Here is a 144,179-nt window from a genome sequence, read left to right on the forward strand (position 1 = left end):
TTTATTTGCTCATCAGTATCACTGTTCAAAACCACTAGCCGTGGTCATTTTGGTGCTGAACTCTAGGTTGGTGATTCTGGATCGTGTCCTTTAGGTTGGTGATTTAAGGAGGGCTATTGAGGTTGAGGCTTGGGCCGTTTGGCATCGTGTCGCTTTGTCGATGGCATTGTAGGAACTTTTTCCCATCTTATTGGACTATCTTCACCCTAGCATTGCACACATGAATCAAGTCCCAGTTTGACAGTGCCAATATAGTGCCATGTGCTAAGAGTGCATGTTTATTTTGTGAGTGGCTAATGCATTTTACTCTTTTTGTGATGAGGGTGCTGTGTGTGGGATCAAAACAAGTATCTCTTGGGGCTTTTATTTGTGCAATTTATTTGTGGTGCTCGAAACGTGTGGGTGCACTATGCATGACTAGTGAGGTGGGCATTCCTCCCATATGCTTAATTTGCTAAGGGAATCATACGATAGCTAGGACTCAGTCATCACCTTTGAGCCCTAGATTGAAATCAATTGAAACTACCTATATGTGCGAAGGTGTACATATGCTAATGAGTGCTCATGATACAATCTAGTCCTAACTATGGAAGACTTGGGGCCCTCAAATCTTCATTATTGTTGGGGATGACTTGCATGTTGATGTAGTAGCACTTTAGTCGGCTCTCATTTATTGTTGTTGTGAACTAGACTCCATCCAATGTTTCTAGCAGCACAGCTCTGATGCGATTCATTTTTTTGACTCTATAAGGTCCTTAACAAGAAATTTTATCTTGCCCTTATGGACTTTGGTATTGTACAATAAAACCAGGTCACCTTCCTTGATGTCTTTGTCTTTGAGGTTTCTATCAAACCATGCCTTCCTTGTTCATTTTTCTATTGTCATGGCATGGTAGGCAATTAATCTAGTCTCTGTATGCTTCTCTAATTGGTAGAGTCTTTCTTTCAGCGATGCATGATCTCCCATATGTTCTTGTACTGCTATGTGTAGACTAAGTATCACAAATTCCAGTGGGACCACAGCTTCAAGGACGTACACCAATTGAAAAGGTGTATTTCATGTACTGACCTTGAGTGTGATTCGGTATGCCCATAAGGTTGCATTTAGTTTCTTTGCCCAATCAAAACGCTTTGGTTCTACTACCTTGATGAGGACAATGCATAATATGTTGTTGGTGGATTCGGCTTGTCCATTCCCTTGGGGGTAGTAAGGTGTGCTCTTTCTATGGATCACCACATAAAGCCAGACAAGAGTTCTTGGATGACCTCATTGACAAAATGTGTGCCTCTCTCTGACACGATTTCAATGGGACATCCAAATCTAGTGATCACATTCTCGTACAAGAATCTTGTTGTGCTTCTAACATCTACCTTTCTGATTGCTTTAGCTTCAGCCCATTTGGTAAAGTAATCAGTGGCCACAATGATGTAGCATGCCTGTGTTCTCTTTGTTGCTGATGGATGGATGGGACCCACAAAATCAATCCCCCATTTTTCAAAGGGTTTTTGTGCAACGACTATTGTTAGGGGATTAAAGTCTTTGTGTTGTGGTTTAGTAGTTCGTTGGGCATACATAATAGCTTTTGACATATTCATAGGCATCTGACCAAAGTGTTGGCCACCAGTATCCTACGTTAAGGACTTTTCTTACTGTTGCTTCCCCTTGGAAATGTCCACTTGCAATGCCTTCATGTGCTTCACTGAGGATTGGCATGATCTCATGTGGCATCACACATCTCCTTAAAACCTGGTCCTTGCCCATCTTGTATAGTTGTCCTACAATGAGTTGATAGGGTGCAGCTTTCAGAATTAGTTTCCTAGCATCCATTGCTTTCATTTCAGGAGGTGGTCTTCTTGCCATTAAGTACCCAATGACGTCTACACACCAATCATGCATAGCGTCTATTTGAAATAATGTAGCATCTGGTAGGTCATCTTCTATTTCTTCTGGCTCTTCTCCTGTCCTCAATTGTGACATGTGATCGGCAATGAAATGTTGAGCTCCTTTTCTCACCATGATTTTGAAATTGAATTCTTGTAGCAGTAGAAGCCATCGACTGATCTGGCCTATGGTACATGGCTGATTCACAAGATATAATAAGGCTTGATTATCTATGTAGAAGATAAAGTCAGTAGCCAATAGATAGTGCCGCGATTTCTTTATGTTGTAGATCATTGCCAAGGCTTCTATTTTTGTTGTGGTGTAATTCACCTCCGCATCATTTAGCTGTCTGCTTGCAAAGTATACTGGGTAGTCTTTGTTGTGTTTGCCAGGCTGACATAACACACTCCCCATTGCATAATTAGAACCGTCAGTATGTACATAAAATTATATGTCCCAATTTGGTGCCATTAGAATAGGGGCTATGATCAATCTCCACTTGAGGGTTTCAAATGTTTGTTCGCATTTGTTTATCTAGATGAAGTTGACTAGGATCTTATATAGGGGCCTTGCAATCATGGCATACCTTAGTATTAATCTTCTATAGTATCCGGCATGTCCCACGAAGACTTGGACTCCCTTGGCATTTAGTTGGGGGGGAAGTTCCATGATTATCTTTATTTTGTCCATGTCAGTTGCAATCCCATGTCGAGAGACTATGTGCCCTAAGACTACTCCATGTGTGACCAGGAATTGGCATTTTAGAGGATTCAAAGAGATTCCATACTCCCTGCATTTTTTAAGGACTTCTTCAAGGCATTTCAAGTGATCCTTTTCTCTTGAGTGTACGCACAAGTTGTCGAGGAAGATTTGTAGGAACTTGTTGAGAAATTCCTTGAAGGCAGTGTACATTACCCTTTGAAAAGTAGATGGGGCATTGCATAAGCCAAATGGCATGACTCTATATGCCAAAATGCCCCATTCTATGACAAACATTGTCTTTGCCTGATCTTGAGGTGCAATTTGTACTTGGTTGTAGCCGCCACTGAACCCATTCAAGAAGCTATACACTTTAGATCCCGCTACCCTTTCTAAAACTTTTTTAGTCAATGGTAGGGGATAATGATCTTTGATTGTTGCTGCATTGACATTCTTGAGATTCAGACATATGCTAAGCTTCTTGTTTTTCTTAGGAACAATCACAATTAGTGGCACCCAATCAGTATGCTCGATCTCATAAATGAAACCAGCATCCATTAATTTTTCTAGTTCTTCATAGACTTGGGTGCCATACTTGGGATTTGTCCTATAAAGTCTGCGTACCTTTGGTTTGTATCCTGGGGATGGTTACATTTTTAAAGTCATCCCTAACACCAAATTTTACTAAAATTACATTTTCCTCTTCTTCAGGTGGGGGGGAGTATTGGGAAGATTCGATCCATCCCTTGAAACTCTTCCATAGTGTAGGGCAATTTCTTAGTAAGGTCCCAATTGGCATCATGATGGGGCAGCTTATCAAGCTTGCTAGTGCGGTGCCATCCAATTGGGTATGTTTTGTATGTTGCTCTATTACCCATTGGAAGTTGTTGGGATCAATCACTGTGTTAATGTTGGGTGTTGATCATGCTCTAACCTCTGCTGCTGCTACCATCCTGTCTGTCTCAAATTTTTCTTGCTCCTATTGTACCCATTGCTTCAAGGCTTGGTTATTTCAGCATTGGGGTATGCTTCCTTGGCTTCTTAGGTGGCACTTTTCATAGATGTGCTAGTGGGAAGTCCATGCAAGCATGCCCAATTCCGCATTTCTTGCACACAAGTTGGAATGTAACACGGTTACACTTGTGTGGGCATTCTGCTATGCAACAGTTTTCTCCACAACCAAAACACTTGATGGGTGTCTGATATGTGGTGGGCTTTACTTGATTAGCATACACCGGGATGAGTCCTTCCGGCGCCATCCATGTAGTACATAGGGTATTCTGTTTCATACTCATAGTGAGGTTCCAGCTCTTTAGGTTGGAGTTGTTGCACCAAAACTATTGGAGCAAGATTGGGGGCCCATGGATATTGCGAAGTATTGGGATTCCTCATTAGTTGAGGCACTTGTGTTCTCAGTGGGAGTGGGTTGAGACGTGGCACTTGTGCATTAGGTGCCAATGCCAGTTGTCTGTACACTGGGATTGGTGGCTGTTGGTATTTTTGGGGCCGAGGTTGTGCTACCCTCATATTGTAGAAACAAGTATTTACATCATGCATTGTAACATTGCAAATGGGACACCATAACTGTGGGGGCTGAGCCACTTCTGTTGGGTTTAGTCTGTTCCTCAAGATTGGGCATTCATTGGCTATATGGTTAGCCATACAGTATGGGCAAACATTTTTTGTTTGTGGGTACTGTGGTGGCTAAGAGAAACGCAGCTTTTGTTCGATGGCTTGCATCATTTCATCTTTTACTCTTAGGGCCATGGCTTCCACTATGTCCTTGGTGGTGTGATGTTTGTTGGAAGTGCTTCCCTTCTTCAAGGATTTCTTATCGCGATGACTTGATTTATAGCCATCACTGGCGCTGTTAGAATCGGTCATGCCATCCTCAATGTCAATTGCAGCTTCATGAGCGTCGCTAAAATGTGCATAGCTACAGACTTTTTTCATGTCCTTATGAATGGATTTTTTCAAGCCAAAGATGAACCAAGCTATCAGGTACTTGTCATCCGGACAAGGATCACACTTTGCTATTAAACTTTTCATTCTTCCTAAGTGTGTTCTGACCTTTTCTTTCTTGCACATATCTATATTGCCTAGTTGTAATGTGGGGTCATCTTGCAGTCTTTCTGTTTGGAATCTTCTTTTGAACTGCTCAGATAGCAGTGCCCATGTGGCTCTTTCCTCTACGAGAAGTTCAAGGCACCATTCCAAAGCCTCATTGGGAACCAGGCGGCTTTGGTTTCATTTGACTAATCGCCTCCAGCACAACATGCTGCATCAAACAGTTGAAGGAACATGGCGAGATCTCCTTGTCCATTATACTTTGGCATTTCCAATTTACCAAACTATTGTCTTCCATTGTTGTTGTGGTTGCGGTTGCGTTGTTCTCCAAGGTGATTTGCAGGATGCATATCATCGTTACCTATTTCTTCTTCAATTGTTAGGTCCTCCATGCTACTTGTTGATGGTGAGAGGTTGAATTCTTGAAGAGCGTCGCGGGCCGAAGAAAGCTCGCAAAAGTATGTAGGTGCTAGTCTTCATCTAGATCTCAGGTGCATACACAATTCTTAAGTGTATCCTTTAAGTGAGTGCATTTGAGTTTAAATTCGCAATTGATTTCTACCTTTGTAGTTTGAAAATGGCAAAAAATATGCAATCAACGAGTCAAAATCAGTGCCTATGTAATGGCGACTACCAAGACTATAAATGGTGGTAAAAAGTCTTGAAAATTATCGTTTGAGATAGGACGTTGTGTGAGTGAACCTTGTCGTCAGACTGGGTGCGATTTGGTCTTCAAACGGCCAAGATATAGGCTCCCAAAGAAGAAGTAAAAATGTTAAGGGGGTTAGAGTTGTGTTAGTGTAGTGGGGACCGTCGTGTTAAAAATGTGTGTAGGATTGTCCCATGTGAGTAGGAAAATGTGCCGGTGCAGACGGATTGTCAATCGAAAGTCACAGTGGAATCATATGAGCGAAATAGTGCAAAAAAGGGGCCCACATGGGGGTGCAAATTGATGACTTTTATGATGCCTAAATGGTGTGGGATTGGCTGGAAAAAGTTCCCAAAGCTTGGTGGTTCTGTGTGTGAATCCGTGGTTCAATTCGGGTCCAATTTGGGTCCCAAATAAGGAAGTTATGGACCTTGAAAGTTAGGGGAATTTAGGGGCCCTTTGGTCTTTAGGTCCAAGACCTTAGGCCTAACTATGGTTGTGAGCTAACTGCTAGTTATTTGAGACACAATTACTTTAACTAGTCTTTAGCCTAACCTAGTTAATCTAACTATGCAATAAGTGTCATTGTAGTTAGTCCAACTTACTATAGTTAGTTGCTGATCTAGAGGTAACTTGATTCTAACCTCAAGCTAACCTCGCCCATGGTCATCTAACCTAACCTAAGTTCTACTAACCTAACTAAGGTTAATTTTCTAGGGTTAGTTAGCCTCTCTTTTTTTCTTTTTCTTTTTTCTTTTTTTGAAGAAGAAGGAGGGGGTGGCAGCGGGCAGGCGGTGACGTCTAAGGTGGGGGGGGGTCGCGAAAGGAGGGGGGAGGTATAGGAGAGGCCCTTAAAAGTCCTGTGGGATGAGGGTAGGCGCGAGCGTCGGGTTGGCGGGCACAGCCTAGCTGGCTGTCACCGCGTGTCGCGTGGGCTCTACCCCACTGGGCGAGCAATGCCACCCGTGGGCAGCCAAAGCCCCAAGGCCTTTTAGTTATAGCGAGAGAGAGAGAGAGAGAGAGAGAGAGAGAGAGAGAGAGAGAGAGAGAGAGAGAGAGGGGGGGGGGGTGAGGGGGGTGGAGGAGAGGGGGGGGGGGAGGGGAATGGAGGTGTGGGGGGAGGGGTGGGGAGGGCGTTGGGGGGGAGGAGAGTGGGGTGGAGGTGGAGGGCGGGGGGGTGGGGGTGGAGGTGGAGAATTTCATGAGTAGATTGCCTTCTTGTTTTAGAGTTCTTGGATTTTGTGGTTTATGTGAGGTTGATGTGTGCATATGCTCAATATGAAACGTCGCATATCTTTGATGCTATAAAGGCAGTTCCTTGTTGCTCTACTTGTCTTATCATCATCAAGAGAATCCTATAGTCTATGGCGTCATGAAGCTACCATCGACAACCTAAGAGCATTTGCTAGGCACTAGGTGGCTATCGGTAGCGGGCTAGAGAGTCTCAAAACAATTGGTTCCTCCATGTGCTCTCAATGGGAGAATCTCTTCTCATTTGGTGAACCTTAGGCTTTATTGTTCTTTTCTGCTTTCCATTCACAACATCATTCTACGGATTTATTGTTTCCAGATTTCTTGTAACAGTTTGTTCTTTTTACTATTAAAGAGCTTAGGAGCAAAAAAATATCAGAAGACAACTCACAAGTAGTTGGAGAAAATTTAAACCTGTGTGGCATCCATCTGATACTTCATCCTTTACATCCCCTTGCTCTATACCAACATAAGCATGGCGTTCATAACCTCTCTATAAACAAAAAGAAGAAAAGACTTATATTTTGAAAAAATAAATAGAAGTACACAAAATTTCAAAAATATTTACGTATCAAGCAATGGAGGACGCATAAAGAAGTTACTAAGTTAAAAGGTATTGTAAAGATAAGAAATGCCTTCATTGGGTATGATCAAAAGTGTGATATTTAAGATATTGTTTCATAGGTCACCCAGCTTGAGTCTTATATTCAAGTGTAGAGAAAGCTAGAACATGATCACCTACTAGCTATATCACTTGATCGATGAAATCTTCAAGTAGGGTTGTTGATGGTGGTGGAGGAGGAGATGTAGGTAGAGGAGGAGGAGGAGGACGAGGAAGAGGACACAAATATGTATAAGCTACAGCATGGCACATTATGTCAACAAATGTAGTGGGAAGACTAGTGGAAATGATAAATTGCCTTACGAGAGATTGCTGATCTCTTAGTGCTATTGCCTTTCCATGATCATCACTCATGGGCATGCATGCAATGTTATGACTTGTATGCACAATGTTTTTCTTGTGCAATGTGCCATTTTAGCCTAGGATGAGGCATCATGTTTATTATGCTCTTGGACATGGACCAATGCCTATGGTGGCATTCTAGTCATGCTTTGACCATTTAGCTCTATGCATAATAGTGTAGCTAGCTACTTGGGTACCAACTCCTCTTTGTAATGCATACAATGTGTGAAGCCAAGGATGCTAGCTACAATCAGAATAGTTTGATAACTTTGAGAGCTATAGTTTCTTGTAGTCTTAGATGTGTACCAATGCTTATGGTGGCATTCTAGTCATGTCATGACTAGTTAGCCAAATGCATTATAGCACAGTTATATAATTGTCTGGGTACCAACTCCCCTTTGAAATGCATAGAATGTGGATGCTAGCTATGATCTAAGAGTTTGATAGCTTTGAGAGCAATAGTGGTAGAATTGGTTACTTTGGAGACAAACGAATGGTGGTACACATTGAAAAACTCATCAATGCCGATTTCTATAGTTAAGTTCTTGATGCTAAGTGCATAGATAGCTACTATTGAAACCATGGCAATTTCGATCCTCCATGGGATGTGTGTGAGGAAGAGGAGGACTTTTTTACTTCATGATCCAAGACTTGACCATTTTGAAGTGTAGCCCAAGCTAGTCTGTATATTTTTATGATAAAGGGATCTACTTCTAGTGAAAATAAAAGTGTAAAAACCATGTTTCCTAATGAAATACTTTTTTTTTAAATCTCTTGAAAAACGCGCTCGGATAAACTTGCTCATAGGTTTTTGCTCATAAAATTGACGCATCCGAGGGTGGCATACACGTTGAGCAAAGTAGAACTTTATATAGAGGGGGAGGAGAGTTTTTACTTCTTGGTCCAAGCCCTAACACCTTTTCAAGATGTAGCCAAAGGGGAGCGAACCCATGCACACACATAGTGAACCAGAGCCCTTGTAAATCAATAAAGTTGCCCTCAAGGGCATCATAAATGTCAGGTGAGATAGGAGGGGATTTTCACATTGTGGTCCAAGACCTCTAAGCGCTGCATTGAACTCTATTGTGTCACACGAGAGAAGCCCCCCCGCCTGCCTAGCGGATCGAAGTTATCTTCCCTCTAGTCGATCTTCAAGATGTAGTTGAAAGGGATTGAATCCACACACAAACACAATATAAGAGTCCACGAGTGTGTGTAGGGATTGCCTCCTAGTATAGCACACCCTTTTGGATGCAAAGGAGAAAGCAAACAATCTTTTAGGAAGTTGGGCTATTAAAATGTATTTTTAGTCAGGAGGTTAAAGCTTTGTCGGATGATCTCAAGTTTGAAATGTCCAGTTCAATTAACCTTTTCCAAATAATTACACATTGAAATTCACAAAGGAGACTCCAATCCTCCACTTTGCTTCTTAAGGGGGTTTCATAACCATCCTATATACCAAATTGTTTGTGATAAAAAGATGTACCATCCTATGTTGGCTTTCACAAGGGCCAGACAGTTGCAAGCCTTCCACCGATTAGGCATCTCATTATTAAACGACATTGCCAGAACCCAGTGTAGGGGGCTCGGGTTCTAATCCACTGGTGATTGGTTGGATTTTGCGGGACACTCTCTTGGGTGGGATTGTAAGGCTTCCCGACTTACGGGCATGATGCACCCACCGCGAGATCGTTTCCTTGTGCACGGGGGGTAAATGGTTGTGAAACCCCACGGATTCTCTGCAGCGAGGAGCTCGTCCGCGGAACCGAGGTGGCAAATGGGGGTGAAATTTTCCTCCTAGCAAAACACTTGAGAAAACACGCCGAGTAAATAGATTCCCGAGTGTGTGCAGGAATCCAACGAATAGGAGATTCGGTGTACGGATAATTAGGAGTGAGATTAGCGATAATGAAATCTAATGAGTAGCAAGTAAACAAGGAGACTAGTTTGGATCTGTCCTATGGTTGAGGCTTTCATGGCTATGGCGACGGGGAGCATGAGAGCCTTAGTCTGCCGAAGTCTTGGCGACCCAACTCTTCCCTTCTCTGATCAGTCTCCGCTCTTCATCGACCTCAACCATCCTCGTCCTCCCCTCCCCAATAGCCACCATGTTCGTATCCGTGTCGAAGCTGTTAGTGTCAATTTTGCTACCCTCCTTTCCGTCATGGGTCAGTACCAAGAACGCCCCCCCCTCCCTTTCGTCCCTGGCAGTGACTTCTCCGGCATCGTACTTGAGGTGGGCGACGATGTCACCTGTTGTAGAATCGGTGATGCGGTCTGCGGTGTCGGTGATGTGGGCACCTTCGCCGAAGAGCATGTGATCGAAGAGAATAGAACGTAAGCATGGACGACCTCTCTCCCTGTGTGTGTGTGTGTGTGTGTGTGTGTGTGTTTGTAGTTGCAATGCGAATTTCCTCTAACTCATCGGTTTAATGGAAGCTGTATAAGCCATATATTGTAAGAATTTCTTGGACGAATGGCCCCTTAAAAGATGGTTTTCGTAAGTGGTGCAGCTTTCTGGTTCCCGATGGTTGTGACTTGGTAGGAGCAGCAGGTCTTCCTGTTGCCTTTGGCACATCTCATTTAGCACTGGTTGAACGTGCACGCCTTCGTCCCCGCCAGGTGATTCGCTCTTTTTATCATTTTCTTTTTTTCGAAGTGATTACGTCCCTAAGTCAGTATCAATGTGGTTCGTATTCTTTCAAATGGACCGGCATATGAGCGCAGGAAATTTAAATAATTGATTGTCATCTCGAAGGTCTGCATGGTACAAGTTCCGTTTTATTGCAGGTTTGGAGTGCAGAATTATATTTAGACTTTTCAGTCCTAACCGTGTTCACATCTCGGGATTTCACTTTGAGGGAAGGATGCCTCTCCTCTTTGCAACCTTAGGCAGTTCAACCTTCGGAACAGCAAGCCTGGTCGGTTCCATAGTCCCGAAAAAGCTCTTACCCAGATGGTGTACTGGGAATGTGTTATCATATGCCTTTCTGAAAAGCAATCTTGTATTTACTTCAGGAGCTCTAATTTTCCAGATGTTGAAATATGTATTCGTCGGTTGATTTTATGGAGCCAAGATAGAGAATGATCAACCTCTTGGTATTTTTATTGTTAATCAACTCATGCTTGTAGAAAGTTAGGAGCTGATTTTTAAGCCTGAATTTCTTTGAAGCATTTTCATTTGATGTCTGTATTACAATTGTTATCCAATGGCAAACATGCCAGTGCAAGAATAGGGATTTCTTATCACGTTGAAACAAAATGGGAGATAGTATTTCGGAGCATTATTTTCTGATGCAGCAGATGCTGTCAGATGCAACAAAATGCTGCAGGATTTCAAGCACGTCAATTGCATGAGCAAGGCTGCCAATATCCTGGATAGAAGTGGAATTCCAATTATCCTGAGAGAAATGGCACAGATTGGCGTGTTAGGAAAAAGGAGGAGGTGAAGGACTGTAAAGCTGAAGATGCAGTAGACTAGTACTTGATCCCCAATGAGGCCTCACTGTAGCAGCATCATTTTTGCCCCCCTCACATGTTTCATGGCCGAAAATTGGCAAGAGAGGTTCCTTAGTCCTTATTTTCTTTGCTCAATCAGTTCTGGACAATCAGAAGTGCATCTGACTTCTACACACATGAAAGGAGAAGCCCTTGTGTGGGTCGAATCTGCCTGCATCCATTATGTGGTCGCACAAGGTGCAGTCTACCACACCAACCAATTGTCTAATGAACCCAATTTTGATTGGGACACATCCGATAAAGACAATCCATCTAAGCTAGACCACCTTAGTGTGACTAGATTGAAATACTAGCTCTCCAAAATGGTGTGGGTCAAAAACATCAATCGAATGTTTTATGAGTCCAATTTCAATTGGGACGCCTTTTGTAGAGAGAGTCGACCTAAATCTTTGCCACCTTCGGATGTTCCCAGCTTGAAAGATCAGTTCTCTGACATGGCACTAGGTACCAAATGGTCAATCACTATAGCAATTGGTTCACATAAGTGTGGTTTAAATTGCAGATAAATTATTCATACAAGCTTTTGTTTCTACATGGGTTATGGCTCGACATCCAATAATACTAGTGGAGATATTACCATACACAGTGTTAAAGCTAGCCTAGAATCTCAAGCTTGTAGAAAAGGGGCTAGGGACAGAATTAGGGAAAGAGATACAACTAGTGGCAGGAGAGAGGAAGGGGGAAGGAGATGGAAGATGAAGGAATGGGGTAGGAGAGAAAGAAACCCAGTATAGCTACTTATGCTTGGGCACTGATGATGACATAAGGGTTGCTTTGCTTGCTAAGTATGTCTCCCTTTTGTTTTTCAAAAAAGTTTTTTTTCTTCTCTTTTATTTTCTGTGTAGATTTTTGGACTTTAGAACAACAAAAAATCTAAATTTGTATGATTGGATGTATCCTAGTCTTACAAAGGTATATATAGGAGACAAAGAAGAACGGTTGTGGGAGAGAGAGGAATCCACGATGCTTAGACACCTGATCAATGAACTGCCAAGCAACTTGTGATGCTGAATATCAGGTCTTGGTGGGTATGAACTGTGCTTGTTTTGTCAGCTTATCCACCACTAGAAAGATGCTGTCCCATCCTCTATCTGTAGAAGGCAATCCTGTTATGAAATCCTTTGCTATATGTGTCCATTTGCCCTCTGGAATGGGTAATGGCTGCAACAAACCAGGTGGTAGTTTGCTGTCCACTTTATTTTTCTGGCATGGCAAACATTCAGCAACATATTTGGTGACATCTCTCCACAGACATTCCAAGAAGAAACTCTCCTTATCCTCTCGTATGTCTTTGTGACACCGGTATGTCCTACCATAGGGGAAGAATGCATTCCCTCAACACTAGTATGTATTTGTGACACCGGTATGTCCTACCATAGGGGAGGAATTCATTTCCCTCAACACCAGGTGCCTATACTGTGATTCAGGAACCAAGTAAAATTTGTTCTAGGACCGCAACAACCCATTATGCAATTTAAAGTCAGGATGATCCTGACATGAGGGCTCCTGCAATTCTGAAAAGATGGCTGCTGTCTTTGAATTCTGCACGTACTCTTCTTTGAATGCCATATATCCAATCTCGGTAAATTGTAGAAGCTTCAGATACTGTGCAAGCCCGCATCCTAGACAAGGCATTTGCAACCACATTTTCTTTTCCCTTTTTGTACATCATAGGACTTTGCCCTTCACCTCCGGAGTGCCCACGGAAACTCAGTACGAAGACTTTGTATAAATGGATGCTCAAGTATGTGTGGGTGTGTGGATCTGTATGTGTGAGAGTATGTGTTCATACTATGGTCTACACCCACTGTTGGGCGCAGATGACGTCAGTGGGGCTATCATAGTAGCTAGTTCCTGCTATGTGTGATGGAGTTTATGGTTTTCAACCTTATAAGTGACTATCATGAGATTGAAACTGCACTATGTTGTGTTTTTAGATGATGAGTTTGGGTATGTTCCTGGATTTATGTAGACATATATCATGGGACTGCACTGAAGCCAACCATTGGGCTGCGTAAGAAAAATCTGAGTGTTCGATGATCACTTTTGACTTTGATATGGCCCAAGTAGTGATGCCACTTTTTTCGAAGGCATGTAGGATGTGTAACATTTCCTGATCATAAGCATGGTAGGTGAGCTCTTTGGCATCAAATGTTTTTCTTTCAAAAGCTATTACACCATGTTCCTGCTCCAAGCCTTTGCCACTAGCATCTGCCTCCACAATGAATGGCCGTGAGAAATCAGGGCTTACCAACATAGGGGCACGAGTCATTGCAAATTTCAGGTCTTCAAAGCTGAGTTGTGCTTCTTTTGACCACAAAAAGGCATCCTTCTTCGAGAGGTGTGTAAGAGGAGCTGCCTCTCAGCTTAAGGGATTTAGTGGCTGTGGCTATTCCCTCACGCATTCACCTTTGCAGGATCCTCCGAATCCCATCTCTGCTCAATGCCCCAAGTACTGAACCTTTTCTGTCATAAAAGTACATTTGTTGGCTTTTGCATAGAGTTGATGCAACCTCGAAATTTCTAGCACTTGTATGACATGCTGCTCTTTGCTTTTGCTATAAATGAGTATGTCATTTAAAAAACCCAGCACATATTAACCATCTCTACTTGGGGTTCCATTCGGGATCCAAGGCTTCGTGACCTGCGAACATCTCTACTTGGAGGTAATGGGCAGGTCATATCAGCTGGGGAATGCTTCCCGTTTGAATCACTGACACATTCAATGCATAAATGGCACTTTCTTTCTTGAGCTCTCGGGCCAAGTGCCTTGCTGAAATAATCTGCATTTTTGGGACTGTCAAACCTTGCAAGACCACTGTTTTGCCTTGATGTGCAAAGCGGAGAGTCATGGCATTCAAGTCATAGTATATTCCCAAGGGATTTCATCCAATTATATCATAAGACAATGTCAATCTAATGCAAAGTGATCTCCTGCAAAGTCATAATCATGACAGAGTCAAATCCTTGCATCCTGGCAACAAGCATGCTAATCATATGCTGTGCATTAGCAACCTCAACTCTCAGCACATGGTCTATCTCTATGGCATAAAGCCCCACCTTATGCAAGGTGCTGGCATTGATGAAATTGTGTGCGCTCCCGTTGCTCGCAAGCATATGAACAGTCTTGCTATTAATGTCACCTTTCAATCCGTGTGTCTTGGCACTCCTGACACCATCAATGTATCAAAAATTGAGTAGATTACTGGCTGAGCATCCCAGCTCGAATGCCTCTGCGAGCTTGGCATCGCGCTTAATGTTTGGGGCTCATAAGCCATCACATTGTAGGCCTGGGAGGATGTGAGCCCTGAATAGAGCACAACAACTTTCCCCTCTTAGATATGTCTTTGTACATACAAAGAGGGAAAGCCTCCAAAAAACGCTGCAAAATCTCCTGAATCGAACTAGTCTATGATAATGCATAAATATTTGCTAAGTACTGCTCCATTACCAGTGGGGATACGAAGGTGGTGACCATCAGCCCGTTAAAATGTGCCCACCTGGTTGGTATTTGTGAAGAATCCCTCATGAGCTACCACCATGTGCATTCCTGCAAATATGATGTGCTCCTCATCCTATTTGGGGTAGAGCGGAGTAATCTTTCAGTTTTTTGAGCCATTCCTTCATCTCATTAGGTGGGTGTGCGTCACCTTTAAACTAATGTGCTGTGACCTTGTCCTTGACATCTTTTGGAGCAGAATTTCTATTTGGCCATCCCTGAATGTACAGACAGCATCACGCTTAAGGGTCATGATATCGTGTCATGGATGGTAAAGCACTGTGTGAGGGCAAAGCCTTGGACATTATATCATCAATAGTGGGCTGTTATCCATAACCAACATCTTGCTGAAATGTGGAGCCTCTTGTTTGATACATTGGTTATGTATGGTTATATGTGCTTACCGTTGGCAAAATAGGAGCATGAACCCTTGGCTGTACAGTCTTGCCAAATGCATCTCGAAGTCGAGGTTGCATCCTCAAAGACGACTGAGAGGAAGATTGACCTCTCTCCGACTGCTATGTGAACCCGAAACAACTCTACGCATACTGGCTGGTGTGGTAAAAGAGCCAACAGTGTTCATGGAACCCATCAGGTGTACACCCATGGGTCAGCCGAGAATAGATGGCTCCATTTGCAAGAGTGCAGAGAGCTATAAACTAGATGCTCGGAGGTGTAGAGAATGCATCCTCGGGGCCAAGGTGATCCCCATACTGGGGAAACGACTGATCAAACTGAAAGGATCTTGGCTGTCTGAATGATCCTCATACTGGGGTACAGTCTGCTTGCCTTGTCCAACAATGCATGTGCAGCAACTTGTTTAATTGCTAGTCAATCTGATGACTAGGTTGTTGCCCCAATTGTAGAAACGTACCCTGAAGCATAGAGGATAATGCCTCAAGAAGTCATACCTGCATTCCAGAGATGTAAGAGATATGGGCTGAGTAGGAACATTTGTGCCACTCGTGTGTACACCCAGTATGGAAGGCTGAGCAACCCCAAACGATGGATCACTGCCAAGTAATGGTTCCTTAAAATGAGGAACACGGTGAATTATCAAGTTAAAATAGAAGACCAAATGTGGCGAGCCCCCTGCAAAACGATTCAATCTGACTGTCATGTGGCCAGCCACATGTAGCAAGGAGCAGCCATATGGAATGCATTAGAAGCCACGAGGGGAAGAAGAGAATGCACAAGCTGCAGCCATAGATCTGGCCTTGGAAGAGGCTAGCCTTCGGGGATGGCAGGGCCTAGCACAAGGGGCTAATGGTTTGTCTTTGGGCATATTTGTAGCCCCAACTTGGTTGACATTGGACCCAACCAATAGGTCAAGCAGGTCGTTGATAGGATGGGTAGAGCAACAAGGAAGCTGCCTTTGTAGCTGCATATGCATGTCACGTTTCATATATTTCTTGGGTATAGAGCACAAAACGTCGTTTCACACACCACCCCATGAAAAATCAGAGCAAGAAGACAACTTGCTAAGAAAATCACACGCATTGCGTGGTATTTTGGAAAAAAATACACAACATGTAAAGAGAACTCCGACAGGATCAATAGGGAACACCATTCGAAAGAAGTCTCGACTCTTCTATTACTGACTCTAAGTACACATTCATGTTTTTTGATTCACATAGATGTAATCTCATATAAAAGTGCATAAAAATGTTCATACTAGGAATCAATAAGGTTAGTAGCAAATGCTCTTTTTCAATGGCCATAAATGGTGGAATATTATAATTAACAAATACAACTGGCCACATAGACCACTTTGTTGAGCGTGCTCCAAAAGGGTTAACTCCATCAAGAACAAGTCCAAGCTTTACATTACGAGGCTCATTTTTGAATATTGGCCATGTTCTTTCAATATGTTGAAATGCCTCACAATCAGCGGGAATACGTCACATGCCATCCGTACTCCAATTCTTTGCATGTCATCCCATGTATTGTCCCAACGTTCAACATCAAAATATGTATCGTAATAATCATGGTATGATTGGAAAGTGCCTCAAGACCTTTCTTGGCATGTTGGCAGAGAGTGAGAGAGAGGGAAGGACCGAGGGAGGGAGGAAGGCGAGAGAGAGAGAGAGAGAGAGAGAGAGAGAGAGAGAGAGCTCTGCCAATCAATCTGCACAATTGGCGCCCATAGAGCCTCGAAAGATGTCCTCGGTACTCTTGTCAATCCTGCAAACAATTCACCACCTCTTCTCCACAATCTGCTTCCACAAATCTATGCAATCTTCACAAACCCTTGCTTCTGAACACATGAAATATTTGGCATGAACCGGCAACAATGGTAAGCCAACAGTCTGGAGAAAACAATAGAAAGCTCTTGGCAGCACCAAGATGCTCCTGACTATAACCACCTAAAACCTGACCTTGCTACATAATCTGAACAACATATGCCAGTCCTTGCAGAAGCGATAACTTTTGATACAGAAGTCAGATTGACTAAAATTGTAGCCCTTGAGGCAAGTCGAACTGCAGTGTGTAACTCTAGATATGGTCTCTTGTGCAACCTAGCTCTCAAAAGCAGCCCCCTTTGAACCTCCCAATCAGTCACCTCTTGCAAAAGACAAACTCCCTCAGCTTTCTATTGCCAGACTCCTTCAAAAGCGGCCTCTACATGCAAAAAACGACCTACACCTCTATTTTTAGCTGAAAAGCACCCATGCAGACTCTAGACCTCCGGTTTTGCAAAAGATTATCCTCATCTCTCCACAACATGCACTCTGCTGCCAGTTTCCCAAGATCCACCATCAGAAGTTTGGATGCCACTTCTCGAGAGTGGTCATGAGCTTTTTTATCATCACTTCCTGTAATCAGGGTCTCCCTACAAGATCATATTAGAAAGTCATGATTATTTACAAAAGCAGAACCAAAAACTCTTATAGGTTATATTGCTACAAAAGCAAGATCTCCCATGCCAAGAGCTAATTTACACTAGCTTGGACTTGTGCTTAGTAGTGCTAATCCACTCACCTATTGGTGCTCCTACGTGTGATATATGCATCAAATATTATATATACAATGATTTCCTGAGATCCAAAAATGGGCCCATCATATTTTTCCCTTCCTCCAACTGCCTACCATGCACATGCTCAGTAGCACACGTCCTTGTCTTCTTGTTGTGCTCCAGGTTCAAAAGGGAAAATTATGGCTTGAGCTTGAAAGAGAAAATGGGCCCTCTAGGATCCAAGAACTGCTTGCATTCCTTAACGTACCTTTGCTCTCTAGCTCTTGCCTTCATAAAATAGCCATATCTTGTCATGCGTTACTCCCTTCGCAAAAGAGTACCACAAATGAGCCCTCTCTGCCTTGGGTATGAAGAGGGCTGCACCTACATAAATACTTTCAAAAGTAGCATTCTGTGGTGTATAAATGGGCAAGGCATTCCAGTAGTAGAAGGATTAGAGTCCTCCTTTTGCCACAAAGTATTCTCTTGTTCTATGGCTAGATTGAAATGAAAAGAGTCATACTCATCATTACTGGAGGGACATTTTACCCTCCTCTTCCTTAAATCCGGTAACATCAAGGTCCTCCTCTTCATTAGCTACATTTACTTCCTTCTTTTCAATGCCATCCTTTTGACGACTATTGTGCTCTTGACACCTTGCATATGCTCTACCTCAACTTCTACCAGCTGTATGAAGTCAAACCATGATTCGTCTTCTAGTAACCCTTTTATAGGGGACATTTCCCCCTCTTCATCAATATGCTCGAAAAAATCTTCTTGAGTGGTCTTGTTAGCCAAGGATTCCTCCACTTCAAGATCAAAACCCTTCTCTTCACACACAAAGACATCCATATCACATGTATAGGCATCATCGTCTGTCTTAGCATCACCGTCATTGGAACTCCCATAGTTGGAATCAGATATACAAAGCTTGTCTCCATTTGGCTCCGTAAAAGTGTCCATTTCCTTCACGCTTCTCTTCTCTTCGGCCTCCAATTTACCCACATAACTCTCTTCTTCCTCCAATTTCCCCACATTACTCTCTTCGTCCTTCACCTTCTCTAATACGAGCATTCCCACTTCATGCCCACTCGAATTAGGCTTATCTCTGACCTCTATCCCAAACTCATTGGCCCAATCGGTGAGATTGTTTGGCAATGGGAACATATCCCCACCTCTTTGAAATGGCTTGTCACAATTGGGATGAGTATGACCCTAGTCTCTGTAATTGCCACATTGATATGGCTTATCTCACCTTGGATAAGCTCCTTTCCTTGGACCTGTACTTGCACCTCAACCAAAAGCTGGCTCTTCACTTGTTCTCTCTACAGTGTACTCCTAGCCTTGACACAGAGGCCTAAAGCCTCTGCCCTGACCTCTTCTTGTTTCACCCAAAAGATTGAGGCTAAAGTTCTTGAACATATCCACTACTTCATGCATCTTCTTGCAAATACTATCATCCTCGTTCACAAACACATGCAGGGCTAAAGAGTTGATAGTAGGATGCTCCTTCTCATTAGGTGCCTATTGCATCCCCAATGGTGTAGAAAGGCAGCGCTAGCCTGCTCGAAAGTCACCTATTGAATTGGATCATTGGCTTGTTGAGAAATCTTCAAAAGCACGAAGCCACTTCCTAGCTTCATCCTGCAAATAAGTGAAGATATGGAACATGAATGCGGGATCTGTTAGAATTATTATTATAATTCAGTAATGACCAATGTAATGTAATAAGTAGGTTAGGGGCACTTTTCCCTCATTTAGAGGTTTTTCCCCTAACCACAGATAGTTCACTAACTACGGTTAGTGAAGGATAAGGTTTTGTCACTTAGACAAAACCCATCCCACTTCTTGTATTAGTCACTTCTTCTATTGCAAGCACTACGTTCAGCTCTCTTGCTTCCTGCTCTTTCACTCTCTCTTTTTGTAACATTTGGTATCAGAGCATCTGCTTCTCTCCTCGGACTTCAGCCATTGTCCGTGTGTGAGAGTGCTCTTAGATCCTGAGCTCCTGCTTTCTGGACTAGCTCCCACAACTTCTACTCCAGCTCCCAAGCTCACGTAACTCAACCTGCCTCTAGGTGTCGTACACTCTGTCGTACAACCTGCGCTCCTGGACCGTACAGCCTTCCGCTACATCGTCCGTACAATCCGCATCAGCTCGTCGTCCATACGTTGCTCCTGTGCTATTGTTCGTACAAGTCGCATGGACTGTTCCATACAGCCGTACCTTCGTCGTGCAGTCCGTACCTTCTGCTTATAGTTCGTCCGTACAAGTGCCCGTCTGTACACTGCTCCCGTGAGCAGTCCGTACATTGTCGTACAAGCACTGTACGTTGATTGTTTTCTGAGCAGCGCTGTTTGATACAGGTACTTGCGATGTACCTTTGTTGTACGACTGTCGTACCGTACTATTGACTGTACACCTGCATTAGTCCGTACACCTGCTTTCTTGTGCTGTTCGTCTGCTCGTGACAGTTCTTCCATACGTACCTGCAAAAGCTTCTCCATCAACATGTATTAGGCTGTACAACAGTACGGTCATCCGTACTGTTTTGATCAACTGTACCTACGTTGGGCCATACAGCTCTCGTTAGCTATCAGTACAGTCGTACAGTCCGTACTGTACGGGCTGTTTTAGTCTTTCTGCAAAAGGGTGCCTTGGTCATTGGGAGAGTTTTCATTGGAGGTGAATCTTGCTGGTGTTTTTATCTTTGTCAGGCATTTGTGCAGTGAGCCATTGTTTGACTGTGGATTCAAGCAGGTGCATTTTGGGATTGAGGGTGTGCTCATTTGTGCACATAGGTAGTAGAATTTGGTTCTTTTTGCAGATAAATTGCAAATTGGGGCTTTCAGTCAATTTGCCCCTTTTTGAGTTGCAATTTCTTGCAAAAATTTGGGGCTTTTTGCTTTACACAGCAATTTCTTGCATTTTGGGGCTTTCAGGCAATTTGCCCTCTTTTGGATGCAATTTCCTTGAAGAAATTGGGGCTTTTAGCATTCTGATGCAATTTGGTAGTGTACAAGCATTTTGGGACTGTTGCAGGCAATTTTGGACTCATTTTGAGTGACATTGCAGACATTGGCAAATTTTGCAGTGTTTTTTGGAAGTTTTTGAGAGCATTTGCAGGGCAAATTGAAGTGCATTTTGAGCCTTTGACAGGCTGTGATAGTATTTGTCACTGTGGGCATATTTTCCTTTGCAGATTTTACTTGTGCATCTTACATCCCAAGAAGGGATTTTACTTGTTCAGTTTGCTGTATTTCTGAGTTTATGTGGCAAAAATGGCACAGAACAACTCAAATGAGGTGTTCGGGGTTCTCACACAGGAAGATAAGTTGGATGGCACCAACTACTCCTTGTGGAGTTTCATGGTTCGCAATATCTTAGTTGGCAGAAATCTTTGGGATTATATCAATGGAGATGAAGAAAGACCAGATACAACGCCTATACGTGTCACTCCTACTGTTGGAGGCAGGGGTAGAGGTACAAATACAGCACAGGTGATTGGAGCAGCTGCTCCAGGAGCTCCCACATCAGAGCAGAAAAGATGGGACTCTAGAGATGCACAAGCTCTTTCAGTAATTTCTCTTTTTGTCAAGAGGTTCATTATACCTCATATTCGGTCATGCAAGACATCTATGGCAGCTTGGGTAATACTTGAGAGTATGTTTGCAGCAAGGAACGATGCCAGGGTTTCCTTTTTGAAGCGAGAACTTTCCCATACACATATGGAGGAGGGAGATTCCATGAATTCTCACCTCACAAAGCTTCAGGATCTCAGGAAACAATTGCTGAACATTGATGAAGTCATTCCGGATTCAGAGATGATCTCCACCACTCTGAACTCTCTTCTTGAGTCCTATCTCGGTTTCCACACCTCGCTGAATTTGTCATTCAGGGGGGGTAGCAATCCTCTCTCCTTTCACGAGTTGGTAGGACTTCTGTTGCAGGAGGAACAAACATGCAAAAATATGGCAACCCGGGTTGGCGAGCATGCTATGCTCTCTAAGTTCAAGCCCAAGAGTAAAGGGCAGCATAAGCCACATGCCCATCAGCCCACACATCAGCATAAAGCTGATTCTGGACAGCCTTCTTATAAGGCACAGGGTGATGCAAGCAAGTAGAAAAAGAAGGGCATCTGTCATTATTGCAAGAAGCCAGGTCATTATATTGGAGAGTGCAAGAAGCGCATAGCCAAAGAAAAGAAAAGGGATTCCGGTATGGCTGTATCAGATGCATCAGGTCCACATTGCCATGATGGAGGAGATGTTGCAGCCAACTTGGTTGAAGAACACTATGCCTTTTTGACTTGCACTTCAGATTTTTTAGTGGGTAGTTCAGATACTACAGCCACTAATGATGATGACCCATATGCTTTTTTGACTTGTAGTTACGATCCTTCAAAGGATGAATGCTCTTTTAGTGTTGATGAGACACTACATACTTGGTATTTTGATAGAGGTGCTTCAAAGCACATCACTTCCAAGAAAAATCTGTTTGTAACTCTGCATTCTTCACCCACCAAGAAGAAGGTCACTTGTGCAAATAATTCTTCTCATTCAGTATGTGGAGTGGGAGATATTATTCTCACATCCACTGATGGCACAGATTTCAGAATTTCAAATGTAATACGCTTTTAGGTGTGTTATCCGACCAAGTGCTTATTGGATGGGTGTACTACTTTGCATGCAACTCAATACCACTAGTTTTGAGGTGCATACAAAGGATTGTGCCCATCAGATAGAGGGAGCCAAAAAAGAAAGGAGGTTTCGGGGAAAACAGAGGACCTCAGGAGATAGAGGACCCAGCCACGGATTCTCTCTGGAGCCCTGGACTAGCAGAGAAGAGGCCCTCGAGGTTTGGGGACCCGTATCATTGGTATCAGAGCGAAGGGGACGAGAGTTCTGGGAAAGTGAAAGCGAAGGGGATGAACACATATCATATATGGAATCTCAGCGGCCCGTTTTCAAAATCTGTATGGCACTGAGTAAGAAGAATTTGTTTTCAGTGTCCTCACTCAATAGAGGAGGATTTCAAGTTGTTTTTGATGATGACAAGTGTGCAGTCAGAGACAAAGAAAATGAATATGCTTTGAGGTTGTCTGGCACTTTGTATCGGGGTCTTTGCCAGCTTGATTTATATGAAAAAAGATCCCATCTTGCATTATCAGTTAGCACTCCCACTGTTGCGATGCACAATGTGGAGTTATGGCATGCCAGGTATGGGCACATGAGCTATGGTAGCTTAATGACACTTCAGAGGCATGATATGGTTGATGCATTACCTCCTTTGGAGTCGCCTCCTTCTCATGCATGTGAAGGTTGCGTTCTTGGCAAAATGCATAGGCTTCCCTTCAAGAAGGATGGTGCAGTGAAACCTACAAGAAAATTGCAGCTTATTCACAGTGATGTCTGCGGTCCCATGAGGACGCCTGCTTTTGGGGGTTATCTCTATTTTGTTACATTCATAGATGACTTTACCAATTACACTTGGGTCTATGGTCTCAAGGCAAAATCAGAAGTGTTTATGCATTTCAAACACTTTGTGGCTATGGTTGAAAATGAGACAAGACTCAAGGTACAGACACTTCGCACAGATCGAGGGGGGGAGTACATGTCTCATGAATTTGAGACATTTCTGAAAGAAAAAGGCATTATGCATCAGCTTACAGTGAGGCTTACACCTCAATAGAATGGCAAAGCTGAGCGGAAGAATCGCACCACCATGGAAATGGATAGATGCATGCTCACAAGTAAGAAGTTGCCTCATAGGTTATGGCTGGAAGGCCTCATGTGTGCCAACTATATTTTAAATCGGGCTCCTACAAAGGCTTTGAAGACAATCACTCCCTATGAGGCATGGCATGGGAGAAAGCCTTCAGTGGACCACTTCAGAGTTTTTGGTTGTGTTGCATATGCCCACGTGCCTGTGGAGTTCAGATACAAGTTGTCAGATAAGGCACTTAAATGCATTTTTGTGGGATATAGTTCACAAAGCAAAGGCTATCGTCTCTACAATCCTGCTACACGCAAGATTTTTGTTAGTAGAGATGTCATATTCTTTGAAAATTCTGCACATACAAATGCTGAATTTCAGATTCCGGCCTCTTCAGATGATGTGTTTGAGGGGATGCTTTCTATAGCATTTGGTTCCCTCGCTGAAAACCAGAATTTACAGCAACCTCCGCCAGCTTCACAAGTACAGATTCAGCCCCCAGCTGAATTGGTACAACCTTAGGGTGTGGATGAAGTTGTCAGGCAAGAAATTCAAGAGATACACGCAGCCAAAACAGTCCCGCATTGGCTGCTTCAGACTCTCAGGGAGAGTAGGCTTGAAGCTCCATTGCCTGGCAGAACTCGTAGTACAGTAAGGCACATGGAGGGAGCTCATTCAGTTGAATCAGCTTATGCAGGTACTCTTCTTGATGAGGAGGAGCGTGAGACATTTGAAGAAGCAAAAGATAATGTGTATTGGATGAATGCCATGCATGATGAGTTGCAGTCCATTCATAAAAATCAGACTTGGGATGTTGTGGTTTTGCCTCGGGTAAGAATTTTTTTTTTTTTTGCCGAAAAAACAGTGCTAATTATATTACTTCGAGAACAAGATACAAGAGGTCAGCTTATAGCTGACGGGCTGCGTTCACAAACCGGACGCAGCCCAAAAGGTAGCATAATAGATCATACTCTCACGGAGGGATATGCTGAGTGTGAATGAACAGCCATCGGGGTGGTGAGTAGTGCCACCGAAGGCCCTGCGTAGTCTGCTCGAAGAAGAGGCTCTGTGTGGCCCAAGCCTGGAGGAAGCGTCTCCGCTTCTCCTGACCGGCCCGGGAGTCTCCCTGAATCTGGTCCCACTGGCCTCTGAGGGTATGAATAATCTCACTCCAAATCTCCGCCATGATCTGGGCAGTCGATAAGGAGGTGCCACCGAGGATCTGCGCGCAGCGCGAGGTCCAGATGTGCCATCCTGTAATGCTGCTGATAATCTCCCAGACTGGCTGCCTCTCCCGAACACCTGTATCAGCCTCTGCTAGGTGCTGTGGGATACCCTCGAGCGGCCCCCACGTCCCCTGTGTGATAAGGAAAGTGGGGTCCTGCTGGCATGCCTCGAACAAGTGATGAAGACCAGGTGCGGTGCTGCACCAACAGAACGCGCCCCAAGTGATCACTCCTAGCTCTGGTGCTGCACGAGCAAGAAGCCCGAAAGTCCACCTCCACACTTCCTGGGCGCGCGTGCAGCTCCACAGGCAGTGTTTTGGTGACTCCTCATCCGCATGGCAAATCTGACAGCAACCGTCCTGGCCTATCTGCCTCAACCAGCTCCCCACTGGAAGACCTTTGTGGGTAAGAAGCCACAGGAAGTATGAGATCTTCCGCGGCCGCCAGCTCTCCCACAAGGCCTTCCAGAATGCCTGCAAAAAGAACCTGGAAATACCCTGTGCGTACCAGCTAGGACGCTGGGTGGGGGGGCGGCTCTGCATCCTCCCGAGAACTCGCCTGCCCAGAGTCGTGCTGTAAGCGAAGAAGGAAGTCGGCCCCTGTCCTGTCACAATCTCTGGCCACCACCACTCTCCTGGGTCCCACTCAAGTTCTGACAAGGCCCGCCCCTCCCAGAGCCAAAGACGCCAAAGCTGCAACTGGTCCTGCTCGATACTAGGGTCGGTATGCCAGACCTTCCCCAGAAGGCCTACGACCCTAACCCTCTGCCACGGGAGTAGGGGGTCGATGAGCGCATCCTCTCTCCTGAGTCGTCCATCCCCTGAAACCGCGAAGAAGGCGATAGAGGAGTCATCCAAACGTCCTGCGACCACCAGTGGGATGCCACGGGGGGTGAACTGTCCCAGCCAGTGGGTGTCTCCAGGCATGAGGACCTGAGGCTCAGGTGGAGCCAACCAAGCGGCTGGGATCGCACCGTCGATCTCCGTGCGTCTCGCCTGGACTCCGCGTGCACCTCCAGCTGCGTCTGCAAGATCGGCCATCTCCAGATGTCTGTACGTATCCCTCCAAACTCGAAGGGACCGGGCTGGCCCCCTCATCCAGCCGTCCCACCTGATATGTGATCTCTCCCCCAACTGAAGGCCCTCGGCGTCTCTGACCTGCCCATTCCAGACGAGCGGCTGGCGATCGATCTCCTCCTGACAACTGGGCTGGGACTGAATGAGACTGAGGCGGAGCCGCCTCCAAACCATGAGGAGGCTACGAACGAGTGGGGAGCGGGGCTGAGTGAGCGGGGCGGAAGTGAAGATCCACCTGAAGGACGGTAGCCACTCTCCACCTCGGCGCGGGACACAAGAGCCGACTCCCTGCTGAAGTAACATCTTCCACGTCTGCCCCCCTGGGGTCAAACCGCGGATGATAAGCTTGCCTAACAAGGCCTGACTCTGAAGCTCTGGATCAATGACCCCCAGACCACCCTCAGCCTGCGGAAGAATGACTGTCTGCCAAGCAACCCTGGCTCTGGTATCTCTATGCCCATCCTCCCCAGACCAAAGAAAGTTCCGAACCAACCTCCTGAGCTGTGCCACGCTGGATCTCGAGAAGCACCAACAGGAAGCCACATACCAAGCCGTGGCTAGAAGGACCTGGTTAACTACCAAAGCACGACCTGCAAGGGAAAGCTTAGCAGTGCTCCAGAAAGCCAGCTTCCGTCGGATGGAATCTAGCACCGGGAGAAACTGCTGAGCTGGCGTAATGTCTAGGCCAACCTGGAAGCCAAGGTATCTAGCTGTCTGTCCACGTGGAATCCATCTGAAGCCCAGAAATCGCCCCCACTGAGAACACGCCCCCGGGTCTGTGAGAAAACCAATTGATTTGTTCCAGTTGATTTTCGCACCAGCGGCCGAGCAGAAAACCTCCAAGGCCATCCGCACCCTCTCTAGCATCCTCTCATCGTCCTGGACATAAAGGGCTGTATCATCTGCGTACTCTGAGTCCAGAAGCTCCGTGTCTTCCCGGAGTGGAAGGCGAACACCCCTGAGCCCTGTGGACCTCGCCCGAAGGTAGTAAGTCATGGCCTCGGCGAAGAAGAGAAACAGATAAGGAGCCAGGGGACAGCCCTGACGTACTGATCTCTCCAAGCTGAATCGCTCACCCATCCTGCCTCCAATGATGACTCTGCTGGACGCTGTCCTGTACAAAGCTGAGATACCCTGAATCCAGCCTGCCGGGAAACCTAGCCGCTCCAGAGTCCCCTCCAAAAAGGACCAATCCACGCGATCGTAGGCCTTCTCGAAGTCGAGAAGTAAAATGGTAAGGTGTGATCCGCTGTACTGAGCCCACTCCGCCGCCTCTGAAAAGGTGAAGACATTATCCAGGATACTGCGATCCTGGACAAAGCCTGTCTGAGTGTCATGGACGAGGTCTGGAAGTAGAGGTCGAACTCTGGCACTGATCATCTTGGCGAGGATTTTGTAGGCAGTGGTAAGGAGAGTGATCGGACGCCACTGGCGGATCTCCTGTCTATCTCCTCCCTTCGGGATGAGGCAAATCAGTCCCGAGGAAAGGCTCTCTGGCATCTGACCGCTGCTGAAAATCCCCTGCAGAGCTGCAAGGAGGGGCTGATGGATCTGGTCCCAGAAGGAGGTGAAGAAAGCTCGGGATAGCCCATCCTCACCTGGGCATTTCTGCCCATCAATGGCCATCAAGGCCTCCAACATCTCGTCCGAGGTGAACGGCGCCAACAACGTCGCCTGCATGCTAGGCTGGACAAGGGATGGAATGTGCCTCCACACCTCCTCACGGTCACGACTAGCACGAGGGGCAAGTGGCTCCTGCTGGAAGAGGGTCCTGTAGAAGTCAGTGGCCAACCCCAGGACCTCCCCCGGGTCCGTAACAATGTGACCATCCGCTGTCCTGAGACTCCGTAGCTGATCCCCTGCAGCTCTCTGGCCGTGTGTCCTGAAGAACTCCCTGCACATCCGGTCACCCTTCCGGGCCCAGAAGGAGAGAGAGGCGTGATAGGAGAACTCGGAGCGACGCTGGAGGGTCTCCTCCAAGAGGGCTCTGGCTCGAAGGGCCTGGATCCGAAGCTCCTCCGAGCCCGGGGAAGACTGCTGAAGTCGCTGAATGGAGGCGAGGTCCCTCCGAAGAGCTCTCTCTTTGCCCCACCAATCCTGTCGAACCTGTAGGGCTGCGAGCTGGCAGATCTGGCTGGACTCCTGCAGAGCCTGCGCGACCGAGTCTACCAGATCCACGCCCTCCCCCCAGTCTCTGTCCCAAAGATTGCAAATGCTGCTACGGACGTCCACCCTCGAGAAGATGGAATCGGGAATCCTGCATGATCGGGGGGGGAGAGTCTGGGCTGCCGAATCTAATGAAAGGAGCACAGGCGCATGGTCGGAGAGTGTCGTCCCTGGAACAATGCCCGCCTGGCCACCTCTGCTGATGGCCCAATCACTGACATAAAACCTATCAAGCCGCTCCAGGAGTCTGCCTCCTTCCCTGCGGAAGCCCCAAGAGAAGTCCAGGCTCCCGTGCCAACGCCGGAAGGACGGGTCTCTCCAACTGTCCCTCCCTCCTGTCGCGAAGATGAAAGAGTCCCAAGCTGACTGCTCTGCCTGAGCCATACCTGTGAACTCCGGATCTCTACCCTGCTGGTCCTCCAAGGTCTCCAGGTTGTTGAAGTCTCCTCCAACAATCCAGGAATCCATGTCTGGAAGAATCCCTGTAAGTGTCCTCCAGAAGGTGGCTCTGCAACGGAGGTCTGTGGGAGCATAAATGTTGAGGATTCCTATCGTGGATCCCTCCAAATTCAGGCCTACCCAAAGGGCTCGGCCTGGGATCAACGTGCCGTGACCGAAAACTATCTGAGCTAACTGCTCGCACACGGAGGTACAGACCCCCCCGCTCCTCCCCTGTGCGCCGATCGAAGGCTCCCAATAAGTGTAGGAGCGTCCAGGGAGAACCTTCCCGCAGCTGCGGGCATGAGCCGCAGAAAGCTTGTGCTCCTGGAGCAGCAGTACATCCAATCGACCAATCACTGCAGGCTGAAGTTCTTGACGCAAAATGAGCTTCCTGGGACCACGGGTGCTCGAAGAGTGAAACCCGTTCACATTCCAGGATACGAGGTGTAGGCTCATGGAGAGGGATGGGGGGCTGCGAACAGCTGTCTGCTCGCAGTCGAAGTCGAAGAAGAATCAGACATATCGGAGTGGAGGCGCTGCCGCTTGTGAGAAGGTTTGGAGGGGGAGACGGGGTCGTCTTGCCCGTTCTTCAACACCTTCAGCAATGGCGAGAGGCCTCTAGTGCCATGAGCAAATGCTTTCTCGAGCCAGCTCGAGATCTCTGAAGTGGTCATCCCGTAGAAGGTTCGGAGTTTCTGTTGGGACCAAGCTCTGACATCCTGGGGAAGAGGCCATGCCAGGGGGGGTTTGAGGATCACGATCAATCGGAAACGTTTGGCAGCGCAACGCCACCGCAAGCGCACATCGCCCTCGGACCACTGAGTCTCGAGGAGCTGCCCACCGGACGGGCCTATCCAGGAGCAAATCTGGGCGTGTGTCTGCTCTCTGAGAGCCTCCCACACCGAGTCGTCTGTCCAGGTCTCGGTGCCATCGCTGAGGAACGTGAAGGTGAAGCTAGGGCCATCCCTGGGAGCCAAGGCAGCAATCTTCCCATCCGCCCCTTTGCGGAGCATGAAGATACTAATGTCGAGACAAGCCGGGAAGGTCCCAAGGTCGGCCACATCCAGATAGTCCCAGGGGCCAGATCTGTAAAAGTCTCGAGGGAGCTCTCTCTCCTGGAGCTGAGACCCAGCTGAGTCTGCCACTGAGGGGCTAGCGGGAAGGGAAACCTGCTCCACTGGTGGTACAGACTCCGGGTGTCCTACAAGCGGGGGGGCCCACTACCTCTGGCCCAGGCTCCGACTGCCTCGGCTCCTCCTGACGTGGCTGTTCGGGGGGGGGAGGTGGGGGCGGAGGGGGCGAGGGCGGGGAGGGTCGAGACGAGCTGGCAAAGCGTGGACAAGCAGCCGCCAAGTGCCCAAAGCCATGGCACCGCAGGCACTGACCTGGCTGTCCGGTGACTATCATGCTCTGGGTGATACTGCCGGCACCTGTCACGATCTCGATCACTGCAGGGAGAGTCGCAGGGTCCGCCACAGCCACCCGGACTCGGGGAGCTCCTGCCGTGGTCACCGCGTCGGCAAAGGTGTCGTGCATAACCCAGCCAAAATGGGAGCCCAAGTCCCTGACAATCGGCCGCAGCTCAGTAGCAAGCCCTGGAAAAACTAGTGTCACTGGGTGGCGAGGTATACGGAACCGAGTATCGAAATCCGCTGCGCTGAAACCACGGTACCACGGGACTATCATGATGATCTTCCCATCCACCGATGTGGGGGAACCGGCAATCAGATTGCTCGCAGCTTTCTCACTGGAGAGTTTGAGCCAGAAGATGCCCCTTCCCATAAGGGCCACCTCCTCAATGTGGCCATCCTCTAGCAAGAGAGTGGACTGGAGCCAGTCCCTGATGGTAGACCTGGAGGGGGAGTGTCCAATGACTCTACCGTAAACAGAGGTACGAGCAAAGTCACTGGCTACCGCCTGAACACGGGATGATTGTTGCTCTGTCAGGATAACGCGGTAGGCATCTGGAGAGGGAGGGTCCGACTGGGCCTCCGGATCCGGGCTGGGGGCCGCCATACCGCCAAGACTAACTGCAAGCTTCCGATGAAGAAAAACAGGCTGCCACCCAAGAAGGGGATGAAGCGGCGGTGGAGCCTGGGGGTGAGGCGGGCGAGGCGAAATGAAGGGTCGGAGGGGTCGAAGCTGAGGGCGGGGCGAAGGCTGCGGGGTGCGGGGAGTACGGAAGGGGGCGAGAGGGCGGGGGGGGGGTGAAGTTGGAATGGCGGGGTGGAGGGGTGAAGCGGGGGGGCGAGGGGAGCGGAATGAGGCGGAGGCGGGTGAAGCGAGGGGGTGAAGGAGCAGCGAGGGGGCGGGTTGGAGCGGGGTGGATGGCGAGGGAGCAGCGAGGGGCGGAATGGCGGAGGCGGGGCGAGGGCGAGGCGGGCTGGAGAGAGAGAGAGAGAGAGAGAGAGAGAGAGAGAGAGAGAGAGAGAGAGAAAAAAAGCGACGCGGGATGGAGCGGAGGGGGCGGTTAGAGCGGCGGCGAGGGGGGGGTTAGAGCGGGGGCGAGGGGCGGGTTGGAGCGAGGGGGCGGGATGGAGCGGAGGTAAGGGGGCGGGATGGAGCGAGGGGGCGGATTGGAGCGAGGGGGCGAGGGACGAGGGGCGGGTTGGAGCGAGGGGGCGAGGGGCGGGTTGGAGCGAGGGGGCGGGATGGAGCGGAGGCAAGGGGGCGGGATGGAGCGAGGGGCGGGATGGAGCGAGGGGCGGCTGGAGCGGAGGTGAGGCGAGGGGTAGCGGGAGGGGTGGAGGTGGTCGCGGCGAGGGGGGGGGGGGGAGCGAGGAGGGAGGTAGGGGCTAACGGCGAGGGGGGGAGGGGAAGCTCGCAGGAGCGCTACCTGCAGCAAATTTTTCTGGAGTCTGCTGTTGTGCCTCGGGTAAGAATGCCATAGGTACACGGTGGGTTTTCAAAGTCAAAAGAAAACCAGATGGGTCCATTGATCGGTACAAGGCAAGGCTGGTTGCAAAAGGATATGCTCAGAAAAAGGGCATAGATTATGAGGAGACTTTTGCTCCTACATCCCGGATGACAACCATCAGGTTTGTTATAGCCATGGCTGCAAATTTTGAATGGAATGTTCATCAGTTGGACATTAAAACAGCTTTCCTTAATGGAGACTTGTTGGAAGAGGTTTATGTGAAACAACCTCCGGGCTTTGAAATTTCAGGAAATGCACTTCAGGTATGCAAGCTGAATAAAGCCTTGTATGGGCTGAAACAAGCCCCACGTGCATGGTATGCCAAAATTGATGCCTTTCTGACCAGCAAGGGGCTGCACAATAGTCCAACTGAGAGCACCCTCTACATCAAGAAGGATGGGGGGGATATTCTGGTCATCATTCTTTATGTAGATGACATGCTGCTCACTGGATCAAATGAGGAAGTAATTGCAGATTTCAAGGCCCAATTGAAAGCTACATTTGATATGTCAGACTTGGGCTTGTTACAGTTTATTCGAGAGAAACTTGGCATTGTTATGTCTCAGTCCAAGTATGTTCAAAAGCTCTTGGACAGATTCAACATGCATGATTGCAAGCCTATGGACTCCCATGGAGCCGGGGCTGAAGCTTACAATGCATGATGTGGGTGAATCAATTGATGTCACACTCTATAGTTAGGCTGTTGGATGCCTCATTTATCTCTACAATACACGACCTGATATTCAGTTTTCAGTTTCTCAGGTGAGCAGGTATATGCATAGCCCAAAGATTATGCATTGGCAGGCTGTAAAACGCATCTTCCGTTACTTGCAAGGTACAAAGTCTTTTTGGCTTGATGTTTCCCAAGGGGGGTGACTTGCAGATGCATGCTTACAGTGACTCAGATTGGGCTGGAGACTATGATACTGGGCAGTCCACCAGTGGGAATTGTTTCTTTCTAGGACATGCTTGCATTTCTTGGTTGAGCAAGAAACAGTCTACAATGGCTACCTCCTCATGCGAAGTTGAGTACAGGGCAGCTTTCACAGTGACAGTTGAATGTGTTTGGCTGCGTCGTTTATTTTCTGATCTTCATCTTTCATTGGAGGGTCCTTCTCCGATTCTCACTGATAGTCAGAGTGCTATAGCAGTGGCAAAGAATCCTGTATTTCATGCTCGCACGAAGCACATTGAGGTTCACTATCACTATGTCAGAGAGAAGTTGCATGCAGGAGAGATCAGTATGATCTATGTGTCAATGCATGACAATGTTGTAGACATCTTCACCAAAGCACTTCCACGTGAAAAGTTTGAGGCATTTCGTAGTGCCCTGAACGTATCTCCTTTTGGGGATTGATCATTTCCTTGTACATGACATTGGCACTGCAGGGGGGTGTTAGAATTATTATTATAATTCAGCAATGACCAATGTAATGTAATAAGTAGGTTAGGGGTACTTTTTCCTCATTTAGAGGTTTTTCCCCCTAACCACAGTTAGTTCATTAACTACGGTTAGTGAAGGATAAGGTTTTGTCACTTAGACAAAACCCATCCCACTTCTTGTATTAGTCACTTCTTCTATTGCAAGCACTACGTTCAGCTCTCTTGCTTCCTGCTCTCTCACTCTCTCTTTTGTAACAGGATCCTGCCTATTCTAAATTAAGCATGTAATTTCCAACTGTTCTAGGGTATATGCTTCTGCCGTGTTAGCGGACATGCAAATTTCTGTGAAGTTTTCGTCCATGTTGCGGCCTGCTGGTATTGAGTTAATTCTTTCTATCTTAAATGGTGCGTTGCCCTATCAGCTAGTTTTAAATGCTCGTTTGGGATGTAGGATCGTTAGATGAAAGAGTAAGTGCAAGGTGCAAAGAGTCGATAGATTCAGCCGTCACATCAACTAGAGTGTCAAAGAAAAAGAGTACATGGTACTTGTAGCTAGACCTAGACCCTAGGACTAAGTGTCCTAGGTGTCACATAGGACTAAGTGTTCTATGTGGCCTAAAAGGCACTAAAACTATAAGTGCCTATATCTATGCCTACAAGGCACATACCATGGCCTATAGGGCATCACTAGAACCACGAGAAGATGGCCTACAAACCTCCCTCCATGGGATGGGCTGAAGTATAGAAATGTCTCAGAATGCATGGTATTTTTCTGGTCATGGTGGCACATGTTCATCCAAAAGGATATAGCCACCTATGAGTGTACAAGGTATGCCAGATCATGTAACAAAGGGAACCAAGTGTAAAGCCTGGTGAAAGACTTCGAACTTGGGACGAGGAAGTGCCTTTGTAAACAGATCTGCTATGTTGTCCTCTGTGGGAAGATAGGACAACTCTATGTCTCCTGCTGACAACCGCTCTCGAACATAATGATAGTGAACTTCAATATGCTTGGTACGCGCATGAAACACTGGGTTACATGCAATGGCCAAAGCACTCTGGCTATCAGTGTAGACCATAGTGGAGGATGTCTGGCGAATACCGAGATCTGTAAGTAATTGTTGAAGCTAGACACACTCTACTGTAGCGGTGAAAGCTGCCCTGTACTCAGCCTCACAGCTAGATGTGGCAACTGTTGGTTGCTTCTTGCTAAGCCAAGAGATACATGAATTGCCAAGCAAAAAACAATTGCCGGTATGTGAAACTCTGGTGTCGAAACAACCTGCCCAGTCACTATCCATGTAAGCATGCATGGTAAGTGAGCCCTGATCACCATAGAAGAGGGCTAAATTCTGAGTGCCTTTGAGATATCTGAAAACTCTCTTCACTGCCTGCCAATGCTGTGAGCTGGGCATGTGCATGAATCTGCTGAGCTGAGATACTGTTTACTATAAGTCAGGTTTGGTGTGACATAAATAAATAAGGCATCCAACAGCCTGCTAATAAAGAGTGATATCACATGGTGGGCTCCCAGCATGAGCTGAGAATTTGAAGCCAGGGTCCACTGGAGTAGAGATTGGCTTGCAATCCTCGAACTGAAAACGATCAAGGAGCTGTCCAATATACTTGGACTGAGACATCATGATACCCCCCTCAACATGAGCAAACTGAATGCCCAAATAATAGTGGAGCTGTCCCATGTCTGACATTTCAAATGCTGCAAATCAGTCTTGAAAGCTGCAATATGCTGAGTATCTGGGCCCGTGATGAGCATATCATCCACATATAAAATCAGCACTAAAAAATCAGATCCACTCATACGGACATAAAGAGTGGGTTCTGTGGGGCTATTCAAAAAACCAAGAGATAGTAAGTGTGCATGAATTTTGGCATACCATGCCCTGGGTGCCTGCTTCAAACCATAAAGGGCTTTTCGAAGCTAGCATACCTTGTTTTCAGAATTAACAACCTCAAAGCCAGGAGGTTGTGTGACGTAGACTTCTTCCTGCAGATCCCCATGAAGAAAAGCAATCTTGATGTCAAGTTGGTGCACTTGCCAATGATGATGGGCTGCAATGGCAATGACACATCTAATGGTAGTAATCTTGGATGTGGGAGCAAATGTCTCCTCAAAGTCAATGCCTTGTTGTTGGGCATACCCTTTTGCAACAAGACGGGCTTTGTGTCGATCTATACTGCCATCAGATTTCCTTTTTAATTTGTAGACCCACCGGGTACCAATGGCATGCTTGCCGGGAGGAAGATCTACTAATTCCTATGTGTCATTTTTGGCAATGGATTGTAACTCAGCTCTCATTGCATCCATCCACTCTTTGCTGTCAAAAGCATCTTTATGGCACAGAGGCTCTTCATTGCAAGCTGTAGCAAGGAGTGCAAACTCAAGAAAGTGACCATGCATCTGTCTATTCCCTGACCTTGTCCGGGCAGCAAAAGGCTGATCTTGTTTGCTGTCCCTCAATGTATCAAGAAGCCATCGGGGAACTTGCCTTTGCTGTCTATTGACAGCTCTTTCTTCAATCACTGCATTATGAATAGTGGGATCATTTTGTGCTGGAAGAGAAATCTGCAAATCAGCATGGGGTACTGGCTGATCATTGCTTGTTGAAGGGCCTGCAGGAGGCTCATGTTGCTGGTCAAAGTTCTCTTCTGAGGATGGCAGAGGTAACCAAGATTCAAAGGAATCAAACATGTCAACTTCTGGCTTAGCTTTGCAGTCCATAAGAGGAGAAGCCGAATGTTCATCAAAGATGACATCTCTACTGACAATAATCTTCCCAATATTTGGTTGGTATAACTGATACCCTCTGCTTTCCTGACTGTAACAAATAAATATGCATTTGATTGCCTTATCATCAAGATTATGTCTCAGCTAAGATGGTATGTGAACATATGCAAGAGACCCAAAAACTCTCATGTGTGAAAGTGAAGGCTTCCTGCCTTTCCATGCTTCATAAGGTGTAATAGTCTTCAATGCCCTTGTAGGTGATCTATTCAGCACATAGTTGGCACACATCACTGCATCAAGCCAAAATTTATTGGGCAAAGACTTGGCCTTAAGCATGCATCTGGCCATCTGCATAGTAGACCCGATTTTCCTTTCAGGAACATGATTATGCTGAGGAGTGTAAGGAGTAGTGCATGAGTGAACAATGCCCCATGAAGACAAAAATGCATCAAACTCCTTTGACATATACTCTCCCCCCCTATCTGTGTTGAGGGTGACAAGCTTGCATCCTGATTCATTCTCAACCATATTCAGCCACCTCTGAAAGCATGAGAACACTTCAGATTTGGCTTTAAAGGATATACCCAGCAATATCTTGTGAAATCATCAATGAGAGTCATGAAATATTTGTACCCCCCAATGGCATTTGTCCTCATTGGGCCACAGACATCACTGTGCACTAGCTGCAATTTCCTTTGTGAGAGTTTTGGACAATTCTTTTGAAAAGGAAACTGTCACGAACTGTGACGTATTCCTTTCTCTATTTCTAGACTTATGGATGGTCTGATGAATGGACACTTGTGGAAGGGTATGCCCTTTCGACGGGAAACTTCCTATGAGGCACAACCCTTGCCCTTTCGACGGGACACTTCCTATGAGGCACAACCCTTCACAAGAGACATCCTATTGAAGAGACATTTCTATTGTAATGTACCCTCTCATCAAGGGTCACACCCTTCACAAGGGGTACACACCTCTTCATGCATATACCCTTTGGAGTACACACCTTTTCATGTGTGACTCTTCACTCTCTATATAAGAGAGGCCCAATTGTATGGATGACACACTACATCTACCCTACAGACATTCAAGCAATACAATTATTCCTTGTTCTCTGCTATCTCAGTCTCCTTTCTGTTCCTTAGCACATTTCTAAATATAGTAAATCTAGGATTTCTTACAGTGGTATTAGAGCAAAATTCGCTCCTGCCTGTAGGAAATGCTTCTAGCGCCGATCTGATACATCTTTTCCGCTAGAAGGATATCCGTGCACATTGTGCATGGAAGAGATGGAGAGGATGAGCGTAAAAATTTTTAGCGCCAACCCTGCCTAAAGTCATCTATGGCCTCTCCATCTCCCACACATCACGAGTTGATGTGAATGGACACGACAAAAACCATGTCTTTTCGGTGCTTGGGCTGTCCCAAAACCAAGGGACGCACCTTTTCCACCATTGGACACACCTTTTGATGAAGAGTCTCGACTCCTCACCCAAGGGACACACCCCATCGTGGACAAAAGGACACACCTATTCATGTAGGGACACCCCTTTTAAAAACAGGAACACACCCCTTCATGAAAAGGTGCACCTATTCCAAGGGTCACACCCCTTTGAATAGGCACACCTTTTAGGCACCAAGCACCTATAAAAGGGTACCTGGAGGGGTTAAAATGGAAAAAAAAAAACCCAGCCCCTAACCTTAGGTTTTCCGTAGCTACCCTAGGGTTAATTAAACCCCCCAATTAATTTTGGGGCACCTACCCAACCTTAGGCAGCCCCCAACGACAAAGAGGCGCACCTCTTTGACGTTCCGTACGGATCTGCACCGTACGGATCTCCACACAGCAGCAGCCCGCCTCAGCCCTCGCCATATCGCAGCCTACCTGCGCAGCCCCTAGCCTCACCATTTCGCTCAGCCTACCTGTGCAGCCCCTAGCTATTTGGCTGCCCTGCCTGGTCTCGCCATTGCGCTGTCAGCCCACGCAGGGTCTGCCCGCCTTCAGCCCTCGCCACCTCGCTGCCAGCCCGCGTAGATTTGCTGCACGCCTTGGCCTCGCCATCTCGCTGCCAGCCCACGCATCCTGCTGCAGCCTTCACGTGCCATCACGCTGCCAGCCCTTTGCCTTTTTCGCTGCCAGGTTCCTTTGCCTTTGCAGCCCCGCTGGTTTTGCAGCCCTGCTCCTTTCCAGCCTGCAACGTGAGCACAGCATCAGGCAGCCCTTCGGTCGCAAAACAGCCTGCAAACAGATTTTCGCCATGACAGCAGCAGCCTGGTGCGCCAGCCCCTATTGCGATCCAGAATCAGGTACCTGCAGCCTGTTGCGCCATTGATAGCCTGCTCTCCTTGCCAGGTGGAGTCTTTCCATTTAGTAGCTCCTAGCTTTATTGTCTCTGCGCCACCCCCCCCTCCCGTAGCCTCTGCCCCACCCCCTCCTCCCGTAGCCTCTGCGCCACCCCCCCCTCCCGTAGCCTCTGCCCCACCCCCCCTCCCGTAGCCTCTGCACCAGCCCCCCCTCCCGTAGCCTCTGCCCCACCCCCCCTCCCGTAGCCTCTGCGCCACCCCCCCTCCCGTAGCCTCTGCCCCAACCCCTCCCGTAGCCTCTGCGCCACCCCCTCCCGTAGCCTCTGCCCCACCCCCCCTCCCGTAGCCTGTGCGCCACCCCCCCTCCCGTAGCCTCTCCCCTATCCCCTCCCGTAGCCTCTGCGCCACCCCCTCCCGTAGCCTCTGCGCCACCCCCCCCGCTCTCCCTCCCCCTCTCGCAGCCTCTCCCCGCTTCCCCGCTCTCCGTTGTGCCCCCCCCTACTGTAGCCTCTCCGCTCTGCCCCCCCCCCCCTCCCGTAGCCTCTGCGCCACCCCCCCTCTCATAGCCTCTCTGCCCCGCTCCCCCTCTCGCAGCCTCGGTAGGGAGCTCCCGCACTTGGCCTGCTGCCCCGTGGTCTGAGGGCCCTTGTCTGCTGCAAGCCTTGGCTTGCAACATGCCCTGCGCACCCCTACAGCAATGCTGAACAAGATCTGCCTCTGCAAGAAATCGTGCACCTGAACAAGTCCTACAATGGCCCACAAACCCAAACAGTCTCCGAAGCCAATTGTGGGAGAGATCACAAAGCGCATCTCCAGGAGTGGATTAGCAATTGACAGCCAACCAGTCCTGAAAACATCGGGTGCAATGGGCACCAATGCAGTTCTTTCTCCCGCAGCCATCATCTCTACTTCGACCACTGCCTCCCCCACCAGTGTACCACTCAGCCTGCGCCCCACAGGAGAGGGTCACAGTTCCTCACCCCCCACATAGCTCCCTTCTGTCGAGCAGGAACAGAGGGCCAGTAAGGCTCTCAACATCCGAGTACGAGGTATCCCCCGCGCAGATTCACTCACCCCCTTAGCGGACGCGACTGCTTTCGTGACCTCTACCCTCGGCCTCGTCGAGCATGGGATCGAGCATGCATGGCGCACAGGACGGGACCCCACGCGCCCACAGCCACTCATCATCATACTCAGGCTCGACTTGCAGCACTCAGGCAGCGTGCTACACTACGGGACCACCCTACTATCTTCATGGATGAGGATCTCACACCTATGCAGGTGGAAGAGCGGCGCACCCTGCTTCAGCAGCGAGATGTAGCCCGTCAGGAGGGGAAGTGGGTTGTCGTCCGAGATGGCCGCCTATTAGTTGGCCCCCGCCGCCGAGCCCCACCAGGTACTCCAGACACGGTAGCAGACTCCCCCCCCAAATAGGGAGACATGGTCTATGAGATTCAGACTCAGCACACAGTACCCTTGGCATGCACCATATGGAACTGTAATGGTACCCTATGGTCTTGACCCTGGGAACTTCTCAGAGTCATACATTGGATGCGACATCGTTTTCTATACAGAGACACATAAGAGCCCCGAGTGCCCTCTCCCCTCGGTCAGTGGCTATACCTGGGAGTCAGTATTTCGTGAGGAGACCAGATATACTGGGGGGGTCCGAGGGTCAGGCAGAGTTGCAGTACTCCTTCGTTCAACGCTCACGAGCTTGATATCCGTGGTTAGACGGGATGTCCATGCCCGTTACCTATGGCTCCGATTTCGACGCCCCTCCACACGCGACCTCTTTATTGCAGTTTGCTACTTTCCTCCTGAGACGTCACATTTCGCACGGATGCTTCGTGAGGATACGGGGGTATCCCTCTTTCTAGATCTCTACTCAGACATTGTGGAGTTCTCCAGACGCGGAGAGGTCCTCCTAGTTGGGGATTTCAACGCAAGGACAAGTACACATCAGACATCACTCCTGGACTTCCACTCAGATCCGGTCCTATTACCTGAGATGGACACAGAGGACTCGGGCTTCCCTCGCTCTTGGTTGACAGTCGCGCTCCCGTTACTGCGTACGGGCAGGCTCTTTTGGACCTTGGACATATACATGATCTGGTCATCTACAATGGACTAGACCGGTGGCCTGCCTCCTCTGGTTTCACATGTTTCCCACATGGCGGAGGAGCCAGTGTCGTCGACTACATTCTGGGATCTCTTGCTTTAGCCCCACAGATCACTGACTTCCGCACTGCACCCTTACCCCCAGGAGCCGATCACACTTACCTGTTCTTTCATATGCTTGCGCCCCGAGCCCCTCCCAGCCACACCCCGCACTACACTACCTATCATGATATACACTTTGATCATAGCCTCTCACCTGATTACTCAGCCCACCTGGCCTCCCTCCTCAGACACATAGACACCATACCCTCTCTAGATCACCGAGCCACCCTTATCACCCACTCCCTTCACAATGCAGCCCGCCACATTTTTCCTTCCACTACTCGGTCCACCCGCCCTCCACTCGCTGTCTCCACCCCTTGCAATAGCTGGTATGATGATGAGTGTAAAGCATTACGCCACACACTCCGACTCATGACCCAGCGAAACGCTAGGGCCAACCCACGTCTCACCAGGAATTATGTCGACTAGTCCGTCGCAAGAAGCTAGCCTTTTTGCGAGAGAATGAGGATACGCTACTGAACATTATGTTTAGTAGCAACTCCAAGGATTTCTGGAGGAAATTCCTAGAACGCCGATCCCCCTCCCTCCTCACAGACACTTCCCTCTGGCACTCCTACGCACGTACACTCTATGATATCCCTGATCAGCCTCCTCCCAACCTCTCAGCCACCCCCCACCCCACTTCTTGTATCCTCTTCACAACCTAGGGAGTCACCCACGCAGCGCATAAGCTTCACAATGGCCGAGCTAAGGATCATGAGGGCCTATGCACAGAGTTTGTTGCTTATGGCATCAAAACTCTAGCTCCCATCCTGGCAACGCTGTTCAATGAAGTTGTCTGCCACGGGTTCCCTAGAGCCTGGACCTTGAACACTATCACACCCATCCACAAAGCATGAGATCCCATGGATCCAGGGAATTACAGGACCATCATGATTGGACATGTTATGTCCAAGATCTATGCATCAGTGTTAGATGGCGAGGTCAGTGCTCGCGCAGAGGTACAGGGGCTCAGGGCATCTGGACAGGCCGGCTTCACGGCGGATCACTCGACTTATGATCACATTTTTACATTTAGAGGGATCATTGAGGAGGCGAGACACAGGAGACAGAGAGTATATTGTTGCTTTGTGGATTTCCGCAAGGCATTCGACACCGTTCCCCGCGCCCGACTCGTCAGATGCCTGCAGGAGTTAGGCTACGACTCGGTGATTATCTGGGCAGTAGTAGCTCTCTATGAGCGAGTGACGGGGCAGGTCAGGATTGGCACCAGCTGGACCCCAGAGATCACGAGCACTATCGGAGTCAAACAAGGATGTCCCTTGTCACCGACTCTATTTGGCCTCTACATCGACGAGCTCGAGACCACCATCAGGACACTTGGAGGTGCAGGCTGCTCTCTTGCGGAGGCTGTCATCCAGATTCTTCTATACGCAGACGATGTAGTACTACTATCCTCTTCTGCTACTGGTCTTCAGCGACACCTGGATGGACTTCAGGTCTTTTGTGATACACATGACTTGAAGGTCAACCTTGGGAAAACCAAGGTGATGATCTTCAACACTTCCAGACCCGCTATGCACCAAGAGCAGTTCCTCTTCGCCGGTGACCCTGTTGAGATAGTTGACTCTTACACATACTTGGGCGTTGTCTTCTCAGGCCCGATCTTCACGATGCGCCCGGCCATGCAGGCCAGGATCAGCCGGAGATACGCCGCTCTTGCCAGGCTGGAGCGACAGTGCTACCACTCTCACTTCTAGGACCCGCGGACCAAGTCTCTCCTTTTTGATTCTTTGGTCCGCCCAACAGGCATGTACGGTAGCCCGTGGTGGGGAGTCGACCTTTCAGACACAGAGTGGGCTCGAGTCGAGCGCCTACAGATATTGATGTTTGCTCGGATGATCCGCAGCAAACCATGGGTACCACACCAGATCATTCTAGCAGAGTTCGGAGCCTCACCCCTATAGCTTGATGCGGCTTTTCAGGCTATCACCTATCTCCACAGAGTCAGGGATTTCAACTCCTCTGCCGACGGTCGCCTCTGCCTACCTTGGCTAGCCCTATCCTCCTCTATGGCCTTATCCGTTGATGGGGACCAGCGATGCTGGTATAGTCGTCTTTCTAGTTGGTTCACCCGACTGGGCCTCGACTTAGACCGGTTGCCTCCTTTTCAGTATAGCCTCGATGCTCCACCATCTCCCCTCTCCCCCACTGACCAGGAGGTCAACCGGCTCATTCGAGCGGATCTGCTCCAACTCCACACCTGGCGGACATGGTTTCTTCACTCCGAGCTTCCTGTGAAGCTCGAATTCTACTGCTGACACTGCCTCCAAATCTCACAGGAGGGCTTCATCACACCTCCGGGTTACACACAGCTTCATCTACCACATGCGCTCCGGATCTCCCTCGGTCAGTTTAGGGTCTCGTCACACCGATTACGGATCGAGAGCGGACGCGCAGAGGGTATCCCACGAGAGGGCCGCCTTTGCCCACTTTGCGACTTGCAGGAGATTGAGTCGAAGGAGCACTTTGCTTTTAGATGTCCTATCTATTATGCCATTCGAGGCCAGTACCACTGCCTCTTCCGCGACGGATTCGGCCCCCTCCCACACATATTGCAGTTCCCGGATCAGCGATGCCTAGCCGCTTTCTTACATGAGATGACTCGCCACCGAGATACCTCTCTCCGAGCACGACGACACGAGCAGCACACAGCATGAGGACACCCAGTGGCCTATCACTGATTTCTTCCAGTCACAGGATACCTCTCCTCAGTCTAGTCGACGACGCGGACGTGAGCGAGAGCCAGAGCCACGACAGCTGCGCCAGCGGACAGACTCACATCCGGGTCCATGACATCTCATCTCTACTCTCTGCCCGCCCCACTGGGGTTACCGTTGCCCTCATCCACAGGGCCACCCGCCGCTCCCGACGACCGAGCTCGACTAGGCCGTGTGACGTCAGAGGCCAATCATCTATCGCAGGGTTTTTTCCGGCCTCCCATTTGACGGCCCCTCTATGATTGGTCTCTGACGATCACCACCTGCACATATATAATGTATCTCCCCCCTCTGCCCCATTTTTGGTGCCCCCCCCTTCTTTTTTGTATCATCTGGAGGTAGACACATATTTTTTGTATCAGGACTAGACACACCGTCCTTCATAACCTCTTTTTTGTAGAAACGGTTGGCTGGCCCGTTTTGAGACTGCCACCGTTATGCTCATTGTATCAGTTATCTTTAGTCTCATAGACCTTCACGGTCTCCCGAAGACTTTAATAAACTTTCTTTCTTTCTTTCTTTCTTGTCATTCTCAAATTACAGCAAATGAAAGAATCCCCCTTAAAGCATGGAAACCCCTGGTAATTCACCCGGCATTTCAAGGACACCCCAGGCATCATCTACCACACAATATCGTGTTCAGATTGCACAACCAGCCCATTTCGGAGCTTTTGCATCTTGGGTCTTCTGTGTCACGTGCCCTCCTAATGATTTGGACCACATTCTATATCTTCTGCGTGAGGCACCTCAGTTACATTACTTCCTCAGCACAGTACAGGTTGTGTTCCACGAGACACGAAGATATCCAAAACCCGATATTCCTCAAGAGTTTGTTGTCCATCTTTGGAGAGAATATTACCCCTCACCTTCGGCGTCTCCAGGGTACTCTCCACCTCCTTCAGCTCCCAGATATCCTCCTCTACAGGTTGTACCTTCCCCAAGACAGTATTTACACTCCGAAGGCACTCCTTCTGGATATCCTCCACTTTCGACATCAGCTCCTTATCCCTTCTCAGATCCGTGGACTCTGCAACCTACTCCTGTCCTCTCACGAGCAGTAACACCACTTTCGGCATCACCAGTGTTACCTCAGACAGGAACTCCTTTACCAGACTTCCACGGGTGGTTCCATCCTGCCTCGCCTAAGCCTCTCCAGAGATTAAAGACTCAAGTCCAAAAAAGACCCCTGAAGTCAACGTACAAGGCGAATCACTATTGCACCTTCAAATTTCCCAGCTTCAGGACAGCATCTCCGACTTGGTCCAGAAAGTTCAACAACTTCAAGATTCTCGCAGTTCCATACATACAGAGGATGATGTGACGCAACCAGACGACTATGCGGATTTATTCCCACCAGAGGTAGAAAACACTGAACTACGTGCCCTCTACCGTTTACTTCAAGCTTCCAAAACTAAAAGACTTGACATCAAACTTCCGGAAGCCTACACTGGTCAACGCAATCGCCGAAGAGTTGACCAATGGCTCGCAAAAATGCACATGTATTTTGATACTGTTGACCTCACTGAAGGCAAAAAGATCGCTTTGGCAGCCTCCCTCCTCAAGGATACAGCTTTTCTATGGTGGCAAAGACGCTTACAGGATGGCAAAAGTGTGTTAACATGGGAACGTTTTGAACACGTGCTCCGTAAGCAGTTCATACCTGCCAATGCAGACGTCCAAGCACGTTGAAAACTCCGACAGTTGGAGCAAACAGGCTCCCTGTCTTGCTACATCTCTCAGTTCACCACATTGGTTCTGGAGATTGATGGTTTAACTGAGGATGATTGCCTTCATGCTTTCATCTCAGGCCTAAATCCCTCGTTACGCATTGATGTCCTTACAGCAAACATCACCACCATAGCTGGCGCTATTGCTTACGCAGAGCGCATTACAGATTTCCAAAACATAGGGAAGCAGAGTGTTAATCGCACACAGAACTCTACTATGGCCAAAGGTGTTCGCCCTCAAGATAACACCAGGTTTCGCAAAAACTCCGGTAATCAAGGTCAGCGACAGTCTCAAGATCCTCAGAAGACTCAGAAATCATATGCTAGATTCCAACAGAAGCACTCCTCCAAGGATCGCGCCTCTTCTTCTTCACAAAGTCATTACCGACATCCCCAACATAAAGGTGCGGCCACTGACAAGAAGAACAACTCCAGCACAAAAGGACTTTGTACCATCTGTACAGGCGACCATAGATGGTTCGATTGTCCCAAGCTTCGATTGTCCCAAGCGACCAAAGCAAAATTACAATATGGAACCTAGCACTTTCCAGACAGAAGATGCTACCCAGCACAAGACAAGAAAGGCAAAGCTGTTCGAATGGCAAATACCATCCACCTGAGCCTTGCCAGCAACCCCGAACCTTCCCTGGCCACTCAAGTACTTTGTGTTCAAGGATCGATTCGTGGAACAACGGTCACTATCCTCATCGACAGCGGCTGTTCTCATAACTTCCTAGCTAGTTCTATGGTCGACAAACTTCGGTTGACCACCAGTCCTAGTCTCATGGACTATCAGATTGAACTCGCAAATGGAACTACTTTCTTGTGCAACACCAGGATAAAAAACTTGTCTTTTCGCATCCAACATTATACGGACAAGTTGAACTTCGACATCATGCCTCTTTCTCGGTACGATGTCATACTTGGACAACAGTGGCTCTACGACTATGATCCATCAATCAGTTTTCGCAGCCATACTATCCAGTTTGTCCACCAGGATAACTTATTGAGCTAACTGGTTCTAGGGACTCTCCTTCAACCCCAGTTGCCTCTGCCCTACAAGTAAAGAAGTGGGTTCGTAAATGTCAAGTAAAGACTTCACTTCTGTTGGTTACGGTAGTAGAGGAAACACCAACAAAGGATCCTCTTGAATACCTCAACCAACCTTTTTTCCAGCCGTACCTGGATATTTTTCCACAGGAATTGCCAAAGCAGTTACCACCTCGACGACTAGTGGATCACACGATCGAACTTATTCCCGGCAGTAATCCACCGTCGAAACCTCCTTATCGGGTTTCTTACACTCAAAATGAAGAAATCCAAAGACAGGTCACCGAACTACTCGACAAAGGTCACATTCGGCCCAGTCGCAGCCCTTTCGGATTTCCTGTACTACTTGTGGAAAAAAAGAATAAGTCAATGCGCCTCTGCATCGACTACCGAGCCCTCAACAAGCTCACTATGAAAAACAAGTATCATTGCCTCGCATCGATGACGTCTTTGATCAACTTCTACACGCAACACAATTCTCAAAGATTGATCTTCGTTCAGGTTATCATCAAATACGCATACAAGAAGGCGATGAGTACAAGACAGCTTTTCGAACAAAGTATGGACACTATGAATGTTTGGTCATGCCCTTTGGGTTAAACAATGCCCCGGCCACATTCATGACACTCATGAACGACATCTTCAGGCCTTTCCTCGATAAGTTTGTCATCGTTTACCTCGATGACATCCTCGTTTTCAGCAGATCCCTACATGAGCACAAACAACATCTTCACCAAGTTTTTGAAGTTCTCCGTGCAAATTCTCTCTACATCAACATTGAGAAGAGTGAGTTCTTCAAGACCCAACTCGAATATTTGGGACATGTTATTTCCGCTCAAGGCATCTCTGTGGATTTCAAGAAGGTCGAGGTAATCCGAAACTGGCCTACTCCTAAGAATGTTCATTGATGTCCGCTCTTTTCTCGGATTGGCAAACTTCTACCATACAAAGGTCTATCAGTTTTCCGAAATCGCAGCTCCTATGTCCGAATTATTGAAAAGCACAATAGTTTTTCAGTGGCTTCCCGAAACAGAGTATAGTTTCCAACAACTCAAGCAAGCACTCACTACCACACCAATTATGGCTATTGCTGACCCAAACCTTCCATTTGAGGTCATGACCGACGCTTCCAACATCGCTACAGGAGAAGTCTTGATCCAAGAAGGTAGAGTTATTGCTTTTGACAGCCATAAACATTCTGATATCCAAACCCGATACCCGGTTTATGATAAGGAGTTTCTTGCTGTTGTACATGCTTATCACTCTTGGAAACATTATCTCATGGGAGCCGACTCTGTGGTCAAGACAGACCATCACTCTCTAAAGTATATCTTTACTCAGCCAGTCATGAACGCTCGACAAGCACGCTGGGTTGAGTTTCTGGCCAACTTTCACATGACCATTGAGTACATTCCAGGACTACGCAATGTAGTTGCAGATGCTCTCAGCAGGTTATCTCTAGCATCAGCTATGGTAATCTCTACATTATCTGTGGATGTTCCGAATTCATTCAAAGGAAAGTATTTCAATGATAAAGACTTCGGCACAGCAGTACAGGTTCTTTCAAAAGATCAACCTTCGACTTCCGAACAGAAGATTTTCTCATCCTATTATTATACGGACGACCTTCTGTACTATCAAGATCACGTCTGTGTACCACATGACAAGGATATTCGACGTCTTTTGTTAAAAGAGCATCATGTAGTTCCTTATGCTGCCCATCCAGGCATCAACAAGACTTATCGGTTACTCAGTGCCACATACTACTGGCCTCAGATGAAAAGCGACGTCATCAAAATGGTTACATCTTGCTTATCTTGTCAACAAATGAAAGCAAGCCGACGACTTCCAACAGGACTTCTTCAGCCTCTTCCAGTTCCAACTGGAAGGTGGGAAAGTATTTCCATGGATTTCATCACAACACTACCACGATCCTCCAGAGGTAACACTCAGATTATGGTAATTGTTGATCGATTGTCCAAAATGGCACACTTTGTTGCTTGCAAAAGCAGTGCATAGGCTCCGGACATAAGCCAAACTCTTCATACAACACATCTTCCGACACCATGGATTGCCCAAGAATATCATATCCGACAGAGATCCTAAGTTTACCAGTCACTTTTGGATTTCACTGTTCGAATCTTTGGGTACAACTCTACTGTTCAGTTCATCCTACCACCCAGAATCAGATGGCCAGACTGAAAGAGTCAACCAAGTTCTGCAAGAAATGCTTCGACATTATATTCAGTCACGCCTAGCAGCTTGGGAAGAGTATCTACCACTCCTTGAGTTTGCTTATAATAACTCTTTCCATAGTGCCATCAGCATGACTCCATTCCAAGCAGCTTATGGACACACTTCGATTGTACCAATGGATTTTGTACTTCAACATCGAGTGGCCCTAGCTGATCAACAAGTTCAAGAAATGCAAGACATTCTACTCCAAGTTAGGGATCATATGCGAAAAGCGCAAGAGCGGTATCAACAGTCTGCCAACAAACATAGACGTCACCTAGAATTTAACACTGGTGACATGGTGCTATTATTTGTAGCCCCACATCGCTATAAGACGGTTAAGTCTGTGTTTCCTAAGTTGCGACCAAGATACCATAAACCTTTCCGGATCGTCAAGAAAAATTCACCTTTAAGTTACAAATTGGAATTACCACCATCATGGGGTAAAATCCATCCAACATTTCATGTTTCTTGGCTAAAGACGTACATTCCAGGTGATGAAGCAGTTCCTCCTGCAGGTGATTATGTCCCAGAAATCGAAGACGATTATGTTCTCCTTATTTCTGAGCGTATTCTGGACCATCGACAGCGAGAGACTCGAAATCGACTTATCACGGAATTCCTTGTTCTTTGGCGAGATCTGGACGACTCCGACGCTACTTGGCAATCTGATGAAGACTTACAGCAGTACCCTGACATTTTACAGCAGTATTTTCAGAATTTACAGTGATATTTTCTACATCAGTTCATTATCTCCACCAGGGTCTTATTTTGAGTGGGAGGGGATGTCACGATCTGTGACGTATTCCTTTCTCTATCTCTAGACTTATGGATGGTTTGATGAATGGACACTTGTGGAAGGGTATGCCCTTTCGACGGGACACTTCCTATGAGGCACAACCCTTCACAAGAGACATCCTATTGAAGAGACATTCCTATTGTAATGTATCCTCTCATCAAGAGTCACACCCTTCACAAGGGGTAAACACCTCTTCATGCACATACCCTTTGGAGTACACACCTTTTCATGTGTGACTCTTCACTCTCTATATAAGAGAGGCCCAATTGTATGGATGACACACTACATCTATGACACGTCCCAGCACTCTTGAAACCCCTGATCTGCAAAATAACCACACACAACATCAGAACTGAGCAGGCTGCTCACCACCCAACCGTGACATCTACGGGATGTGATCCCGAATCAGAAGATGTCCCCTCCGAGCCACGAGCTGAGCTACTGGCACGAACTCCCAATCAGATCCAAACCAGCCTGGTGTCCCATACCACCAGGTGGCGCTGTGAAGCCCTGGATCTGTCACTGGGCCTTGGGCTACGCTAAGATGCAGGCGCGCGTCCGCGACACAATCCAGGATCAGACCTAGCACCTGGGAACGAGTCTTGCTCCCAACTGCACACTGAGAACTGAACCCCCTGGGCCTCTTTTATAGACTCGGGCCCCGGCGCCAAAAATAGCGAAGACCTATAAATAGTTCGTACCCTTGCCACTCAACCCGAGAATCAAGCCTGCCTAGCTCTAAGCCTCCCCAGGCTAACCTGAGCTAGTTCTGTGTACCTAGTACACGTCAGATACCAATCCGTGCACATGACATACTCCCCCTCCTCTAAGAACTCACTCCTGAGTTCGTTAAGAAATCCGGAAATGTTCTTTGGAGGTTTTGTAATGTCTCCCATGTTGCATCCTCCTCAACACGATCCTTCCACTTAATCTTGTATTCCGTGATAGTACGATTTCGAATCTGTCTTTCACGAAATTCAAGAATAGATTCAGGTTCGTGAGGAATAAAAGTCAAATCTATAACTTCTATAATCTCATGAGGAGAAACAAGTTGATCATCTGCACCCAAGACTTCTTTCAGTCTACTGACATGAAAGACTGGATGTACTTTAACATCAGGAGGCAATTCTAGTCGATATGCAACTGGTCCAATTCTTTTAATGACCTTGAATGGGCCACAGTATCTGGAGGATAATTTCGGAACCAAACCAGTACTTAGGCTCTTGGATTCCTTAGGAATTCTCAAATATACCATCGTTCCTTCAGAGAACTCTCTGGGTGAACGATGTCTATTAGCATAAAATCTGTCCCGATCTTGGGCACTTCTAATAGACTCCTTGGCAAACTGCAACATCTCCTGCATGTCTTGCAAGAAGTTCTTAGCAGCATCATTTTGAACCCCTTTTAATCCTACCGTAACTGGTGACTTAGGTTGAAAGCCGTACATAAGCATAAAAGGACTATAACCTGTACTAGAATGCTTTGCACTGTTGTAAGCAAATTCAATCATGGGTAGATAATCTTCCCATGAAGACTGTCTTTTAGATACATATGCCCGAAGCATGTCTTCAACCAACTGGTTGACCTTTTCTGTACTGCCATCAGATTGTGCATGATCCGAGGAACTCATACTTAGAGTAGTTTCTAACTTCTCAAATACAAGTGTCCAAAAGTTACTTGTAAACTTTGAGTCCCTGTCACTGACTATGTCAGATGGCAAACCATACAGCTTGAACAAGTGGTCCACAAACTCGTGAGCCAACTGAACAGCGGAAATAGTTGTTCTTGTAGGTAAGAATCTAGCCATTTTTGTCAAACGGTCGACTATGACCCAAATAGAGTCATGACCCTTGCGCGTTCGAGGCAAACCAGTAATAAAATCCATGGAAATACTTTCCCATTTATTACCCGGAATCTGTAATGGCTGTAATAAGCCCGCGCTTCTAAGGCGTTCAGCCTTGGTAACCTGACAAACCCGGCAACCTACTACATAGTTCTCTATAAATGCACGCATCTTAGGCCAATAAAAGGTATGCTTCACAAGAGACAGAGTCCTATGTATACCTGGATGTCCCGCACTAGGAGCATCATGACACTCCCAGAGAATCTTGGATTTAAGGTCCAGAACATCAGGCACACAAATCTTTTCATTTCGGAACAGCAAGCCGTTCCTAATCATCCACTGACCTCCTGCCGCCTGTATCCTAGGTGGCACAATCCCTGAGTCCTGGTCAACCATGGAGCTCCCATCCTGGACTCTCTGCCAATAAGAACTGAAATGACTATCAGTTGCGTATAGCCCTCTCAAGGATTGAAATAGGTCTGAGGATATTTCCGTAAATGACAAAGCATTTACAAACTTAACTCGACTTAAGGCATCCGCCACACTATTCAACGAACCCTTACGATAACGTATTTCGAAATCAAAATCCTGCATTAGCTCTGCCCATCTAGCTTTCCTTCCTCTCAATTCTGATCCATCACACACATACTTAATTGACTGGTGATCAGTCAATACAAGGAACTTTGAACCATACAAGTAGTGTCTCCAAACCTTGAGAGCATACACTACAGCATAAAGTTCCTTCTCGAGTGTGGGCCAACGATACTGGGTGTCGTCTAGCTTCTTACTCTCAAAAGCTACAGGTCTGCCTTCTTGGAATAGAGCTGCCCCAATCGCATAAACACTCGCATCGGCCTCTAAAACATAAGGCCGGGTAGGATCGGGTAATGCAAGAACGGGTGCTTCCTTGATAGAAAACTTCAAGGTTTCAAAAGCCTTGTTCATTGCATCATTCCAAGAGATCAGTTGGGTAGACCTGCGTCCACGACCTTTCAATATGTTGGTCAAGGGTGCCGTGATATGTGAATAATCACGCACTGACTTCCGAAGAAATACCGTAAATCCTAGGAAAGAACGAAGTTGTTTCACAGTCTGAGGAATAGGCCATTCTAAAACCTTCTGGATACGATCCAGATCAATGCTAATACCTTCAGAAGAAATCTTGTGTCCTAAGTAAATGATCTCCTTCATAAAGAAGTCACATTTACTCATCTTGGCATAAAGCTTATGCTGTCTTAGAACAAGTAAGACAACCCGGAGGTGTCCTATATGATCCTCAAGCGTTTTACTATATACCAAGATATCATCTAAGAACACGACAACAAATTTGCCCAGATAATCTCTGAACAAATCGTTCATCATCTGCTGAAAAGTAGCAGGAGCATTGGTCAAACCAAAAGGTAATACGAGGAACTCGTAATGACCATACCTAGTCCGGAATGCGGTCCTATCTATGTGTTTAGCATAGATACGGATTTGGTGATAACCCGTACGCAAATCAATCTTAGTGAAATACTTCGCTCCGGCCAAACGGTCTATCAAATCATCAGAACGAGGTAAAGGATAGCGGTTCTTAATCGTAACTTTATTTAATCGTTTATAATCTATACACATTCTCCAGGAAGAATCTTTCTTCTTTCTTAAGAGGACAGGTGCACCCCAAGGTGATTTACTTGGGCGGATATAGCCCATATTCAGGTAATCCTGAAGTTGGATAGCTAACTCATCCTCCTCTACCTGGCTCATCCTATAAGGTGGTACACTGATAGGTTGAGCCCCTGGGACGAAGTCTATGCGATGATCTACTGCCCGTTCTGGAGGTAAACCTTCCGGCAGTTGAGCTGGGAATACGTCTTTAAAATTATCTAACAACATTCTCAATTCTCGGTGTTCAAACACACTTAATTCATTTTTGTTAATGACCGAAACAACAAATGAAGAAAGTGGAATCAAAACACACTGATAGACATCATAATGAGAATTGTTTAATATATTCCGAAGCTGCATCGTAGATACAATAGGTCCCTGAGAAGGGGGAATCTTATCACACTGAATACAAAATTGGGTGTCCTTGTCTACAAAAGAAAGTGTATGCTCCGTCCATCCGATCTGGATATTGTGGGTTTTAAACCACTCTATCCCGATCAGCAACAAGTCTACATGCTCTAGATGCATAACATAACATGTGAGAGCTCCTGTGTAGGCTTGAATCCGGATGGGAAGCGCTTCAACCTTGCGATCCCAAAACTGCTTCCCAGCTGGAAGCTGCACCTCGTAGGTGTGGTCGCTAGGTACTGTGGACAGCCCCATCTTCTGCACAAATTTGTAATTAACAAAATTGTGAGAGCTGCCCGGATCAAAGAGAATGTGAACTTGTTGGTCCCTAACTTCTCCATAAACTCGGAAAAGATCATGGGAACCAAACAACGAAGTATCAAAGGTACAATTACAAGAAAGGGGGCAGGTAATGACATTTACTGAAATACCTGTCATCGTGACTTGGTTGGCTCCCTTGGCTGCGGTACGTGGACCCGCCTGGAGCTTCGGTTCTAGCACCAACTTTTGGTTCTTCCGCTTAGGACACTCATTCTTTGTGTGGCCCCGCTCCTCGCAATAGAAACATCGGCCTTCTTTCTTGAGCCTGAGAGTGCGAAGGAAACGGGCCTTACCATTCTTTGCTGGAGTTAAGCTTTTCCTGGAGGCGTTGTCCGTAGACTTCGTCTCCCCAATACCAGTTGCATGCTGAAAGAACTTGCGTTTGTTCTTTCCGCTCGTCTCGGTAACTGTGGTTGCCTTGGTACCGGCCATGGTATCATCATATATGCGCGCATATGTCATGGCCTCCTGCAATGTTGTGCACTTGTTATTCTTAATCTGTAACTTATAGGAGTCTGGCAAACCATCCACGAAAAAACCTAACAAGGTTACAGGATCCATTTTAGTGGCCCTGGTTTGCAGATCCCTAAATCTTTGAAGATAAACTTCAAAGGTCAAATTCAATTTTGACATATCGAGGGCCTTGAGCTTGCCGACGATATCGTAGTCATCTTCCTTCTTCAGGAACTCCTTCCTGAAGATGCCCTCAAAATCTGTCCAAGTATCAGGCTTAGGTTGGAGCTCTTTCCACCAAAGCAAGGCTTTTCCTGACATAAACCCTGCTGCAAGCTGAATCTTTTTCTCATCTGGATAGGGGTGAAATTGGAAGTGTACTTGCCACTTGTGCAACCAAGTGTCAACTACCTCCTTTGTTCTTGATTTTTGGTCACCTGGAAAAGGATCCGGAGTGATATTTGGGCCTAGCACGGAAGCCATGGCATCCACATGCGTGAGTGTCTGAACCGTACTAGCCAGAAGAGTCAAAGTTGCTTGTATCCCTTGGAGTTGCTGTGTCAACCTTGATTGATTAGCATTGACCTGCTCAAATTTACCATCAAGAGCAGTCGTAAACTCACTGAAGGCTTTCTTAGTTATCAGGTCGTCATAGAGACCCTGATCATCCTCTCCCACTGGAGTGTAATCTAAGTCCTGCTCTCCCATGGTGAACTCGGGATTTTGAGCATCAGACATGGCTGAAATCTGTTTTGATTACAAACGGAGAGAAATAACTGACTAAAACGAAGCACAGAGAAGGATGGAGCAGAAGAAAACCGTCCCGAATGAAGCTGACGGAAGGAGATGCTGAAATCTGGCGAATCGGAAGACCACGAGTCCTGGAGCCTCCCCGAACCCGCAAACTGGATGCGCAGGCTGCAGTAGAAGCTGTACGGTCTGCTGACGCAGGCCGTACTGTTGCGGGCGTGGCTGGTACGGCTGCTGACGTGGCCTGTACGGCTGCTGACGCAGGCCGTACTGTGGCTGCAAGTACAGTCGCAGTCGCTGTTCGATGCAGCAGCAGGCGGAACAGTCCGTACAGGCTGTACGGCTGTCGCTGAAGCTGTACGGACTGTTACAGAAGCTTCGGGAGCTGTGCAGGGCTGACGCAGGCAAGGGCAGATGCAGGGGAGCTGATCGAAACAGGGCGCAGGCTGTACGGACGAGGCTGGCTGGGCACGAAACTCGAGGTGAGGTCTCGATACTCGAGGCTGCTTGTGGGTAGCCTAGCACCCAACCCCCACCTATATAGTGTGCAGGGCTGCCTTATTTGGAAGCTAGGCTTCCAAAAAAGGCTGAGCCCCTCCAGCTTTGGAGGGGTGCTTTTTCGAAAAAAGCACCCTCCAGCTTTGGAGGGGTGCTTTTTCGAAAAAAGCACCCTCCTCCTGCGCAGGCTGCATGCAGCCCTAGGCGCAGGCTGTTCGCAGCCTGTTGCGCAGGCTGTGGACAGCCTATTGCGCTGGCTGTGGACAGCCTATTACACAGGCTGTCCAGCCTCTACTGCCTCGTCTACACACCCCCTTCCTAGGCTCTGCATCTCTTCCTCCCTTGCTGTCTATTTCCTGCACATCTCTACTACTTTTCTGCTCTCTTTCTCCTCCCTCTAAACTTCTCTCCGTAGCCTTCAGAGATTTCAATTCTATCTCACTCCTCTTCTTCTTTCTTTTGCAGATCTTTCTCCACCCCTTCTACCCTAGGTAGTCAGCAAAAACGCAGCAGGAAATTTCGAATTTTAGGGCATACTTGGAAGAGAAATCCGTCAAAATTCTCGCATTAGAAGTTCCTACCTCAGGAGTTGGCTCTGATACCAACTGACACGTCCCAGCACTCCTGAAACCCTTGATCTGCAAAATAACCACACACAACATCAGAACTGAGCAGGCTGCTCACCACCCAACCGTGACATCTACGGGATGTGATCCCGAATCAGAAGATGTCCCCTCCGAGCCACGAGCTGAGCTACTGGCACGAACTCCCAATCAGATCCAAACCAGCCTGGTGTCCCATACCACCAGGTGGCGCTGTGAAGCCCTGGATCTGTCACTGGGCCTTGGGCTACGCTAAGATGCAGGCGCGCGTCCGCGACACAATCCAGGATCAGACCTAGCACCTGGGAACGAGTCTTGCTCCCAACTGCACACTGAGAACTGAACCCCCTGGGCCTCTTTTATAGACTCGGGCCCCGGCGCCAAAAATAGCGAAGACCTATAAATAGTTCGTACCCTTGCCACTCAACCCGAGAATCAAGCCTGCCTAGCTCTAAGCCTCCCCAGGCTAACCTGAGCTAGTTCTGTGTACCTAGTACACGTCAGATACCAATCCGTGCACATGACAATCTACCCTACAGACATTCAAGCAATACAATTATTCCTTGTTCTCTGCTATCTCAGTCTCCTTTCTGTTCCTTAGCACATTTCTAAATATAGTAAATCTAGGATTTCTTACAGAAACCGATGCATCTTACCCAAAAGACAACCCTCACACACATGTTTGGAAACTGTGTGAGTTTGAGGTACATCATTAGCCATCTGCTGTGAATGTAGCTTTGCAGGAGCTCTATAATTGAGATGACCCATTCTCTCATGCCAAAGATGAGTTTCAGCAAGCTGTGAATCTGAAATAGCAAATGCTTCAATAGAAAGCGCAGCTGAGTGATGATCAAGGTGATAAAGCCCCTTTTGCAAAGTGCTAGTGAGAACTATGGCATTGTCATCACGAAGATCATAAACTAGGCATCTGTAGCCATCAAAAATTACTCTGAAACCTGAAGTGGCAATTGCTGAAATTGAAATTAAGTTGACTTCAATTCCAGGCACCAAAAGAACATTTGTCAAAGTGACAGGATGGCTTGAAATGGATGTGAGCTGCACATCTCCAATTCCTTTTACAGCATATGAAGCATTGTTAGCACATGTGACAGTCCCCCCTCGAGGTGCATCAGCTAAAGAAGGAAACAACTGTCTGCAAGATGTGATGTGCTTGGAAGCACCACTATCAAAATACCAAGACTGAGCATCATTAGGAGTAAAGAGTGCATCAGCTTTGGAGGGATCAAATGAGCAATGGACAGCCCATGCCCAATCATCCTCGAGAGCATGTGCATGTGAAGCATCTGCTGGCTCATGGGATTCAATAGCATGTGAGGTATTAACTGTCAATCCTGCTTTCTTTTTCTCCGAAGCAATGTGCTTCCTGCATTCTGAAATGTCATGTCCAGGTTTGCGACAGTAGTTGCATCTTTTCTTGTTTGACTTATCTGCTGTATTTTTAGATGCATGGGAGGAATTGCAGCTGCTATGCGCAGATTTAGGCTTGCCCATAGGCTTGGAAGCCTTGCCTCTTCCTGTCTGCTGTGAAGCAAATGCATGATTAGGAATAATGGCTTGTCTATTAGCACGACTTTGCTCTTCCTGCAAAAGCAAAGTGACAAGTTGATCAAAAGAGTAGTGGTATGGATTACCCATGGCCACTAACCGAAGGGTTGTAGCAAACCCTTGATATGTATCTGGCAATCCATTCAATGTGGTACTGACAAGCTGAGAATTTGGCACCACCTCATCAATATTGGCAAGTTGTTCCATGAGATCCTTTACCTTTGTCAGATATGCATCCATAGAATCACCTTCATTCATATTGACTTCCTGCAACTGTCTTCTTAAAAATGCAACACGTGCCTCATTGCGAATTTGATAAAGAGAAGCCAATTTGTCCCAAGCATCCTTTGCTGTCCTGCAAGACCGGATGTGTGGAATAATGATTCTCTTGCATGATAAAGCAATACAGGAATGTGCATTCGCATCTCTTGCATCCCATCTTGATTGTTTCTAAGTTGGGGAAGTAGTAGCAGGAGTGCTAGAAGATAAGGCATCAGGAGGAGTACCCCCTGCAGAGGGACCAGTAGTAGAGGCAACCACTGTAGCATTGGCTGGCTTCAGATCAACCCCAGAAACAATATTCCACAAATGCTTTGCAACAAGAATATGTTTCATGAGATAAGACCACATCGGATAGTTGGTGCCATCCAACTTATCATCTTCACGAAGAATGCCAAATAGATCTTGATTGTTGCCAGCCATTGCAAATGGGATACCCTGAAAAAGACCTGAAAACCCAAAAGCCTCAAGGCTATCACTGCAAAGAGCTGGAAAACCCAAAAGCCTCAAGGCTATCACAGAGCTGGCTGTCCAAAAATGACAACAAATATTTGCAAATAAATATTCTGCAAATTTTCAACCCAAATCAAAGGGCAAATGCAGATGTGACCCAAATGTGATTGTGTCAGGCAATGTTCACTGCAAAAACAGCAAATCTGGTAAAGGCCCCAATTTAACGAGGGCAAATAGGCCAAAAAGAGGGCAAATGTAGAAAAGCCCCAAATTTTGCTGAGAATTTTGCAAATGTGACTCAATGTATGAGAATTTGACTCAATGTCCTGTAGAAAAGACTCAATGTCTGAAAATCTAACTCAATGTCCTGCAAATGTGACTCAGTCTTCTCCAATCTAACCCAATGTATTGCAATCAAATAAGAAATTGCAGATCAAATCCCAAAAAAATAGCCTCAAGGCTTGCAACTGCAAAATTAGGACTTGTTGTCCACAAATTGACTGAAAAAGTGCACCTGTCCCAAAATATAGACCTCAAGATGTCGGCTTTCCAAACTGTTGAAATGGCTTGAGAAGATTTCAAACACTAGAAGGAAGATAAGGATAGCAAAAGTCCTCAAAAGCCCCAAATTTTGAGATTGTTCTGAATATCACTTCGCACGTGCAAAACCTGTACGGAGATCTCGAAACAAGTACAACTGTACAGATGCATGTACTAAGCTGTACGGTGTACGGAACACAGGTACTAAGCTGTACGGTGTACGGTTGTACGGAAGCACAGTACGGAACAAGTACGATGATTGTACGGAGTGCATGTACGGAGCCTTCTGTACTGCTGTACGGAAGGTGTATGACGAGGTACAGTGTACGGGACACAATGTATGGAGCAGATACTTTGCAGATACTTTTACGGAATAGGTACAGTGTATGGTGCAAGTATAGCACAGGTACGGAGAGTAGTACGGAACAGGTATGGCGCTTGTTGTACGGCTGTATGGCAATGCAGATACGGATCTATACGATCGTCCGTATAGTCGTACGGACTGTATGGATGGAGGAGCACTGGTACAAATCGGAGGGGCAGGAGACAAGTCAACTGTAGCTCTGATACCACTGTAGGATCGTTAGATGAAAGAGCAAGTGCAAGGTGCAAAGAGTCGATAGATTCAGCCGTCACGTCAACTAGAGTGTCAAAGAAAAAGAGTACATGATACTTGTAGCTAGACCTAGACCCTAGGACTAAGTGTCCTAGGTGTCACATAGGACTAAGTGTCCTATGTGGCCTAAAAGGCACTAAAACTATAAGTGCCTATATCTATGCCTACAAGGCACATACCATGGCATATAGGGCATCACTAGAACCACCAGAAGATGGCCTACATGGGAGAGACTAAAATGAAATCGTCTAGACTTCACAAGCAATTGTAGCTTGAATGAAGAGATTTTGGACTAGTTTTTGATTAGCCTTCTCCTTTAGCCTTTGTCATTACCGAGTCTGCCCTTCACCTCCGGAGTGCCAATAGAAACTCAGTATGAAGACTTTGTATAAATGGATGCTCAAGTATGTGTGGGTGTGTGGATTTGTATGTGTGAGAGCATATCTTTATACTATGGTCTACACCCACTGTTGGGTGCTAATGACATCAGTGGGGATGTCATAGTAGCTAGTCCCTGCTATGGGTGATGGAGTTTATTTTTTTAACCTTATGAGTGACTATCATGAGATTGAAACTGCACCATGTTGTGTTTTTAGAGGATGAGTTTGGGAATGTTCCTGGATTCATCTAGGTATATGTTCCATGAACTTTGTAGCATCCTTGTTCGGTGTCCCATGAAATAAGGGAAAATCCTACACCATGACACCTGGTTCTTTGTGTATTTTTGCAAGCAGCAGTCACACAAATTGTAATTGAAGGTTCGGCTAGAGACCAATTTTCATGGAGGCACCAAAAACGTGATAGGATGGGTAGAGCAACAAGGAAACTGCCTTTATAACTGCATATACATGCCACGTTTCATACATTTCCTAGGTTAGAGCACACAATGCCCATGAACATCGAAGCAAGAAGACAACCTGCTAAGCAACTCACACGAACTGCATGGTATTCTGAGTCCCTGGCACTCCTATCAATTCTGCAAACGATTCACCATCTCTTCTCCACATCTTGTTTTCACAAATCTGCACAATCTTCACAAACATCTGCTCCTCAACACGTGAAACCTTTGGCATAAACCTGCAACAATCTGTAAGCCAGCAGCCTGTAGAAAACCATAGAAGGCTCTTGGCAGCACCAAGACGCTCCTCACCACAACAACCAAAAACTTGCACCAACCTTGGCACAAAATCTCAACAACACCTGCCAGTCCTTGCAGAAGCGATAGCTTTTTATACAGAAGTCGGATTGATAAACTATAGAAACCAAAATTGTAGCCCTTGAGCTGTTGTACAACTTTCTGTCAGATAGTAGGTCGACATTCGGTGCGTAACTCCAGATAGTTTCGTTGCGCCCCTCATCAGCTTTGAAAACTGCATGTATAAGCTGCCTTGGCTCTCATGGCTCTCTGTGCAACCTAGCTCTCAAAAACAGCCCCCCTAGAACCTCACAATCAGTCATCTCTTGCAAATAACAAACTCCCTCAGCTTTCTGGTGCCAGAGTCCTCCAAAAGCTGCCTCTACATGCAAAAAACGACCTACACCTCTATTTTTTGCTAGAAAGCACCCATATAGACTCAAGACCTCCGGCTAGATCTTCCTCATCTCTTCACAACATGCACTCTGCTGCCACTTTTCCAAGATCCACCATGAGAAGGCTGTGGGGATGGTTGGCTGGCCGGATCTGAAAGGGGGTGGGGGCAGAAGCCCTTACCTATAAAAGGAGGGGGCTCTTGTGCCTTAAGTAGTGGGGCCTCTCCATCAGCCACTTAAATTTTGTTTATGACACACTCTATAGAGAGAAACCACAGGAGGAGTTGGAGCAGACATTCACCCATCTAGGGTACACATGTGGCAGTACACCTAGCTGCAGATGTGAGGTACACATTTGAGGGGTATTTTGTGACAGTTTATACTTGCTGTTGTCCTCGTTAGTGGAGCTTTATATATCTGTGAGTGTTCATGGTTAAATTTTCTCTTACACATCTTCTATTGCTATAGTGGATGCGTCAATTTTACGAGCAAAAACCTATGAGCAGGTTTATCCGAGCGTGTTTTTCAAGAGATTTTTAAAAATGTTTTTCTTTAGGAAACATGGTTTTTACACTTTTATTTTCACTAGAACTAGATCCCTTTATCATAAAAATATACAGACTAGTCACTCATTTTTACACAACATAATTTTCTTATTTAGAGACATCCCTTTGTACCCCTGTTATTACCTTAAAAAAGTGTTGATTCCTTTAAGAAACATTCCTCATAATCACTCTCAATGTAATAATACTATGCATATATAATTACTTATTAACACATTTATATCATATGGCAATATCTTTTTAGTGTTTTTATAGCATATTTATGGACATGTTTCTAAAGAAGTTTAAATTACTATAAATAAGTATTAACTTGGGCTTATATATCACTCTCATAAAATACATGTAATATTTAATACTATATATGAAAGATTTTCCAAAATATAACTCCATAGATGTGCTCAAATGGGGTGTTCCGATCAATTTGAGTGGTTGAATGACTATATTTGGACATTGGATATGAAAGTTATGTCACTTTTAAAAGTGCTGTCCAAGGTAGTTTTGCCAGCGAAATTACCTTGGGAGACTTGCTTCAAAGGGTTTCGCTGGCGAAACTACCTGGATGGCTTGCTTTAATGAGTTTTCTTTGAAGAAACTCTTTCATGAAGATAGGTTGAGAGAGGGTTTTCAATGTCACCCCCTGTTAAGTAAAAGTTGTAAGAAGGATCATAAGGGAATTTTCATAGAGAAGTCTACTCTACATGTGGGTTTCTTCAAAAGCCATCCCATTATGCTCTCACCATTCCTACAGATTCACCTAAAGATTTTTGTATAAAATAGGCATTGCTATAATACTTTGCATATTTCTAAGTGAAACTATGTTTTCTTCTGATCGATTTTTGCCATATTTATGCATAGTTGGAAGCTTTTTTTTTCCTTCGCTCGGACGCTCGGAAGATTTCGCTCAGAAAATGCTCGTCCCCTGCTATAGTCTGGAGTGATAGTGATTTTGGTTTTGTTTTCTGCTGCATGGTAAGCATTTTAGGAGTCTACCACATTTTTGAGGTTATTCTAACATGTATTGGAGCCACAAGTCCTACTTAATTGATTGAACTTGACATTTGAATGATGAGACCTTTGCTAGAAGGAACCACAAGGTGTCTTGTGCCTCTAAACAAGGTCTTCAGTGGCTTAAGGAAGGGCCCCAAAAACTGTTTTCTCAGCTACCTTTCCACTGTAGGTGTTATGAGCTCTACACCAAAGGATAGGGTGTACTGGAGTATTAGCTGCTGGTGCCTGCTGCACCCTGCTGTTCTTTGCTAGTGTGTGGCAACACCGGCTAGAATAATATGCTTTTTAAGTGTTGCACTTCTGCCCATTGTTTTGTGCCTGGATTGCACCCTGCACTGGCTCCCGACTGATATGCTTATTTGTGTCATTTGCTGAGGGCTATACGTAGGGCTGAATGTCACTCAGATCTGGCTGACTGGCCTGAAAGACTACTGATCCAGTCTGTGGACTCTAGATCTAGGGCCGACTCCAGATCTAGGGGTCTTGCCCATTTACAGGACTGACTGCAGCTCCATCTGCCCCTTATCCAGGGCCATAAGCTTCCTACAGCCCACCTCATCATAGGGCCCCATATGTGGCTCAATGGATGTTTTTTCACTGATTGGATTAGCCTCAATATAAGCTTTGATTAGTCTTTTTTTAATTGCTTATGCTTGGTTTTGAGCAGCCTTGCCATCCTTTTGACTGCCTATATTCACCTTCAAGCAGCCCCATTTTCATTGCACAATTACAGGGCCTGTTCCGCAGCCAATTCAGGACTATTTAAAGCTTTGCTACTACCCATAGAGCACAGATTGAATATGCAGCCTTCTCAACAAAGGAATCAGGCTTGTTTTCCTGTTCACAGTTCGCTCAGTTGATACAAGCAAAAATCGTATGGAAGTGATCCATATTTGCAGGCATCTTCTGAGGACACGAGAGCCCTTGGAGAGCAAGAACACTCTTTTGAGATCTTTGTAAAGAAAAGCATCTGCTGTTGCCTAAACCAAGTTTTTATTTGACTTATACATAGTCCTTTGCTCAAGCGAAGTAATGGATTCCATGATGTTTGGTCTCAAGAGTTTGTAGGGCATTGGGAAATCCACACCCCAATTCTGGAGGGGGGAACAATAATCGATTTATATTTAATGAACAATATTATTCTAAGAGTTTTTATCTGTTCTCAGCAAAGCAACTTCCAAAACCTGCTGATGGCAGCATCTGTGCTTTTAAGCACATATTCGAAGTCATTTTAAAGGATTGAAATGAGTTTCTTCCCATATGCTGAGGTTGAGTTCCTAGTCCTGTAGCTCAATGGGGTATTCTAGGAAGTCTAAGAGGAGCGATCCCAATCTTGTTGCTTCAAGCATCAGCTCCTGTATTCGATCATGGGCAGCCTGAATTTATTTTCCTATCCGTCTCTCCTCCCTAGCCCCTTCTTCCTCTACCTCCCGCTCCTCCGCTCCGCTCCGCTCAGCCTCCCTTCACTCAGCCTACCTACCCACCCTGCTCTGCCCCTCCATTGGCGCTGCTCCTCCCGCTCCAGCTCCTCCCTACGCGCTGCTGCAGCTACCCACACCCCCCTTCTTGCTCCTCGCTCCCGCTCCCACTCAGCCCCCCGCTCCCCTCAGCCCTGCTCAGCCCCCCTGCCCCTGGCTCCCGCTCAGCCCCCCCCCTTCTCGCTATCCGCACCCCCCCTTCTCGCTCCTCGCTCCCGCTTTGCCCCTCGCTCCTCGCTCCTGCTCAGCCCCCCTTCTCGCTACCCGCACCCCCCCTTCTCGCTCCTCGCTCCCGCTCAGCCCCTCGCTCCTCGCTCCTGGCTCCCCTCAACCACCCCTCGCTCCCCGCTACCCCCCGCTCAGCCCCTCGCTCCCCTCAGCCACCCCTCGCTCCCCGCTACCCCCTCACTCAGCCACCTCCCTCCCTCCTTTTCCGCTTACCCACCGCCCCCCTGTAACGGGTGGCCCGTTGACAAGGGACTGAACCTCAGTCCACCCCTCTTTTATCCATATCCTTTGGACTCGACATCCTTACCTCTTTTGGGTCAAGGGGATGATAACCCTTGACATCCTTGGACCTAACCTAGGGGAGCAGCCCATGGTAAGGTGAACTCCCAACCTTAGCCTTGAGGGGGCTCAATTCAAACGGGAGGATTTTGAATTGATTGGCCCCCAAAGTTACTGTTGGAGAGAAGGTACCAAGGAGGAAATGAAGCCTTGAAGAAGGCGGTTGGACGTTGGGGCAAAGGAGGAAAACTCCCTCCAAAATACAAATATTCTCACACACAGGAGGCAGCTCAGAACAGAAGGTTCAGACCAGAGAATGGGAAGACCAGAATTGAAGAGCATGTAGAGCTGAGAGCTCCTTGTAATCCTGAGAGAGAGTGTGAGAGCTTCTTCATCTTTTGTCAATGTAATCTGCCCTGTGGCGTTTTGACCACAGGGCCTCCTTCCTTTTGAATGCCAAGAATCCTTTCTCCGTGGGCGTCTTTTTGGTGTTCTTGAAATGAAGGTTGTTGAAGTGTTTAGCTCGTTTTCCCTCCCCTTCGTCGAGTTTGTCATCTGCAGGTGAAGACAGGAGCTGTCCCTCGAACCAGGGCTTCCCCTTGGTTTGGGGAAGAAGCCCACAAAAGGGCGTGGTGAATGAAGAGCTGTGGAGGGCGTCGTGAGTGTCGCCAGCCTCGCTCAGGCAGTTCCGTCAGTGATACAGAGAGCGGTGCGGATCAGGCGCTGGACCATTTGCCTCCAGTTTTGGTGAGGGTCGAGACACCCACCTGATTATCTCCCTGGCAAAAGGGCGGGACGCGTGAGGCTCAGACCACCGAGAACCGGCCGTCTGAGTCCTCGCTCTCCACCGATGGAAGCGGACGGAACTGCAGTTCCGTCTCGCTTCGGGCGGTAAGGCCTAGCATAGGAGCTTAAGGGCTCCATTCCTGGAGCCCTTTGGTATAACAAGGCGCCCCCTCGACGGGATCACAGAGCCGGCGCGGCGATCATAGCGGAGCCCCCGATCGTGCGCGCGAGCCGGACGGAGTTTTGGCGCTTCGACGGAAACCCGTCGACGGACCTTGACGGGGAGCGACGGAACAGCCGAGAAGACATCCCACGCTTGACTGCAAGCCTCATTGCCAACCACCCCGCGTCTGTGGAAGCTTCAGAGCCTAGAGAAGAAGGGCGATGCGTTCAATCGCCTGATCGACGTGTGCATGGCGCCGGTCAGCTCGCCATAGCTCAGAAGCCCAAAAGCTTCTATATAACTATAGCATGGAATACTATAGTCAAGCAAGGCCACGGCCCCGGTGGCTAGCCGGGCCGTGATGTATTCCGTGCACTAGCCTACAGGTCACAGGTTCGATCACCGGCAGGGGAAGACAGGTCGCGAGCCGACGAGGGGGCCGACCCCCTTTTGCTATTCAACCAGGTACAAGATATATACCATGGGACCTAGTTGGTTACACCAATCGTGACTAGGTCCCCGTGGTTAGCTCGACGATAAGTACCTCGTCCGTTATCTCTGAGGTCCCGAGTTCGAATCTCTGCGCGGGTGGGTGCGCGATCCTTTTGGGCGTGCCTGCGCGCAGGAGAACAGAATATAAGAACTAAGGTGCGCTTGGTTACACCAACGAAGTGGTTGGCTCTGTGGTTAGCGCAGAGGTTCCTCAAGCAGTTGGTCGTGGGTTCGAATCCGCTTGTCGACTGCGGAGAGGAAATCTTTGGGCGCGTGGAGAAGCAGGGACACGTTATAAGTTAGTGGGGGTCTTTAGTAACCAATAGCAACGACCCGCCCTCTTGGTTAGCCCAACGTAAAGCTCTTCGCATAGTTACCTCCAAGTCCTGCGTTCGAATCCCGGTGGCTGGCCTCCCTTTTTGGCAGTTTGGCTAACTTTGGCGGCGTAGCTAAATCCTTTTGGCGGTTCTGCTAACTTAGCCCCAGCTAAGTTTAGCTAGTCATAACTAGCCAGTAAAGGAGTATTGGGGAGTTGACTTCACAGGTGTCTTCCCGCACTCGAACCGAGTTTCCGGAGCAAGCCCCAGGTGTTACTTTTGCTCTACGGCGGTTTAGCAAGGGTTTTGGGAAGGAAAGGCTCTTCCGGAGTGTAGCTCCCGGGAAGAGATATATGCTCTTCTTTTGAGCATCTGTAGGAGCCAGGCAGGTTTGTGAAGGTGAAGGACACTCAGTCCGGCAGAGGTTCCAGATAGCAAGTCAGTGGCAACTCCGAGAGATCAAGCGGATACTTTGGTGATCCCGGTAGGGGACCAAACCGGGGAGCAAAGGAAAAGAGAAAAAGTGAAAAAGTTTAAAGGGAAGCTTTGCCCTCGTGACAGTGGTATCAGAGCTGAAGGACTGAGCAGAGTCAGTCCCACCCAAAGGTATCAGCTTGATAGGAGTTGACAGTTTTCTTCCGCAGACAGTTCAGCTCGTTTGAAGGTCACATTTCATGGATGATTCAAATGAAATAGTGGGTGCTGAGCCAAGCAATACTAGGAGCAGAACTAAACTCAAATTCCGTGAACACGAAGCGAGGCTTGAGGCCATAGAGCATGCTCTAACAGAGCTGCAGACCAGCTAGGGGCTGCTACAGCAGCAACTCTCAGAAGCTAAGATAGAGCTTGCCCATGTGATGAGCAAGCTGATCAAGGATGATGAAGTTGGACCACTTGGGAAGCATCGGATCAAACTCAAGGAGCCCGAACCATACACGGGCGCACGGGAAGTCAAGGTATTGGAGAATTTTATATATGATATGCAGCAATACCTTTCCCTTGCCAAGATCACCGAGCCCCAAGAGCAAGTGCTCCATGCCTCAACCTATTTGGTGGATGATGCCAAGCTTTGGTGGAGGAATTACAAAGAAGATGAGAGAACCCACCGCAACACCTACACGATTTCCACGTGGGATGAGCTCTCACAAAGGCTGAGATTACAGTTTCTACCCTCCGACATCGAATGGAAGGCTCGGGATGCCTTGAACAGTCTCAAACACACGGGAACCCTGAGGGACTTCATCAAAGCTCACTCCTCTCTCATGCTACAAATCAAGGAGATGAGTGAGGCTGATCGGCTTTACTATTTCATCAAAAGGCTGAGGCCTTGGGCGCATGATGAGCTCATGAGGGAGCATGTAAAGACCGTGGCGGAAGCATACGAGGTAGCGGACCGCCTCACCGATTGGCAAGAGAAGCATCACGGTGGTGAGAGACAAGGCCAAGCCAAGTCCAAGCCAAGTGGACAAGGGATTCCCCCATTGAAAAAGAAGAAGTTCAAGCGGTTTGGCTCTAAAAAGAAGTACCGACCCATGGGAGATGTTCCAGCTGAGCAGGCCAAACCTAAAGCTACTGCAGCCCAAAAAGGTAAAGGTAAAATAGGTACTGTTCAGCCCAAAAGCAGTGTGGGATCAGCCAAAGCTTCATCAAGCCTTTCAGCCCCGAAAGGGAGTGGCTGTTATATCTGTACTGGAGCCCATTTTGCCAGGGACTGCCCTATGAGACAGTCACTTCAGACTATCCAGGAAACTGAGAATGGGCAGCCCACACAAACCATGACCCCTCTTCAGCTTCTAGGAGCTATGAGTGAAGATCAGGTAGCTTCAGATTTGCTGTTCATTACTGCTACAGTAAATGGACGCCTAGTGAGGGCTATGGTGGACAGCGGAGCTAGCCATAATTTCATCACCCCCAAGAAGGCTAAAGAGATAGGACTGAAGGCTGAGACCAGCAAAGGGAAGGTCATGAAGATGGTAAACACCCCGGGACAGGCAGCTGTCAAGGTGGCAAAAGGGGTGAGCATCCAAGTAGGAGGTTGTTCTCACAAAGCAGAATTTTCCATAGTAGAGATGGATGACTTTGACATGGTATTCGGGCAAACATGGTTGAGGGCCAATAGAGTCCTGATCAACAGCCATGATGAACAGTTAGTTTTCTGCAAGGAAGGAGGATGGGAAGTGGTCAAAGCTTCAAGGCAAAAGGGAGGGCCTTTGCCTCAAGTCCTCTCAGCTATGCAGTTGAAAAAGGCAGTAAGAAAAGGACAGCAAGCTTACCTTGTGGTGATCAAAGAGCATGAGGAGAGTTCAGCCCCATCTAAAGGACACATACCAAAGGAGGTGCAGGGTTTACTGGCGGAGTACGCGGACATCCTACGTGAGAAGCTCCCAAAGGAGCTTCCTCCTAAAAGGGAGATTGACCATAGGATAGAGATATATCCAGGATCAGACCCTCCAGCCAAGGCACCTTACAGGTTGTCCCAGGAAGAGAACAAGGAGCTGAAGGTGCAGTTGCAGGAATTGCTAGAGGCTGGATTCATCCAGCCCTCCAAATCTCCATACGGAGCACCCGTGCTCTTTGTGAAGAAGAAGGAAGGTGATCTACGTCTATGTGTAGACTACCGGGCTCTTAACAAAGTCACCATCAAGAACCGGTACCCCCTTCCCAACATGCGGGAGTTGTTCGACTCTCTAGTACATGCAATGTACTTTTCAAAGATAGATCTCAGATCAGGGTACCATCAGATCAGAATTGCAGAAGCTGATGTGGAGAAGACCACCATGAGAACCAAGTATGGGTCGTTTGATTGGAAGGTTCTGACCTTCGGGTTAACCAATGCCCCGGCAACCTTCACGACACTCATGAATGGTATTTTCAGGGATCTTCTAGATGAATGCATTGTCGTCTATTTGGATGATATTCTTATCTACTCCAAGACTCTCAAAGAGCATGTAAGGCATTTAAGAGAGGTGTTTAACAGGCTGTTTCTGAAAGAGAGCAAGTGTGACTTTGCCAAGGAGACCATCCACTTTCTGGGTTTCAAGGTGACCCAAGGTAAACTCATGATGGATGAGAGTAAAGTGAAGGCAATAGTAGATTGGCCTACTCCGAAGGGTGTACATGATGTGCGGGCCTTCAATGGGTTGGCCTCATTTCTACCGGTCTTTCATTGACATGTACAGTGAGATTACAGCCCCTCTCACTAATCTCACCCGTAAGGATACACCGTGGAAGTGGGGTCCCAAGCATGAAGGTGCTTTTCAGAAACTGAAGGAAGCCATGAGCAGCCAGCCCGTCCTAGCTCTTCCAAACTTTGAGAGGCCCTTTGAGGTACAGACAGATGCTTCTGATTTTGCTATAGGAGGAGTACTCCTTCAAGATAGGCACCCCATAGCTTTCAAGAGTCGGAAGCTGATTGATAGAGAAACTCGTTACCCCACTCATGATAAGGAGATGACAGCAGTAATCCATTGTTTGAGAGCTTGGAAGCACTATCTACTGGGCAGTAAGTTTACTGTGTTCACAGATAATGTCACAACATCCTACTTTGTGACTCAGCCCAAGCTATCCCCCAAACAAGCTAGGTGGCAGGATTTTCTGGTGAATTTCGACTTTGACATCAAGTGTAAGCCCGGTAAGGAGAATGTAGTAGCGGATGCCCTCTCCCGAGTTCCCTATCTAGCTGCAGTTCAGATTCTGCAGGGATCTACAGTTTTGGAGGAGATCAAAGCAGGGTATGGAGAGGATGAGTTTGCCAAAAAGCTACTCGGGACTGATGCAAAGAGGCCACACATAGAGGTACGTGATGGGATCATTTATTTCAAGCAGTGGAGAGTGTATATTCCATGCATAGGAGGCTTGAGAAAGAGGATGATCCAGGAGCATCATGAGCCACAGTGGGCAGGCCATCCGGGACAGCAAAAGACTCTTGAGTTACTCTCAAGAAATTTCTGGTGGCCACTGATGGAAAGAGATACGGATGCCTATGTAAGGACATGCCACATTTGTGGGCAAGACAAAGCTGAAAGGATGAAGCCAGCAGGGCTTCTTCAACCCCTCGACATCCCAACAAAGCCATGGGAGAGTGCCTCCATGGACTTCATCACATGTCTACAGAACAGCGGAGGACATACGGGCATCTTTGTGGTGGTGTGTAGACTCACTAAGCTGGCCCATTTCATTCCATACATGGGTACACTGGATGCCCCAGCAGCAGCAAAGCTCTTCTTCAAGTTCGTGGTGAAACACCATGGTCTACCAAGGGAAATAGTGTCTGACAGAGACGGACGGTTTACTGGCAGTTTCTGGAGTACACTGTTTGCCATGTGCGGAACAAAGCTTGCATTTAGCAGCTCGTACCATCCTCAGTCCGACGGACAAACTGAGAGGACCAACCAATTTGTGGAGGACTTTCTCAGACACTATGTTCAGGGAGACCAGACTGATTGGTACATGCATCTGGATGCAGCAGAATTCTGCTACAACAGCTGGCAGCATTCCTCTACGGGATTTTCCCCCTTCGAGTTAGCTTATGGGTATCAGCCATTAGCTCCGGGGGAAGCAGCTGTACTATCTACTGCAGGAGGAGTAGCTCCAGTAGGAGGAGCCTTCCACAAGGAGTGGATAACCAGGCTTAAAACTGCCCGGGAGCAGCTGGGTAAAGCTCAAGACAGGATGAAAAAGTTTGCAGACCGGAAGAGGAGGCATGTAGAGTACAAGGTTGGCGAGAAGGTCTACCTCAAACTGAACTCGGAGCAGTTCAGCATGCCAAAGGAGCTCACGGATCGTCTTGCGCGCATGTACGACGGGCCATACGAGATCCTGGAGAGGGTAGGCAAGTTGGCTTACCGTCTACGACTTCCTCCCCATCTACATATTCGTCCCACCTTTCACGTCTCTATGTTGAAGGGTGCTCAAGAAGATGATGATCCAGACCGTGAGCAGAGGAATAGAGGTCCGGCTCTAGTGATGGATCGAGGAGAGGGTGAAGACCTTGAGAGCATCATGGCACACCGTGATAGACCGAATCAGTTCGGGCCTAACAGGTTGTACCATTGTCACTGGAAGGGGCAGCCTTCAAGTGAAGACTCGTGGAGGACGGAACCTTCCCTATGGCGGTTCGTGGACATCGTGCGCGGCTACAATGAATCACACCCCTTTCCAAAGAAGCGAGAGAGCAAGAGAAAGAGGGGGGGAATGTAACGGGTGGCCCGTTGACAAGGGACTGAACCTCAGTCCCCGCCCCTCTTTTTTCCATATCCTTTGGACTCGACATCCTTACCTCTTTTGGGTCAAGGGGATGATAACCCTTGACATCCTTGGACCTAACCTAGGGGAGCAGCCCATGGTAAGGTGAACTCCCAACCTTAGCCTTGAGGGGGCTCAATTCAAACGGGAGGATTTTGAATTGATTGGCCCCCAAAGTAACTGTTGGAGAGAAGGTACCAAGGAGGAAATGAAGCCTTGAAGAAGGCGGCTGGACGCTGGGGCAAAGGAGGAAAACTCCCTCCAAAATACAAATATTCTCACACGCAAGAGGCAGCTCAGAACAGAAGGTTCAGACCAGAGAATGGGAAGACCAGAACTGAAGAGCATGCAGAGCTGAGAGCTCCTTGTAATCCTGAGAGAGAGTGTGAGAGCTTCTTCATCTTTTGTCAATGTAATCTGCCCTGTGGCGTTTTGACCACAGGGCCTCCTTCCTTTTGAATGCCAAGAATCCTTTCTCCGTGGGCGTCTTTTTGGTGTTCTTGAAATGAAGGTTGTTGAAGTGTTTAGCTCGTTTTCCCTCCCCTTCGTCGAGTTTGTCATCTGCAGGTGAAGACAGGAGCTGTCCCTCGAACCAGGGCTTCCCCTTGGTTTGGGGAAGAAGCCCACGAAAGGGCGTGGTGAATGAAGAGCTGTGGAGGGCATTGTGAGTGTCGCCAGCCTCGCTCAAGCAGTTCCGTCAGTGATACAGAGAGCGGTGCGGATCAGGCGCTGGACCATTTGCCTCCAGTTTTGGTGAGGGTCGAGACACCCACCTGATTATCTCCCTGGCAAAAGGGCGGGACACGTGAGGCTCAGACCACCGAGAACCGGCCGTCTGAGTCCTCGCTCTCCACCGACGGAAGCGGACGGAACTGCAGTTCCGTCTCGCTTCGGGCGGTAAGGTCTAGCCTGATCGACGTGTGCAACCGCCTGATCGACGTGTGCATGGCGTTCAACCGCGTGATCGACGTGTGCATGGCGACGCGTTCAACCGCCTGATCGACGTGTGCATGGCGCCGGTCAGCTCGCTATAGCTCAGAAGCCCAAAAGCTTCTATATAACTATAGCATGGAATACTATAGTCAAGCAAGGCCACGGCCCCGGTGGCTAGTCGGGCCGTGATGTATTCCGTGCACTAGCCTACAGGTCACAGGTTCGATCACTGGCAGGGGAAGACAGGTCGCGAGCCGACGAGGGGGCCGACCCCCTTTTGCTATTCAACCAGGTACAGGATATATACCACGGGACCTAGTTGGTTACACCAATCGTGACTAGGTCCCCGTGGTTAGCTCGACGATAAGTACCTCGTCCGTTATCTCTGAGGTCCCGAGTTCGAATCTTTGCGCGGGTGGGTGCGCGATCCTTTTGGGCGTGCCTGCGCGCAGGAGAACAGAATATAAGAAACAAGTGCGCTTGGTTACACCAACCAAGTGGTTGGCTCCGTGGTTAGCGCGGAGGTTCCTCAAGCAGTTGGTCGCGGGTTCAAATCCGCTTGTCGACTGCGGAGAGGAAATCTTTGGGCGCGTGGAGAAGCAGGGACACGTTATAAGTTAGTGGGGGTCTTTAGTAACCAATAGCAACGACCCACCCTCTTGGTTAGCCCAACGTAAAGCTCTTCGCATAGTTACCTCCAAGTCCTGCGTTCGAATCCCGGCGGCTGGCCTCCCTTTTTGGCAGTTCGGCTAACTTTGGCGGCGCAGCCAAATCCTTTTGGCGGTTCTGCTTACTTAGCCCCAGCTAAGTTTAGCTAGTCATAACTAGCCAGTAAAGGAGTTTTGGGAAGTTGACTTCACAGGTGTCTTCCCGCACTCGAACCGAGTTTCTGGAGCAAGCCCCAGGTGTTACTTTTGCTCTACGGCGGTTTAGCAAGGGTTTTGGGAAGGAAAGGCTCTTCCGGACTGTAGCTCCTGGGAAGAGATCTATGCTCTTCTTTTGAGCATCTGTAGGAGCCAGGCAGGTTTGTGAAGGTGAAGGACACTCAGTCCGGCAGAGGTTCCAGACAGCAAGTCAGTGGCAACTCCGAGAGATCAAGCGGATACTTTGGTGATCGCCGTAGGGGACCAAACCGGGGAGCAAAGGAAAAGAGAAAAAGTGAAAAAGTTTAAAGGGAAACTTTGCCCTCATGACCCCCCCCCCCCCCTTCTCTGCTCCCCTCGCCACCCTTTTTTTTTTTGCGGGTGTGGGAAAAAAAAAAAAAGGAAACCACAACCACCTTATTAAAAAAAAAAACCTCGCCATCTTAGCCTCTCCTCCTTCTCCACCTCTTGGATGCCTCTCCACTTCAGGCTTCCGCACTACCTCTCCACCACCTCGCACTGGACGTGCCTCCCATTATGGGGGGGGACCGCTCCCGGCTGAACATTAACACTAAGATCTGCACCTGCACCCCAAGAGAATGGGGGACAAAGCCAAGAAAGACGAAAATAACAACAACAAAAAAAAGCAAACGACACAACTGAATTTGGAGGATGTGAACACACGTTACAACCGAAGTGGACTCGGGGTAAACAGCAAGGCAAAGGTAGGACCTGCCTCAGCTTCTTGAGTCTCTATCTGTACCTCAACCTCAACCTCAACAGTGTCAGTTTCGTTTTCAACTCCAACCTCAGCTCCCTCTATCTCTATCTCTACTTCGACTTCAGTCCCCGCTTCAGGCCCAGCTCTAGTTCCAGTCTCAGCTCTATCTACATCTACGATCAGTGACATACTCATGCCCATGGCGCCGGTTGTTGTTCCCTTTCCCTCTTCTCCTGTTACAGCTCTCGCACAGCTTATGACCCCTACTTCGGAGGTGTCATACATTGTGCCGCATTACGCTTCACTTTCCCCTCTCCCTCTCAGTCAGCCCACCCTCCCACACCCCGTTGGGACTGCCTCATCTATTCCACTGTCATCTCCGTTCCTCACTCAGCCACCGTCCAGTTTTCGGACTCAGTCCCACTCTTTCATGCCACAATCACCACAGTTTCAGCATGGACATGGGTGGACTGACACACCAGAGGCCCGTGAGACCCTACTCATGGAGATACATAGTTTTCGTGAGATGGAGCTGGCTCGCTTCGCACGGGAGCAGGTCCGCTTCAACCAGGAGCAGAGCCGCATCATACAAGAGCAGGCTAGGGCCATTCGGGAGCAGGCCGGTCTTATTCAGGGACTCAGACAGGATATCATGCAGCTCCGACAGGAGGTCACAGCCATACACACTGCCCTAGGGAGTACCCCGGTGGTTTAGGCACAGATTGCGAGCATGCAATCTGCTATTGAGGAGACTTCCAGATGGGTTGACATGGCCAAACGGGTCATCGTTTCGGCTACCCTCATGGAGCAGCAGTAGAGAGCCAGTAAGGCTCTCAACATCAGAGTACGCGGGATCCCACACACTGAGGCTACACTGATGGTAGATGCGATTGTGTTCGTGACCGCTACCCTGGGTGTGGCTGAGCACAGGATAGAGAGGGCATGGCGGGTGGGGAGAGATCCCAACTGAGAGCAACCCCTGATCATTTGATTTCATGACACTCAGGCACGACTTTCAGCTCTACGACGCAGGTCAGTCCTTCGAGATCAGCCAGCGATCTCTATGGATGAGGACCTCACACCTCTACAGGTTGAGGAGAGGCGCTCTTTGCTGCAGCAGCGGGATCAGCCCCGAAAGGAGGGGAAGTGGGCAGTGGTACGAGAGGGACGACTTCTTACAGGCCCCCGTAGGACACCTGTCCCCTTCCCTACATAGGGAAGCGGGGCCTATGAGACTTAGATATCCGAGACCCTGTCCTGCACCATTTGGAACTGTAATGGTACCTTATGGCCAGAACGAGGGAACTTCTCGGAATCCTATACAGGATACGACATAGTCTTCTATACAGAGACACATCAGAGTCCAGAGCGCCCTCTCCCAATAGTCAACGGATATACATGGGAGTCTGCCTACAGAGATGAGACGAGGGGTACAGGAGGAGTTCGAGGTTTAGGTGGAGTTGCAGTCCTTTTCAGATCCACACTTCGGGGGGTCATTTCAGTAGAGCAGAGAGATACACATTCCAGATTTCTTTGGATCCGGATACGACACATGGATAGCCAGGATCTGTTTGTCGCAGTTTGCTACTTCCCCCTGGAGACCTCCCACTTTGCTAGAGATATTCAAGGTGATGATGAGACATCCCCATTTGTTGCCCTTTATCAGTCCATCGTTGACTTTTCTAGCCGCAGAGAAGTCCTTCTAGTGGGGGACTTCAATGCGAGGACAAGGGCCCGTCAGGTACCACTTCTTGATTTCAGAGATGATTCCACTCTACTGGCAGATGTTGACCTTGAGGAGGCAGGTATGCTACGGGTTTCGGCTGACAGGCGAGGTCCACTCTCATCCTATGGGCAGGCCCTATTAGACCTAGGCAGAGTACATGATCTCATTATCTATAATGGTCTTGACAGATTGCCCGCTTCAGGTGGTTTCACATGCTTTTCACATGGGGGGGACTCCAGTGTTGTTGATTACATCATGGGATCCCCTGTCTTCGCATCTCGCATTACTGACTTCACTGTAGCACCTCTCCCCCCAGGGGTTGATCATACATATCTTTTCTTTCGCATCTTCACCTCCCTTCGCACAGCACCTTCCACCCCACTTAGTGCTTACTCCACCTACCACGATATATGCTTTGATGGGGATCACTCACCTTCTTACACTGGCCGTTTGTACATACTTCTCGCTTATATTGACTTCATACCCCTTTTAGAGGATCGTGCTGCCCTTGTCACCTGCACAATACACGAGACTGCCATTCACGCTTTTCCCTACACCACGCGCTCCACCTGCCCACCACCCCCTGGAACCGTACCCTATAATAGTTGGTACGATGATGAGTGTAAGGCATGATGAGTGTAAGGCCTTACACCGTCAACTCAGATTCGAAACAAAAAACAGTCTTTCGAGCGCACCAGATACGCTACATGAATACCGTAGACTGGTACGGAGGAAGAAACTAGACTTCGTTCGTCGAAACGAGGAGCTACTGAACATTTTGTTTAGTAACAACTGTAAGGACTTCTGGCGGAGATTTGTAGAAGGACGGTTCCCTCGGCCACTCACTGACACCCAGATCTGGTTTGATTATGCACGCACACTTTATGACATCCCAAATCAGCTAGTCCCTAGCCTCTCACACATGCCTCGTCCCACATCCTGCACCCTCTTCACTAGAGGAGGGGTAAAGGATGCTGTAATGAAACTTCATAATGGCCGAGCGAAGGATCATGAGGGACTATGCACTGAGTTCATTGCATATGGGAATAACCTCTTAGCCCCGATCTTAGTAAAGATTTTTAATAAAGCGGTTTGTTTGGGATTTCCACACACTTGGACCATTAACACTATCTCACCCATCCACAAGGCAGGGGATCCCATGAGCCCGGAGAACTACAGGACCATTATGATTGGACATGTCGTGTCCAAGATTTATGCATCAGTACTTGACTCGGAGGTTAGCAGACTTGTAGAGTCTCGAGGACTCAGAGCAGCAGGACAGGCCGGATTCCGACGTGATCATGGAACCATGGACCACATTCTGACGCTCAGATGTATCATCGAGGAGGCGAGGTCACGGAAGCAGAGGGTTTATTGTTGCTTTGTGGATTTTCGCAAGGCATTTGACACGGTTCCGAGAGCTTGCCTCATACGGCACCTACAGGACTTGGGTTATGACCAGGAGATCATTTGGGCTGTCATGGCACTTTACGAGATAGTTTCTGGCAGAGTTCGGGTAGGATCTGGGTGGACAAACGAGATCATGAGTACCATCGGGGTCAAACAAGGGTGTCCTTTGTCGCCTACCTTGTTTGGCCTCTACATTGGCGAGCTTGAGACAGTGATGCAGACACAGGGGGGTGTAGGTTGCTCTCTTGCGGACACGCTGATCCAGATTTTGCTCTATGCAGATGACGTGGCTCTCTTGTCTTCCTCAGCAGAGGGGCTTCAGAGACACCTAGATGCACTACAGTCCTTTTATGAGTCTCATGATTTGAAGGTCAACCTGGGTAAAACCAAGGTCATGATCTTCAATACATCTCGAGCCATCATGCGTCTGGAGTAGTTCACATTTGCGGGGTCATCTGTTGAGATAGTTTCATCATACACTTATCTTGGGGTTATCTAAAACCAAACCAAAGATCCGCTCCTGCGAGCTCCCTCCCTCCCTGTCGTGCCCCGTCTACCCCCCCCTCGCTTTCTGCGCGGCCCCTCCCTCTCCCTCCGCTAGCAAGCCGCGCAGCCAGCCGCCCCCTCTCCGCCTTGCTTCTCCTCCTCTCCGCCACGCTCCCCCTCCCCCTCGCCTCATCGCTTCTCCATGCTCCCCCTCTCTCCTCGCCACGCTCCTTCACCCCGCCCCATCTCACTCCTCGCCACTCCGCTCCATTCACCCACCCCACCCCGCCTTTCCCGCCCACTCCTCGTGCCTCGCCACCTGCCCGCTCGCTTACCTCACCACCGCTCCGCTCACCTAACCCACCCGCCTCACCCGCTCCGCTCCACGCCCCCACCCCCTTTCCACTCATCTCACCTATTTCCACTCCACTCACCTCACCCCACCCTCGCCTCACCTCACCTTCACCTCACCTTACCTCACCTCACCTTTTTTTTTTTTTTTCTCCCACTCACCTCACCCCACCCTCGCCTCACCTCGCCTCACCTCACCTCACCTCCCCCGCTTCGCTTGCCATTCCTCCCCCCTTCCTTTCCTTTTCCTTCCCCACCTTGGGAGTTCGCAGTTAGTTAAGCGATATGGCGGCTACGTGCCCGGAACCGGTGGACAGAGGGACCCCTCCCCTCCATCAGCCTATCGCATCACATTGACAGAGCACCAGGTCTCCTTGGTGAAGCAGGCCACCACGGACTTCTCCCAGACATCAGTTTATGGGAGGGTCATTGGCTACTTCCCTTCACGAGCAGACATCAGGGACTGGTTGCAGTCCACCCTCTACCTCGAGGACAGTCACATTGAGGAGGTTGCACTCATGGGACGTGGCATTTTCTGGCTTAAGCTCTCCTCAGCACAGGCTGCGAGCGACATGGTCCGACGATCCCCTACTTCTGTGGGTGGGAAGATCATTCTCATGGTCCCTTGGTACAGGGGCTTCAGTGTAGCGGACTTCGACGCCCGCTTTCGTATTCCTCGACACCCAGTTACCCTTATCTTCCCAGGTCTCGCAACCGAGCTTCACCCGATCATCAAGCACCTGGGGCCGCACTTTGGTTGGCCTATGTAGGACACCTACATTGATGCGGCGGCAGCCCAAGGGGTGCCACGTGTCAAAGTGGCAGTCCTTGATCCACAGAGCATCCCCTCGGAGTTCGAGATAGAGACAGACACAGGTGTGGTAACGCAGCGCATTCTGGTCACTGGTCGCCCAAACTAGTGTCTGAGATGCCACGACTTCGGGCACCAGGCTCGCTCATGTCCTCGCTTCACGGGTACGGAACCTCAGAAGACCCCCAGTGAGGCAGCTCAGGATACTCCGCTCCAGTCAGCGACATCCCCTCCCGAAGGGGAAGGCTGGACAGAAGTCAAACGAAAACGGAAGGGCAACAAAGCAGGCCCCAAAAAACCTTCCCAGCCACAGTAAGAGCCCCCTCAGATGATTCCTACTCATCAGCAGCTCGGTAAGGGGAAGGAGAAGGGAAAGGAGAAGGTCAGCCAGCCTCCCCCTCAGCCCTCATCCCGCCCTCCCCCCCCTCCTCCCTCCTCGATTCTCCGACCCCCACCCCCTCCAGGTTCCCCCCCCGCACCAGTGGTTTCCGCGCCACTCTCTTCCTCGAGCATGATACAGAAGGAATCCCCCCCTCCTCCACCTGCACCACCTGCAGCCCCGAAGCCAGCACAGACCTCACCCTCATCCATCCCTCTGGGCCCGACGGCGGGGAGAGGCCCTTCCCCACAGGTGGCCAGCACCCCTTCCTCCGGTTCAGACTCCTCATCCTCGTCCCCAAGCCCAAGGGCTGCTCCTAGAGCTCTTCCATTGGAGTTCTACCGAGCAGGTCCTTGGGACTACTTGGATGCATCGGGTATTGGCTCCTTTCCCGCATGCCTAGACATCAGCATCTTCTTCCTCCGCAAGGGGGCGGAGGGTAAGGTGTCTATTCTGGCTCCGAGCTATTCCTTCACTATCTTCAGTGAAGGGAGTGAGCAATGGATAAATGAAAATGTTTGGGAGACGATACGTGACCAGACCCAGGAGCAGGTGCAGGACTGGATTGGTAGCAGAGCAGCGGAGCTTCTTCAGCAACAGTGGCAGGAGGGTGATGTTCGTCTGCGTTGGCGCCACAGCGCCAAACGTTTCCGACTCCTGGTCATTATTAGGCCACCGCTGGAGTGGGCCTACGCGGAAGGGCTTCGCCCCTGGAGGACTTCAGAGGTTGCGGGCTTCTACGGCATTTTCTTGGCAGAGGCGTCGAGCTAGTTAGAGAGAGCTTACCACCACGGGACGAAGGGCCTTTCCCCTCTGCTGAAGGTTTTAGAGGATGGGTCCGATGATCCGACCTCTCCTTCGAAACCTTCACAGAAGCGCCTTCGTCTCCACACAGGACATCCTCCGACCACTTCGACTTCGACCGCAAGTAGACAGCTAGATAAGGAGCTATGCCATGATAACTTGCCTAGGAAGCCCTCAAAACACCTGCAAGGACCCGCTTTGCTCCAGCCTGACGTGGAGAAAGTATTTGAGTGAGTACGGCCAGATTTCCAGAAACGGGGGAGCAAGCAGCATGCTAATGCTTGAGCTTTGCTCAAAAGACCACCGGCCTGTTTGACATTGCCGAAACGTTTCCTGAATGGGCCTGCCCAGCATGCGAGAAAGGGCACCACCTACGAAAGCGAAGCTTGACCTGGTGTTGCTGCTGATCTAAACCCGAAGTAAGCCTGGAGATGCCCCACGAACTGGCTCCTGCTCCCTCCCGAAAATCCTTCTCTACCATAGTCGATGGGATTGATAGTGTATCCTCCAATGTCTGCAGCCGGGAGGCCAGATAGAGAAGAAAAAGGGAAGGGAGGCAGATGGAGAAGCAAGAAGCACGGCATTTGCACGTTACATAAAGGATCGTACTAGTAATCCAAATTTATTACGAGAAGTCTAGATGAACCATAAAGCGTGAGCATGCAGCACGGCCCATTTAGCCTTTTCTGTCCCCCTATGCTCCCAAAGCAGAGACACCTCCCAATTGTTAGAAATTGACCAACAGAGGGTATGCACAGCGGAAGACTGATAGAATAGGCCAGGAGCTCACACAGTGTGTGTGGGGAGTGGAATCACAAACTTCTTAAAGTTATGTGCATCACATAGATGTGTAGACTCATCAATAGACAATGAACCAGCAGATATAGAAGCTACTAAAAGAATATATATTTCCGTCCAAAGCTATGGACACAATACAAAAGAGAGATAGATCCAAAGTCCCACCAGAACGTGGCCCTTTGATCTTACCACGTACTTCTACTATCTGCTGGATACCTCCAGACTTGAGCTCGCGTGCTCCACCTCGAGCATATGTAGACTCTCTGTCCAGATCTCAGCACCTTACTGCCCTGGTAGACAGCCTAGGTCTCGGCCAATGTGGAGCTAAGTCTGCAGCACTCCTGATCCTCCTTGACCTCCCTGAAGTAGGCCCAAGTATAGGTCTGCTGCTGCTCCTTACTGCTCTGGAAGGCTGCACTTCTGGATGATTATGAGGGCACAAGGCCCTCCCTTTTATAGGCCCAGAAGGCTGGCCAACCAACCGACCCAGCAGGCCCGAAATGGCCGACCTGCTGGTCAGTCAGCCTGCCTCCTCTGGCCCATTAAATGCGCCCCTTTTGGGGCTCAAAACAAGGGCCCCTTGGCCCACAAAACTAGGGCTGATGCCCTCCTATATATGCAGGGTTCAGACCCCCTCTGCTCTGCCATTTTCTAGGCATGGTAGGCTGGCTGGAACCAGCCCTACCAGCACCTGGCTGACCAGGCTGCTGGTAACCCCCGCCAAGTTGTGCCACATGCAGGGCCTGTTAGAAAATAACCCAACAGAGGTTACATGCAGCGGAAGACTTATAGTAATGCCCAGGAGCTCACACAGTGTGCGGTGTGGGGTGTGGAATCACAAAATTCTTTACTTATGTGCATTCAATAGATGTGCAGACTCATCAATAGACAATGAACCAACCAGATAGAGAAACCACCAAAATATATATATTTCCGTCCAAAACTATGGACACAATACAAGAGAGACAGATCCAGAGTCCCACCAATGGTGTGGTCCTCTGATCTTACCACAAGGTCCTTCTGTAGACTTTCCGTCCTTTGACCTCAGCTCCTTGCTGCCCTAGAAGACAGCCAAGGTCTCAGCCTCACACTGAGCTAAGTCTGCAGCAACACTGGTACTCCTTCAGCTTCTGGATGTAGGCCCCAAGGGTTGTGCTTTGCTGCTCCTTTCTGCTCTGCTGGATGCTGTACTGCTGGATAATGAAATGAGGCCTGAGCCTCTCCTTTTATAGGCCCTAAGGCCTGGCAAAAATACCGACCAGTCTGCCCTGATTGGGCCGACTGGACAGACTAGGTTGGCTGGCCCAACCGACCTGGTTGGCTCAGCCCAACCAGCCCTATATAAGGGCCCTTTGCTGGCCCCTTCCAGTGCAGGGTCCAGGCCCATAGGTCCGGCCCTTTTCCAGGCCCTTCTGCAGGTCGCAATCCTGCCCACAAGGCACGCCTCTGCTCTTGCTATGCTGCGCCATGTGCCAGCTCTGCTTGCAGGTCGTGTCCCTGCCTGTAGACACCTGCCATGCTGCTGTATAGGGGCCGTACCTGTCCGTACAGGTCCTGCTGTCCTGACCTGCCTGTACCGCGCCATCATCAGGGTGTGTTGCAGGCCCTTCACCTGCCCACTACCCTCGCCATGCTGACACCATCTGTAGGTTGCATTCCTGTGAGGTGCTGCCCATGTGGCAGCCCCGTCTCTTTCTTCTCTCTTGGGCACATCCTGCCCTAGGTCTCCCTCCCCCACGCTCTCCTCATTTGGGGGCTTACAGATGGGGAGGTGACCTTTCCAACAGGGCCTGCTCCAGGTTGTTTTCCTACCCACACCCATTGCCACGTGGCTCTCCATACAAGCGCCTACCTCTTGGGATATCTTTGCCATGCTACTGCTCAAGATTCACCTCTTGCCAGGCCAGATTCAGGGGTCGTTGCCCTCGCCATCTTTCCTTCTCAAGGTCGCCATCTGATGCCGCCATGATGGTCCGTCCTGGTACATCTCTCTTCTCTCTTCTTCTCGACATGGCATCCATGATGCTGCCCATGTGGCCATCTCTTAGACACCAGGTTCACTCCCCCATGCTCTCCTCATATGGGGGCTTATAGATGGGGAGGACCTTTCCAACACCCCCTCTCACCGACACATCTAGGCCCAATGCCAACATGTCGATGACGTTCGTTGCCCCATGAGATCCCATGATGAAACCCTCTGGCACAATCCGGTGTCAATTCTGGTTCCTAGCTTTTCAACCAGTGGCTCCTGCTCCTCCAGGTCTGGTCCTGCACAAGCAAACCATCCTAGTACACAGGTCCATCCACGGTAGCACCGGTTGGCACCACCACCTTCAATCACGTTCCCACCTCTAAACTAGAGCAATCCAAATGCCATGATCTTCCAGTTGTGCCCCTCATAATGAGTGAACAACTTGGAGTCTTCCAGGTAGCATGGTCTCAGAGTCTGTCTCCAGCCGTCCTTCCTTTGGCAAGATTTGTAACAAAGGAACCATCTCGAGAAATGAAATCCCAAGAATATCTCCAGATAACCTGGACCACGAACTCTCACTGAGCTCTCAAGCAGGTACTCTTCTGGCTTTAGTACACCTTGTCCATCACCTTCTAGCAATTTGTGTTCGAGATTTGAAGAAGCACCCAAATTTCCCCTTCTGCCTTCGAAGAAGGCCCATTTCTTCCAATCTCGCATTACCTGAGACATATGATGAGTAGATTCTCTTCACATCATGCTATAAAGGCTTAAATTAAGAACATCAAGTACATACTAGATTGTCGTATTGCTTGTGTGCTTGCTCTGAAAGCAAACCATGCATCTCATCGAGGCACATACCAAAAACTTATGCAATCCTGTACTGTCCCCTTTTGAATTACAGCAACCATTTGAACATGAAACCCTAGGGTACTCCATGGAATCCATCCTCGTGTCAGTATCAATAGCCACGCACCTAGAAGATTCCAAGCACTCCATGCTGTCCTTCACCTTCACAAAAGATTCCCGACTCCTCATCGACCCACATCTCAATGTCAGACATCTTCACTGTGGCTTCTAGGTCGGCATATCTGACCTTAGTAACACATGGAGATGTCACCAAGAACAGTTCTTTGATTATCACATTAGCTTTGGATTTTGTGTCACCCTTTGAATCTGAGTCGGCCTCCATCTTGTTTTTCTGATCCGCCTTCTTATTTCCTTTCCTTTGCTAGCGTAATCCTTTACTAGCAACGCCTTGTTATCTTTGTTGTTGTAGAGCTTCTCCCCCATCAAGGCCAAATGGCACGAGTCCACCTTCAGACCAACCGATGCTAGTTGATCCCTCACCACCTTGAATTTTGTCAAGTGGTCATGTACCGAATCTCCTTCATCCATATCCAAGTTGTGATGCTGAAGAAGCAAGATCTAGGATGTGTTATCTGTCTCGTACAGATCCTTCAGAATGGTTCACGCTTCTATTGACGTGTCGGTCATCTGGATGTGAGGAAGCACAGAGTCCACTGTAGTCCCTATGATTAATGCCAAGGCATGGGCATCTCTTTCTTCCCAAGCTTCAAGCTCCTCTCCATCTACTGGTATGAGTATCTCCTTGTCCACCAAATCCTCCGGGTGCGCCTCCATTCCCATTGTCAGTTTCCACAGTTTCCGAGCCTCTAAATGACTGCGGATCTTCACCTTCCAGATAGGGTAATTTGTCCCATCCAGTTTCCCTGCCTCTCCAAAGTTAGGGATGAGAAAGAAATCTGGGGGAGGAGGAAGGGAGAGAAGGGGCTGAAGCGGCTTCTGACATTGACATCTCCGCTGCTAAACCACACAGCAAAAAGCGAACAAACTCAACCTTCTGTAGACTAGAACTCCGTATGTACCTGACTGAACTTGAGTCACCCTCCTTCTCGCAAGGGCACTGTCCTCCAGTCGTGGAAGTCGATTCCCAAGAGCTCCTTAATTAGGGTCGTCCTTCAGCAAGGTCCCTGCCTTAAGGCTCCCACACTTGTGAGCCTTCTACTTGGGCTTTGATACCATGTTAGAAGTCAACCAACAGAGGGTACGCACAGCGGAAGACTGATATATAGCCCCGGAGGCTCACACAGTGTGTGTGGGAAGTGGAATCACAAACTCCTTAAACTTATGTGCATCACATAGATGTGCAGACTCATATAGACAATGAACCAGCGAGATATATAAGCTACCAAAAGAATATATATTTTCCATCCAAAGCTATGGACACAATACAAAAGAGAGATAGATCCAAAGTCCCACCTGAGCGGGGTCCTTTGATCTTACCATGTACTCTACTATCTGCCGGATATCTCTAGACTTGAGCCTGCGTGCTCCACCTCGAGCGTATGTAGACTCTTTGTCCAGTTTTCAGCACCTTACTGCCCTGGTAGACAGCCTAGGTCTCAGTCAATGTAGAGCTAAGCCTGCAGCACTCCTGATCCTCCTTGACCTCCCTGAAGTAGGCCCAAGTATAGGTCTGCTGCTGCTCCTTACTGCTTCTGGAAGGCGGCACTGCTGGATGATTATGAGGGCACAAGGCCCTCCCTTTTATAGGCCCAAAAGGCTGGCCAACCAACCGACCCAGCAGGCCCGAAATGGCCGACCTGCTGGTCAGTCAGCCTGCCTCCTCTGGCCCATTAAATGCGCCCCTTTTGGGGCTCAAAACAAGGGCCCCTTGGCCCACAAAACTAGGGCTGATGCCCTCCTATATATGCAGGGTCTAGACCCCCTCTGCTCTGCCATTTTCTAGGCATGGTAGGCTGGCTGGAACTAGCCCTACCAGCACCTGGCTGACCAGGCTGCTGGTAACCCCGCCAATTTGCACCACATGCAGGGCCTGCTCCAGGTCGTTTTCCTGCCCACAGCCACTGCCACGTGGCTCGCCATACAAGCGCCTACCTCCTGGGATATCTTCCCTTGTTGAGTGCTAAGCTAAGCTAATAATCTCAGAAACTCAGTAGCACACTCTCAGAGCTCTCAGGAGACTCCAGTAGGTAGTACGAAAGCTCCGAGGACATATACAGGAGTCGTGGTATCTCTCCGATAGGAAGCCAAGATGTCACATATCTGTAGCTGCGGAGCTGTCTCTTGTCGTGGTGGGGGTCATGGTCTTTGGGATCTCTGTATCTGATGGGAAGCATCAAGGGTGACACCTCAGGTCGGTCGGTCTCCTCTGAGTAAAGCAGCGATGGGCTGAACCTCTATCGTGCATGCTCTGGTCCTCCTCTGTGGCTCCCTATCCTCTGCCCTGTGTCGTCTCTACCCACTGATCCAAGATGACCTCATGTTGGCGATCTCATCCTCTACTCCGATGTGTCTTGGAGAAGAGCATGCGTTTATACATTGGTCTACACCCCCAGCCTTGTGCTAATGACATGGGTGAGAATGTCTTCGTAGCTACTCCCTGCTATGTATCGAATCAATAGTTTTCGTTTTGCACTCAATAAAAATTTAATGCCATGAGTGTAAGAAATCCTAGATTTACTATATTTAGAAATGCGCTAAGGAACAGAAAGGAGACTGAAATAGCAGAGAACAAGGAATAATTGTATTGCTTGAATGTCTGTAGTGTAGATGTAGTGTGTCATCCATACAATTGGGCCTCTCTTATATAGAGAGTGAAGAGTCACACATGAAAAGGTGTGTACTCCAAAGTGTATGTGCATGAAGAGGTGTGTACCCCTTGTGAAGGGTGTGACCCTTGATGAGAGGGTACATTACAATAGAAATGTCTCTTCAATAGAGTGTCTCTTGTGAAGGGTTGTGCCTCATAGGAAGTGTCCCGTCGAAAGGGTAAGGGTTGTGCCTCATAGGAAGTGTCCCGTTGAAAGGGCATACCCTTCCACAAGTGTCCATTCAACAAACCATCCATAAGTCTAGAAATCCTAGATTTACTATACCCTTCCATAACTTGTTGCTGATCCTCGAAACCATCAAAACGTTCCCATGTTAACACACTTTTGCCGTCCTTTAAGTGTCTTTGCCACCATAGAAAAGTTGTATCCTTGAGGAGAGAGGCTGCCAAGGCGATCTTTTTGCCTTCAGTGAGGTCAACAGTATCAAAATACATGCGCATTTTTGTGAGCCATTGGTCAACTGTTCGGCGATTGCGTTGACCAGTGTAGGCTTCCGGAAGTTTAATGTCAAGTCTTTTAGTTTTGGAAGCTTGAAGTAAATGGGAGAGGGCACGTAGTTCAGTGTTTTCTACCTCTGGTGGGAATGAATCCGCATAGTCGTCTGGTTGCGTCACGTCATCCTCTGTATGTGTGGTACTGCGAGAATCTTGAAGTCGTTGAACTTTCTGGACCAAGTCGAAGATGCTGTCCTGAAGCTGGGAAATTCGATGTTGCAATAGTGATTCGCCTTGTACGTTGACTTCAGGGGTCTTTTTTGGACTTGAGTCTTTGATCTCTGGAGAGGCTTCACGCGAGCGTTGCGACATATCGGAGATCCCTGTGAGAAAAGCGTGAACTTGCGCTTTAGTTTGTACCATTCGTGGAAGAAGATTCGGGCTGCTCCCTGAGGTTGCTCATGTTGGAGGGGGCAGGCGAGGCAGGATGGAACCACTCGTGGAAGTCTGGTAAAGGAGGTCCTGTTTGAGGTAACACTAGTGATGCCGAAAGTGGTGTTACTGCTCGTGAGAGGACAGGAGTAGGTTGCAGAGTCCACAGATCTGAGAAGGGATAAGGAGCTGCTGTCGGAAGTGGAGAATATCCAAGAGAAGGAGTGCCTTCGGAGTGTAAATACTGTCTTGGAGAAGGTACAACCTGTAGAGGAGGATATCTGGGAGCTGAAGGAGGTGGAGAGTACCCTGGAGATGCTGAAGGTGAGGGGTAAAATTCTCTCCAAAGATGGACAGCAAACTCTTGAGGAATATCGGGTTCTGGGTATCTTCGTGTCTCGTGGAACACAACCTGTACAGTGCTGAGGAAGTAATGTAACTGAGGTGCCTCACGCAGAAGATATAGGATGTGGTCCAAATCACTAGGAGGGCATGTGACACAGAAGACCCACGATGCGAAAGCTCCGAAATGGGCTGGTTGTGCAATCTGAACACGATATTGTGTGGTAGATGATGCTTGAGGTGTCCTTGAAATGCCGGGTGAATTACCAGGGGTTTCCATGCTTTAAGGGAGATTCTTTCATTTGCTGTAATTTGATAATGACAAGAGAATCCTTGAAAGCAGAATGGAAAGACTCCACCTGGCAATGATTTAATCTGCCAATTTGTTGCGTAGAAGAGGCCTGCAAATCGCTGTCCGGAGATCCATGTTGCAATGGTTGGTGAGGAGCAGATTTGGCCTGTCTGGTCCGGGCTGTTTTAACAGACTGTCTTCATCGCGATAGGAGGCTGAAACTGCTGCTGATTTGTTTGGAAAATGTAGCACCACAAAGGGGGCATGCTGTCTATGGCGCAACAGACTGCTGATGTCAATCAAGACTGGCTAAACAGATTGCAGGTTTCCAAGGACTGAATCGCAATAGGGGCTGGCGAAACAAGGGGGGGGGAGGGCAGGCTGTCAATGGCGAAACGTGGTTGCAGGTTGGATCGCGGCAGGGATGGTGGGCTTCCAAAGCTGCAGGTTGATTTGCGGCAGAACAGGCTGGCTGGCAAGGCTCTCACGCTGCAGGCTGGAAGGAAATAGGGCCGCAAACCCTGGCGAGGCTAGGACTGCACATGGCGAGGGGCTGGCTGCGCAATGGCGAGGCCAGGCAGGGCAGCGAAAAAGCTAGGGGCTGAGCAAAATGGCGAGGCTAGGGGCTGCGCAGGTAGGCTGAGCGAAATGACAAAAATCTGCATGGCGTTGAAAAGATACGCCCTTGTTTTCGTTTGGGCTGCCTACGTTGGGTGGTTGCCCCAAAAATTAAAGGGTGGGTGACCCTTGGGTAATCTAGGGTAGACCTAAGGTTTGGCGCTGGTTTTTTTTTTTTTTTCCTTTTTAACCCCTTTAGGTACCCTTTTATAAGTGCTTGGTGCCTAAAAGGTGTGCCTATTCGAAGGGGTGTGACCCTTGGAATAGGTGCACCTTTTCATGAAGGGATGTGTCCCTGTTTTTAAAAGGGGTGTCCCTACATGAATAGGTGTGTCCTTTTGTCCACGATGGGGTGTGTCCCTTGGGTGAGAAGTCAAGACTTTTCATCAAAAGGTGTGTCCGATGGTGCAAAAGGTGCGTCCCTTGGTTTTGGGACAGCCCAAGCACCTGAAAAGACACGATTTTTGTCGTGTCCATTCACATCAACTCGTGATGTGTGGAAGATGGAGAGGCCATAGATGACTTTAGGCAGGGTTGGCGCTCAAATTTTTTGCGCTCATCCTCTCCATCTCTTCCATGCACAACGTGCACGGATGTCCTTCTAGCGGAAAAGATGTATCAGATCGGCGCTAGAAGGTGGGGGGCATTTCCTACAGGCAGGAGCGAAATTTGCTCTGATACCATTGTAAGAAATCCTAGATTTACTATATTTAGAAATGTGCTAAGGAACAGAAAGGAGACTGAAATAGCAGAGAACAAGGAATAATTGTATTGCTTGAATGTCTGTAGTGTAGATGTAGTGTGTCATCCATACAATTGGGCCTCTTTTATATAGAGAGTGAAGAGTCACACATGAAAAGGTGTGTACTCCAAAGTGTATGTGCATGAAGAGGTGTGTGCCCCTTGTGAAGGGTGTGACCCTTGATGAGAGGGTACATTACAATAGAAATGTCTCTTCAATAGAGTGTCTCTTGTGAAGGGTTGTGCCTCATAGGAAGTGTCCCGTCGAAAGGGTAAGGGTTGTGCCTCATAGGAAGTGTCCTGTCGAAAGGGCATACCCTTCCACAAGTGTCCATTCATCAAACCATCCATAAGTCTAGAAATAGAGAAAGGAATACGTCACAGATCGTGACAGTGAAGATCTTTAGGTATGTTTTACTGTGAGTGCTTCTTTTCATCTAATGCAAGGAACTTTTTTCTTTAGGTTGTAATTATTGTAAAGTCTTTGGTTTATCGAAAAGGAGATGAGGGCATTTTGGTATAACATAACTGTAATTGGAAATCAGGTGTTGCTTGTGCTTGGTGCAGCTGGTGGTGTAGGGCTAGCTGCAGTGCAAATTGGGAAGGTTTGTGGTGCAGTTGTCATAGCAGTTGCAAGGTATGATGGCGTGAATGTCTGGTACTTGTGAGACCTGGCTAGTTTGTTATCGATGTGCAATCTGACATATGCAAACAATTTGATTATTTTGGCAGGGGCAAAGAGAAAGCAGACCTGTTGAAGTCTATTGGTGCAGATTTTATCATTGATCCTTCAGATGGATCCTTGATCAAGAGTGTCCAGAGTTTTCTCAAAAGTGTGAAACTTAAAGGAGTGGATGTTCTCTATGATCCTGTTGGTGGAAAGCTCTTTAAAGACAGTTTGAAATTGCTGAATTGGGGGGCTCAGGTTCTGATAATAGGCTTTGCTAGCGGGGAGATTCCACCCATCCCAGCAAACATCACACTCGTCAAGGTAGAGGGGATTAAAAGTGTGACCAGGAAGTTTTCGCAATTGTCTTCTTAGCTTCAGTGTTTTAGTGAAGCTACATAGTTTGCTTTTGAGGTCAGATATGAAGTAAGGATGCATGACAAACATTGAATGAACTATTTGTACTTTTTTGTGAGCTGTTACTGTTTAAACTAACATAGGCTATGCTCTTTTGGGATGCCAGAATTTGACTGTCCATGGTATATATTGGGGTAGCTACTTCAAGCACAAGCCAACCATTTTACGAGATTCTATGAATGAACTTCTGTCATGGTTGTCAAAAGGTTTCATAAGTGTTCACGTCTCTCACCAATTCCCACTTTCAAAGGTATTTGGAAGGTTTTCATAAGCTTAAATAAAAAGCATGTGTTATTTGTTTTCCATAGAATCTAAATGGGATCAGCGTCTTGAATGTGAACTCACCAAACCAATGTTCCATCGTAAGTGTTTGTAATAAAATTTTCCATGAAGCCAGCCATACATATTGAATGTTGGGTTAATTGGAGGCCAAAATATGGTAACTTCTTGTTTTCCACTGTTCATGTGTGACTTTGTATAAGGATTGAGGTCTAGGTACAAGAAACTAAAATTTAAGATTGGCTATGCAGGCGAACAAGGCTTTTTCTACCATTGCACAAAGGAAAGTTCTTGGGAAAGTAATGGTGATGCCAAAGGAAAAGGATAGTCTGGAAGCAATACAAGGCAATATATCAAGGCTTTAAGGGAAATGCCTTAATAGAATCCAGTTTGAAAGTATTTCAAAGTTTAGAAGTAATGTTGATGTGTATACCTCTATATCTAGGTTCTTAAAATTTTCTATTTCATTATGGGTTCGTACAGGGGACTTATAAACATCTCCTCATGGCAATAAAGTTAGTGAAATGGTTGTCCAGTTGTATAGGTTTCATTTCATTTCGAACAACTTGAGTTGGTGAAAGCACTGTTTGAAGGTTCATCGTAAGCACTGTTTCTGGAGCATATTGCCAATGGCCTCCTATCGTGTGAGCTGGTTTGGTATTTTGAAGGGAAGTATGAAACATAAATAGAGAGCTTTGATCCTTTGAGAGCAGTTGATGATTGATCCATTGCTGTGGTTGAAATAAAATGGCAAAAGGTCCAGCACCATTGTGCCTTCCTCAAATGTTTGATATTTCCCACTCAACACTGCTGCAAGAACTGATTTTCTGTATCCAATTTAAATCTCGCGAGTCCAAGAAAATAATGGTGCTGCATTGAGGGTTATAATTTATATTTGCAAGATGTCCTTTGAGCTTTTGTGCCAGAAGGATCTTCTTACACAACCATAGTGAAGAAAAAGAAAGCCACATCTGCCATACATTGTACATGATCAAGACACCTACATATGTGTTTATGTGTTTACTAAATGATCTTGTGATTCTTCTAGGAAGGTTCTATTGAAACTCCTACTTCATCTATTTACTATACGTGGTTCTAGTAATAGGTGGGTGTTGGATACTTACGAGATAAATGTGTAAATTAATTGGCAAATCCAACCTTAACTTTTGGAGATGCAAATTGATTAGAATGTGTCAAGAATGGTCTCATCCATGGCATTGTCGTGTGGTTCCTACTCCCCTCACGTTTCTCTTTGTCTGTTTGTCCACTCGATTTCTTCCTCTCACTTGGTTCCCAAGACCTGTTTATCTTGGCTCCACTCGCTCTCATTTTGTGGATGCTTTGACTTGCAACCTAGTATTCCTTGCCTTCCGCTATTGTTATTTCCTCTCGCCCTTCCCACCATTTCTTGCTTGGTATTCACCCATTGTGAGGATTCTTTGCTTACAAATATCAGGTATTTGCTTGTGCCTTACTTGCCTCATTCTAGTTTCAAGCCTTATCTAAAAAAATATCTATTTTTTAGCACTACAACACTATCTTTGGGTTTTTGTAGTTATCTTCTACGTTGATACAGTTCTCCTTAGTGCATCTATAATTGAAAAATTAGAGATTTTAGGGAAGTCTTAAGTCAAAGTTCGGCATGCTTAGTGCTCAAAGCTTAATTGTGATCATAACATTGAACATCTAGGGGTCTCTCACCTTTGTTGTGGTTTATGAAGATCTCATTAAAGCAAGGAACTCTAAATCCTTCATTAAAGCAAGGAATGCTAATCCTTATTACCATAGGGCATCAAGGGTGCATGGCAAATTTTTGTGTGGTTGTGGCAAGGATGATGGTGCTTGACATTTTTGAAGTTTAGTGAATATTTTAACTTTGTAATGGATGAAATTGACACTTCAGTCATGAGGAATTTTACTAGCTTAATGTTACAATTTGTGCACTTAGCATAATAACTAGGATCATGATGTTCTTTTAGAGTCTACAGATTGGCTCTTCAATGGGGGTAAGCATACTTGGGGGGTTTGTCTTAGACTCTTTGCTTAATTTTCTTTTCTTCTCCCTATCCAAAACTTGGTGATTCATCAACACTTTCATTAGTGTTTTTCGAATGTGCACGGTTTCCTAGCAAAAATCTAAGAGTAAAAAATTTTGAGCAATAATGTTTGATACCAACCATGCTAGTATTTTTCTCAAAGGAATATACAATTCTGTCTTTATTTCTCATGAACTTATTTGTCATTATAACCTCATTTTAGAGATTATCTATATATGAACCAATCGGAAGCACTTTAGAAACTCTTATAAATCCTTCCCTACCATACTCTCTTTTGAGGATTATGGCAATTCAATGGATTTATAAGATTTTTGCTTAGCTTTAGCAATTCTATATTTGAAGTATTGAGAAGTTCACATGTAACAATGTATACTATATTCCTTGGATGAGTAGGAAAGAGAGATTAAAAACTCTCATATTTGAAGTCATTATGATAGATCATAGATTCATCTCTACTATATTATCAAATATGGAAAGGCAACATATTCTCAATTCTCCAAACCTAAGTACTTTTAAGGAAATGTGGTTTCTATTGAACTCCTTACCATAATATGAATTAGGGAGAAGTTGTAACTCTATTTATCTCTTCTATATATAACTTTAAGTCCATTGCATAAATCATGAAAATTTGAACATTTTATCTTTTTATAGCTCCTCAATCCGAGCTAAGGAAAAAGTTATGACTCCTTCTTTGTAGATCCTCCAAGGGTATTCCGTTGGTGGAATAGGGTTGGGGCAAGCTCTTCAAATCATATTCCTCTGGTAGAATCCAATTGGAGGGTCTATTAAGAAGGGGTTATATCTTTTTCTTAGCTCAGCCTGAGGAATCGTAAAGAGGAAATTTGCTCAAAGTTTCATGATCTATCCAATGGTGAAAAGACAAAAAGGATATTTGGAAGTCATTAAATAAGCCACCAATTGGACTATATATAACATTACATAAAGCCATATTTATATCTTTCTCTATTAATCAATATTTCATATGTACTTACATATCTCTTGAAAAATTTTGGAATTTTGTGCTCCCCAAAAATGACTTGAGACTATATATTTTAACTCCTTTCACCTTTTGTTCGCTCGTCGCTCGAGGGTTTTTGCTTGGAAAATGGAAACCCTCATGTTTTTCTATCCTAAGTTAATAGAGAAGGGGTACAATGCTACTAAGGAGGCTTCTTATATTACGATTCCTTCATGGGGCTCCGACTCTCCATAGTGGTTACATTGTCTTTGCTTTTTAGTTAAATGTTTCACTTCTTACTTTTTGGCAGTGACATAGTTCAGACATGACTCAAATTTGTGTTGTGCTTTAAATTAAAGAGCTACCTTACTGGACACAATAGTCATGCTACTTTGTTGGGTTCTTATGTAGGGACTCTTAGGTCTCAAGCGAGTCCTACTTCACACGTTAATTGCATCTGCGGTATTGTTGGTGGATTGTTGGAGACATGGGTGGCTATCGAGCCAACCTTGTTTTATATTGAGCTTTACCACCAAGTTGTTTACAAGTTCGTCTACCATTATTTCTTTATGTTAATCTAGAAATGATCTATCCCTAGGTTGGGAAGGAATGGGCAATGATGGTTATTTTGTCATTGGTGTGAGTTACGCTATAGCATTGTAATGTACCATCTTAGATTTAGTGTTGTTCCAAATCATCTTGTATCCTAATGGCTTCATGTAACATGTGAGAAAAATTTGTACAATTATTGCTTTTGATTTGATCATTGAATCCCTAAAAAATGATGGTCCATGGGGTCATCAACAAGGAGCTTCCTCATTAGAGCTTAAACTTTTGCCATTTAATCATGCACGCATTCAAAGCATTATGTTTCATTTAGAACCTTAAATCAAATTCTTCTCTAGTATCTCAAAGGACAAACTTTCTTCTACCCTCAAATCAATGAACCTTTCTAAAGCTTTGTCTCTTAGGCACATTGAGAAAGATTAGATAAGGTCTTGCCTTCATTGAGTTGGTTCAATGTGAATGGTGCGTCCAAAGTGTTAAAGACGTCATCTAGTCTAATATGATTTGGTGTCCATGTTTTTATAGTAATGGAATTCATGGTTTGTCTGGATTGGTGACATGTATGAACCTTCAATTATGGCATCACCTATCTTTTCAAACATGGCCTTCTCATTTGCTTCTAGTGCTAAATAATTACTAGGTTTTATTTCAGTACTCCATTGAATTATATTCATTACTCATGTCAAGATTCTTATATCAAATTTGACCAACTTGTGGTCATAATATGAAGCAACTTGGATATGGTAATATTCTTGTAATTTTTGTATTGGAGATACCAAGACTATCTTAATGTAATGTGTGCTACTTTGTAATATGGAGTTGAGACAGAGGTAAAGGAATTTCCCAAGAAGAATAGAATTTGTTATTTTAGTTTCATAGGTTACCAAAATCTTTTTGAACCTCAAAGTCAAAATTAACATTTGTTGATCTTTGTTGGGAACCATATTGCCTTCGAGAGAACTTACAAATGTTTTATACGAGATTTACAAGCTTCAATTTATGCGAGGTTGGACTTTAGAGTCATTGGGATAGGCTAATGTCCTCTAAATTCTTCTAAATTTTGTTTTGGTACACCTAGCTTACCTTAGTGCTATACCCACTTACATTAAGGTATAGGCAAGACCTCTTCCTAAAAGGATTAAATTTATTATTTTTGTTGCATGTAGACTATTTGAATCTTAGGTTCCTTCATTCATAGATTGGAGTTGAGATGGAGAATAAAAGGTGAATAGAAAGGGTTAAAAGAGATGTAGAGTGGGTCAATAGTGAGGTGATTATAGTAGACTTTTTTGGAAGATAGGGGTGTGAGAGAGAGGTGTGCACACCATGAGATGACTAACTATCACTTGTGAGATAAGAGCATATATTAATACTCCCTATTATCCAAGTGCACCTAAAGGTATTGCACCAATGCAATGCAATTTATGACATCTTTAACACCCTCTCTTGAATTGCATTGAGAGGGTTCTTTACAATATATATTTTTGGATTGCATTATGGCAACAAAAGTGCTAAAAAAGAAAAACTAAATTGATTGCATAGTGTACAAAAAATATTTATATGAAGTATGAATCAACCACCAACACTACTCAATTTGTAGCTGGTTCTAGCAAAGTACCAATCTGATGTCTAAAGTTCTCAAAGTTGTTGAGGGAGAGTGAATTGCTGAAAAGTTTTTGCAACTTATTCTTGTGTCAAAGCTTGAACAAGATCTATCACAAGAAAAGTATTGGACTAAAAAAGGGAGAGCACTTCAACTGGTGATATGGGGGATAACATGAATATAAATGAGTATAATATTGGCTAGTAGAGGGAAATATAATATTGGAAGTGGCCTGACATTTTTTATTTCTATACTCACACTTATGGTCTCAACTCCCCCCTCACATTTTCGAACTATAACCAAATGTGTAAACTAAGTTTCTTAACCAAACTCGCACCATTTGTTCTGAAACCAAACCTCCCATCTAGCTACCACACTCCTCTCACTCTTGCATTTTTCTCTTCTTTCTCTCTTATTTCTGAGCACCATTTCCTCTTTCCTAAATGAAATTTATTTTTGAATCTATTCATTTCTTTTGAGTGGGAAGCTTCTTTCTATATCCTTGCTATCATCGGATGGACATTCACGTGAAAATCTCATCATTTTCTTTCTCTACATAAGTTTCCCTCCCATGTCATTGTCATCCTTTTAGAATTTTCAAGGTTTTGAAAAGTGAGATTCTCCTTTCCTTTTTCTATCTCTATTTTGGGCGCTTCTCATTCAAATCTTGCCACTTCTTCCCTCATTTAAGTTCTTTCAATTTGAAATTATTTGCAATAAAAAACTCAACGTCAGTTGCGCACTCAATGTGGCTAGACAAACCATGAAGGATGCAAGGTGCTTCCAGCCTAGATTGAGCTATTGGATGAAATTCTTTGAGAAAGGGAGAATGAGATGGACTTTCAGGCATTAGAATTGCTTATGCATGAAAATCAATCCTTGTTTCATCCATTTCTTGACATTGACACCATGTTGCTATCTCTAGAAGGCATAATTTCAAAAAAATTGTGAAGGTTTCTTATCTATCCGAGTAGCTTTCATGGAGATCAAGGTGAGATAGCCTTTGGAACAATACAAAATAGTGACAATAATCAGATTTGAAATTTCACGATGCAATAATTCAAAGAAATGATCACTTAGTATTTGTGTTTTGTGTAGTTGTGTTGTTTCTTTTAGTACATAATCTAAAAACATTGGAGTATTTATTTGTTGTCAAGGAAATTTTATGGAGAATGAGTTGAAAAAGTCTTTCTAATAACAGTATAGTGTAATTGTACAAAAATAGTCATGTTGGATATCCTTTTCAAGCAAGTATATAGTTTCAGTTACATATGCTCTTACTGTTTATAGTTTTCTACAAAATTTTCTTGAAATAGTTTTTGATATGTTTGGGACCATGTAATTTGTTTTGGAGTAAGCTCCATACTATTGATGTGCTGATGTCGTTCACATTAATATTTATTTTAGCATGTTTGATAGCATCATTAGGATTCAAAAATTTAATGTTTGTGATTTTAAAGTGTAATATGTTGATTCTTTTAATTTACTAAGTCAAGTGTGCTACTAACTTTTCTAAATGCAAGTTTATTTTGTTTGTTATTTATGTGGTCTAGTTTTGGTTCTGTCAATTTACCATTTTATATGTGCTAGTGTTATTGATATTTATATTGTATTTAATCATTTTTTATTTGGTTAACCACTGTTAGATAGTCAAGAGCTGATTTAATTTAGCTTTCCACCTTTGGCACTTTCTTGTGTTGACAAGTAAATGTAATTTTTGAATTTGTATATCTCAATCAATAGATTTTGTATCTAATTGGGTTTTATTTTTTGCTTAATTTGATACTATTTTGAAACATGCCAAGTTTGTATATTGCTTGTTGATGTCAATTCTATGTTATAATAAGAGGACAATGTATGGAACCATTCGATGTCCCTAGGAGTAAGAAAAAGGTGGACGCACCATTTTCAAATTGATGTAAAGAATGCACCATTTCTAAAGAGGAATGAATTGTCTTTAGCAAGTGAAAATGATTTACTAAGTCTTCCAAATCAAAGAAAAACACATCTGGATTTGTGGGTGGATGGGAAGATATATCCGATAGATCCACATTCTTGTTAGGATCCATAATTCCATGGGTTGACTAGCTTTATAAAGTTTCTGTGTATGGGTGCGAATGGTTTGTTAGGTATTATTAAAGGTTAAATGCTCATGGAGGAAGTAGCCTTCACACTAGTATCAATATTTGCTTAACAAAAGAGATGGAAGCATTGCAATGTTAAAGGATTGTAATTAAAAATTGGTATTATGTATGCAAACTACAAGTGTTCAGATGGCTATGAAAGAACACAATATACTGGCATAGAGAAGGAAATTCAGGAATTATAGGTAAAAATTTAAACATTAGATGCATAGTTGGGAGAGAGCATTGTAAATGCAATTCACTTACAAATGCAAAACACATCTAACACCATTGCGGATTGCTTCGATAATATTTCCACCGTAGGAGAAACATTTGAAATCTTTGAAAGATTTCACACAAAAAGAGGCCCTTTTTAAAGAAAGAGAAGTGCTTTGCTCATGAGTAAAGGATTTTCTAAAATGAGCCAAAAAATCCTTACATCCCAAAACAAGAATGAAAAGAAGTCCTAAGCAATGACATGATTCTTAGACGAAACTAAGTTCAATATGACCATGGATCTCAAATGGAAAGGTACTTGTGCTATTAGTGGAAGTAGAAATCATAAACTATATTTTAAAATCAAACCATTGAAAAGTGATCATCAATGAGTAACAAAAAAATGTCTTTTAATAAATTTTTAGAATTGACTACTCTTCATCAATTTCTAGAGCATCACTATTATTGGTTACATTGATTTCATCCCCAAATGAAGTGGAAGAAGTATCTTTCTCGGCACTGTGACTCTCCAAACTTTGTGTTGAATTTTGGTGCATTTTTTTTTTGCTCCCTCACAATCCTCACTCTCTTATTACAAGCATGTAAATTTTTCCATCCGAATATTTATAATCTACTTTCTAAGATGTCCTACTTTGTAAGCATGAAGTCATAGACAAGTACATCCAATGTTTTAGAGATTAATGACCCTAGCTACTATAAACCCCGGATTGGAGGGAACAAAGGGGCATTGGTTTGGGGGGGATCTAGGGCTATGTGGAGGCACCTCTAGAGTAGATTTGGGGGATGCATATGCACAGCAAGGCAATAGCCCGAAGGGCCTTGAAGGAGGCCCTTTATAAGGCAAATAAGGTAGGTTAGGAGCTGACCTACTAGTTACCCCAAAGGCTACTCAAAACAAGGCAAAAGGTAGGGGGTCCTCGTTGGTTTACAAGCTTGGTTTAGGGGCTATATAAAGCCCCCCCTACTCATTTTTAGTAGAACCACTGAAGACGAACAAGTAGTGTGGAGCAAGAGCACTAGGAGTGTTCTTAGCCTTTTAGTTATCTATCCCTTTGTTGGTTTTCTTGTCTCATCTTGAGCTTGTGTCTTACTTGGTGGAGGAGTGCGATCTGAATTCTCTCTCTCTTGTGTACACTGTTCATACTCTATCTTTTGAGTGAGGTATTTGAGTGTAGTTTGGTGAGATGGAGTTGTTCCTATTTCACATAGGTTGTGAGGATAGAGAGATTATTTCCTTCATTTCCAACATGGTATCAGAGCACAATTCTTAGCCCTAGATTCTCTCACATTGAAGAAAGGAGTTCTTCTTCTCTCAAGTAACTTTGATTCGAATCAGGTTTATAGAGTTCTATTTCATCTATTGCATGCTTTGGAGGTTCTTTGCTGTGTGAAATTTGCAGCATACATGTTGAAGTCATAAACCTCTTCTACCCATTGCTCTTACTTCCTCCTCCTCTATTCATGTTCACTCTTATACTATCTCCAACTTTGGAGAAAAGCTATAGAAGCTTACAATAATGGGAGTGGACACAAAGCTTGAGGATGTTATAGACAACAAGGGAAAGATTCTTGACCCAGTGGACAGAGATGAACTCAGAGCATGGGAGAATAGAGATGCCCAAGCCATAGCTTTAATCATAGGGATGATGGAAGACTTTGTGGTTCCTCATATCTAGAAGGCAAATATGCCGGTGGAGGCATGGGCCACTATGAAAGACTTGTACGAGGGAGATAGATAACAGTTCTCATACATTGACTCTACAACACTAGCTCTTCAATATGAGCATGGCTGAGGGAGAGTTGGTACATGACCACTTGACAAAAGTCAAATTGGTAAGCGATCAATTGGTATCAATTGGTCAGAAGGTGGACTCTAGCCAGTTTGCACAACTAACACTTGGGATGTTACCAGGCAGCTTGAAGAGATTCATCACCACTATGACATCAAGAAAAAGGACCAAGCACCTGACATTCAAAGATATTGGGCCCATGGTATTGTAAGAGGAAGCCCATGAGAAGTTTTACAACAAGGATGATGATAAAGCACTTCTGGCAAAAGACCAATAAGGGCAAGTCCAAGGACTCCAAAGGCAAGGCTGATGACTCACAGAAGAAAAAGAAGGTAAAATGTTTCTACTATGAATAGCTTGGTCATTATGCAAAGGATTTTTGAAAGAAGAAGGTAGATCAAAAGAAAAGGGAGTTCAGGAGCAAGGAAGAGCCTAAGATAAACACAACCAACATCAATACTGTGGAGAGATTTTCTTATGGCTCTAGTCATGTAGCGAGTGATAACAAGGAGGCTTGGTATGTGGACAACGGCTCCTTAGAACACATGTCCAATAGGAAGGAGTGGTTCAAGACCATGGAAGGACCCATCCCAACTCGAAGGTGACCTTGGGGGATAGCCGAACATGCCTAGTAAATGCATTAGGGGAGAATTGGGGTCTCAAAAGGGCCTCATAAGGAATGGATTAGGGAACGCTTAGTGGGCTAATGCAAGGGGCTTGGAGGTCCCAAAGAGGCCTAACCAGCCTAACCTAGGTGGGTTAAGCCCACCTCTTCCCCCATCAATGAGGGGAGGGGGCCACTTTTTGAAATTTGAATTTCAAATTTTGAATCTCCCTCCCTCCCTCCCTCTCTCTCTCCCTCCCTCCCTCTCGCTCCCTCCCTACCTCCCTCCCTCCCTCCTTCCCTCCCTCCCTCCCTCCTCCTCCCTCTTCCTCTCCCTCCCTCCCCCTCCCTCCTCCTCTCCCCTCCTCGGTCTTGCTCCTCCTCCTCCCTCCTCCCTCTCCCCTCCTCCTCCTCCTTCTGGCTCCTCCTCCCTCCTTCCTCTCCCCTCCTTCTCCAGTCGCCCAGGCTCCCTCTCCTCTGTTCCTCCCTCCTGCAGAATCTCTCCCCTCCTCCTCCCTCCTATAGCATCTCTCCCCTCCTCCTCCCTTCTACAGCAGCTCCTTCCCTCCCTTCTACACCTATCGCCCTACTCTCCTCCTCCTCTTTCTCTTGCCCTCATCTCCCTCTCCTCCTCCCTCTTCCTTGATACTCTCTCCCTCTCACTGCTCCATCTTTGCCAGCTCTCCCCTACATTTTAGCTTGCATCATTGATACCTCTCTTTGAGTACTCATGGCACCATTTGAGGACATATCCAACAAGCACCACGTGAACCTACAACTGGAGGCAGAATATGCAAGCACATGCTCTTTGGGATATAGTGGAACTCCTCAAAGTGTGCTCCATAGTCTTCGATTGCAAGGAAAGAAGCATCTTGACCTTTGGGTGGATGGAAACTTTTATCCTTTAGACCCTACCACCCAAAAGAGTCCTCCTTTTCATACAGTGCATGATGTTCGGTTTGTTGGCAAGGGACATGTTGGATTGCTCGGTTATGGCAATCAATTGAACCATTCTCAGACATTGGCTATGCAAGCAAGCGAGGTGCAGGGAGCCCAAGCAGAAGAACTTGCACATTTGGGAAATATTACTATTGTGGCAATGCATAATAGTATGCAGGATCTCCAATTGCAAAACAAAGAACTCAGTGACAAAGCACATGCATTGGACTTGGAGCGACATGAATTGGAAGAATCAATCTAGTAGCTTGCTGAAAGCAAACAAGATTTGGAAAGGTCTATCTATGGCCAAGTTCAAGGTGTTGTGGAGAAGGAACGAGAGAAGTCGATAGAATGAGTACAAAAGTTGAAGGGATCACCTTTGGGACTGAAGGAGAGGAAAAGACAATCGCAATCTATGGATGCATTGTCAACCAATAGTGGTGCCCGAAAGAGGAGAATACGGGCTACAAGGTTAGTTCCCCAAATTCTCAATGAAACTTCTTACTCCAAAATATTTGTGGTGTTGCATTCTTTCCACTAAGACTCATTTGTACTCTACTCTAGGAATTTCATGGAGGATGTGATGGGAACAATGGAAATGGATGATAGTGATCCTTCATATGTTCTAAGAAGTTTAATAAAGCCAAGTGAGGTCATGGAAGTGTTGAAGGACCCTAGACAAAAAGGGCTACATAAACAAGTTGCTAGAGAGGTAATGAAGGATTTCAAGGGCCTCGTCCAAGCAAAGGAGGTGCTTGGAGCTTGTGATGTTGCTAGTGTAAGTTGTGAAGCTTACAACTTTGTTTTTAAAATTTTCAAGTCTGCTATGGAGGAAAAGTATAAGATATCTACAATGCCATTGGCACACCATGGTCTGTAAGGATTACACGTCAAGAAACAAACCAATGTGCTAGAGAAAAGCTTGGAGGATACTATTGTGTAAGTGGCACAATGACTTGGAAGAGTAAAAAGAAATCTGGCATCGAAACGTTTGAGATGAATGCTTCAATAATGTTTACGTGGATGTAGAGAATTTGCAGAGAGCCATGATCAAATTCTATAGGATGAGAGAAGAAGGTAAGAGAAATTCCCTCTTCACATTCAACTTTATTTCTTCTAATTTCTATATCCTTACTGAATTTCACTTTCATTGTACAGATGGCAAGCTAGTATTTGTTAAAAAAATGGATGAAGCTCAGTTGGTAAAAGAGCACAAGCTAGAGAGGGTGAGCATTTGTATTATGAATGACGCCTTGTGTTTTGCTGAAAGGGATGAGGAAGTTGAGCAGGGTTTCTCAGTCCAATCTAAGAAGGACATATGGTGGCTTGCAGCCTTTGAGACCCCAAAGGAGTGCCATGAGACATTGAAGTGGGTTTTGGAGAGAACCGGCATCCTATCGATTATTCGAAGACAAGAGCCAGGGAAAACATTAATAGTGGATGGGCATGGAACGTTTCAAGTTGAATGGCATCTAGCTGTGCTTGTATGGTTGTGATACAGGTGCAGATGCAAAATGGACATGCTTGTATTGCACCCACTCTCAAAAGATGCAAAAGGGAAGCCTATAGTGGAAAAATGGCATCCTTTCTTGCAACCAAAGTGCAGCCCCTGATCATCACAAAAAGGATCCTGAGTGGGACCCCATTCTACCAATTCCATTGGAGCAGTTACACGTGTGTACTTTGCATGCTGAACTGCGTATACTTGGTAAGTTACTCTATCTCCATCTAGTTTATGCTTGGAATTTGAGGCCATAGCAAGTATCTACACAATGCATTGCAAAAGTTGAAGAACTACTCTCACTAATGGGACTTCACGGAGGCAATGTGAAGCTTAAGCAGGACAAGAAACAATCAGGAAAGACAAAAAATCTTCCTGCTAAAGTGTCCATGGGTAGAGGAAAGGCAAGGAGGTTCTTGTCCAACCACAATGCTGATAAAGAAAAACATACATTGGCTCAAAGCACCCTAGGTTAGGAGTATTGGAAAGCTTTGTGTGAGTGCACCACAAATCAAGCTTCACATCCACAAATTGCTACTTTGAGAGCAAAATTGTGTACAAAGCTTGATGCATTTATAAAGTTGCTTAGACAAGGTCAAACAGATGAGCTTTATTATGAGAGATTCAGGACAGCATTGGGAGAATTCATATCATTGATGGTAGAAGCATGGGGGGAGTGACATATTACACATTACATGGTAATCATCCTTAGGTTGAAATTTTGTGCTTTAAACGTGAGTCAGTTTATGTTTCTAATATAATGTTTTTCTTTACAGCATATTCTTTATGCACATGCACCATGGTTTGTGGAGCAATGGGGCCCTCTGTCCATTTGGAATACTCAAGGAATGGAGAAATCACACTATAGAGCAAAGGCAGCATACTTCAAGAATACAAGGCATGGGGGTGGTATCGCATGAAGCAATGCACTACATGAAATGTTCGATTGGTTTTATAGATGTCTAGAGGCCAGGACTCTCAAGCACGATAAGGAGAGGTCTCAAGTCTCGCAAAAGCGGTTCAACATGTCAAGAAGACAAGGAGATGTGCTGCTTGGAAGTCCTCAACAGGGAGGCAAGGGTTTGCGCTTTGGTTGCAATGTAGAGTCAGTCAGGGGAGACGTCGGGTCCTAAGAGAGCCCCAAATGTAAAATGTTTGATGAATAAAGATAATACTATTTTGAGTCAATTATAGATTCCAAAATTCACAAATTTGTTTGTAAATTCAGAATTGCATGTGTGACATGGCAGGGTTATTACCAAAGTGGCGACAAAAGACTGGAGGGAGGGCGTGCACTCAAAAAACCCTAATTTAAAAGAAAAACCCTAAAGTGCTTTAAAAAAGACTATATAAAGCACATCAAAACCCTAAAATCCATCATTTCTATGGCACGAGTTAAACAAACTACTAGACCCACTGGACATCATTTAGATGCTACCCGTTGTCCTCCTCACAATGCCATGGCCTCCGAACACACTGCAAGCCCCAGTGGCCAAGAGGGAAATGATCAGCAGGGATTTGAAGGCGGTTCTCATTGTCAGGAGTCTAAGCAACACGAGTCCCCACCATCTGACTCTCATGGGGGATCCCAGGGATCTCAGCACCATTAGGAATCCTAGCACGATGAAGGATCCAAGCACGATCAGGGGTCCTCTAAGTTCCTCCACACAACTAACCGTGGAAGTAGAGAGGTCTCCCAAGAGGGGCGAAATAGTCCAGCCAATCCTGATCAACTGCCCCTCCCTTCTCCATGGGAAACTGGCATGGAGCATCTAGGCCAACAAGGGGAGCAAGAAAGGCAAAGAGAGGAGATGGAGAGATTACAGGGGCCACAATAAGAGGAAGTATTTGGCGGGCTCACAGATATAATGAACCTTGGCCCCAATCCTTCAACCAAGCAGACTACATGGAAGAGCACCATCAACCCTCTATGCCTCGATATTATCAGATATGAGGAGCCTCTAGTATGAGCTGAGCAAGAGCCTCAGCCTGCTGTCTCACAGCCTCATGAAAAGGAAAAGAGACCAAGGACAAAGCAGACCCCTAGGCACGACAAGCCACCTCGAAGGACCCACCAGACATATGAAGAGGAGTTTGAAGAGGTGGTTGCAAGGGAGGAGAGGCGAAAGAAGTTCAAAGCGGACAAGCGGCCATGGAGCCATGTCCAGAGGCCAGTGCAAGGTCCCCCAAAGATGAAGATGTGCAAAAAATGAGGCGTGAAGGCACTTCAAGAGATCCGCAAGTTCCAAACCACTATGGACAATCTCATTCCCCCTGCATCCTTCTAGCATGTTGTACATGAAATAGCACAGCATTACAAGAGTGATGTGCATTTCACTTCACGTGCTATGGGAGCAATTTAGGAGGCAACGGAGTAGATGACAGTAGGTCTTTTTGAAGACGTGAATTTATGTGCTATCCATGCCAAAAGAGTAATAGTGATGGACAAGGTCCTTGCACTCACCAAGCGCATCTGCTCCGATCCCTCCCTTAGGTCCTAGATGTTGTTTAGGTTTATTTGGTGTAACCTGAATCATTTTGTAAATCTCTGCCCTTTGAGGCCAATGAATAAAAGATATTTTTATGTTCTATTACTGTTCCCATGTTATTATACATGTTACGTGATGCTTTCCATCAGTTTATGCAAGTTCAGTGTGAATTTGAGTGGTCAAATGATGTTTTTTCACTGTGGTGTAGAAGGCAAATGTGTTCGGCATCGTACAGGGAGCCTAGAAATGCTAAAACCCACTATGGCATGTATGGGGCCTGTTTGACCAAGGCTGAACACATTTGCCTTCTGCCGCGCGGTGAGATTCTTACTGGATTGCTCAGAAATGACCATTATAGCACAAATATTTATCTGATAGCATGCTTTTGAACATAATAGTGAATTAAAATATTAATGCCAACAACAATTAAAGTTACAAAATACAATGACAGTATAAAATAAATTTTGTAAAAGAACACAAAATGGGGCATTGTATAAAAAGTATATCTATATTCATATAAAATAAAATTTCTATACAATAAGGCTTCAGAGCCTTTCTCTCTTCTCTAAAACACTATGGCATGTATGGGGCCTGTTTGACCAAGGCTGAATGTGTTCGGCATCGTACAGGGAGCCTAGAAATGCTAAAACCCACTAGGGCATGTATGGGGCCTGAACACATTTGCCTTCTGCCGCGCGGTGAGATTCTTACTGGATTGCTCAGAAATGACCATTATAGCACAAATATTTATCTGATAGCATGCTTTTGAACATAATAGTGGATTAAAATATTAATGCCAACAACAATTAAAGTTACAAAATACAATGACAGTATAAAATAAATTTTGTAAAAGAACACAAAATGGGGCATTGTATAAAAAGTATATCTATATTCATATAAAATAAAATTTCTATACAATAAGGCTTCAGAGCCTTTCTCTCTTCTCTAAAACACTAAGAACATGGGCTTTGAATTCCCAAATACACTTATAGCTCTAAACCTAGTCGATAGAGAGTCAACGCTATTGTCGTTGTTGGCCGGGGACATGGCTGCTGTTGTCAATGCCATACCTTGAAAATTGGTTTCAAAGGCATTGAGGGCAGCCACGCGGTTCACCAAAATGACCTTGTCAGCATTGTGATTGATGTCAGCATGACCAATCACTCATGACAAGGCCTTGCACTTCAGGAGGTCATTAGTGCCATGTGGAGAAAACTTTTTATCGATAACCACAAAGCGCCCTTTTGCTTGGCCAAGGTAATGTGCTAGTGAGTGATCTCGGCTGAAGCTACTGCAAACAAGGCATTGCCAAGATGAGAATAGGTCGACCTCAAATGCCTCCTGTAATAGTCCAACATTACATTAGAATTCCATTAAAGCAAAAGTATACCAAGAGAGAAGAAATTCAAAGCTCATAGTTTCTTACCACTATGGAGTCGTCATGCTCGATCCCTTCCTCTTTGTCAATGAGGATGGATCCAGAGGCCTCCTGCTGTGTCTGGAGTGAGATGTGGAGGCTTCTTCTGAAACATCAGGTAGGTCGGAGTAGATTGATGTCTCTGCATCTTTGATTTGGGCCAGTGTTAAAGCAAGAACCTATTCTATTGAATCATCTGCTCCCAAAAACCCAGGTTCTTGCATAGTCATGTCCACCTCGTATCCACATAGGACACCAATAGCTTCATCCTCTCGGAGACCAAACATAACCTCTATGTCACGGAGAAAGAGGTATTGTTCTCCCATTGACAAGAAGGGGAGCAAGAAACCATATCATTGTTGCGGGGTCAATAGAGGTGGTGCTCGAGGTGGATGGAATTTGAGAAGTAGAATGGGGTTCGCTGGAGCACTTCCAGGGCCAATGCAGCTTCCCGCTCCTTAGCTTCTTCATCTATGGGCTCTTCATTGTAGATGTTGGGCTCATCTACAGAAATAAGAGGATTAGAAAGGGAAGGGGCAGGGTTACGGCTTGAGGTCGAGGCCTCCTCTTCCATTTGTCCCTCTTAGAGAAGGAAAATAAAGGTCATTTCCTAGGATAGGAACCTATTTCCTGTGTTTTCGATGACTCCACATACTAGGAGGTCATCAGTGTCCACCTCCCTAAACCCTAGGGGTGTGAGTTGGGCTCAAAAGCGATCTAAACACTTCACGGACCTGAGTTCTTGATTGAAAAAGTACTTCAAATAATCAATTGGGACCCATCTTTTTATAGACTCATCAAGTTGATATGCAAAACTCACGATGTAGTCTTGCATGTACTTGATGAGGTCTTCAAAATTGTCTCGGGCTCCCAAGTAGGTGCCTAGGACATCTATGCTCTTATCAAAGACTGGAAATATCTCCTCCTCTCTAATGGAGTACGGGAGATGAAATCGTGGAAGGCAGACCTAGTAGAATCCATGGTAGTTTGGTAGCTAGGAGAACTATGGCTATGATAGTGAAACTTTGAAACTAAAGTAACTTTATAACCTATATATACCCAAATGTTCTAAATATAAAAAACAAAAAGTTTTGGGAAAAACTTGACATTGACATGAAACAAAACCATTCAAAACATCAAAATTAATTGCACCACTATTAATTGGAAAATGTCAAAATCCACAATTGTTCCACCCCACATTGTTTACAATCTTCAATATTGCAGGAGGGATAAAAGTGGCACTATGCACGAGCTTCTGTGCACACTTTCCTACCTTTTCACCATTTAAGGTAAAGTGAAAGGACTCAGACATGCCATGCTCCATGACTAATAGGTGTTCCCGCACGTCCCTAAGAGTCCACTGTGATGTGACAGTCACATTGTTGACATCTCCTAAATGAGAACCGATACATAAACTTACCCCTGTATTATCATCGTCGTTAGAGTCAAGGGGGAGCCAATTGCCACCTTTGTGCTTCCAGTGCCTATATTGGAAAGCAAAATATAACATTTGGCGGGAGATGTGGTACTTGACAACCACATTGTCCTTACATACATGGCATTGAAACAGATCACCATTTTGTTCACCTGACCTGCTTCCCCAATTCACCCCAAGCAATTCCTCAAGGGCATTCTCATGTAGGCACTTGCATGACCACATGGTTTTTGTTCTTTGCATCTGGATATTCTGAAAACAAGAAGCAAAAATGTGCAAAGGCATAAACCAAGACAACCTAAACCATTTAGAGCCAAATGTAAACTTCATGGACATGCCCACATCCTTTGCAATCTTTTCCTTGTATGATTGCATTGTTCTTGTGTCCACCATGCTGCAATCCATGTCTTCAAGTTGTGGTGTTGCAATGCATTGAAGATGGCCATAGCTTGATGCCGTCCTTGGAGTAATGTACTTGGCATTATACCAATAGATATTTCTCTGTTTCAAAGCGGAGGACTGCTCTCCAGCATACATTTGCCTTCTTAAATCCTCATGAATGGCAATAAACTTACCTAAGAAGCACTCGACTAATTCCCACTCCTCAAAGTTTGAAGGATATACATCTGCTATGCACAAGTGCTATTTCAAAATACAATTTCAAACTAACTCATTACACTTCAGAATCTTACACAAAAGGGAGAATGGAGCTAGACAAGAGAAGAGGAGGGCCAGGCTTGTAACAAGTTGAGAGGGGGGGAAAAATTCACCCAAAAGGGCCCACCGCCTCTTGAATGACTTGTAGGTTTGTTTGGGGGAGGTGCATATGGGAGAAGGGTCAAGCATGGGTTGAGGGGGGGGGGGGATGATTTGAGTGGTCCCCGGTGTAAGAGGAGTAGCCAATAGGGGCTGTTTGCAGGTCTGCCCACCCTCCACCTCAACATGGCATTGCCCCACAAAAAGGAGCACTCCCATTGGTACACCTCAAATACCTCACTAATCCCTTGAAATTAGGAAACACTAATTGGGGGCCCTTTGGAGATGCCAATTCTCCCCTAATGAGGGTAGGCAGTGTTCCATTCATCACCACAGTGGGAGAAGAAAAGGTAATATCTAGTGCCCTTGTTTGTTCCAAATCTTTGCAAGTTTCTTCTCTCTGTGAGTTAGATGGATAAGCATAAGATGTCAATTCTGTTTAAAAATAAAGAAGTCACCGTCACTTCCAAGGAAGATGGAGAAGTGGTGGGCTGAGTTTGAATCGTTGCTCCCACGTCCATATTGTGGACCCAAGAAGAGAGAGTTTATGCCACAAATAAACATAGATGTCCATTGTTTTGTTGCAGTTCGACCATCGGATGATGAACATGAGAACGTGAAGTTTTGGGTTGTGAAAGTAGTTGACGTGAGCATGGATGACCGGGGGAGAGCTACAACATTTACAGCAGTATGGTATGAGCCAAGGGGCAGGAAGGAGAACCAAGATAACAGTACTTTGTATAGTAGTTGTCTGAAAAAGGAATGGGTCCCAAACCATGAAGCAATTTCAAGACTTTCCACAGAGACAGTCATAGTATCCTGGAAATCAAGGTCAAAGAAAACAAAGAAGCACATGGGGTATGATGTAGAAGACAAAATAAAATTACCGCAACCAATTATTACGCACATTACAGAGTTCACAAAGATGCTCGCCCGGGAGGAAGTAGAAGGAGATAGTGCAAATGAAGAATGCCCATGATAACACCATTCAAATATCGAGAAAGAGTGAAGGTGGTGGTGGTTGTCAGATGAGAGTGAATGAAGATGGCACCCAAGCGACAAGTGACGACAGAAAGGACATTCTGAACAAGCAAATGTTTGGATCGCTCATTTCTGTGATCATGATAGAAAAGGACATTCAAACAAGCAAATGTTTGGATCGCCCATTTGTACTAATCTCATTGTAAAGGAAAAATTAAATTATTGAAAAGGCCACAGGAGATCCTTTGTACAAAGACTCATCCAGAGCAATATTTGTTGTCCTAAGATGCATGGTCTCATTTCTAGTAGTAATGGGCACGCCCATTGTTATTCTGAGGCTCTATGCATCTCATTTGGCCTCTCGTGCGTAGTAACTCATAAAAATTAGCAGGATTCTCTTCCCCTGCTCAAAGTACTAGGGGGCCCTTCCATGAGTTCAAATACCTTCCATTTCTACCTTTCCTTTCTATAAACATGCTCTTGGTGGATCAGTTCGACTCCTTAAGTTTCTAAGCGCAACGCTCTCTGTATTCGTAGAGTTTTCCATTTCATCTAGCAAGTCTACTTACCCAGGCCTCCGTCCGTTCATCACTGTGAGCTCTTGCTTGTTCATCACTGTAAGCTCTTGCTTGCATGGCTAGTTTATCAAATCAGGGGATCGAACTCTCCTAGTCATGAGACAACATCCTAATAAAACACTAATCTAAGGAGAATGCAACCTAAGTGCAAACATGATGAAGAGAGTGCTCATGACATATACCTCAAGTCAATTAGGTTCCAAGATAGATTAGCTTGGACACATAAAGAGAATCTTGAGATAGTGCAAAGTGCTTGATTGATATTACTTCAAATGAACCTCCCTTTCATAGGTGAGGGTACTTACATCCATATGCTTGCTCACATGTGGATATGTCCTCCATGCCATGTGGCAGCTTGCCCTTTACTCATACCTTTACTCTACATGTGCTCATGGCACCACAACTCTCAACACCTCCCCTTGGTGCCATGATCCTTTGGCTACTACAAGGTGGTCAGATGTGAGTTACAAGATCAAATCCTCCCCTGGGTGCTTACATGGCTACTCTCAGGTGGTCAGGTTTGATTTACAAACATATGGGCTGAAGGTGGCAAGGCTTTTGCTTTTCAATGCTTCATGTCGATGTCGTTGTCTTCTTTGCTTGACGTAGCTTGAAGCATGATGCTTGTTCTACCATGTGCCTTTAATGCTTTATATGTGGATGCCATGTTCTGTGCTATGGTCATCTCATGCACTTGTACTTTTGGCATGCTTTTTGCATTCATGCGTCGCTTTTCCATTTGTTGTAAAGGTCTTACCATGAGCTTTGTTTTGCTTCAATGGCAGTGTCTAATTGCTAACAATGATTTTGATCCAATAGGCGCATAGAGCTCAAAAAGAGAATCACTTTTCCTTTTTGGAGCATGTGCAAATTCCTCCTGGATTGGAAGTTACGGCTTGTCGAAGTTTTTGTGAAGAAGAGGCCTTTGATGATGTGGCATATGGATTCACATGCAGAATATAAATTGGGCTTGGTAGGGGCTGTGTGCTTATGTGGCACTTAACTAATCCTGAACTTAAACCTAACCATGGTTTAGTGTGAGTTGCTTGACCAATGACCAAACCCAGGGTGGCCTAACTCAACCATGATACAACCCTATCTACCAACCTTGGCTAACCAAAGTTAACTGCACTTAACCAAGGTAAAAACTTATCCTTGAAGGAAACCTTTGAAACAAACTCTGCTGCGAGCGATGGTGCGACGTGAAGTAGCTTGGTGACGGCTTAGATAGCAAAGGAGAGCTTGGCGATGAGGCACTTTGTTGCAATAGGTGGCTCTGAGCGTTGTTGCATGCTGAGAGCTCTTGCAAGGCTCGATGGAGATTGGAGATGGTGGAGCGACTGTGTGTCGTGGGTGTTGCAGTTTCGTTGAAGGAGGCACAGTAGATGCTACGGGAGCTTGCTGTAGTTTGGGCCATTCTGTTTGCGTCTGTGATTCAGGTCTCGATCCTATAAGCCAGGTAACCGGAGCTCCACAAGCGGCCTCTCCTTCATCTCCAGCGACACAGCAGCTCTGGCAGAGATTCAGTTGCCACCGCTGCTGGCAAGGTGAGCAGCTCCAGGCGTGTTTGCCTGCTACAGGCGTAGTCGCCCGTGGAGGTCTATGTTACATTGAGTCACAGAATACTTCCATGGGTGTTGTGTTGCAGCTATTGGTGAGCACAGCCCATGAGCATCGTGTGTGAAGGTTGTTCCTTGTTTATTCGAGTTGGATGTCTGCTTAGAGCAGCTTGGCTCGTCAGTCTGAAAGAGGCGCTATTGGAGAGGACTTCTGTGTCGCGGCTGCCTTGCAGGGTCCGTTGATGAAGAGCCTCCATGGCAGTTACTTTGCATGGGCAACGTTTTCGTTTGCCTTTTCTACACCCCCCTTGCCTCTGTGCGGTTCCGCTTGGAGGAGGCGTGGCTTGGCTGCATGCTTGTTGTGGCTTTGTTTGTTGAGCCACCCGCGTTTGCAGGTCCTTGTCATGCTATTACTTGTGCGTCGCCAAACCTTGCTACGTGTTGTTGGTCATTCCGTCTCGCTAAAGTCTGGTTGTGTAGCAGTAGATCATGAGGAATGATCACTATCTCTTTCTCTCACACAGGAACTCAAACTCTCTGACACAAACTCAATTAATCATGAACGGAATGAACAAATGGAAAAGAGTGGAAATCTTTCAATGGTAGAATGAAAGAATGAATACTGAAAGAGAACACTCAAACCTCAATCTAAAACTAATCTAGGAGAACTAGACCTAATCTAAAACTAATCTAGGAGAACTAGACCTAAGCTCTGATACCATGTCGAATCGGGGGATCGAGCTCTCCTAGTCATGAGACAACATCCTAATAAAACACTAATCTAAGGAGGATGTAACCTAAGTGCAAACATGATGGAGAGAGTGCTCATGACATGTACCTCAAGTCAATTAGGTTCCAAGATAGATTAGTTTGGACTCCATACGCTTGCTCACATGTGGGATATGTCCTCCATGCCATGTGGCAACTTGCCCTTTACTCATACCTTTGCTCTACATGTGCTCATGGCACCACAACTCTCAACCTAGTTTTCTCTTATGCATCTGAAACCCCTTTGCCACTTGCATTCCCTCACAACCATAAGATTGCTAACGGTGTAAGTGACCTCTGTCATCATATTACTATACAAGCATGTATGATGATCATGCATTTTGTTTCTTATGCTAGTGTCCCAACACTCTGGTCATCTGGAGTTTCGTGGACTAACCACCTTCGGGCTCATGCACTTCCACGGAGGTTCGTATGCCATCCCGTTTAGCGGAGAAAGTAGGAAACACAAGCGGGCTAACTCTACCTTCGATGGTACGTATAACTTCCTACTAGAGTTTCGCTGTGTGGGGCTCATGCGACCTTCCACTCGTAACAGCTTCTATTGGAGTGTATTGCTACACTCTTTGTATCAGAACATCGTGACTCCATCGTAAAGATAGAGGTGCACATCATCGTGCTCAATGCGCACTCTGCTACAGCGTGTATCAATTCTTAGGAGTGCTTTTAATGCAAAATATGATAGTCCTACGAGGTGCATGCTAAAAATGTGCTCTCTACTCGTGGTATTTCGACCAAGGAAGCTGAACAAGTGTCCTAGCTCACCCTGTTCAAACGTTTATTGTGGGTGACTGGAGTGTTACTATTTTCCAGTCCACTCACTTGGTTATCCTCCATGCAGCTTGCGGTGGTTGCAATCTTGTTAGGTGCGCTCCCCAAGGATGCCAATGCAGCTGCCCTTCGCACGCTCCAAACGGCTATCTCTACTGCCTCTCCAATCTGCCTTCACTCTCTGCACCTCTACTTTGCACTTTTGACGGTGCGTAACTGGAAGCTTCAGGGGCATCCAAAGCTCCCTTGATTTTTGTGGCTGAATGTTCGAGTTCCTTCCCACTCTCCTGGGGGCTGATAGAGTCATTGTCATGTAGTCCCGTACTGGGCTTTCCGGTGTTTCATTAATGAAGTCGGGTGCTAGACCCATCCCCCAAGACCTTGTCTGATTTCCTTCCTATTAGTACATGGGTAATGCACATCGGCACGTATTGAGTTACTATCCTGATTATTCGTATATGCATTGTCTCTACCCAATCCATTTTGTCCCTCTTTTTCCGTGCCGATGGGTATACCTCGATAGTCTCTAAGACCCTCTCGTATCTTGATCTTTTGGTAATCATTTTCAATTTCTTATAGCTAGTCACCATCCCATGGGTAAAGGGGGGAGTTCCACCATGACTCTCCTTTCATTTAAATTATAATTTCTTTAAATAAAAAATGCCTTCACCCCGCCTCCATCCTTTTATACCTTATCTCAAATTCTAACATCCTTCGTATTAGCTATTCTAACGTCTCTTATTCGTAAAACCTTTCCTTATACCCTGAAATGCAAGGGGGTAGGAAGGGATTGTGTGTATCTCAAATTCTAACATCCTTCGTATTAGCTATTCAAATGTCTCTTATTCGTAAAACCTTTCCTTGTACCGTGAAATGCAAGGGGATAGGAAGGGATTGTGTGTGTGTGTCTGTGTGTGTGTGTGTGTGTTCCCACTGACCGCATACCCATAGGTCCAACACACGTTCCTAGTGAGGGCAATTGTCCTCCCCTCGCCTAGGAGTGGGTCGGACTACTACTCTAAGATACATTAGTATATACCATTAATGTTAGAGGCAAAGGTAGTAATGGGATTCACCGATCCTTATCACGTCAAGCTCACATCCTGGGAAGGGGGCGTGAGGAACTTCCTGACTATCTTTCGACTCTTGTCTCTTGGGAATCCGTTCCTTTCAAATGCTTCAATGCTAGCCCTTCAGTTGTATAAAGGGGTTGAGTTCATGTTTCTCTGTATAGAGAATTGGCATTACTTGGGATACAATTACTTCTATGCAAAGGATTTTGGTCTATTTCCATCCGCCCAAATGTATTTACATACGTGATATGGGAGGTCTGCTTTGTCATATTTAGTCGTAACCATGATCCCATTCCTCCAATGGGTGATCATGATTGTCATGTTTAAGAAGTTGGCTTTCGTGCCAATCTCTAAGCCATTCAAGTCCCGTTCCTTCATAACCGTGGTCTCTTTTATCTCCAGGAATTCTAGGGGGTATACCCACCAGGGGTTATCCTTTTCCCGTTGTGTAGGGTCGAACACCGCATTCACTATGAGTATATCATCCATGTACCTATAGACACTCTCAAGCACCCCCTATAGGATCAATGTCATGACCGAAGCTATTTCCGAGAACACACATGAGTGTGCATTGGTGATCCATCGGAAAGCTTCTTTATGGGCCTTGTAAGTGGCCATAAGATACAATAGAGTTGTTGAATGTAATGTTAAGTGTAAGTCAAAGTGGTTTATCTCTTTGACCAGTCGGTCGAGGATATGTGGATCCATGATAAGCTCAAAGTCCTTACTCTTTAGTATCTCGCTTGCTTGTTTAAATATGAACTTCCTGCATATAAACGTTGAGCTGACTTATCAGTTGAGGTAACTAGTAGGTATGATTTTAACCGTTCCATCTCCTCGACCACTTCTGCCCTTTGGGAATATTCTTGTAGTTACTAATCCTCTTGTTTGTTGTTTCTTCTATCTTTTCTCTGCTGCTGAAGGTATAGAAGTATGGTTGTAACAGCCCGAAAGGGATCCCAAAGGGATTCCATTTTATGCCTAAGTCCCACAATGCATATAATGTTCCCTCTATGTTGCAGTCTCTTTTGACAATGTGGTTCAATCCCTTCTTCATTTCTGTGAGTAAGGCCTTTACTTTTATCACCATTAAATCAAGTGTCCCCGCATGACAGTTGCACTCATTATCCATACCTCTCATGAAAATTGCTTCAGGTTTACAAAGGACTGCTGCTAACGGTTTGTGGAACATCCAAGCAATTGAAACATTATCCATTAATGTTAGTCCTTGTGGACATTCCCATTCTTTGAAAAATTCAATGAACAATTCTTTAATGGAGAACATTTCCAATAGAGGGTTATCAAATAACGCATGAATAATTACTTTCGGGGGTACTTTCTTACATTCTAAAGCGACTCTGCCGTGCGGTAAAATTGATAATTTTCTCTGAAACACAAACATACCTCTTAGAGATCTATCCTTGTCATCATATAATAGGTGGCCTATAGGGAGGTTACCATTCTTTGAACTAGTGTATGAAACTATCTTTCCTCCTCTTGTCGCTTTTGTAGTTCTTACCTGCGATTCCGGGCTGTCCAGATGAACAGAGATTTCAGATGAGGGTTGCCAGTCAATAAATCTGCTAATCCCTCATGCCTTTTGAGCATAGGGTACATTGCATACGTGCCCACGCGTCATTCCTGTGCGCCCAACATGTCGTGCTCTCCTGGGCGATCCAAAGGATCTCAGTGGCTGCACCTCTGATGACCTCAGCATTAGCTCTCCGTAGGATATCACACCCGTGGAAAGCTGTTTTTGACTGCCAGTAGCACTAATTCCCTCATGTAGGGAAAGTTAAGTGATGCCTTGCAAAACTGCACCATATCATTGGTTTTCATAAAGAGCAGGAAGGAGTTAATTGTTACTTTCAAGGGACGGTTGGGGAAGAAGGAAGGGAGGTTATTTGCAATAAACCATATTGCATGGTCAAACCATAGACTCTTGGGCTTTACAGTCAATGCATTCTTCTGCACATCGACACTTCAGGTACAGTCGTCCCACAATGAATATGTCGTTCAAGTACTTAGGTGTTCTCCTGTCTATTTCTGAGATTCTGCTCTTGCATCTGCCAAACACTCCAACAGGTGAGACACACCTCCCCGTAGCAAATGTTGACACGGGAAAGAAGCTGGCCAATGGGTAGTTATGTACTCTACTAATTTGAAAGTTCTGTGCTGCCCTCTTAGCTTCTGTTTTGATGCTCTTCTCATTTGCTACTACTAGGACTAACCCCGTATCTTGGGCAAAATGCACCAACAAGTTCATATCATGCATTTCCCAGGTTTTATTGTCATAAGCCACCAGTTCCGCTTCTAAGACCCGGGGTGGGAAGAAGGGATTAGCGTAGGTGTGCGATGAGTTCTTTCTTGGTGTGACAGTGGCAATCATTAACTGATCAGAATAAATTGCTTGTTTCTCCTCATTAGAGAGACCCTCCGTGTCACAAAATCTATGTTGTAATACATTGGAAGCTGCCTCTGGCAGTGAGAAGCACTTCAGTCCCAGGTTATCTGCTGATAATGGGCCCGCTAAGTTTGAATACACAAATAGGTTCCTCATTACTTCGGGTGACTTCTCTGCATGGCTCAGTAAGGCAGTACCATAAGTAGCTATAGGCTCTCAGACAGTTGTTTAATCAGGGATAGGGTCTTCATAAGTTGCTATAGGCTCTCAGACAGTTGTTTAATCAGGGATAGGGTCTTCTAAATGTTTCCTTTGCCCAAGACTAGTATCCGACACCAATCATTGAACGATAGCTGCATCAGTAACAGTTTTAAGGACTCTGGGTGGTCACTCAGTTCTTGAGTATCCACGGCTATGATAGCCTCGTGGACCTTCTTGTTGAACATAGAAATCACAGCAATGATGGGGCTGGGAGGGGTTCCGTATACCCAAGCCCCTTTAAGTTTTGATGCCATGATGATAGGTGCTGAATCTAGAAAAGCAGTCCATCAATCAGTCAAGCTTTCCATTAGAGCAGAGATCGTGGTAATCCAAAAATGGCAAAACTTGTGTGTTTTTAACCTAACTACTACTAGCACCACATACTTTCCATTCATCATTCCTAACTTTTCTCTTTGCATTCCTTATCTTTGAGTTTATACAGTGTCAGGCTGTGGGCAATCTGATTACTGCCATTCATATATCAGCAATTACTGTTCTGATGCACTAATCATTGATTTTTCAGCAATGGAAAAACACTCATTAGCAGGTCAGTATGATAAGCTCATAGTTTGGTTTCAGCATTCCTTACTCAACCAGTACTAGTTTGAATATCACTTACACATCCTTCACAAAATCTGTAGGTATATTATCATCTCGCTGTCCAAACCTGCTATACAGTTTGAATATCACTCAACCAGTACTAGTTTGAATATCACTTACCCATCCTTCACAAAATCTGTAGGTATATTATCATTTCGCTGTCCAAACTTGCTACATAGTATTTTGCAATCCCTTAACTTTCAGTCTACATCCTACTTTCAAAACTGCATTTCATCACCATGACCCATCATAAAATAAAAAAGTTTTCATCCATATGTTCCCAAATCCAGCATAAGTATTAAGTTTTCCAAAAAAATGAAAAATTTTTAGTCAAGGAGGACATGTAGACAGCAAGAGTGTCAATTGGATCAGCTTCTACATCCTTCCCAGTGCTCACGAGACAGTCCTCCTCCTCCTTCAATGCCGGAACAGTCAGCGTTCAAACTTTTGTAGTGTTTATATCACCCACATATCTCCTCTAGTGATCCTCATGAAATCTTGCAGAGAAGCGCAGGGACTCACCTGCCACCATCCAGGGAAAACACAATCAATTAGTTCTCAGTGGGAAGGTAGGCTTCAACACCCCTGCACAGTTACAATCCATGTCCATCTACATGAATCCTATGAAAACATCCTAGGGGCTCTTCCATACTTACCTGGTAACACATGTTTAAACATTCGAGATAGTGTTTTCATATAGCTATTGCAGCATGTCAGATAACTCCACAGTAAATGACACACTTCCTTCTCTATTTTTACTGATGTTTAATAAAGTTCATCTCTCCTGGTATTTCTCTAGTCTTCCATAGATTATGGTTCTCCAATACCTTCATCAAGGGAGTTGGTTAGTTATCAAGCCACCCCAAAAAAATCCAGCGTTAGTAAACCACACTAACTCTGTCAACGACCAACTTTAGTCACCAGGGGGTTCCGATAATTATCAGGCTACAATACTAAACTGTATTTCTGTTTTTTATCTACAGGTCCAGAGTCCATTGTTAGCTAGACAACCCACAATTGTGGTCCGATGTACTTGCTGTAAGGTTAGAAGTTAAAACTGTAATAACCTTGTCTAACTCTTCTAAAAAATGCCGTGCAAATGCCTGTTATGCTTCTACTGATATGTGTTATTTTTGCTTCTACGGTAGCACGCGATATGGAATATGCCTATCCAAGGAGAGAGGAGGGCAGCGTCATTACATCACATATCACAAGATTAAGTGCGTTCGCAAGTTTTTCACCATAATGACGCCAAGGTCAGGCTACCAGACAAGATGCTTCAGACAAAAATACAACATAGAGAATGATTCTTAACATCAACACGTTTCCAATTAGTCCGAAAACTCCACAAGCTCCAAGAGAAACATGCTGTTCTTCGTGCAGCAGTAATGCATTACGACTATTCTTGGATCAATACAATGTCGTGGCAGGTCGCTTCTATCAGAAGTTCCTCTTGATCGTGTATCCCGAATGGTATAAACACCGTGATCTTCATTACAGTGCCTAAGATGCATGGTCTCGTTTCTAGTGGTAATGGGCACACCCATTGTTATTCTGAGGTTCTGTGCATCTCATTTGGCCTCTCGTGCGTAGTAACTCATAAAAATTGGCGGGATTCTCTTCCCCTGCTCAAAGTACTGGGGGGCCCTTCCGTGAGTTCGAATACCTTCCATTTCTACCTTTCCTTTCTATAAACACGCCCTTGGTGGATCAGTTCGACTCCTTAAGTTTCTAAGCGCAACGCTCTCTGTATTCGCAGAGTTTTCTATTTCATCTAGCAACTCTACTTACCCAGGCCTCCGTCCGTTCATCGCTGTAAGCTCTTGCTTGCATGGCTAGTTTTCTCTTATGCATCCGAAACCCCTTTGCCACTCGCATTTCCTCACAACCATAAGAATGGCTAACGTCGTAAGTGACCTCTGTCATCGTATTACTATACAAGCCTGTATAATGATCGTGCATTTCGACTCCTAACCATTCCTTGTGCTAGTGTCCTAGTACTCTGATCATCTGGAGTTTCGTGGAGTAACCGCCTTCGGGCTCAAGCACTTGCATCCTTGGGGAGTGCACCTAACCAGATTGCAACCATTGCAAGTTGCATGGAGGATAACCAGGTGAGTGGACTGGAAAATAGTAACACTCCCGCCACCCACAATAAATGTCTGAACAGGGTGAGCTACGACACTCGTTCAGCTTCCTTGGTCGAGCATGCACCTGGCAGGACTATCATATTTTGCGTTAGGAGAAGCTCTCCTGAGAACTGATACACGCAGAAAGTATCCCGTGTAGCAGAGTGCGCTTTGAGCACGACGATGCGCACCTCCATCTTTACGATGGAGTCATGATGATCTGATACAAAGAGTGTAGCAATATACTCCAGCAGAAGCTGTTACGAGCGGAAGATGGGATGAGCCCCACACAGGGGAACGCCAGTAGGAAGTTATACGTACCATCGAAGGTAGAGTTAGCCTGCTTGTGTTTCCTACTTGCTCCGCTAGACGGGATGGCATACGGCTATCTCGACCGCCTCTCTAGTGTGCCTTCACTCTCTGCACCTCTACTTTGCACTTCTGACGGTGCGTAACTCGAAGCTTGAAGGGCATCCAAAGCTCCCTCGAGTTTTGTGGCTGAATGTTCCAGTTCCTTCCCGCTCTCCTCGCATTGTCATGTAGTCCCCTATTGGGCTTTCCGGCGTTTCAGTAATGAACTCGGGTGCTAGACCCATCCCCAAAGATCTTGTCTGATTTCCTTCCTGATAGTACATGGGTAATGCACATCGGCGCGAATTGAGTTACTGTCCTGATTATTCGTATATGCATTGTCTCTACCCAATCGATTTCGTCCCTCTTTTTCTTGTGCCAGCGGGTATACCTCGATAGTCCCTAAGACCCTCTCGTATCTTGGTCTTTTGGTAACCATTTTTAATTTCTTAGCTAGTTACCTTCCCACGGATAAAGGGCTTCCACCACGACTCTCCTTTCATTTAAATTATAATTTCTTTAAATAAAAAATGCCTTCACCCCGCCTCCATCCTTTTATACCTTATCTCAAATTCTAACGTCCCTCATCTTAGTTATTCTAACGTCTCTTATTCGTGGAATGCAAGGGGATAGGAAGGGGAACCTTTCCTTATACCCCGGAATGCAAGGGGATAGGAAGGGATTGTGTATGTGTGTGTGTGTGTAAAAATAGAAAGAGAGTATGTCCCCCTATACATTGATACATACAAGTATTTGCATGTGGCATTTTAGTTTAGTTCATTTCTTCTTATTTCTTGTCATAAATCTGTAGAATCTTCCACTATACAAGATTGTGAGACTGGATAGATGGCTTAAGTGTACTAAATGTATGAGAATGCTTGAGGGGTAGATTTATATTTAAAGCCTCTATTAACTGGGAAGTTCTTTGCATTGTGATAAATTTCTAAATATATAAATGTATAGAAATAGATGATGAAATTAAAGTTAGATTTTCACACACACACACACACACACAAATAAATATGTGACTTACTCCATATTCACTACTCTAACTCTATTCATTAATTTAGTTGAATTTTTACCTACTTTCCGCGATCATAAACTAACCTACCTTTCAATGATTCTCCCTAGGTTTCGTAAAAATTGACACAACCCAACGGCAAGAGATGTTCGGCCTGGTGTTGGTTAGATAAAGCATACTTCCCACCAAACATAAATACCTACTAGAATCTACTAGATGTGAAGAGTCATGAATGCCTAAGTTTTGCATAACCTCCATCACTATCACAACCTCCTTATAGTTCTCCATCTTAAACTACTTCAATATTCCCAAAAGTACTTCTCCTGCAAAATGAAAATAATGTCCTTATTCTTCTTGACTTAAATCCCAAGGAAGCAGTGGAGATAGATCCCAAATCTATCATCTCAAACTCCTTCGTGAACAGTTTCTTGACCTAAGGGATCTTCCTGATGTTGTCATCGCTAAGGATCAGATCGTCCATGTATAGGATCAGAACCACCCTTTGTCCCCCCCTCTAAAAAGAGAGAGATATTTGAATCCAATGGACTTTGATTTAGCGATCTTTGAGAAGAGGTCATCAATGCACTAGTATCATGCTCTTGTAGCGTGTTTCAGCCCATATAATGCCTTCTTTAATCTGCATATCTTTGAAGTGGGCCTTGGAACCTTAAAATAAAGGGGTTGATCCACATATATCTCCTCCTCTGGGTTCTATTCAAGAATGTTGACTTCACGTCCATCTAAAATATGGACCAACCATGATGGGCAACCAAACAAATCATCGTTTGAATAGTGAACCATCTGAGCTATGGGGCAAAGATCGCGTCAAGTTCAAGTCCCTCTGATTAAGCATAGCCTTTCACCACCAATCTTGCTTTATAGTTGTCCAATCTCCCACAAGACTTGAACTTTAGCTTATACACACACTTGGTACCAATTACCTTCTACTTGTAGGGTCGGTCCACCAAGTCCCAAGTGTCATTTTCATAATGGCATCCCTCTCTACCTTCATGGCATCTTGCCACTCTAGGATATCCTTTGCCTCCTCAAAGGTCCATAGCTCATGGAGTTGAGCCACCATGGTAAAGTTGGTGAGGGTTGGTGCAGACACATTACATCATGACTATCGAACTCCAAAACTCATCGTAGGAATGTACATGACCCAAGATTCCTACAAGGTCATACATACCACATTAGCAACTTACTATCATCGAAAGTTGACTTTGAGGGTGGCTCTAATGCATCTAGCTCCTCCTTTGATTCCTCAAAATCTTTAGTTGACTCTACCTCTGTAATCATCAGCTTGGGAGCCAAAATTTTGGGAACTTTGATGACCTCTTCTTCTGTCTTGGATGCTGCTTCCTCAAAGATTACACCACATGAAGGCAACAAGTCAACCAAGAGCAAGAAGTGTGTCTTTGTAAGGTACAGTGAAGAATCTAAGGCTTATCGTAATCTCAACTTGATGAAGAAATAGATATTGATCAGGAGGACATGTAGAAATGCATCAAAACCAAAATTCCTCAAATGAGATATAGTGGGCTTCTTACCATAGTAGGCTTCATAGGGCATCATATCTGCAATAGCCTTGGTCTTGGTCCTATTGAGGATGTGAACTACAATATTTATTGCTTCACCCTAGTAAGCTTTCAAGAGATCCCTCCCTTTGATCATGGTCAATCCCATCTCTGTAATTGTTTGGTGCTTTCACTCAGCAATCTCATTCTGCTGAGATGTGCGAGCACAAGTAAGATGATGCTTGATCCCATGTAGAAAGTGTTAAACTCTATGGAGGGGAAATCCTTTCCTCGATTAGTATGAAATTTTTTTACATCCATTCGTGTTTCCTTCTCTACCTTGTCCTTCCATTCTTTAAATTTCTTGAATGCTTGAGACTTCTTGGCTAGGCAGTATATCCAAGTCATCCAACTAAAGTCATCCACAAACAGAAGAGAATACCTTGAACCTGCAAACAAGTTTTTTGACATTGGTCTACAAATGTTAAAGTGGACAAGCTCCGATGGTCTCTTAGCCCTTGATGTTGCCCCATATGGGAATCACTCTAGTGTTGCTTACCCTCCAAGAAATCCTGGTAGACTTTATATGCACCTTTGATAGGTGGAAGTCCCTCCATCATCTTTGACTTTTGCATTTCAGTAACAGTGTCGTAATTGACATGACCAAACCCTTCATGCCACAACTTGGAGTGCACATGGCCCCCATGAACACCTAAAGCATGTATTGGTATAAGCCATCCTCCTCGACACATGGATAGAAGCGACTTGCCACGACTTTGTATTGATCCAAGAATAGTCGTAATGCATCACTGCTACACGAAGAACAATGTGTTTCTCTTGGAGCTTGTGGAGTTTTCGGACTAATTGGAAACATGTGTAGCTAACAATGGACTTTGGACCTGTAGATAAAAACAGGAATATAGTTTATTATTGTAGCCTGATAATTATCGGAACCCCCTGGTGACTAAAGTTGGTCATTGACAGAGTTAGTGTGGTTTACTAACACTGGATTTTTTTGGGGTGGCTTGATAACTAACTCCCTTGATGAAGTATTGGAGAACCATAATCTATGGAAGACTAAAGCAATACCAAAAGAGATGAAATTTATTAAACATCAATAAAAGCTGAGAGAAGGAAGTGTGTCATTTACTGTGGAGTTATCTGACATGCTGCAATAGCTATATGAAAACATTATCTCGAATGTTTAAACATGTGTTACCATGTAAAAATGGAAGGGCCCCTAGGATGTTTTTATAGGATTCATGTAGATGGACATGGATAACAACTGTGCAGGGGGGTTGAAGCCTACCTTCCCATTGAGAACTAATTGATTATGTTTTCCTTGGATGGTGGGAAGTGAGTCCCTGCACTTCTCTGCAAGATTTCATGAGGATCACTAGGGGAGATATGAGGGTGATATAAACACTAGAAAAGTTTGAATGCTAACTGGTCCGGCATTGAAGAAGGAGGAGCAGGACTGTCGTGAGCACTAGGAAGGATGCGAGTTTGATTAGAAATATCATATCTACATTTGGAATATTGCATTACAAGTATATGAGCCAAACAACTAACTTCCTACATATGATAGTTGCTTACTAACTTGCATATGCATCTCACACTACAAGGCATAGGCTCTTTTTCGATGGAAATACCGAAGTTTTTTACACTAAATGTTTTTTTTAAAATGGGTACAAGGGTCAGTATTTACGTCGCTATAAGCATCAGAAAAGAACGGTCGCTATATAAGCATCGCTATATAGTGACACTAATAAACATCACTATATAGCGACATTGGTAAACGTTGCTATATAGCGACACTGGTAAACGTCGCTATATAGCGACGATTAACAGAAGCTTAAAAAAACATTAGTTGGGATAAACAGGGCCACAGCAAGTCCTATTTTGCCCCATTGATCTTTTTTATTTAGTAATTATAAAAGAATGCTTTTTGTTATTACAAAATTTCCCTTGTGGAAAGGTTGATACAAAATCACTCAAATGAACCAAGCGAGAGAAGCATATACATGTCGAAGATATACAACATTGTTTGTTACAAAATTACCCTTTCGAAAAGGATGATACAAAATCACTCAAACGAGCCGATATACAAAAGCATATACATGGCGAAGTATATGCAAACTACTACTAATACTACTACTACTGCTGCTGCTGCTCATCTGAATCGTTGTCCTCGTCCTCGTTGCATTGGCCTGATCCCTAGCCCTCATGAGCTACGCCTGATCCCTGGCCCTCATGAGCTATGCCTTATCCCTGGCCGTCGTGAGCTGCACTTGATTCTTGGCCCTCGTCGAAGCCGTGTAAGCCTAATCCCTCATCATCATTGCTCACCTCTGCTGATGGGACATTCGAGCTTTGATTCTAAGAGAAACCATATTAATTGGAAATTAGATTGGAACTTAAAGAATAAAATAGTTTAAAAAGTGAGATTACAAGTAAGAGTAGACTTATACTGTGCAAGCAGCCACCTCAAGCCAATCGACCGTCGCTCTCAACACCTCCTACTCAATAAATTATGGCTTTGTTCCTACGTGAAATGCGTGTCTCATCTCTATGTCTGTAGGAAGGCGACCCATCGCAGCTTGCTGTGGGCCCAATTTATGAATTAGATAAAGTGCATGCAATATGTAGTAAAACAAATAGAACAATACATTAAATGAGAAGAAGTAGACTTACCACGGTTGCCTCAAATGCCAACCGTCTGCCTGCACCAAAGTGCGAAGTACCTATGGAGTCCAACCGTCTCCTCACAGCCCTCCTCTGACCCTTGAGTAGTTTGGGATGGTCCTTGTACTGATTCTTGAAAAACTTCTAATCAGCTTTGTCTGCCCAGCTGGGTTTAGCCTTCCCCTTTGCAATGGAAGTACGCAAGGTTGACCTACAATGCTTCAAGAGGACCCCCATGCGCTCTTTCATGTAATCCGAATTGAACTCCCAATTTGGAGGGTTAGAATATTGTCTTTTCAATTCATCGATGACTGCCTGCTTCTTTTCCTCATCTTGGTACTGCCAGTGAGTAGCTATGCCGCTCCTGAAGTGGTGGCTCATCAACCGCCTCATGGTGGCCATCACTGTTGTGCCCTTTTTTATTTTCTATTATCTCTCTGGCAACCGTGATTTCAGAGGACAGGTCCTCAACTGGGTAAGGAGGACTCATGGTAGTGGTAGAGTCAGAGTTAGTGGTGTTTGTGCGAGTGCTTATGGAGCAAGGAGTAGTAGTGGGAGTAGGAGAGGGCAAGGGACCTAACTGGTACTGGGTCTCAGGACCAAGTGGAGACCTGTAGGGATGTGAGTGTGCTGACTCGTCTACATCTCCCAAGTCAGCACAACATAAGTGACCCCTCCTACTCTTCCTTCCCTTATGATGGGCATGCCCAGGTGATGACCCCTCAATCAAAGGGGACGGCTGGATAATGGGTCCAGCTGTCGGTGTAGGAGAGGGATTTGTTGAGGTCCTCTGGGATAGCAAAGAGAGGAATCTTATTGCCTCCGCATCGGTCATCTGTGCGACAAACTCGTCGGGACTCCGAACAAAGCCATGGGCTGCTAGCAAAGGAGTTCCTCAAGGGGAAGTCACAGTGCTACGTCTGAGAGGAGTTGGGCCAGGGGTAGTCGCAGGGGTAGGCCCCTAAGGTGTCACCTAAGTGGAATCAAAGTCCTCTAGAGAATAGAGATCATGATGTCTCCTCCTACGAGGGTTTCCATACTCGTCGGACGTGCGACGTGATCCCATGTCTAATTTGGGGGGATTGGACAAATGTAGACACAAACATAAAAACAAAAAACAAAAAACAAGATCGGGTAAGAATCAGAAAGCATATGCATAAGAGAAGGAGAGGGAAAAAGAAGAGAAAGAAAAGGGGAAAAGAGATTGAAAGATGGAAAAAGAACCAAATATGCATAAAAGAAAAAAGAGAGAAAGCATATGCATAAGAGAAAAAGAGAGAAAGCATATGCTTATGCTTATGCATAAGCATATGAGCATATGCTCATGCATAAGCATAAGCATAAGCATAGGCATAGGCATAGGCATATGCTTATGAAAAGAAGAGAAAAAGAGAGGGAAAAAGAAGAGAAGGAAAGGAGAAGGAGAAGGAGAAGGAGAAGGCGAAGGCGAAGGAGACATATGCTCATGCATAAGAGAAGAAAAAACATATGCATAAGAGAAAAAGAGAGAAAGCGTATGTTTGAAATAGGAGAAAAGAGATTGAAAGAGGGGAAAAAGAGATTGAAAGAGGGAAAAAAGAAGAGGGGAAAAGAAGAGAAGGAAGAGGGGAAAAGAGATTGAAAGAAGAGAAAAAAGAGGAGAAAAGAAGAGAAGGAAGAGGGGAAAAGAGATCGAAAGAGGGGAAAAAGAAGAGAGGAAAAGAGCATAAGCATAAGAGAAAAAGAAAGAAAGCATATTCTTATGGTTATGCATGTGCATATAAGCATAATACAAAAAGAGAGAAAGCATAAGCTTGTGCTTATGCATGACACATATGAGCATATGCTCATGCACAAGCATAAGCATAGGCAAATTTACATATGCTTATAAAAAGAGGAGAAAAAGAGAGGAAAAAAGAGAGTGGAAAATAAGAGAAGGAAGAGGGGAAAAGAGATTGAAAGAAGGAAAAAAGAAGAGGGAAAATGAGCATAAGCATAAGAGAAGGAAAAACATATGCATAAGAGAAAAAGAGAGAAAGATTATGCTTATGCTTATGCTTATGCTTATGCATGAGCATATGAGGAAAAGAGGGGGGGAAAGAGGGAGGAAAAGAGAAAAAGAGGGGAAGAAGAGGGAACAAGAGAAGAGAGGGAAAGAGAGGGTTCCTATGCCTATCACTGCTTGTAGCACTTAAGGCGTTAGTTGCAGGCCAATGCAAATAATGGAAATAACAAAAGGGAAAAAGAGGAAGCACTTTCTTACCTGGAAAAGTCCCAAACCGTGTTTCGTGGTCTGGCCCTACAAAAAAGAGAAAACATACCATTTTTTCATATAACTAGTTAGAGAAAGGAGGAGTTTAGAGAAGCAACTTTTCAAAGGGATTGGATGAGTTTGGAGAAGCCTATACAAATAAGGAAAAAGCATAAGCCTACAAACAAGGAGAAAGAGGAGGAAGAGAAATACCAAAAAGAGAAGAGGTGAGTCTTCTTTCTTTCACCAAATCTCGTTTTTAGTCCTTAATCTCTAAAAATCAAGCATGAAAATTAGCACATAGCCTTAGCAATACAAGGAGAAACATGCTTCAATACTCACAAAATGAAATCTCACAAAAAATGAATCTAGATCAATGCCAAGTGTCACACTGAGGTGTTGAAGTGCCAAATGCCAAGAATACTGAACTGGTGTCAGATGTGTGAATGTGAATACTGATGATAGAACCGCATGGACTAATGCCAGTGGGAACTAATTGGGTAATGTGGCAATGGCTGACTTGGCTAGGTGGAGTTGGATCTCCTCTATGGCAATGCTAGTCTATAGCTAGACTACACGTTGATGCGATAAATGCAGCAAATGAATTTTATCTTGATTCATTTTAGGTGTTGGGTGTGTTGCAGTGGATCAGGAGGTGGTTCCGATGATAAGGATTGCATGATCCTGACCTGTGTAAATGTCAGATGGCAGATCTGATGTGCTCAATGCGTAGAGCGTGAGTTGGTGATTGTTTTTTCTTTTTGGATCACCTCCAAATTCCCTCTGGATCAAAAGATACGGCCCCCTAGAGGATAGGCAGATTTTGATCCCTAGAAGCCCAAAAATGATTATGTGGCCAAGAGGGTGATGTGGCAGACTGGTGATCACATGCAAAATAAAATTTTGCCTATGACGAGGCAACTATGCCTGTCTGGCACTTTGTGTGCTGAGTGGTAGCTCATGAGGTGGCATGCTGATGTGTCACTATTGACTGGGCAGATGATGCAGCATGTGGGAATAAGGAGTGCTGATGTGGCAATGATGTGGCAATGACATGGAACCCTACTGATGTGGCATCTGGGATAAGGTTGCTACGTGGCAGACCTGCAATCACATTGAGGTGTGTGGTGACCTTGGGTTAGGGTAGCTAGCCCTATCTACCATGTGACAAAGGACCTTGTGAAGGTCATGTTGTAGAGAAGCTCTGTAGAGCACGATGGGCGATGGAGGGTGACGCTCGGTTGGAGGCATAGGAGCCACGTCGACTTGCTTTGCTAATGGAGCCGGGCTCCACCACTCGTGGAGGTCGTTTGGTTGAGCGTGGGCAGCTTCATGAGCAGCTAGGGGCTTAGCAGAAAGTCAGAGAAGCTGGAGCCACTGAAGCTGTTGGAGCTCGTTGACGAAGGCGCTTACGATGTGCTATGGCATGGAAGTTGCAGTTGCTGGTCATTTGGAGGCTAAGGTGTAAGCTGCAGTGCTGAATTGGAGATGGAGGTCGGCACGCTGGGTTGCCTTGGTCATTTGTTGCGATGGCTACTAGAGTCTGCAGGTCACCGTTGAAGGAGTGCATGCCCGATCGTTATAGGAGGCACTTGAGGCTTGGTGGTTGAGTGCACAGTCGTTTCGAGGCTAGGTTTGCCTAAGGCATGTTGCACTTTTTGTTGATGGAGGCTGTCTAGTTGTTCTTGAGGCCCAGGCATTGGTCGATGCTGCAGGGTGGAGCGTGGAGAAGTAGTTAAGTCAGGATGTTGTCGTGGAGAAAGCCATATACCCATCAATTGTTGGGCGTTTTCAAGGCTCTGAGTGGCCTTTCTTGCAGATAGGCAGCAGCTACTATTGTGTCGAAGGAGAGCTGCTTCTGTGGCATCGGAGTGTGGTGTTGCAGGTCGCTGGCCTTAGAGGCCCTTTGGTCCTAGCATCACAGAGAGGCTAGCATGGTATTTGACTAGTAGAGCTGCATGAGAGTCGCTGGCCATTAAGGCTTTGTGAGTCGAAGCACTTTGGCATTTGGAGAGGCCGTTGTAGGCTTAGAGGCTGTTGTGCCAGCTTGCATGTGCACCTCGCTTGGAGTGGCTGTTAGAGAAGCATTAAAATGTTGAGTCTTAGAGGCTCTCTCAAAGCATAGAGGCTCTCTCAAAGTGAGAGCTACAGATACTACCTTCCATCTCTCAAAATCAGCTCTCAAGTATCATAGGGGAAATAAGACTTTCTCTCTAATCGCGAAAGTAAACCAGAAAGAGAAGGTTGAAACTTAGTCTCTAAGAAACTGAAATGAACCTCTCAAGCATGAATGGAATTCCTCTCAAGAGGAAAATGAACTAATCTCACTCTCCATAGCTCGGATGTGCATAGCACTAACCTTATAGAGTGCTCTAAACGAAAGGGTTAGATACCCTAACCCTAACTTGGGTAACGTTAAACCACGGTTAACTAACCTAACCTAACCGTGGTTAGGTCTTATCTACCACTTGTCCTCTCTAAACCTGCTTGTGCCTTGACAGAACAAGGGCTTGATGCCTTGATGGAAGCAAGGGCTTGAATCTCTTTGATGGAAATCTCTCTCAATGGAAGATGCCTCATGCAAGGAGGGCTTGGCACTCATTAAGGGAGTGGAGCACCATCGGCTCTAATACCATGATAGAGGAAGTGAGAGAGGGAGAGAGAGAGGAGTCCACATGATATAGCTACCTGTACACTAAGTGTATTGACAATGAACATGAAGGTATACATGTGAACCCCTTAGGGTTAGGGTTAGGGTTTGCCCCTATGCCCTATGTGGATAGTGAAATTTACACTATCTTTAACAACACTATTAAACCATGTGAATGAACAATACCTCACAGGGATCTTTGAAGAAAAAATGTGATCAAACTTGTCCTCCTCAATGGTCCCTCTTGTAATCGAGGATGCTGAAATTGATGGTTTTTTCTTCAATACTAATTATATGCTTCCAAACAACTCCAAATCTATTTCAAACCATCTTCTGTAAAAACCCTCAACAGTAAGAGTGTATCTTTTAAACCCAAAAAAATATTTCTTCCTTTCCAAATCATGTATCAAAAGAAGACAAAAAAATTACCAAAACAAACTACAAATTAACTGCTTCTTCAAAGTTGCATCATAAAATCTCGTTATTTTCATTGTCTTGCATTGTTCTAAAGGTTTTCTCACCTGAATCTCCATGCAAGTTGCTCTGATAGACCTTGATTTGAGTTGAAAACTAAAAACATTCTAAAACTACATGAATGAACAGTACCTGATTCTTGGAGCAAGGTTTTTTTAAAGAAAAATGTGATCAAACTTGTCCCTCCCAGTGGCCCCAAATGTGTTCCAGGATTGATGAAGTTGATGGTTCTTGCTTCAAACAAATTGTATGCTCCCAAACATCTCAAAGTCTATTTCATGGCAATATTCTATAGAAAACCATTGATAGTAAGAGTGAAAAAGACTCATTTCTCATGGAATTTCTTACAAAAACAAACAAATTTTTCAGTGTTTTCAAACCATGAAATAAAACAAAAAAACACAACTACACAAAATGAACTATGAACTAACTGTCTCTTCAAAGTTACATCATTAACAAACAAATCTCATCATAATGAGTATGTTGCATTGTTCCAAAGATTATCTCACTTGAACCTCCATACAAGCTGTCGGGTCATTGTTTGCTTGGGTGTAGCCATTTTTGGTGAGGTTCAGAGAATTTTCTATATATGGGTATCCTGCATGACCCATAACTTATGCATTGCTCAATGGAATTCAGCAAACTTTGTCTTCAAGGTGTAGTACAATTCCAAACTTGAACATGCAAGCAAAAAGGTATGGAATAAGAATATGAAATGAGACCGTTAGAGCATTATAAGTGCTATGTTGCATGTTGCATGTGAAGCATGCATCCTGAAGACTATAGGATATAACAATTTATTTAAAAACTTGAAAATTTTGTTCAGCTATACATACATGCAACCAAGTAATCATTCCAAAGTACACTATGTGAGCTTCTCCTCAACCCAAGGACACACCTAAATGAGATCATTATGCATGGGTTAATGGGCCTCCAATGTTGTGCTAAAGTGATGCATACCCATTTGAGGGCACACTCCATAACTTTATTTTGATTGTTGAAAACCAAAACAGATTGAAAATTTGGAATCCAAACTATTAGGACTAGTGCATGGTGGTCTTAAAACATTGATAGTTGTTGGTATTGGTATCTAGATTCACCCTAAAATGAAAGAAGTTGGAAAAGTGAAATTTGTGCCTGTGCAAAGATATTTTAATAAATCCAACACTATTTACTATTTTGAATTATTTCTTTTTCCATGCACTTGCTTGCTATATGGCTCATAAGCATGCCAAAGTTCATTGCATTTAATAATACACAGCATTAAACTTGATAGCGTGACTTTTGGCCTATTTGTGTTTTGCAGCATTTTAGGCCACATTGCACTTATTTGGGATATCCAATTTTGTTGACATTTATCATCGGAGGGGAAAAACTGGCAGCTAAAATTTTTGCTATTCCCACGAATTTTGAATTTTCACACCTCCTGCCCATCAAATCTTGGAAGATTTAAGATTTAAGATTTAAGATTTTGCTATTCTTTAAGTGCGGGTTGAGAAAGCACTGGCACGATATTGCATCGGCAATGGAAGAGACTTTTGCAACATCTACGAAGGGAGAAACAATGAGAACAAAGAAGACTCGTTGTAGAGCAGCAGCAAGAAGTGGTTGCAGATGCATGCATTTGATCATTGCCACTAGAGGAAAGAACATGAGCTGTGGTGTCACGATTGGTGGGAGCATTCGAGGCAACAACATCAGAACATTCAGGTGATTACCAGTCTCGAGTCTTCACAAGATTTAGCGTGCTCCCTAAAGTTTGTAGAGTAATAACCCTACCAACACCTCGGGAGATGCACGCCCAAGAGGCGATGCTCTCTAACTTGAGAAATCGCCCACAGAATGTGAAAGGGCTACACAACATAGATCAACTAGCTACAAAGAGGGCGACATTAGCTATGTTCATGTCCCCTAAAACAAAGGAGAAATGGCTTGGGCACACAATGTCGAAGATGTTGTCAATCAAAAGGACCAACGTGGCTCCAGGGTTGAACGTAGAGCAGAAGCAATGTATGATCATCCCAATCCGAGAAGTCTATGGGCTTCAACAGAACATAAGAAAAGGAGAGACAGCCTAAGTGTGGCAGTCATTGCTACCGTGACAACATTTTGGCACGAAAATACGAGAGTTTCTCCAAATAGAAAGGACATCCATAAGAAGTGGATGGGATGAAAGGTGTTTGAGGAGCACATCATACACATGCTAGATATAACATAGGTTAGTGGTTCCTAAACCAACCCGATGGTTATTTGTGATTGAGCTTTGGGATAGCTTACTTGTTTCTTTTCTTAAACTAGGCTTGGACTAAATGTGATTGTCCTAAACCAGCCCAGTGGTTGGAACATCATGCAACCATGGGCTGGTTTAGCTCAATCACCAGTGATGTGATTGTCTTGAACTAGCATGATTGGACAGACATTAGTTGTTGTCCAACCTGGTGGCATGGTTGAGCAAAAATTAATAGCAATATATTTTACAATATATTGTTATTTTACTAAACCAGCCCGATGGTTGGAACATCGTGGCTGCTCAATCATCAGTTATGTGATTGTCCTGAACCAGTGTGGTTGAATAGACATTAGTTATTGACCAGCCCGATGGTTAAAATTATTGTGTCTCTTAGTACTTAGATTCATGAAATTTAATTTCCTGCTATTCTGGTCATATACCACTGTTAAATTATGGAATTCAGAAATGAAAAGCAATATATTGTTATTTTCTAATGGTGAAATTCAGAAATGAAAAGAAATATACTTGTTATTGTCTAATATGTGAAGTTGAGATATACTTGTTATTGTCTAATATGTGATTATCCTAAACCAGCGTGGTTGAACAGACATTAGTTGTTGTCCAACCCGATGGCATGGTTGAGCAAAAATTAACAGCAATATATTTTGCAATATATTGTTATTTTACTAAACCAGCCCGGTGGTTGGAACATCATGCAATCATGGCTACTTTAGCTCAATCACCAGTTATGTGATTGTCTTGAACTAGCGTGGTTGAATAGACATTAGTTATTAACCAACCCGATGGTTGAAATTATTGTTTCTTAGTACTTATATTCATTAAATTTAATTTCCTACTATTCGGGTCATATACCACTGTTAAATTGTGGAATTCAGAAATGAAAAGCAATATATTGTTATTTTCTAATGGCGAAATTCAAAAATGAAAAGAAATATACTTGTTATCGTCTAATATGTGAAGTTGAGATATACTTGTTATTGTCTAATATATGATTATCTTGAGGTTAAACAAACATTAGTTGTTTTCCTACCCGGTGGCATAGTTGAGTAGAAATTAATAGCAATATATTGTTATTTTACTAAACCAACCCGGTGGTTGGAACATCATGCAACCATGGCTGCTTCAGCTCAATCACCAGTTATGTGATTGTCTTGAACCAGCGCGGTTGAACAAACATTAGTTGTTGACCAGCCCGGTGGTTGAAATTATTGTGTTTCTTAGTACTTAAATTCGTTAAATTTAATTTCCTGCTATTCGGGTCATATACCACTGTTAAATTGTGGAATTCGGAAATGAAAAGCAATATATTGTTATTTTCTAATGGTGAAATTCAGAAATGAAAAGAAATATACTTGTTATTGTCTAATCTGTGAAGTTGAGACCATCAGGGTAAACCATCCCAGTGGTTGAAACTATGACAGTGTCTTAAACCATCCCAGTGGTTGAAATTGTGACTATCCTAAACATGTCCTAAACCAACCCGGTGATTGAAATTGTGATTGTCCTAAACCAGCGCAGTGGTTGAAATTTGTTTTGCTTCATTATATACTTTAATTAGACAGTGTTTGTATTCTTTTAGTAGTAGCAAAAAGGGGGCTCATTATTCTGTTGTTCCCACATGTTGGGTCAGCAGACGGAGTTGTATCTCAAGTTTGTGGATCAGAATCCGGACATTTCAATTGGGCAAAGGAGCTTTCAGCATTGTAAGCCCTGGTACGTCAACTCAAAGATAGAAAACTTTGACCTAGCCCAGCAAGCTATGAATGACTTGAGATCTGGTCGTGTTGGAGCATTGCTCCATGGGGATCGATGCCCATGCCTCCCCAATGAATGTGCAGACTGTAGGCCACCTAGATCCTCATCATGTGTTGTAAGGGAGTGTCAAAGAATGTAAGATCGTGCTAAACCTAGTGCACACAAGATCAATGGAAGAACTAAGGAGGCTCAAAGCACACTAAATAAGACATGAGAGGGAGATAGCAAATCTATATCTCTTGCAATGTGTGTTCAACAATACATGATAGGCCTCTTATATAGAGAGTGCCCTTTGAATAGTCAACACTTGTGGGATCCTCTCATCCACATCTCTCCTTGTGGATATCCTCAATCCACATCTCCACATCATGTAGTCCACATCTTAGGGTGGCTACTTTAATTCTTTCCTATACCATACCTTAGCCCTCTAATCTATGTGCTCATGGCACCATATCTCTCAACACCTCCCCTTGGTGCCATGATCCTTTGGCTACTGCAAGGTGGTCAGATGTGAGTTACATTCCATCACCTCCCCTTAGTGCATGCATTGCTACTTAAGGTGGTCAAGTGTGGCTTTTACATGTCAATACCTCCCCTAGGTGCTTTCATAGCTACTCTCAGGTGGTCAAGCTTGGTTACAAAATATATAGGCAAGGTTGGCAAGGTTTTTGCTTTTCAATACATTCCATTGATGTCACCATTTTGCTCATGGCTTGATGATGACCTTGTTGTCTTCTTCGCTTGATGCATGATGCTTTGTTCTTCCATGTGCCTTAATGCTTTATGTGTGGATGCCATGTTTCGGGCTATGGTCATCTCATACACTTGTGCTTTTGGCATGCTTTCTACATCGATGTTTGCATTCATGCTTTGCTTTTCCAATTGTTGCAAAGGTCTTACCAATTGATTTCTTTCAATATTGGCAATGTCTAATTGCATACAATGATTTTGACTTAACAGGCGCGTAGAGCTTGAAAAGACGATCACTTTTCCTTTTTGGAGCGTGTCCAAATTCTTCCTGGATTGGAAGTTACGCCTTATCGAAGTTTCTATGAAGGAGAGGGGGCCTTGATGATGTGGCACAGGGATTCACATGCTACACTCACACTGTGCTTAGCAAGAAGCTGTGTGCTTAGGTGGAACTTTTAACTAACCACATAACTTAACCATAGCTGTGTTTGACCTTACTAGAGTTAAGTTTTATCTGCCACCTGGCACTCTGCTAACCAAAGACCACTAAACCAAGGAGAAGTTAGCTAAACTGAACCACGGATCCTATCTGCCACGTGGCTTTTCCAAGGAAGCCTTACAAAAAATCAAGTTTGCAGCAGGGAGCTCGGGGCGACGCACGATTGCGCTTTCAATCTCGATTTCAACGTCTCGATTTCGTTGAAGGTGATCGGAGGCTGGGCGCTATGGCGCGTCGCAGAGTCATCGTTTGGAGAAGACGTAGTCGTGTGTTGTTGGCGTATCTTCTACTGCAGGTCTAGCTTGCAGAGCCCGTAGGTGGAGCAAAGGCAGAGAAGGCTGTGGCGACGATGAGGATGCTGCAGAGCTGGTCGGCCGAGGCGGCTGTGGTTGTTTGAAGTCATCCCGCTGGAGACACACATGGCTCGGTTTCTAGCCTGGGAGCTTTGCTCTGTCGTGGGCTGTTAGCCCATGGAGGAGGCGGTGCTTTTGCAAGGAGTCGCAGGCAGCGGCTGGGTTTATCAAGCCTTTGGAGAGCTGTGGCTATGGAGTGGTGGTGGCTGTAAGCAGCCTGTGGCACGTGGGCATGCGGGTCGCTATGCTTGAGGGCATATCCCGTGACTGAGATGCAGGAGGAGGAGCAGCAACCGCAACCAGCTGAATTCTACAATACAGCTCGTCGGCACAGGAAGCCTGTTGATCACCAGATTGTAAGCACGGACTTTGCATTTTTCTGTTCTTTAGACCCAATTCTCAATACTTGGACTCCATTCCCCTCGTAGGTGCTGTAGAAGAACTGTGGTTTCTCTACATTCTCAGAGCCAGCTTTCCGCGTTACGTCCCCATAGATAAAGTCTTACTTCCAGCTTCAAAAAATGGAGAGGAGCCACAGACGCGGGAGCTTGAAAGTCTGCTACTGGTGTATTGGAGCCTGCTGGAGGCGTCGTTTGCACTCAGGAGTTGCAGTGCTAGAAGCTCGTTGGTAGGCCAAGCTGTAGTTGCATAGATTCATGAGCAGAGCTGGGGAGTGTGCATGGAGCTAGAGCCTTTGTTGCAGCTCGGATTGATGAAGTCTTGGCTGGCACTTGTGAGGAGTAGAATAGGACTTCGCCTTTGTTGCAGCTCGGATTGATGAAGTCTTGGCTGGCACTTGTGAGGAGTAGAATAGGACTTCCTAGTTCTCTTTCTCACAAGAATGGACATGATGAGAACTCTCATGAATCTCTTGAGAAGAATGCTCACAAGGGACTCTCAATCACCCTAAAACTAATCTAGGTTTAGCTAAACCTGCTCTGATACCATGTCAAAGAATGTAAGATCGTGCTAAACCTAGTGCACACAAGATCAATGGAAGAACTAAGGAGGCTCAAAGCACACTAAATAAGACATGAGAGGGAGATAGCAAATCTATATCTCTTGCAATGTGTGTTCAACAATACATGATAGGCCTCTTATATAGAGAGTGCCCTTTGAATAGTCAACACTTGTGGGATCCTCTCATCCACATCTCTCCTTGTGGATATCCTCAATCCACATCTCCACATCATGTAGTCCACATCTCAGGGTGGCTACTTTAATTCTTTCCTATACCATACCTTAGCCCTCTAATCTATGTGCTCATGGCACCATATCTCTCAACAGGGAGGGCAGGTTTTGTAGCTTGAGGTCTCTGTGGGAGCTGGTGGTTTGTCCAAAGGGAGACCGTGAGTGGCACAAGATTGAATGCATTCGCAGCACATGCAAGCATTGCAGTTTGAAGTTGAAGAAGAAGACATTCAATGTTTGTCCAAATGAAATGAGGAAGACAACCATGTTGCTCTAAAATGGAGGAGATTTGAAAATGTCAATGTTGAAGGATCCAATAAAAAGAGATGGCTTCTGTCATATAAGAGCACCCAGCCAAGGGAGCTTGTAGGTCACGTGGTTCAATCCATCCCAAAATATGTGCTTCACAATTTCACAGCTAGTTGGCAAGATAAGCAATTCAGGACGGGCCTAGCCAATTTTCCCCGTGACACTATTGTATTTGTCATAGATTTTGCAAAAAAATATTCTTTTCAAGAACAAGATGAGATACAAAGTGTTCACTAGTACAACAAGCAGATAACAATTCCTGTGCATATCATGTAGTCAGGTTCGGTCTTAGCCTTCTTCAATTTGAGCTCCTTGTCTTTAAGGTCTTTTGCCCAAATGGCAAATTGAGCTACAACATCTACTTTCTCGTCATCGTAGATAGCTATAGCAGGCAGTCACATTTGATCTGTCCATGACTTGGGCAATGGCAAATGGCATTCTCTACATAGCAATTTTGTATGCACCCACACTCCAAAGCAAAAAATATGCACAGGGTGGTAGCATGTAGGCCATCAGATATAGCAGTCATCTATGATGGGGGTATGGTAGACCATGCATTTTAGACCCTGCTGCATAGTAGGATAGGCATCCTATTTAACTATTGCGGCCATCAATACCACAATCTTGCTCTGTACATGATGAAGTTGCTTCTTGATTCCTTCCTCCCTCATTGTAAGGCTGTGGATGTTCTCCTTCATCTCCTCCATTTTTTGCTCATTCTATGTAATAGCTGCATCAGAATCCCTCAACATCTGTTGAACTTCCACTCTAGTTTGGAAATCTCGCATGGCAATGAACTGCTTTTCATAACTATCAAAAGCCATGGAAAGCTTGTGCAAACATCTATCGTGATCTTCCTGCAGGGTATTGTAGGTTGCTCTTTGGACTTCCAACAGTGTTTCATAAAAACAACCCTCAACGTGGGGCTGCTGCAAATTTCTCCACTGCGGTGGCTTGAATTTGCTCCACTGTGGTGGCAAATCTCTGCATCCTTCCTGGCCTGGGGAGTTGCCTCATTGTCTTCTCCACCTCGGCTGCTCTTTGCCCCATCCTGTTGGCCTTGAAGCTCTCTTGCAGTTCCTACATCAACTTTCTAGTTTCTGCATTTTCTTTTATCAGCTCCTCCATCATCTGGTCTTTTTCAATGTTCTTGAAATGAGCTCTGCATGTTGCAGAGCCGTTTTGTAAAGACCCTCCTTTCTAGCTCTCTGATCTTCAAGGTCCTTTCGCATCTTTTCTAGCTCCTTGTTTGCCATGTCCCCATCATTTCTCACTTCTTCGAGCCTATCTCAAAGCTCCTTCAAGCATTTCTCTGCTTCTTCTCTTCTATGCCTTTCCATGTCGACCAATTTTGTGGTGGCCTCAGCTTGCTTTTGTGCCTACAAGGCCCTCACTTGTGTCTCCTCTACCTTCGCTTTTGCACCTTCCCTAAGACTTTTCTCAAGTTGTGCTGCCTTTGCTACATTGGTGGCTTTCTCTTGTAAAAAGTCACCTTCTGAGACATCTACTTCTCGTATTGCTCCAAAATCCCTTTGAGGGTGGATGCCATCACGTGCATTGCAACTCTAGTGAACTAAGATGACAATTGGGATTTGCCATCCATGCAATTCTTCAGGTTGGTTAACATGCACTTGAAGATCACCCTTGAGAAAGATACATCATGTCCTTTCAGTTGCTCTACTACTACTTGAACCTATCAAAACTTGCAAGTTCCTCTCATATTAGGAAAGAAGTGAATTGTCTTCTTCAGTACATCTTGGAGGTCTAATGGAAATCTTGAAATCTTGACTCCACCATCTTTACTAATCTAAGCGTTGGGGTATATGTCTAGAATATTCTATCTCTTCCACTGCTTGTCGAAAAAGCGTGCTTGTGTATACTGCCTCCAAAAACACATAGAGCCTTTTCAATCATGATTTCATTGATGGCAATCTTGTGACCTTGATACACTAGTTGCCCCTCCTTCACATTCACCTCCTTCACCATCCTAGTGAAGTTTTGGAGAGCATCCAAATTGGTCTTTTGAATAGCGAGAGAGGAGCTCCCATATGTCATGATTTCAAGATGAGGGGAGGAGGGGCTCTGGCACTGTGCTGAAAAGGGGGAGGAAAGATTGTGTGAGAAGCTCTCGAACTTTGCAGGGTCCATTATGAGAGGGGATAGAAGTTGTAGGAAGAGTGCAAGGAAGAATGAAATGGTCAAGAGAGATAGAAGATGAAGTAGTGAAGGAAATGGAATAGTGGAGGCTTGAGATTGCAAGGGAGAATGAAACATTCGAGAGGGATATAAGAGGAAACGGTTAAGGGAATGGAATGGCTGACTACACTGTCAAGGTGAGAGCCACTGCGGTGGTTGGCCCAAATTTTGAATAATTCAAGGTGGCAGTACTGACTTGCATGGTAATGAATGATTAGAGGTGGTGGAATCTAAGATTCCCAGCCACGTCTGTGGTGGCGGCTAAGATCCACCGGGCTATTAGTTAATTACCAGCCACTGTAGTGGCCTGCAATTACTCAGCTTCTAGTTACCACCACTGTGCTTGCATGCATGATTACTACGAGTGCAATAAATATGGTAATGAGGGATTAGACGTGATTACGCTTCATGATTTACTTTTGTGGGAATCACTTCCCGATGGTGGTGGTTGTCATCAGCCACGTCTGTCCTGGCTACGATTCCACTGTGCTACTGCTCACCCACCACCGCACTTTAGCATGCATAATCACTACGAGTGTAGTAAAATTTACCAGTCACTAGGATTGCATGCTTAGTAGAGAACTAGAGTGCATGGTAATGAGTGATTAGACATGGTAATGAGAATTACTGCCTGGTGGTGGTGGCTCGCATCAGCCACGTCTGTCGTGGGGCTAAGTTAATTACTAGCCATCAAAGTGGTATTACATGGCATCTTCTTCATGATTACTAGCTGTTTGGGGGATTCCATCGTGGTGGTATACAATTAATATGGATGGAACCCTAGGTTCCAGCCACCACGGTGGCTCGAACTTTATATATATATAAGATCCGTGGCATTTGGCATTTTAGTGCGTTGCTCTGATCTACCCATGCTCTGCTACTTTGCTCCACACCCCTCCTCTATCCTCTATCTCTTTTTTGCCCTTTCTCTACTTTGCTCCATGCTCCCTCCTCCAACTCTTGTCACTGCATCTGCTCCCCTACTCATCTTTTGCTCACCCATTCATCTTCAGCATGCCTAGTTGGTCCCCCCCTCGATGCTCTATGATTCCAATAATATCTGCCTTCTCATATAAAGTTATTGTGTTGCACTCACATGGAATAGAAATGCTCACACTAGTGGAGACTCTTCATTCCCACAGGTGACTCCCCACACATCTGAATGTCATCACCTTGGATAACATGCTCAAAGAGGGCCTCTTTATGGATGTGATGTATGGGTTCCCCCTAGATGTCAACAAAGCCCTCAATATTTTTAAAGCAGAGTACTCTTGACTTGCTGGGGGGATGATTAATTGAGTCCTGGCAATGTGCATGGTCTTTGGCCTCTCCATCGTATCCTCCTTTGGCTCCCTAAAAATTGTTAATGCAACAAGCTAGACTAGCTGAAAATTGGGTTGTAGAAATTCCTCACTAGATGTAATGTTTTGGTCTCTAAGAGACTAAGGCAGTTATGTAATCTCTTTTTGTTCAATTTTAGGCTCTCAGTATGCACTGTTGTTAATTTTATATTTGTATTTGAATGGTTATGGCCACTACCTATAATCTTTTGTTTAAGGCTCTCAGCAATTGCCAAGTTTTTATAAATGTAGATCCTCTGTTCAATTTTTGCTCAGTATAAGTTGATAATTTTTATATATTAACTTGTTATTAGACGTAAATGTACATTGTAATCTCTTTTGCTCAATTTTCACTCGATAGATTGTACTTTTGCCATCATTTATATTTACAACAACAAGGACTAAAATACCAGGAAAGAAGGACCATAATTTCCTTGGTTTATGACCAAAATAGCACTAAAATAACTCCAACGACCCCACCATTGTGGTTGCATGGAGAATCGAGATACATCTAGAAGAATACAATCAAACTTTTTGAAAATGCAATTGATGATATAGCCCTTGAGGGGTCCCCTTTAAGGGCAGGGGCCATATGTACGTGTAGTATACAATATCCAGGATGCCATTGGATAGGGGTCCTCTTTAAGGGCAAGGGCCATATCTATGTGTATTATACAATATCTAGGATGCCACTTCTATCCAGTGGCATCCTGGATATTGTATAATACACGTAGACATGGCCCTTGTCCCTAAAGGGGACCCTCAAGGGCCATATCATCAATTGCATTTTGCTTGGTTGCACAATGGAATACATTTTTTTTGGTACACAAATATATAACTCTAAGAACCAGTGCGGTGGCTTTCATAGATCTCCTCCCATAATACGTAAAAATAGGTAATGGAGCTATAACTCCAAGAACCAGCGTGTTGGTCTCTCTAAGACAACCTTGAATTCCGAGTGATGACAGGTGGTCACACCAGAGAGTGCGTTGAGGCGATGCTTAGAATGATAGATTGCATCTCATTATTATGCCAAAAACCAATGTGGTGGTCTCTCTAAGCCAACCTATGATTTGCATGGGTTGTGGGGAAAGAAGCGGCAAAAGGCTGCATGATGACAAGTGGTCAGACTGCATTGCGGCGGTGTTCAAAATGAAAGATTGCATCTATTTATTACAGCAAGAACTAGTGCAGTGGTCTCTCTAAGCCAACCTTCAATTTTAATGATCTGCATGGATGCGTGCCTAGTGACACATGGCAAAGCTACAGCAAAAGGCTGTGCGATAATAAGTGATCAGTGGCGTAGTCCAGAGACTACACTATGCGAAGCAGTGCAGAGATGCATGTGTTGAGCTATGCGGTATTCTGAACAAATAGATTGCGTCTCATTATTATGCCAGTGCGCCTTCATGATGTCGAGAAATTTTTTGAAGAGAGCACAGGTCCATGCAAAATTCAAATATTCACCCAAAAGTGCATCGCGCTGCATCCCCAAAATGGCCCTGAAAATAGTTTCACAATTGGCTACACCCAAGCTAATGTTGACCCTATCTGGATGGACCCCAAACCTTCACAAATGGTCCAAAATCATGCACCCTTAGAGATTGCATCAGTGAAAGTAACTAGTATTGAGAGATGGGCAAAAGAAAGATTGATTCTTATGCATTAACAACTACAATGCCTGAAAGTCAATCTTCTTTGATCATTTCTCAAAGAATCTCATCCAATAGCTCATTCTAAGCTCCAAACACCTTGCATCATTCATGGCTCACTTAGAACATTGATTGCCTTGTCTTCCTAAATGAAATGATTTTAGATCGTGGGAGAATCTTAGATGAGAGAGGAAGTGGCAAGATTTGAAGGAGAAGCACCCAAAATAGAGAAAGAAGAAGGTAGGTTAAATCTCATTCAAAAATCTTGAATATTTTGAAAGAATGAGAGTGAAATGGGAGGGAAATGCAGGTAGAGAGGAGAAGTGACGAGATTTTGGTGTGAGAGTCCATCCCATGAGAGGGAGAATAGAGAAAGAAGCTTCCCACTCAGGAGCCAGCAGGAAATTTGAAAAGAGGGCTAGAGCAAAGAAAAATTCAAAATGGTACTCAGAAATGAGGGGGAAGCAAGAGGAATGAGAGAGAATGGAAGGAGTGTGGTAGTTAGATGGAAGGATTTGGTTTTAGGGCAAATGGTACAAGTTTGGTTGAGAAACTAGGTTTCTTAGTTTGGTTACAATTAAAAAACGCGATGGGAAAGTTGAGGTAGCAAGTGGGTACTCCACCTCATTATTTGGGCCATTGAATAAGAAAATAGAGAAGTCATGCCACTTCCAATCTTCTATTTCCCTCCACCAGCTAATATTCTATTGGGTTTTATTCGCCTTATTCTTCCATGTCACTAGCCCATGGGCTCCCTTATAGGGCCCTTTTTTAGTCTAATTTTTTTGTAATGTGACCCCCTTCTTGGTCCCAATTCCTTGTGAAGGAACTCATCATATATCCTTGTTAGACTCATGATCCTCATGTTTCTCAATTTAGCAAAATTTGTGAGGGAAAACAACCACCATAAATGAAGCATTGTTTTGTCTTCGATGGTGGTTAGTTGATTAATAAGCACCCCCATTCGGGCTACAAAGTCATACACTGATTCTCCAAATTTTTTCTTGATTCTATTAAGCTTCAACATCACATCATCCCTGTCAAACTCACGCTTAATCCATTTCACAAAGGCCTCTCTCAATTATGTCCATGTTCTGCAATGGACATGTTGATACTAGTCAAAACACTTGATGGAGTTGTCTTCAAAGAGTACAAGCATGGCGATGTAAGCACATCAAATCTTCCTCCATATTGTATTACAATATCACCACCATTCATAGAAAATAGTGCAAGAAAAAATATTTTCACCCTCCCACCCCATGTCCTTTCGAGGTTTGACCTTTGCCTTTAGTCATCTCATTGTTGTGGATTCATTCATGGATCTAGTTGTGGACATTAAATAAATCCATCTTCATGGAATGCATTGCTAAAATTGGATTTCCTTCATGCCCTTATGAATTCATTGGGGTTATACTTCCCAATATTTTGTGCAAGAATACACTCAATTCCCCGTAGGAGGCTAAGCCTTGACTCATTGATCCCACCTCTTTGTTGTCCTCGACATTATATTTGGTTCAACTACTCAAGTTGGCGGCCATGTACTTCTCAGGCTAGGTATCCTCATCATTTAATGACCAATTTCCATGAGCTTGGTTGATGCCTTTATCGTTGATGTACTCTTGAAATCTCCTTTATTCCTAGCATTACTGCAACTTGATTAGTACATATTTCTCTCTACATCTCTACATCTTTGTGATTTTCATCATCCATTATAGACTTGGTACCAAGCTGTTCATTATGTATACTTGACCCATAGGTTGCCTCTAGGCAATCATATCAGTGCTCATTTTATGAATTCATTGGGATGCAAGTAACTTCCCTCCCACAATTCAGTCTAGGATAGGAGTGCAATTTCCTAGGATACAAAGTGTAATGAAAAAATAGCTTTCACACTAGCTTTGTTGCCTCTTGCATCTTGACACTAACTAGGACTCACACTTATTTTGGAAGTTGTTGGTATCATTG

At 45.6% G+C, this 144,179-nt stretch overlaps 1 protein-coding gene and 1 long non-coding RNA gene across 3 annotated transcripts; one reads left to right on the top strand and one right to left on the bottom strand.

Moving 5' to 3' along the window:
- The first annotated feature begins 9,474 nt into the window (after positions 1-9,474).
- LOC147896019 (GroES-like zinc-binding alcohol dehydrogenase family protein) lies at positions 9,475-90,154 on the top strand. The gene is made up of 6 exons (XM_087382539.1): positions 9,475-9,849; positions 10,026-10,134; positions 88,615-88,706; positions 88,802-89,060; positions 89,260-89,403; positions 89,684-90,154. Exons 1-6 carry the CDS (start codon positions 9,488-9,490, stop codon positions 89,795-89,797), a joined length of 1,080 nt encoding a protein of 359 aa, XP_087238665.1. The 5' UTR covers positions 9,475-9,487; the 3' UTR covers positions 89,798-90,154.
- Positions 90,155-117,119: 26,965 nt separating this feature from the next.
- Positions 117,120-119,524, bottom strand: LOC147896020 (uncharacterized). Of its 2 annotated transcripts, none has more exons than XR_015541928.1 (2): positions 119,372-119,524; positions 117,120-117,443 (listed from the first exon to the last, which is right to left on the bottom strand). It is a non-coding gene; the product is annotated as an uncharacterized LOC147896020 (long non-coding RNA). The 2 variants fall into 2 exon arrangements; XR_015541927.1 differs by lacking the exon at positions 119,372-119,524 and adding an exon at positions 118,713-119,061.
- Positions 119,525-144,179: the final 24,655 nt, after the last annotated feature.

Source organism: Dipteris shenzhenensis, chromosome 12, assembly GCF_047967505.1.
Source record: "Dipteris shenzhenensis isolate YYH24624 ecotype China chromosome 12, Dip_SZ_1.0, whole genome shotgun sequence".
NCBI lineage: Eukaryota > Viridiplantae > Streptophyta > Polypodiopsida > Gleicheniales > Dipteridaceae > Dipteris > Dipteris shenzhenensis.

Excerpts from the sequence above, each read along its gene's own strand:
- LOC147896019 (XM_087382539.1), top strand. The coding sequence starts at position 9,488 with ATGGCTATGGCGACGGGGAGCATGAGAGCCTTAGTCTGCCGAAGTCTT. Across the intron at positions 9,850-10,025 it reads GTGATCGAAGAGAATAGAAC|CTTTCTGGTTCCCGATGGTT; the intron begins GTAAGCATGGAC and ends TAAGTGGTGCAG. Across the intron at positions 89,404-89,683 it reads ACCAATTCCCACTTTCAAAG|GCGAACAAGGCTTTTTCTAC; the intron begins GTATTTGGAAGG and ends TTGGCTATGCAG.